This window comes from Sturnira hondurensis, unplaced genomic scaffold (genome assembly GCF_014824575.4).
Source record: "Sturnira hondurensis isolate 20B ecotype Veracruz unplaced genomic scaffold, ASM1482457v3 Scaffold0013537, whole genome shotgun sequence".
Taxonomy (NCBI): Eukaryota; Metazoa; Chordata; class Mammalia; order Chiroptera; family Phyllostomidae; genus Sturnira; species Sturnira hondurensis.
This window is the reverse complement of record NW_028086168.1, coordinates 1,518,073-1,633,802: the sequence shown is the minus strand read 5'-3', so window position 1 is coordinate 1,633,802 and position 115,730 is coordinate 1,518,073. Positions and strand designations below refer to the sequence as shown.

Sequence of the window (115,730 nt, the reverse complement as noted above, 5' to 3'; positions counted from 1 at the left end):
ATATTTCATCAGTTTAGTAAAAAAAAAAAAACCCTTAGAATAGGTCTGAAATGTTGTTCTTATTTACTTCGTGCAGCGCAGTAGGATTCCAAGAAGTCCACCCAAGACCACTCTGTGCAGATCCAGGTGTGATGCTAGGTATGAGTAAGAGCCCACTGTGCCCCACCCGCTCCCCAGTTTGCATTGGATGAATTTGGATGAGTCTTTTCTTGGAATTGTGGGCCACCTTGCCCTCAGTAGCAGGCCATGACTTTATTTAGGTTGTTCTTAGAAAATCTTCCAGGTGGATAAATTTTGAGATAACCAGGAGAAAGGGAAAAAATGAGTTTCTACTTTTAATTAGAGCTTTTTAATTGGATTGCTTGCTGAGAGACTAAACAAAATCTTTGCTGGTTAAATGAAAGACTCAACTATAACTATCTTTAGCTCTGAAAGAGAAAGAACTTCTCCAGCTCAAATGGGCAATAGGGTGGTGACAGTTGTTTCAATTCTTGAATATGGAGTGGCGGAAATGGGCACCCCAAGGCATACAGTGTGGAAATTCAGGCACTTTGGATAAGCTGTCAAAGCCCAGGGGAGAAGGGCAGGGACTCCTCGAATGGGTTCACTCTGAAAGTGACACTTTCCAAGGACCTATGCCTTGGAAACATCCTTGTTCTTGGTGGCATCTGGTAAGTCATTGTTGTCCCTTTCTCATATAGTCATAGGTGACTAAGGTTCTTTGTGGGGTTGCCTGAGGGAAAATTTCCTCTGGGGTGTGAAGTGGTTCCACAGGGACATCGATGACATTAGGCTCATCTGGAGACATGCCTGCAAAGGCTGCTTTTCCCTAGACATTTGTTCAGACTCTACACATCTCAAAATTAACATGGGGAATTATGCCTCCAAGGTGACAACCCCACATTTCCAATTAATACTAAGATGACCACGATGAAGATCCTCTGATACTTCTAAATTAATCTTTTGGACACATGATTAGAAAAAGAAAAAGAAAAAAATGGCAGCTATAAATTTTGTGAAATGAATGGAAAACATTTAATTGGCCTCTCACACCTTCAAAATTATTTATTTTCTTAAAAATGTACTTATTTATTTATTCTTAGGGGAAGGGAGGGAGAAAGAGAGGGACAGAAACCTCAGTGCAAGAGAGAGGCATCAATTGGTCTGACCGGGACTGAACCTTTCTCCCCCTCCCCACACACAACCCTGGCATGTGCCCTGACTGGGAATTGAACCAGGGAGCTTTACTTTGTGGGACAATGCCCAACTATTGGACCAGTGTGGACCAGTATGGACAATGCCATACAGGTCAGGACCCACAAGGAGGATTTAGGTAAATGGATCAACCTATGATATCATTTAGATGTCAACCCAATTTTTTTGGTATTAAATAGGGCTGTTCTTATTCTAAAAGGGGGAAGTTCATTTGGAACCTGACTCATCAAGGTGAAACTTTTAAAATTCCTGGTGTATTGGCCTTAAAGACTTTGACCGGAATGAATATATATATATTCGCTGTGTGTGTGTGTGTGTGTGTATGTGTGTGTATATATATATATATATAGTAAATGTATGATAATTTTTCATCTCTGCATGGTATTATTAAAATTAATTTCAAGACAAGCACTTGTAAGAATTAGGTATTCTAAAATTCTCAGAAATATGGAAACTAAATAAAATACTTTTTGAGTTCACATGACCTAAGGTTAATCCTTAGTAAATAAAAGTTAGTTTGTTTGTTAGTTTCAATAGAATAGACATGTCTTTGAGTTGCTGATATTACATATAATATTTACATTTTACCTGGGTTTCACAAAAATAAGTTCACGTTAATAATTTACTTCGATTCTATCAAATATGTTTCTAGAGGTTATAAAATGAAAATGTCTTGGAAACCATTATAAAATAAGTGATGAAAAAACTTGTAGGGTGTATTATATGGGTAAATAATGGTTGTAGATTTAACGAATAGCGGGGTCTGCGGGAAACCCAAGATGGTGCCTTGGTTCTTCCCATCTCCCTGCCACCATCACAGTACATGTAAGCTGAACTTAGATAAAGGAATTCATGAGCTGATGTTTTAAAAGGAGACATCGTACACAATTGACAAGGTTTGATAAAGCCACTTCAGAAAATGCCAAATAAGTAATAGCTTCCATTCACAGCGAGCTCCTGGGAGACAAGAACTTTAAAGATCATTGACTACTCCCTGGAGATTTTGGGAATTTTGATAGTACATCTTTCTAATATTGTTGGAAGGGATTTTACCAGGGACCTAATCAAGAATGGATATCTACCCCTGTCTCCAACATTTACCTACACCTACAATGGTCATCAAAGACTCTGCTGGGATGAGAAGCTGCTGACATCAGGTAGGTGGCTAAGACATCAACAAGGCCTGTATACCTATGGATTGCTATGGAACTCAAGAATCCATTTTGTTTGTCTTTACCTGTCTGCTAATGATATTAGTTATAATAATAATTACACTTGTCCTTTGGATTTTTCTATATAGTTCAAATGTTTATGATTAATTATATAAAAGAATTGTTAATACTCTCTTAATGGCTGAAGTATGCTATACTAAATGCCAAATACAGAAAAATAAGACTGATGGTAAAATTTGGATCATGATAATTCAAAGGATAGAAATGGTCCAGAGTGGGTTTTTTCCCCCAGTGAATGCCAAAATACTAGGCTGCCTTCTATTTACCTGTTCTTCCTTTTTTGGGGAAAATTCCTTTTTTACCTGTTCTTTCCCTTTTGGGGAAAATCAACAGATGATTACTGCCCTATCCTCAATCGCTCACCGTTTCAACAAGATGATGTTGCTACTGAGACTTTCTAGGAATGAGCCTTCCTAGGGCTATGAGATCCCACTAATCTGACCAAAAGTTTGATCATTAATGCATTCTTCAAATTGATTTATGACCAAAAGGGGGAATTGCAGACAAACCAAATTTAATTATGTATGTATGTATGTATGGGAACCCCACACACGAGTCAAAAACTTATTGAGAACTTCCTATTCAACTCTTCCTATAACTCATTTCTGATGCATTTCATGATTGCAATACCTGGCCTAAGTAAACCAGAATTACTGGTACTTATTAATACTGAGGATTTATTTTAAAGGTATGACCAATTTTTCCATTGCCACCCCCAACATTCTTCCCACAGTATCCAATCAAAGCCCAGATACCATAATAACCTAACACTCCCCTTGGTTTCTCAGCTGTGTGTTCTCCTTTGCTGCAATTAATAATAAAAGAAACTTTTTCAATTCCTGGTGTATTGACCTTAAAGACTTTGACAGGACCAAAAGAGCGATCAACTAATGGCAATAGAGTAATTTTATTTTGGTCCCGATTTAAATAAATGAACAAGAGAAAAACAAATACTAAAACAAGAAATTTGAACACTGAATATTTGAGCAATAACTTGAAAAGGTGAGATAATGGTATTGTGGTCAGGTTTTTGTTTTTAAAGAATAGTTATTTTTTAGAAGAACATGCTTAAACATCAATAGGTGTGATAATGTGATGTCTGATATTTGGGAGAAGTAATTAGAATTATGGACAATCAAGATAGTCAGAATGCAGCAATTGTTAAAGGTCATTATTGGGTAATGTAATTATAATGTGCTTGAATATGATTGAAAACTTCCAGAGACCTTCTCAAAAACATCTTTCATGAGGGAGAAAAATGGTAAGATCAAATGAATGTCCACAGCAAGGTATCTCAAAAGAGTCATGCATTCCGCTTAGGAGAACCAAGGCTTTCTCTTTTCTTTCGCACACCTGAATCAATTATTACTAAATAGTATTGATTAAGTAGGTGTTCCTAAGTGTCTCAGGAAGATAAACGTCTGAATTAATGTAACTGTATGTAGAACCCAGGCGTGCCCCGAGCTACAGTTAATTGGCTACTCTAATATCCCATAGGCTGCTCCTTTCCTTCCTTACTTCTTGCTACCCCAGACTCTCAGCACACACCCAAGATGGTGGGTCATGACACCGAAATGTCATTCTTCCTCCCTGAGCATGCGCAGGCTCTGAGGCTGCGCAGGCGCTTTCCAGCCTCCCTTCCCGACCTTGGCGGATTGCGCCTGCGCCGTGGGGAGCAGCTCAGCTCCTGCTCGGCCTAGGGTTGGCCGCAGTCTCAGTTTGAGTCTGGCCGAAGAGGTGAGGTTGGGTAAGATGAGGCTTTTGCTGCTGCTCCTGGTGGTGGCGTCGGCGTTGGTCCGGAGCGATGCTTCGGCCAACCTGGGCAGCGTGCCTAGCAAGAGATTAAAGATGCAGTACGCCACGGGGCCGCTGCTGAAGTTCCAGATTTGGTGAGTCAGTGCCTTGCACCCCGGTTGCCCTGCGGCGCCTCCGCTCCTTGCCTCTCCATACGCTAGGGCCCGGTTTGGCGGCCTAGCGGAACGGACCTACCCCGGCCCGGAAAAACGGCGCCAGCAGCCTTCCGCAGTCTGCCTTCTCCCTTGCCAGGACGGCCAGGCTTCCCTCTTTTCCTCCACTCACATCTGCTCGCTTCTTTTTTGCTTCCTAGAATGGTGAGAATGAGTAAAGGGAGGGCATGAGAAGGTTAAATACTGAAAGGCGAGGACGTGGGGACACTTGTTAGTGCGGAGGACTTATCGGCGGTGTCACGCCGTGGTTTCCCCTGATGCCCACGGAGCTGGGCGTGAGTTGGCGCAGCCTAGGTGGAGGAGCTCCCAGCATCTGCCACCCAGTTCACTTTTCCTCTCCCCTTTCCGAGGGTTATGCCAGGCAGTCGAGTCACTGCCCCGCTAGGTGAGGGTTAATTCGGGTCATTGAAGGGGACCCGCGAGTGATAGACAGACACCTTTTTCTCCAGGAGCTACCTGCCTGTTGACTGAGTGAGGGAGTAGGCTCCTGACAGCTCGAGGGCGTGGAAAGGGCTGGGGAGGCTGATTCTCAGTTTGCAGTTTTCAAAGTGTGTTTGAAAAAGGAGTGCATTGCTCTTCTGACAACCGTTCCCTCTGAGACAAGTGGATCGTCTCCACCTTTCTCTCTACACCCACTTCCCAGGGGTTGTCTGCCCTGGCGTCTCTTTCTACCTTTCAGATTTCCTCTTGCGCATTCAGAGAAATAGAAAAAGAAAATTCCATTAGTTTTCGATTTTGTACTCTAAGTGATTTTGTTGTTACCTAGTTAAGTATTAGAACAGTAATGCATTATAATAAGATAAATGGGCTTGGGGAAGGTTTGAAAGACTCATTTAAAATACACATAGTAAAATGGCAGAAATTAGAATTATGTATTGCAAAAGGTGATTTTTTTAAAAAAGAAAGGATGGCCAATTTAGTAAATCATCAGAGTTATGATACTTTGGAATATTGGTGTTGCCTACAATGCATTTAAAATGAGTTTTTTCAAACTTCATGTATTATCGTAAGGGTACTAAAAGTTTAGACTTTCTACTTATCAGACTAGCTTTTTGCTTAATTTTTAAAGGCTAAGCAAGTTTTTTTTTTTAAAAAAACAGATCTTTAAGAGTAAGAAAATAAGATGGTGAGACTTTAATTTTTGAGTGAAAACTAAAAACCTTGAGATTTTGGGGATTAAAAAAAGCTCTGTGTACTGTTTACTCTGATATATATCTGATATATATCATTTTCATATTATACTGCAAATGGGAGATAGGGGTTGACCATTTTAATTTATTTCTTAATAAGAAGCTGGCAGTCATATTAGGAACCTGTAATTACTATAGTATTCTTAAGGTTTAAATGTGATACTTTTGGATTCCAGTAGTTTAAAAAAGACTGCAATTTCCACATTTTGTAATTTTTCTATTTTCTACCTTTGTATCTCTTGGCTTCACATGTGGTTTTCACAAAATACTCTTCTTTTATAGTTACTTCTATTGGAGTACTTGTCAGAATAACATGTGTACCTTCCACTAAGGGTATTCATAACAAAGTATTTTAAATGTGTAAAACAAATGGAGGGAAGAGCATTTAGTCCTTAAAATTAAACTTTTAAAAAAATCCTAAGTACTGTATTGCAGTTGAACTTTTAATTCTTAGTCTTTGTTTCTTTTTCTTCCCCCTTCCCTCTCTCTCCCCCTTCCCTCTCTCTCCCCCTTCCCTCTCTCTCCCCCTTCCCTCTCTCTCCCCCTTCCCTCTCTCTCCCCCATTCCCTCTCTCTCCCCCATTCTCTCTTCTCTCCTCTCCTCTTTCCTCTCTCTCTCTCAACACACTTGTCCCAAAAGCCTAGTAAGAATTTTCTTTTTTAGTCACCCTGAGTGTGGTAGTGCATACAGAAGTGCTTTGGTTTTCCTTTTTTAAAAAATTTTATTTATATATTTTTAGAAAGAAGGGGAGGGAGGGAGAGAGGAAGAGAAACATCAATGTGTGGTTGCCTCTCATGCACCCCCTACTGGGGACCTGGCCTGCAGCCCAGGCATGTGCCTTATACTGGGAATAGAACCAGAAATCCTTTGGTTCACAGGCCACCACTCAATTCACTGAGCCACACCAGCCAGGGCTTTCTTTCTTTTGTAATGTGCAGATGAGAAATAACTTTATTAACAGCCCTACCAAATACAGGTAAATTTAGCTTGTTTGTTACTTTTTATAGAGATAAATTTGTATGCAGTAAGGTAAATACTGGGTTTCTGGTTTTGGTAGAAAAACTCTTGGACATTTATTTGCAACATTGGGAATGGAGAGGAAGCTGAGACATTTGAGGATAAATATGTGAAAATTATTTTAATTCTATTTGAAATCTGAGTGCTGTAAAATGTAGTTTTTCATTAATTATCACTGTTTACAAAGATGGTACTATTTTTACTTTCAATTGCTTTTGTCACTTATTTTTTATTTCTTATGACTACTATAGCTTAATAGATTATCTGATATTGTGCCATTTTGTAATTGCTAATAGAACAAACAAGTAACAACACAAATGGAATTGAAGGGAGAGGGGTCAGGTGTGCAAAATAGCTTAAAACAAACTTGATTATTCTACATTTGTGTAAAAATATTCATTCAGTACTTGCTTGTGCCAGGGACTAAAGATACTATGGTGAACAAGACAGATATAGCTCCTCATGAAGTCTACAAAAATGGCACAGTGCTACTTTACATACCCGAGTGTTTTTTTTTATTATGTCAGTTGATTGAGCAGTCCACTTGGGTAAGTTTGAGGATGCTGATTTCATATTTGAGGAAAAAGTTTATTCTGCTTATTTGGATGTTGAAACATTGAACATAGAAAAGGACGTTCTCTAATCAGAACTTAAAGTTCCATTCTCACATTTTCCTTTCTTGTTACTATTATGTGTAAATGTATTCTGACAGGTACTGTCTGGCATGGTTTGTATGCATACTTTAATTTCCCCACATATGTGATTTAACATGTAATCAGACCTATAGTATATAATTAGTTATTGCAGTTTAAACTCTACAATTAGTAGTTATTTGAACATGTGACAATTGATTTACTAAGAATGGTGGATAAAAATAAAGATTTAATAACATAAGCAGAATATAGCAGAGCTTTCCAGTATTTGTTAATTTAAGAATCCACTGCTGTATTTTTAGGACAACCAAATTACAAGTAGAGTTTTAAGACATAAATGAAGCTACTTCTACTAAAAGAAAGGAGTTCATTTCAATTTATACCAGCTCAGCTTTTGTTTTTGGGGTATGGAGGCAAGAAAATAAAGACCGATTTGGATGTTGATGTTGATCAAGATAGTAAAATGCTGAATTGAAAGGAAAGCTGAGCAGTTGTGAGTTGTAGAGATCCTGTTAGTTACTGTAGACTTAACATTGCATGTTCAACAAATATTTGAGCATCTGCTCTGTGCAGGCACTTTGGTGCTGGGAATTCAATTCAGTGTTGTCATAGATGTACAGGCAAAGTGGAAAGTAGTCATTAATCTGTGGGCAACACACTTAAATTACAGTTCTATTAAATAGTGTGAAGGGAAGTTATGTGGCATGAGAGAGGCCTAGTTAGGAGACCAGAGAAGGTTTCCATGAGAATATGAACTTTGAACTGATATTTGAAGGGTAAAATTTATTTAGATAGAGCTTTCAAGCAATGAGAATAACATGTTTAGTGGGCTCATAAGTGAGAGAGAACATGATTTCTTAAGGAGGCCAAGGTGGCGTGGACCCTGGAAGGTTTGGCAGGCCCTGTTAAGGAAAGATCAGCTAGGATCTCCGTGGAAAAAGCTTTCCGGGGGCCAAACAGTAGATGTGGGCAGAGCCTCTAGGGGAACTGTTGGAATTGCCCAGGCAAGAGATGATGGGTCTTGGAATATCATCCAAGGTGATATTCCAAGGAATAGAAAGGTGATACCAGAAGTAGAGAGTAAAGGGGATAGAGATCTTTAGGAGATAGACTTGGAAGTTCTTTTTTTAAAAAAAAAATTTTATTATTTTTAGAGAGAGGGGAAGGCAGGGAGAAAGAGAGGGAGAGAAACATCGATGCGTGGCCGCCTCTCATACACCCTGAACCGGGGACATGGCCTGCAACCCAGGCACGTGCCCTGACTAGGAGTTGAACCCACGACTCCCTGGTTCACAGACCAGTGCTCAATCCACGAAGCTACACCAGCCAGGGCTGGAAGTTCTTTTTTATTTGTTTTTATTTGTTTTATTTTTTTAGATGAGGGGAAGGGAAGGAGAAAGTGGGAGCGAAACATTAACATGTGGTTGCCTCTCATGTGTCCCCTACTAGGGACTTGGCCCGCAACCTAGGTATGTGCCCTGACCAGGAATCAAACCAGCGACCATCTGTTTCACAGGCCCACGCTCAATCCACTGAGCTACACCAGCCAGGGCTTTTTTTTTTAAAGATTTTATTTATGTATCTTTAGAGGGGAATGGAAGGAGAGAGGGAGAGAAATATCAATGTATGGTTGCCTTTCATGCATCTTTTGCTGGGAACTGGCCTGCAACCCAGGCATGTGCCCTGACTGGGAATCAAACCACGGTTGTTTGGTTCGCAGGCCCGTGCTCAGTCCACTGAGCTACACCAGCTAGAGCAACTTGGCAGTTCTTGATGATGGATTACGTATATGAGGAGGAGAGGCGTGTCAAAGATGACTCCTGAATTCTGAAGCAGTGCTGCACCATTCACTGGAATGATAAAGGAGACAGATTTTATGTTTTTTGTGTGTGTATGTGGTACAGGGTAGGGTAAGAGAGTAATCCTGAATTTTTAAGACTAAAAACATAGTAGCCAGGGGAAAATCCTACAAAATAATTTTCATTTCTCCCATATAGCTGCAGTAACTGAAACTAAAAACGTAAATAACAGTTACTGTTTCACCAAACTTAAGATATGTAAAATATACCATTATTTTGTATACTACCCAGAAGAAAAATATACTGCCATTTAAACTGCGACACACTAATGATTATAAGATAAATCCTTACTTTTTAAAAAGATGCTAAATAGAGGGAAAGTACTTGGAATCAATGAAACATTGAGTAATAAGTTGATCTGGATAGTAGAGTAATACAGTGTTAAGAGAGAACAAATAAAATGGTGGCTACCACAACTACCACTACATTAAATTTTTAAAGGTCTGTAATGTTTACATGGAATTTTAATGCCATTTTGTTTACTGCAGCATGTAACTGAATGCTATGTAATAGTTGTTTCTACTTAATGGTGAACGAAATACTTTAGTTCAAAGCTTTTAGATGTAGGTAATGTGTTTAAAGGTTTTAATCTCTTACAGAAAATTGAAATTTGTTTACTTACAATTTGCCATTACAGTAAGTGGTAGAATTCAAATTGAATATATCATTTAAAAATACCAGTATAACCCCATGAATTTTGAATTAGGATAGTTATTGGGAAATTGTGCATTTACTGGATAGCAGTTTGGAGTCCCAGGTTCTTACTTGATCTGCCTTTTATCTTTTGAATGACTTTCAGGAAAATAATTTCTTTAGCTTTCATCTTGTTCATCTGTAAAACAGAATGTTGGTTGCATTCCAATTACTTGTAGTGTACAGTTATTCTATTGTGTACTGGTAGGAAGCTTAAAGGAAAAAAGTCAAAGCATGCATATGTGTTTTTGTTTTTGTCACTTAAGACTTGTTAGAGCTCTCTGGTTCCTCTACCAGTCACCTTCCCTGCTTTCCAAAAGGGAAGTCTTGTTTTTCTGTGTATGAGGTCTGTCCAGAAGGTTTCAGCCATGTAATATGAGAAAGAGAGATTTATTGAGGAAGATACAAGAAATACTGTATATAGGACAATGACACCTCAGTCCCCTTCAAAGTAGGCACCTTGGAGCCTTACACAGTTCTCCCAAATCACCATCAGCTGCCCTATCGTACTTTCCTGAATCTCACTAAAGGTCTGAAATCTCTTCCCTTTCAAAGGTGATTTTAGTTTGGGGAAAAGCCAGAAGTTGCAGGGCACCAAATCTAGGCTGTATCAGGGCTGAGTCACCTACGGTGATTTAATGTTTGGCCAAAAAAGACTGCATGAGCCAGGTTGCATGAGCTGGTGCATTGTCGTGATGAAGCAGCCAAGCAGCAGTCGCCCATAGCTGTGTGGCCTTCTGAATCATCCTTGTTTCGGTGGAGGACTGTTCAAGCCTAACACAAAATCTGGTGCAGGTTCTCTGCTCTGCTTGCTGTCATTACGGATGTGAGAGCCACCACAGTACACGTGCTCTCTCAATGGCTTCTACTGCCCCCACTGACTAGTGCAGTGAATGCACGTGCATTCCAGTCTGCTCTCTTTGGCTGGCTGTTTTCCTGACAGACCTCGTATACCTTACATTGATTGGAGTGTAGCCTGGGGTTGGTGAGGAAGAAGTCTTCCACAGAGGTTTTATCAGGACCTGCTGATAATCAAGTCCTCATTTTTAGGCCCTTTTTTTTCGTGCCACTTTTTCTGCCTTTTTTGTCTACTTTCTAGGAAATTATGAATTTATTTTTTACAGTAATATTTAAAAACCAGTTGTTTGCTGGGAGAGACAGACATACAGTAAAATATTCTGTTCTGAGTGTTCTGAAACAGGGCATAATAGAGGACTTTAAAAATCCAGAAGATAGAAAGATCGCTTATTCAGGGGAGTTGGAAGGATTTGCATAGGAGGAAAGGAAATCTTGAAAGGTATGGGGAGCTGCAACCAGGAGATACAGGGAAGAGCTTTATAAGCCAAGGGGAGAACATATGCAAATGAAGCCTCACTCAACATGGAGGAGGGAAAAGGACAGAAAATGAGGAAAGCTGGAGTCAAATAATCAGTTAAAAACAGCTAGCAGAGTGTACATCCTGCCGTTTATCAAGTGCCTATTATTGTAATTTATTATTTATGTGGTCTTTAATGCTGTTACGAGAATTTAGGAAAATAAACTTTGGAAACTTTACTCTGATTTTCACCTTTAAAAATGCATATAGCTTTCTGGCCATGAAAAATAATACATGTTTGTTATATGTGAGCACTCCTGCTTGTAATTTTTTAAAAAAGCATTTATCAGGGTAGTTCATTATTAATTCCCTTAATATCTTGTCCCTTGCGTATTTTACAGAGTACCCTCTTCAGAATTCATTGCTTAGAACATTTAGAGCTGGTGATGTACCAGACAGATGTCTATTCCTACTTCATCTACTGAAGAGAGTGAAGAGAAATAAAGATTACTTTAAAAAATGCAGTTTCAGTGATTAGCTAGCTATTAGGCTAGTCATTGTTGTAGACAATTAGAAACTACAGTATTTACAAAGCATCTTCCTGATTTTTTCTAGTTGAAGTTATTGGAATGTAGGTAGCAGAAATCTGTTTGAACTGGTTTGACCAACACATTTTAAAATTACCGAAGAATAGTTTCAGAACCCAAAGGCAGGGGTGTAGCTGGGCCTCAAGACAGGGTGAAAATAGAAAACTGGAGGGTCTGAGAAGACTTCATCCACTATTTTTCTGGTTCACATTTGTACTTTTCTCAGTAACATGTACTTCATTTCTCTCCCTTCTCAGATCGACTTATTTCTCTTCTCATTCCTTTTGAAAGATTATCACTGCTCTGTACCCACAACAGCTTGGTGTTAAATGTTCACCTGTATGGGTGAGAAGACAGTTGGAGGGGTGTGGCATTATAAATAAAAGGAGGTGGTGATTTTAAGAGATGGGGAAAATAAGTTATAAGTATTTATTTTATAATGGCAAATGTCTGAGATTACTCTGTTTTTTAAAAAAATTGGGATTGTGGTTATTAAAGCTGGGGACAGTGAAACAAGAAAGGGCCTGGGATAGAAGAAGCAACAGGAGAGAGGCTAGGCGGGCTTCTTTGACTCTCTAGAAATGTTACAGGAAAGGAGTGAGCCGAGGCTGGGCTGCTGTAGGCTCACTGAAAACTCAGGGAAGGGGGTGTTGGAGACAGTTTCCTGGGGTTAGCCTGGGTAAAGCTCTTGCTGCCCATTGTTCTCTTGGGGACCCTTAGAGTTTAGGAGAAAGAAAATTCACCAGGGCTCTGGTCAGGTAGTTCATTGGTTAGAGCATCATCCTGATACATCAAAGTTGAGGGTTTGGTGGAGGAACATCAAATCAGTGTTTCCATCAAATAAGTGGAACATCGAATCGATATTGCTTTGTCTCTCCCTCCCCCCTCTAAAAATGAATAAGTAAATTTTCATTTAAAAAAATGAAAATTCACTTGAAAGGGAGATTCAAGTGGGATGCCCCAAGGAAAGCACACCCTGTTTAAATAAGAACTTGTGAGAGGTTGGGATTTGTGACAGGCCCAACTTTGATATAAATAAGCTATTTGACTGTAATTAGGTGCAGGCGTATTATAGAAAAAGGGAAGAGCAGGTTGTTTGGCACGATGAATTAGACTGAAAACATGATGGACTTTAAAAAGTACAGAACTGTTTCAAATAGTTAGTATTGACAGAGAATATTTCTGTATTTCCTAAATTTCCTTTCTGTTCATTACACATAGATCATCTAAGTTATATGCAAGTTCTTTTAGAAAAGCATTGTGTGAAAAATATTTTAAATTGGGTAGTTGCAAAAGTTGACTGCATAAGTAAGATATTTCTGCATTACTAGAAAGAGATTTGCAAAGTGATTTGGACTTAAATTTAAGATTGCTTTTCAAGATTTAAATTCAGTTCTTAAAGAACTTTTGATCCAGGGACAGAAAAAATGGGCAGCTGCTGCAACATATTTTTAGCCTGCTTTGGTACTTATTTGTTGGAGGTATACTAGAAGTTATGGTTTTATTCACTGACCCGGAAAGAATGGGATACCTTGGGAGAACTGGGTGTGGTGGTAGAAGTGGAATGATTACTGGCCCTTTACTGCCCGCCCACCTTGATGAAATACTACATGTTTTATTTTCTGTCAACAGTATTGATTGCCGTTTCAAAACAGGAAAATTGTTTTGAGAACAACAAGTATATAGGAATAAAGTTCCTTGGTTTTTCTTTACAAGTCTGGAGGCAAATACAGAGAAGAAAGTTTACTTATGTGTAAATAAACTTGTCTAAAAATATGCTTTTTGTGTGTCTCATAAACGGCTTTCTTTTTCAGAAATAAAAAGTACAGTTTTAAAGCCTTGGATTTCAGGGTTATGGGCTGATTCTATTTGGATTTGGGTGCAAAGATCTGAGACTACATTGAAGATACGGGACTAGAAGAACCAAGGATAGAATTCGGCTTCTGAGCACAGTAGCCAGAAAAGTCGGTGACTGGGAAGAATCTGGCCAGTAGTGTTTGTCTGCACATAGACACATCTTTAGCTAGAGCTCTTAGGGCTCTCCTGGGTGAAGGATTGGAACTCTCAGAACAAATATGACAGACTCCTTGGAACCCACAGGCTTAGATCTCCTTGATGGGGAATCTATGTCCTCATCATAGAAGAATCACAGAGATCTCTGTGTCCCGAAGGCCAACTGTATGGGCAACTGATTATGGTGTTGTAGACAGAAAGAACTTAATTCCTTAGCTCTTGCATCATCTAATTGTCCTATGGAGGTCTAATGGAAGGGGCCCAGGATCTCATGTCACAAAGTCTGTGTTCTAGTCTCTCCCCTGACTAAGGTCACTCACCACCGTATACCCACTGCCTAATATAGAGTTTGTTTGACACATAATAGGCAGTCACTAAATATCTGAGTCAATTATTAATTGATACATGAATATATAACCATGGAAAAGTCACTTGATCTCTGAGCTTCATGTTTTTTGTTCATCTATAAAAAAGGAAGTTTCATCTCAATTAACTAGGTCTCTAGTTCTGAAAATACTGCATTAAATGTTAGATACTATCATTTTAAATCATCAGTTCCATTGTAAACACCAGAGCAAACTTGGGCATTGAAATCACGTGGCATTTCTTGATTTCAGGGTAGCTGGGTACATACGTGATCTAGATTATTTTTATAATAACAGCATGATAAAGAATATCTTATAGAAAAAGTAACTTGCAAAATACAAATACTTGATGAATCTAACAATGGTAATAATAAAATATTGGATAAGTTAAATCTTTAGTAAAAATAAGGTATCTAGAGATTTATATGTTTTTTCAGTATTTAGCCATAGAGATATGTCTCCATTTGAAAAAAATTCATACATAAAAAAAGATCTTATTTATTTATTTTTGGAGAGAAGGGAAGGGAAGGAGAAGGAGGGAGAAAAACATCAGTGTGGGAGAGGAACATTGATGGATTGCCTCTCACACACCCCTCGCTGGGCACCTGGCCCACAACCAAGGCATGTGCACTGACTGGGAAATGAACCAGCAAGCTTTCGGTTTGTGGGATGATGCTCAACTCACTGAGCCACATCAGTCAGGGCAAAACAATTTCACACTTTTAATGATGAAATATTCTGTGAAATTTTTATTCTAAATGTAGAGAAAGTATGAACTATTAATTATAAAAAAAGACTGATGAATTTCTCACTTTTTTTTTGAAAAGTGAGTTTTCTTAAATTGAAATGCTGATAGTTGGACTGTCTCACCCTGTCAGACATAAACTTGCTGTTCTCTTCGGTTGATGGTGATGATCGGTATGTTTTTCCTTGATGACAGTGTAATTAAAAAAGCTGCTACCTCAGGTTTTACTCTGCTATAATGTAATTGCCAGTCCTGCTTTCTCTGTACCAAGAAGTACTTTCCTTGCTTTATATTGAGTATTTATGTGTTCCATAATTATGTATTTCATGTACTTAAGTACTGTAGAAATTGTATATATTTAAGGCAATGATTTAATATTTGTATACACTGTATATTACGAAATGATTACTATAAAAGGTTAGTCATATGTCACCTCACATAATTCCCCTTGTTGTGGTGACAACATTTACTCTCTATTCCCTTAGCTGCTTTCAAGTATGCAGTAGAGTGTTGTTAGTAATGTTCATCATGCTGTACCTTTGATCCCCAGGATTTATTTTAAAACCGGAAGTTTTCATCTTTTGACCAGTGTCTCCCCATTTTTCCTGTCCGTAGCACCTGGCCACCACCAGTCTACTCTGGGTCTGTGAGTTCAGCTTTTTTAGATTCCACATGAGAGTGAGATCTTACAATAGTTGTGTTTGTCTGATTTACTTCCGTTGGTATAATACAGTCAAGGTCCATCCATGTTATTCCAAATGGCAGGATTTCTCTTGTTTTGGCTGAGTAATATTTCAGTGTATTATACATACCATGTTTTCCTTATTCATGTGTCTCTTGTAGATGAGGCATGGTTGTTTCCATGTCTTGGCTGTCATAAGTAATGCTGTATTGAACGTGAGGGTGCAAATATTTCTTTTTTTAACTGAATTTATGGGGGTGACAGTGGTTAATAAAGTTATAGGTTTGGGGGATACAGTTCTGCACTACATTATCTGTACATTGTAATGTGTTTGTACCACACCAAGTCAAGTCTCCTCCCATTACCACTTATCTCCCCTTTACCGTCGTCTACCTCTCTCCACCTCTCCATCCCTCTGGCAGTCACCAAACTATTGTCTGTGTCCACGAGTCTTACTTTTTTTTCTTTGCTTAATCCCTTCACCCTTCTTACCCAGCCACCAACCCTCTCCTCTCTGACAGCTGTCAGTCTGTTCTGTGTATCCATGAGTCTGTCTGCTGCAGTCATCACACAGGTGCACATTTATTTGAGATAGTGATTTCATTTCTTTCAGATATATACCCACATGTGGGATGTGAGTGAATATACCTACATGTGTAGATCAAATGGTAGTTCAAATTGTTAATATCAAATTGTTAATATTTTAAGGAACCTATGTACTGTTTTCCACGGTGGCTGTACCAGTCTGCATTCCCACCAGCAGTACACAAGGGTTCCCTTTTCTCCACATCCTCACCAAACATCTTTTTTTTGATAATAGACATCCTAGCAGGTGTGAGGTGATATCTCATTGTAGTTTTGATTTGTGTTTCCCTCATAAATTAGTGATGTTGAGCACATTTTCATGTAAATATGGGCCATTTGTTTAGGTCCTTTGTCCAGTTTTTAAATATATTATTAATTTTTTGGTTATTGAGTTGTATGATCCTTTAACGTATTTTGGATATTAACTCCTTATCAGATAACTGGCAAATGCTGTTCTGTAGATTGCCTTTGCATTTTGTCGATTTCCTTTGCTGTGCAGGAGCTTTTTAGTTTATGGAGTCCATTTTTTAATTTTTGATTTTGATTCCTTTTCCCATAGTTTCTTTTAAGAAGTTTATGGTTTTAAGTCTTGCATTCAAGTCTTTAATCCATGTTAAGTTGATTTTTGTCTATGATGTAAGATAGTGGTCCAGTTTCATTCTTTGCATGTGGCAGTCTAGTTTTTCTGACATCATTTGTTGAAGAGATTATCCTTCCCTATTCTATATATTCTTAGCTCATTTGTGTTAAAAATTAATTGACCACATATACAGGGGTTTATTTCTGGGCCCTCTCTCCTGTTCCATTGCTCTGTGTGTCTGTTTTTATACAAATACCATACTCTTGATTACTATAGCTTTGTGATAGAGTTTTGTTACAGAACTACTTGAATTCTATTACTCTGGGTTCTTTTTGCTCTCTGTCAATAAGAACTGTGGCCCTCAATGCCAGAGTTTGGTAAAAAGGAAAGGAATTATTTATTCCAGAGTTATACAGCTTTAGAATAATGGCAGAATTCTGCTGTTAAATCTCACTTCCTTTAGAAACAAAGAAACACCTGCAAACCCACAGTCCTATGCCCCCTTGCCAAACCAGACCAGTTAGAGGTACTGTTTCTCAGGAAAAGAAATAGAAGTCTGTAGCTTAGCTGGGCAGGTTCCCAACTGTATTCTGGCCTCCTCTAGTGGTCTGTGTGCAACCAGGCTCCTGCTTTTAATCCAGAACCACATCCTCATGGTGGGCTGGAGAATCCTTCTACATCCTTCCAAACCACGTGGCCAAGACCCTGGACTGCTGCTACATGGTTGAGGCTTCTCCTTCCCCAGCTACATAGTTAAGAGCAAGCATGGCTGCAACATCCTGCTTTTCTGCTTCTGTCTAAGCAGCATGGTCAAGAGAGCCCCTTCTGCACTTTCAAACGTCATGGTTAAGCCTCAGTATGGCTGGGTTCAGATCCCTGCACAGACCTTCCTCTGTAACCTCATTTCCGACTCCTCCCACACTGGGTTATATCTGTCAGCACTCTGGTTTCTTCTACCTTTCTGGGCTGCTATTAGTCCGGGCAAGCTTGGCCCTGAGACCTAGGCTCCATGCTGCTCTCACCTGCACTGCAAGCTCCTCCGGCTACATAGCTTTGCAGGTTAGAGTTCAGGACCCATCTCTCTTGCTCCAGCAGGCACAGCTTTTAACATTACTAAAACATTGGCCAAGTTCTTTAAACATGCAAAGTAACTCTCAGTGACCCTGCTCCACTTCTCCCATCCTTCATCTGCCAATTGATAGCTGTGAGGATTTTCTCCATTTTGAGGAGCTTCTAGCTCAGCACCCCGTTACAGTTTGATATCAGGAGGTATTGAGTTGGTCAAAAAGTTTGGTTCTTTTCTGTGAGATGACTGTGGTAGCATTTAGTTGTCTTTAACTTCATTCAAAATAGTGGTTTTTTTTTAATTTCAAGATTTTAACTAAAGCTGTATATGAGATTACATTATTCCTGCATCTGCTCAATTGTTTCTTCCTTGTATTTGCCCTTTTCTTTTCCTACTTGGTGAGATTTGGCTTTATATTCAAGGATCTTTTTGAGATCTTTGTCCAGTTTTAGTCTAGTGATGCCCACCTTGTTGGGGTGAATGCCCACATGTATAGTTGTACCATTAGCTTTCTCCTGCTGCACTCGTTCAGTAGAGATGATGTATTTCTTCCTGTAAACCTGGACTACTTTGCCAATTTGCTGCCCTTTGTAATGTCTTCGCACAACCTGAACTTCATCATCCTCTTGGATTGGCATGGATCGAACATTGTACTTCTTCTGTCTCAGCTCTTTCGAAAGTGAAGACATAATCTTCCTGCAGATGTGGCAAGGTGCATTGAAATGCCTTTTACGGTTCTTACTCCAGTCAGAAGTCACAAAGGGGTTGAACTTCATTTTGACTGCTGGCACCTCAGCGATGGCCACAAAAGGCCACCAAAACAGAGCATTCTGTTTCGAAACAGTTTTGTTAGATTGTAGTGTGACAGCGGTCATACCAGCATGTATTTTTTAAAAACTTAATCAAAATTGGTGAATTTTTGTGCAGCTATTTTAATATTGAAGAGGGAAGAAGGTAAGCAACATTTTTAGCATATTATGCTTTATTACTTCAAGAGAGGTAAAAACACAACTGAAATGCAAAGAAAGATTTGTGCAGTATAAAGAGAAAGTGCTCTGACTGATCAAATGTGTCTAGTGGTTTGTGTAGTTTCCTGCTGGAGATTTCTTGCTGAATGATGCTCCATGGTTGGGTAGACCAGTTGGTGTTGAATGGGGTCAAATTGAGACATTAATTGAGAACAGTCAGCATTATATTACTCAGAAGATAGCCGACATACTCAAAATATCCAAGTCAATAAAGTTTTTGGTAAAAAAGGAAAATGTGTCTTTTGTTTTATGGAAAAAAAACCGTATGGACTTCCTGGTCAACCCAATACGATTCTTCCAGCTTTTTCTCTTTTTTTATGATTGTTTCGGCTCTTTGCAGATCTTTTCATGGTTTCATAAAAATTTTAGGATTGTTATATTTCTGTGAAAAATGCCACTGGAATTTTGGTGGGGATTGTGTGAAACTGTAGATTGCTTTGAGTAGTGTGGGCAATATTCTTGTGATTCATGAACATGAAGTATCTTTTTATTTGCATTTTCTTCAATTACTTTGATCAGTGTACTTTTTCCCCCTCATATGCACTCTGATGGCATTTCCTCCTCTACTTTTGAGGGCAGCATACATCATGGATGCATAATCTAGCTGTTCAGAGATTTTAATGAAAGTGACTGGGTGCTCTTGACTGAATTTCTGGAGTAATGGTGTGGATATACTGTCATATTGCTGAAAATTATCTTTCCAGTCTTTCTTTTCCTTTGCAAAGTAGCATCAAATTTTAGAGTTAGAAGAGAGAAGTTATTTAAATTCCTCTTATTGTGATTGAGCAAGTATGTTTGCCCAGTGAGGGCAGAGTGAGAATAAGAAGTAGAGTTTCATGTCTAATGCCTTGGTATTTTTTTAAGTTTCTACTGTCCCAGTGTTGGGATGTCCCCTGTTTCAGATGAGTAAGAGTTGTTTTCATTTCAGTGTTTATGTAGTCATTGATTTTTTAAAAAGAGAAATTGATTTGTAAATTCAAAGTACATTGACATTTATGAGTAGGTATTTGCTGTTGTCCAACAATAACCCAAACCAAGAAAGTCTAATATTCGAATGGAAGATTTACTTGAGGGTAAGGTAGCTTACATATGTGAAACTTGTGGAGGAAACCTCCCTACACCCATCATCCAGCTCAGTCATTGTTAATTTGTGGCTGTTCTTGAGAAACACATTTAATCTTGGTAATTTTTAGGCTTTGTCTAACTGTGGACGATTGGAAGAAATCTAGGCATATTCTCAATCACTTACAGGAAGCATTTTTGTTTTTCTGCAGTGTTTCCTGAGGGTATAGGCGGGTGTTTGAGGAGTACATGCGGGTTATTAGCCAGCGGTACCCAGACATCCGCATTGAAGGAGAGAATTACCTCCCTCAACCAATATATAGGTAAGTAAATTTTAGTACCTTAAAAGGAAAAGAATTTGACTTTACAACCTTTCGTGAATTTTGTTAATTAACTTTCCTTGGTTATGGTTATTTCTTTGCTGGTCATAATAACATACAAAGACCACTGTTTCATAAATAGAAAAAACAGAAGAAATTTTCTGTAAAAAGGAAAATAGATTAATTTTTTAGATGAAATTCCTTCAAAAGATGTGGGGTTTTTTTCTGTAATTGTTATTGTGGCAATTGACTATGAACTCCAAAAATTTTATAGTCAAATGGTATAAAATTCTGTACTGTTAATAATATTTTTAAAGGCCAATAACATGTAGTGTTATGTATAATCCTATAGGTTAAATTTTAATTGATTTAATATATATAAAATATTTTATTTTAAAACTGTATAATAAACTAGTTATTATCTTTTTCACTAGTTATAATTAATAACTTAGATTTGGTGTCTAGAAAATGTCTATATACATATACTTGAGTTATGACATTTTGAAATAAATGAGAAATTATGACTTCTGATGAATTTCTCTTTTCTTTTGATAGACACATAGCATCTTTCTTGTCAGTCTTCAAGCTAGTATTAATAGGTCTAATAATTGTTGGCAAGGACCCTTTTGCTTTCTTTGGCATGCAAGCTCCTAGCATCTGGCAGTGGGGCCAAGAAAATAAGGTAAGTAAGGTAGTAGCTTTGGCAGCTCTTAAGTTTTTGGGTTGTCAATGAGTACATTGTTATGATTATTTTTTAAGTACTTGTTGCTGGTTCACCTGATTACATCCTTTTTTTTTTTTTTAACTTAAACCACTTTTTATCTCTGGGCATGACACTTAACCTCCTTTGGCCTTAGTTTTCATATTTCTTTAAGAATGATTAGGTTTTACTTTTTATTATTTGAAGGATAAAGACATGTTACTTTAATAGAACCTGGACACAATGTAATTTAATGTGTGATTTTGATTATGTATTGTAATGAGGCCTGATCATATCTAGCAAAACATAATATATACATAATATATATAAGGTCTTTTATGCCAACTGATATGGATATTAATGGGCTTGTTCATATTAAAAACTGGATTTGAATTATTCTTAGCAAAACATACACACATATTCTGTTTATATTATTTGTCTTTTGACCCTGTTCATGGTAAATCTGTTGAACAAATTACCTGAAACAATCAATACATACCTAAAAGTCTTGTGCTATTTTTTTTTAGTAGGGTCTTGCTATAGTATACATTTTTTTTCTAGATCTCTTTTTCATCTTTTCTACTTAAAATCATTTTTTTGGAGGGTCTACCTTTCTGCTGTAAGAGGTGGGACTAATTTTCATTTCTCTCTTGATGAGATGATTTCCTTCTAAGAAGCATTATCTTTTGGAGTCCTATGTGGCCTTGTCTTCCTGGGCCGAGACTGCCTTTAGCTGACTCCTCCATAGCTGTGCTTTTTCTCAGGGAAACGCTTATTTCTCATATAACAGGCACGGCCTCTGAGATAGACATCCTCAGGTGGCCTACCTCTAATTGAGATGGAGCTCTACCCTGTCATTAACGAAACGTTGTGTAGGATTAAGAATTGGAAGTTAAGTACTTATTGATGTTTTTGTATTTATTGACTTCAAAATATCTGATGCATTTTACTTCTTAATGCATCCAAAATTGTTGATCTACTGTGGAAGATGAATGAACTTGAAAATGTAGCTTACGTGATGCTCGTTTGTATACTGTTACCCTGAAAGTAGACTTTTGTTCCAAAAGGCTAGGGTAACCTCTATGAAATCAAAGCCCACCTACCTCAAATGGAATGTTGGCAGGGAAAGCCCTTTCTTATCAGCTTTGGACATTTTGGTTTATTTTTCTTAAACATATTTGTGAGTTGACATCCTTACTACATTCTACTTTTAGTCAGATGATTTTGTTAAAATCTCACTGTCCATCAGGGAGTTTCTAGTATTTGAAGAGGATATAGATTTGCCTTCAAAGGTGAATGAATGTAATTTAATATTGCAGTGCTTTCTAACCTGCTTTTTTCCTTAGTTTGGTTTTTGGGTTTCTGGGCCCAATTTCTGTGTATGTGTGTTTAGGAGGGTTCCCACCACACCAACAATTACTGTATATCAATGGGGTGTCTGAGAATTCAACTCAATTCTTATGCTTATCTAACTGGAGATAGCATCAGATTCCACCTGTTAAGAATTCAGTCCTACAAGACACCCACCCACCACCACCACCACCACACACATACACAAACACACACACACACACACACAATTCAGATCCCAGTTGGAAGCCCAAGCTGTTACTCATGCTTCTGATAAACTAGCTACAGACTGGAGGTTCCCATAGCCACCTCCCTGGGTGTGTTTCATTTGCTAGAGTTGCTCACAGAAGAACTAGAAAGAAATATTTTACTTACTAGATTACTAGTTTATTATAAAAGAATATAACTCAGAAACAGCCAGATGGGAGAGATGCATAGGGCAAGGTATGTGGGAAGGGAGCTTCCATGCCCTCTCCAAGTGTGCCATTCTCCTTGTATCTTTATGTAAAGGTTCACCCACCTGGAAGCTCTTTGGTCCCAGTTCTTTTGGTTTTTTTGTGGAGATTTCATTACATAAGCATGATTGGTTAAATCACTGGCAACTAATTTGACCTCTAGCTCCTCTTCCCTTGCTTGAAACTGAAATTGACCACCACTCTAATCACATGGCTGGCTTTCCTGGCAACCAGCCTGCATCATTAGGTATGGTTAAAAAATCATGTCATTAACAAAAGGAAAGACACCTTATCCATTACCATCACTTAGGAAATTCCAAGGATTTTAGGTCCTCTGTGTCAGAAACTGGGAGGAAGACCAAATGCATATTTCACAGTTTGACTTAAAATGACTTGTTTGGAATGTGGATGGGTTGTATTGAATACATGGAGTTGCTGATTGTTGCATCAGTAGTCTCTTGTGAATTCATTCATTATTTTATAAAAATAGTAAAATGAACCCTTCTTATTCTGGCATTCTTTCATTAAACTTACTAAGGCTATTAAGAGATCTCTAGAAATTCTATTTCTACATCATGAATATCATAGTAAGTTCTTTAGCATTTATAGAGCTGTGAATTAATGTAGCATTTTTCTTTGTATACACGAAGAACATTACTGCTGAACATACGAACAGCAATAATAATTTGTATAGAAACTTTAAAAGTAGAATTAAAAAGCAATTACCAAATAAAATGAGGCTATTTAAAGGTTATTGTGTCTTAAGTTGTCATGTTGTTTTGATTTCAAGATTACTTTGCCTATATACTTAATTATATTTTCTTTTAGGTTTATGCATGTATGATGGTTTTCTTCTTAAGCAACATGATTGAGAACCAGTGTATGTCAACAGGTGCATTTGAGATAACTTTGAATGGTGGGTTCTGAATAGTTTGCATTCTGATAATACAGTAGTTTGTATTTGTGATAAATTTTAAGTGATTTATAATGAGCATCAGGCTTTTCTATTTTTCATAATACTCTAAATTATCTCTTCATATGGTCTTCATCTGTTCTCATGGCTTTAAAAAACACCTGTATGATGACCCCTGAGTGTATAGTTCCAGAGAGCTCTAGGTCTGTCTTCCAGATGCTATACCCAGAAATCTGCTGCTGCCTAACTTCTTCCCCCAGACTGTTGGTTACCTCTGCTTCCTGTCATTCTTGTGTACTCCAATTTGTGCTTTACCTGGCATTTCTTGTTTATTTAATGGCACTGTTATTATTCCACCCAGTTGTCCATGTTAGAAACCTAGGGTGACATCACTTTCTCCCTTACTTTTCATACCTAATGGATTACCAGGTCTTCTCAGTTCTACCGTTTACATTTTTCAAAAATCTACTCTTTATTTTTCATTGATGCCACCTTACTCTAAGCTATAATTATCTTGTTACCTTTTAATACATTCTTTAAATCAGAGGTTGGCGAATTTGGTCTATGAGATAACAATAGTTTTTATATGTTTTAATTGTTAAAAAATACCAATTTTTTGTGATACATAGAAATTATATATGAAATTCAAATTTTAGTGTTTATACTTAAAGCTTTGAGTTTCATCAGTGAAAAACTTTTGGAATTAAAAATTTATTTCTCTAGTTATATAAGTACCTATATCGATATTTTGTCTCTTCCCTGTAAAGCCTTAAATATTTACTCTCTGGCTTCTTACAAAAAAAATTTGCTGACACATGCTACAGACAGAGTGAGTTTTAAAAAAAATGCACATTTCAGCCCTGGCCAATACGGCACTCTGCTAGTTGGAGCATTGTCCTGTAATCCAGAGGGTCACGGGTTTCATTCCTGGCCAAAGCACATGCCTAGGTTGTAGGTTTGGTCCCCATTAGAGGCACTTACAGGAGGCAGTGGATCGAAGTTTTTTTTCTCGCATTGATGTTTCTCCCCCTGCCCTTCTGCTCTCTTTAAAATCAGTAAGTATGTCCTTAGGTGAGGATAGAGAAAGAAAAATATGTAAAAGGCACTGCCTTAAATTTATTGATTGTGTTTACTTTGTTCTCAAAGACCAGAACATTTAACGTGGCCAAAAGGCCCCCTGTATGATGTAGCCTAGGGATCATCAAACCCCGGCCTGAGGCTCATGTCCCATGCTGCCTGTGTTGTAAATAAAGTTTTATTGGAGCACAGCCATGCCCCTTCATTTATGTATTGCATGTTCCTACTTTCAGGCTACCATGAGAGTTGAGTAGCTGTCACAGATTGTATATTGATTCCAAATGGAATGTTTACTACTCTCTGTCCTTTTACAGTTTGCTGATCCCTGATCTAGTCCCTGCCTACTTCTCCAGCCTCCCTCATACCAGTGTTTTATATTTCAGCTTTCTCTGACTTTTAATTGTATGATGTCACCTTTATATTTAAATTTTTAAATATATTTTATTGATTTTTTTTAGATGGAGGGACAGGGTAGAAGGAGAGAGAGAAATGTCAATTTGTTGTTCTACTTATTTATGCATTCATTAATTGATTCTTGTATGTGCCCTAATCGGAGATCGAACCCACAACCTTGGCATATTGGGACAGTGCTCTAACCAACTGAGCCCTGGCCAGAGCTAATCTCTCACTTTTGATAATAGTAAGTGCAATGATAGTTTTCCAGCCTCTCATATCTCCCTCTCATACTATCTTCTATTTTAATTCTTAGTGCACAATTGTGATTTTGTAACTATTTGTAGAGTTCTTTTTGTATTCCCCTACTTGAATGTAAACTCTGTAAGGGCAAGAAGGTTAATTCTTTTGCTCACTTTCATATTCATAGCTGTGTACGTAGACAATAAATATTTGTGGAAAGAATGTTCATTACAGAATCATCTTTAATTGGGAGTGCTGGCACCGTTTATTTTTATAGATGTACCTGTGTGGTCTAAGCTGGAGTCTGGTCACCTTCCATCCATGCAACAGCTTGTTCAAATTCTTGACAATGAAATGAAGCTCAATGTGCATATGGATTCAATTCCACATCATCGCTCATAGCCCCACCCATCAGCACTGAAAACTCTTTTGTAAGTAGTTTAACCATATAAGAATTATGTATAGATATCAGTTAATTCTCATCACAAATCAGCAAGATACAGATATTGCATATATCACCACTTGAGTTTCCAGCTCGGGATTTAACAGATGGATGTTTTCTTCATTAAAGTTTAGAAGAGATCAAGAGAGTTTGGGTCTGCCAAAATAAAATTGTACTGTTATCTCCAAGGCTTAATAATTGGGCTTATAATATCATTTTTAACTACAAACTTCTAAAGGCCAGAATTGATATATTATAATAGTAGGATGTTTATATATATATATAAACACTGTTTTTATATATGTTCATATATATAAATACTGTTCATATATATGTTTATATATATATAAACATCCTACTATTATATATATTAACATCCTACATATATATACACACACACACACACACACACACCCATATTTTGGACTATAAGACACACCCCCCCATTTGGGAGGAATGATGGTTGTTAATGCAGCTGTTGAATTCTGTTTATATTTATATTGGTGAAATATTATGTTACTAAATGTTTTACCACATTTTTTGCTTCAAAAATTTTTTTCCTGGTTTCAAAATTTTTTTTCCTGGTTTCAAAAATTTTTTTCCTGGTTTCCTTTAAAAACCTAGGTGCATGTTATGGTCCAAAAATGTGTGTGTGTGCATTCTCTTCTTACCTTCAAATAACTAGTTTCTAAGGGTATGCAAATTCTTTTAACCTGTTCAAGATAGATAGTTTGTAAGCCAATAAAATGAACATAGATAAATGTTAACTTTTGCTAGGCAGGGATGTTCTCAGGTCCTCTCTGATCAAGAACTGATTTTACAGGAGTGAAGTTTGAAATAAAATATTCTTTTTTCTGTGTCTTTCAGACATTAAGGGATTTTTGCAAGAGCAGCGTGACTGACATTATGAAGGCCTGTACTGAAGACAGCAAACTGTTAGTACAGACCAGATACTTTCTTTCAGGCTCGTTGTACCTCTTGGAAAACCTCAATGCAAGACAGTTTTTCAGTGCTGGCACATTTTGGAATTCTGCACATTCGTGGAGTGCAATAATACTGTATAGTTATTTTCTCTCCCCAAATCCACTCAGTTAATAGTTTTTTTTAAAATATAAACATTATTTCTTGTACCTTTTTTCCTTAGTCATATTTGAAAATGTAGCAAAATGAGTTAGAATTTGTTTTTTTCCCCAAAGATGTCTGTTAAATCTGTTGTGATTTTATATGAATTTTCCTCTTTTATAGTTTAGAATTGATCTTTTTGGGAATATAGTTAAGTTCTCAAATACTTTATAAGAGTTTATCAGACATCTGTAATTTGTTCATGTCCAATTTATATAGGTTTCAAGATACTGCAGATTGTGAACAGTGCATTATATGAGATTGTGGGGGGCAGAAACCCTATATGCAGAGCACTCTACCAGTTTGTGTGTGTGTGTGTGTGTGCGTGTGTGTGCGGGTGTGTGTGATTACCAGAGAACTACTAAAAGACCAAGTACTTTTTAAATCCTGTTATAGTTCAAGTGTCTTGCCTTGACCAATCTAATGAGTTAATTGACTGGGCCTTTATACTTATTTAACTCAATAAAAAACTAAGTGGATATAAATTAAATAAAAACTTTGAATTTATTGCCCAGCGTACCTGTTAACATTACATTTAACAGTCATCTGCTTAAATTTTTGTTTTGACTTACAGATAATTACATAATGGACACATTTTAGATTCACACACAATAATAGGTAATTTACCATTGATGCTCATCTCACTAAAGAAAATGTAGTCGAACCTCTTTACAACAGTAATGTTAGATGAATGGAGATCACTTGTCTAATTTAACACAATAGTGTATCAGAATTTTATTGTATTTTGAGTAACAATTGGAAAAAAAGTTACTCAGTGAATTTAGTATCTTTTCAGAGTTCTAAAAAGACTGTGAGAGTAATTTAGCAGAAATAGGACCATAAAGTAGAAAAATAGTCATATAACAACAGTCATCACATACTGTGGCTTCCATATAGGAATAGAAGTGGTAGGTCCAAATTTGTTAGTGGAAGTCAAGGGATTTATGGAAGAGTTATGAGATAATTCAACATGGGGTCCACCAAACACTTAGCACAACCATATACTTTGCCATTGAGTATTTGTTAAATGCATGGGATATACTGTAATCTCTGGCTGACAAGAAGTTAGGCTGCAGAAAATTGATTAAAACGGCTTATCTTTTTAATTAAGGCTGAAGAGCTGTTAACCGAAGTTCGTATAGTGGCAAGAGTGAATACAAACAGTTTAAGCTGGGAAGTTACTTACAGGTTTCTATTATTCAGGTGTAATAACATTTTGTTATCTTTGACTAGGGCTAAAACCTTGTTAACTTGATTTGTGCCAGCTCAAACTTGTTAACTTCTGTAAGTTGAACATACTGCTGAGTGTATCTAGTCTTCTTCAGCTGATGGACATTCCACTAGTGACAGTTAACCCTTTACCACTAGACCTTTTGTCCTCATTGCCTTGTCTGTTCCTGTGTACCTGTCAGGTCAACCGTGAAGAACCTAAAATTTGACTTTAACTTTTTCCATGTTTGCCTTGGGTGAATAAATTGTCTTTTGGAGAATAGCTTTAGGTAGCTTAGACTGTGATAAAACCCAGCTATTTTGTTGATACCTATCTCAATATTGTTGTTTTATCTTTGGCCATATTTAAATCTAGGATTTAATGGAGTTGAGTAAAAAATTAGTGGGAAGCATGAATATAAAAAGAAAAATTTAAGGGGAAGCTTAAATAAAGCTATTTAGAATATAGTTTTATTTATAACATTTCAGAATTTATTAGTTGCTTACAAATTTGTATGTTTGTGTAGTTTATAAATGTGTATGTACTGTATTAATTAGAAGACCATAGACTATGACAGCAGGTTGGCTAATATTATTGAGATTTTTACCACAGTTGCTATTATGGAAGAATTATTTGTTAGATTAATAAAAAATGTTGGCAAACCATGGCTTTATACCTCAGTGTCAAGATGTGCAGGACAAACATGCTTTCAGAATATAAATGTATTCTTTACTTATGGTACTTATATTAACAACATCAGTTGATCAGCCTTTACCACTGTCAATATATAACAGGATCCCAATGGTGACTCTTATTTTGAATGTTTTTAGTTTGGAACTTTGATTGTTGGCATTTCATCATTGTCATACTTTTAAATAATTCAGATTTTTAAAATAGCCTACAGAGTTTTTAAGCATGATTTGATATTTAATAATAAAGCTTTTAAAATTTTTTTTGAGAGAAACGTGAGGAATTGTAAAGTTTGGGACTTACCTCTAGCATTGTGAAAATAAACTTTTATTAATCTCATGTGAAAGGAACCCCTCTGCTGTGGAATTAAATCTATGCTAGGGCACTTTATACTTTCACTGTATATGGAAAACGTTACATTGTAATAGTTTGTGTCCTCAGTGTTTACTTTATAATGGCTTTTTAAACCAACCAGTGCTATCCCAAAGTCTGTCTCTTAAGTCTTACCACTCTTGGACCTTCAACTACTTCTCCAGTCTACAGTCCACTTGTGTTCCAATGTTGCTGAGCTGTCATCAGCTCTGAAACGGCTTCTGTGCTGGGGGTAAGACAGAAAGGAACAGTTTACTATATTGTTCGTCTTGACCCCCAAGCTCCACAATTCCTGAGAAAGTCATACTATCATCTCTGAATCTGTAGAGAAATAAGAGAAGGGTATTTTCCTCTTGATTGGCATAGGCAATTAAGAAAAAGCAAAGTTCAGATATTTTTTTAAAAATGAGCCGAGGCTTTTTCTTCACAGTCCCTCGCTCCTTTTCCCTAGAAGCACATAGAACTAGACCCCTCTCTGAACAGGACAATGAAGATAAATACAAACCAGTCTCACATACTGTGGAATGAGTGTAAGTCACCCACTCTTAGGACTTAAGAATGTCTTCTGTTGCCTAAGCTAAACATGAACAAAATAAAAAGAAACAACGCAATAACTCTAAACATACTACAGCAGTAGTGGTTTTAAAACTTTAGTGTGCCTAAAACATTGGTACAGATCCCTGGATCCCATCCTTAGAGATGCTGCTCACTTGGTCTGAAATGGGTCCTGGTAATTTGCCTTTCAACCAATCTTCTTAGTGCTGAAGCCCTTAGTCTGTGGTTCACACTGAGGAGCACTGTGCCACAGAACAGAGTGCAAGACTTTGGCCTCAACCTGGAAGAAAGTGGAGCTCATGAAACACAGGAAAATTTTGCACAATTTGCTTCATGTTTATAGAATGACAGAATGACTCGATAAGAACAAGAATTCAGTAAAATAGGAACTCAAAAGAGAGAAGCAATGAGATGAGAGGAAGATTATGTAATTTTTAAAAAGATTTTATTTATTTATATTTATTTATTTTGGAGGGAAGGGAGGGAGAAAGAGAGGGAAAGAAACATCAGTGTGTGGTTGATTCTCACACGCCCTGTACTGGGCACCCTTTGGTTTACAGGCTGGAACTCAGTACACTGAGCCACACCAAGCAGGGCAGAAGATTATGTATTTTTTATTTATTTATTTTTTAAATTTTCTTTATTTATCTTTAGAGGGGAAGGGAAGGAGAGAGGGAGAGAAACAGCAGTGTATGGTTGCCTCTTGTGCGTCCCCTGCTGGGAACTGGCCTGCAACCCAGGCATGTGTCCTGACTGGGAATCGAACTGCGATCCTTTGGTTCGCAGGCCCATGCTCAATCCACTGAGCTACACCAGCCAGGGCAGATTATGTATTTTTTTAATGTTTTTTCTATTTTTCAATTACTGTTGACATTCAGTATTACTTAGTTTCAGGTAAGATTTTGTTTCTAAGGAAACAGGTTAAGACTTAATTTAGTAATGCAACATTTTAAAAAATCTTTGTTGGGTTAGTATTCTAAATCTTTTTAGATAGATGTTTTAAAAGGAAATGTTCAATCTTTGAGTGTAAAATAACTCGTTCGAATTGCTAGATTTTCTCAGAGCAAAGCAGGCAATAGTATGCTTACATTTTTTAGTGACAACTGACCTTTATATTCAATAAAACAAATCTTTCATTTTTATAGTTTTACATAGAGAAATTACATAGTTCTTATTTTATTCTACCGATCATAATAGTGCTCTTTAAATTACTAGGAAATTCCAGACTGAGCTTAATTAAGCCGTGCCCCCTCCAGTAAAGGATGTATTGATTCATGTCACAAAAAAAATTCAATGTAGCGTTGGCCTCTGGGATTCAAATATGGTTATCAAAACTTTGCATCTAAGTTGTCTCGTTTCCTTATGAGCCTCCGTCTTAATTGGGGAGAAGGTTGTGTGGGGCTAGGGAGGGTAGGGAAGAAATAAGAAATCAAGTCCCATTAATATATTCTGGTGCAGCTTGGGTCACATTTCTGTCTTTGGACTCTATTTCTCATTTGATGGCTATTCAAATAATTTTGTCATCTATTAACTCCTCTATTTACTCCCTCCCCTCAATCTCCTTAATCATAATTGCTTAATATAAGTTTTGTGGTTATAAGTTGCTTAGATCAAGTTCTTTGCTATTTGGGAATTATCTGGAATGGTTAGAGCTAGCAGTGGGTTGCTTGACTTCGTTAATATAGAACCTGGTTGGCAGGTTGCTGCCAACATTCCCTTGGGCCTTCGGCTGTACTCATTTAGTTTGTGTACTAGCAACTCCTATTAGAAAAAAACAGCAATTGTTGCTCCTTTGTTTATTGTTATTCTTGAGTTGCTAAGAGCAGGTCTGTTTGGAGGGAAATGTATTGATGGCGTATTTCTCCTAAATATTAAAAAATGCATGTATTATTAGAAAATGCTGCCAGATTTCATTTTTTAATAGCCTATGGGATCTGGAGATGAGATACTATTTTTACGGTATTAAAATACAGATTTTTTTTTTTTTTTTACATACTGCACAGCTGCAGCACTGTCCATTTCTCTGTCAGGAAGGACATTGGTGTTGAGGGAAATGTAACTACCATCCTTTCAAGTGCTTTGATGCAACCTCAGATGTTTGGCCTTTGGCAGGGGTCTGGGATTCATATTATTGGAGGGATCATTGTATCCCTGGGGGCTGCAGCTTTCTATGAGATTGCTGTGGCTGAACCAAGGAAGTCACACACAGGTTTGACAGAAATTGTGATTCTGTTACTGGACGGATTCCAAGCTAGGGGCCAGATGTGCCCTAGCAGAGTTTGGGAGCTTTTGGGTGTCAGGCTCTTGACTTGTGCAGGAAAGATTTCAAGAAAGAGTCAAAGTGAGAGAAAAACGCAAGTTTTATTCAAGTAGGGACAGAGGCCAGGATGCAGGCTGATTTAAAGTGAATTGTGCATGCTGTCAGTTTTAGGGATTTTATGTGTTCCCAGTTTTTGAATTATCTGGTGCCACATCTGACTCTGCCTTTGGTTGGTAGGGCACATTTTTCCTAATGTGGCTTCTTCCAAAAGTGTTGTGTCTTTCGTCCCCCCTCATCACCCCTTCTACTTGTGGTGGTGGTAGGATAGTATGAAGGTAGGAAAATTCCTTGTCAAATGGAATGAGGGAACTTGAGGCAAAATAGTTAAGGCTGAGCAATTAACAGCCTGCTAATAAATCATCAGATCTTATCATCCCTAACCAAGGACACTTTGCAGCAGATAGTTTATGCCTGCTCTCCACAATCAGAATGGGAGTAGCTTAAATCACCCTGGTCAGGGAGGTAGGTAACAGAGGCCCAGTTGCTGCCATTAGTGCCAGCCGTACTCCAGAACAGATGAAGTTAGGGGAATAAATAACAAACAAGCCCAAGTAGAGCCAGATAAATCCGAGATAAAGCAGTGAAGCTGACCAGCGAATGATCCCAAAATCCCCTATCTGTGTGCTTATTTTGATGCATCAGCATATTACAGGACATACCTGGAAAACTTGACCATTCTGTTGAGACCGTCCTCTGATACTCCCCTAAAACTCCCATCTTTTAAAACAGATAAAAACTCTCAAGGCAAAGGACCCAGTGTGCACTCTCTCAAGCATGCCTGAGCCACCCTTTTCCTTGGGTGTGTGTTTCTTTCTCTTAAATTCTAAGGGTTCCCACAAGACTTGCAACCTGGGGAGCATCGGGCAGTGGCAGCTTGTCCTGGGCATTAACCACCTGAACCTGTTTAGAAGGATTCTCCTTTTGCCTCTGTAACTTGTTTCCTGAATCCACGCAGCCCAGTGTGACTCACCCCTTTTGCTTCCATAACTTCCTCTCCTGAGTCCATGCAGTGCAGTGTGACTCGTTAGTGTCACTTCCTTTCCTGGGTCCATGCAGCTCAGCGTGGCTCTCTTCTGTTACTGTGTCTTTCTCTCCTGCATCTAGGCAGCCCTGGCTCAGCTCCTGTTGCTGGGATCTTGCCTCTTCTATCTCAAGCCCTTCCTTTGTTTCACTGTCCCCAGCTTTAGTAAACGTATTCTCAAAATCACCTAGGCCTGTGTTGTTAAATCTTCCCTAGATGAAGTCAGGAACCCACACATTTCAGACCCTGACTAGGCAGATCTTTCTTGGTCCTGTTCTCTGGTGACTGTCAGTTTTCGTTGTAATGATGGTATAATGTGCTTTGGTGTTGATCTCTGGTCAATTTTTCTTTCACCTTGGGGTGATCTGGTTTTAGCCAGTTTTTGACTGACTTCTGTGACTACTACAGAAGGTTCTCTTCTGTGACTACTACAGAAGGTTCTCTTTTCCTTTGTGTGTGGAGGTGGGGGCTCTGGTGACAGAGGACCCAGCGGCTTATGAGCCTGTGATGTCAGCTCTTACTTCCTATTCCACCTGTTGGGATGTTCTCTGACTACTCTCTCTTCTCCCTCAATTCCATGAGAGATTTTGAGGAGGTGAAGAAGGCTGGTATATCTTTCAGAGTGCTGAGTTATTTTTGGAATGTAAAGAATTTCTTTGGGTTAAATTCCATGGAAGTTAGTCATTGACCTGTGTTCCTGAACTATGGAACATCAATGTTTGGACTAAGGAATAGTTTCTCATGATCAAAAATTAACAAATACTGTGGACCGTAAAAAATATTTATACAAGATGTAGTTAAACAGTAAATTGCTTATATGTGATTCTGCCTGTAAAACTCTATAATGCGTTATACAGCTATTTGGTGATTTGATGTTGTGAAAGATTTTAAAATCTACTTACGTACTCTAAAGAAAAGACCAAGAGAGTGAGGTTATTTCATCCTAATTCCACAGCTTGCAGCAGTGTTAAAAAAGTTAAAAAGTAGGAACAATAAAAACCTGCCCTGTTGGTGGGGCTTGGGTGTCAGAAATTAGGTGTAAAGAGAAGAGACAGCAACAAAACAAACAAATACCAATTTCATTTTACATTGTTTATTTACTTTTGCTTTAGCTAAAATGGACTGTAACTTTTTAAATCAACTAAACGTAAAAACAAAAAGCCCTAGCCAGGTACCACAATTATTTGGAGTGTTGCCCAATGTGCCCAGGTTGCAGGTTCGGTCTCTGGTTGGGGCACAGGCAAGAAGTAACTGATGAATGCATGGATGAATGCACAGACAGCAGATCACTGCCTCTGTGAGGCTGTGATCTCTCACACAAATTTGTCTGTGTCTCTCACAAAAATCAATTGTTTTAAAAAGCTGAGGCATACAGGAGGCCATCGAATAGGAGAAGGCATGTTTACATGATAAATTTTTGTTCTAACATATCTAAGTTCAAGGAACAGAGTGGCTCAGGCTATTTCTCTTCCCCAAAATGGGTTTACACGTTGCAGTTTTTCTAACCATTTATCATCTCAACTATTCCCATGATGAAAATTGTACAAGCATAGAGAGAGATTACCAGCTACATGTCCTAGGCAGGAAGGTTATTATAAAGTTTAAAATACCCCGTCTGACTCGAAGCTGGAGTGTGAATCTTACGTTCTCTGGAAGTTTTTACCATTTTAATTCAATGAAGATGCTCCATTTCAGTAAACTAGGGCCTGTCAACACTTCTGCTGAATCACAGGTTGGCCTGGAACCATGGCTTGCTGTGACCCATTGCGAAACAGTTTTGTTAATGTTTCTCATTTTAAAATTCATGCAAAATTTTATTTCACTCCAAATTAATTGTGTTAACTTTAACATAAAAACTTTGTTTTAATAACTCTCTAAATCTTCAAGCCAAATTTACGTTCCAGGAAACGGTGTTCGTCTTGATGCTGTGTGTGGTCCTAGTTCCACTGCGTCTCACTTCTCCTGGGGTGAGGTGGGGGCAGCGCATACTGTATTAGGAAACAAAGTAATTTATACTATAGAGTCATTTTCTTTAACCATATATAAACTTCCTATATCATCTGCAGTAAAGCACAGTAACCGAAGAGGATGTGTTCCTGGAAATTTGTATCCAGAAGGTGCATGTGCACAGAAAATAGGAGAAGTATAACTGTAACTTTTAAAATGTTGTATAAAAAGTTACAATGCCAAAAAACGCTAATTAAATACTGTACAGAGTAATGACAAACATGCTGAAAACAGAAGCCTTTGAAAGTTTTGAGGAAATCTAAAATGGTGGTCCTATAAATGTTACTTATGAATGGATGGGTGGAAGAACAAGTGGGTTGTTAAGGCAGTGATTCTCAGCTGGGAGTTTTACTCTCCAGTGAATGTTGGTGATAAGAGATTTTCAACTGCCATGGCTGGGAGGAACCTACAGTGTCCAAGAGAACTTCCCACAGCAAAGAAGAATCTGCTGCAGTATTTCGGTAGGGCTGCTGTTGAGAGCCCTGGGTTAAAGCTGGGGGTTGCGGGGTGGGGGTGCTGGTAAAGGAAGAGAGAAAGACTAGACAGAAACCAAGTCAATGGAGACATGCTTATGCAGTGTCCTCAGGGTCCCAGAATGGAGCCTTCTACCACAGCCTTTATCTGGAACCTGGGGGGAAGAACCTTAATCCGATCTACTGCTTTGGGTGGGAGAGGACAGCCCACCCTTATATCTGGAAGGATATAAGGAGGCCCATTTTGGTTTCAAGTGGTTCCATTGCCTCCCTGAGGAGTTTTTCCATAGGATGCCTTTCAGTTTAATTATTGAAGTAAAAGACCAAATTGAGGGTGAGAAACATTTTAGTGGGAGAGACTGTCAAATGTAACAGTCCCAACAAAGAGAAATGGTTCTTGTTAAATCCTTTCTCTTTGATGAGGGAAAAAAGAAAAGAACTCGGAGGGCTTGAAGTTGCTAGTGGGTTACCCCAGAGAATGGAAAGGAGTATTGAAGAGGCATTACACTGTTTTCTAGGAAAGTGCCTGTTTCTTTAGAATTTGGGAAAATTTTCTAAAGAAAATTTCTTTAGAATGCTTTTTGGGAAAGCATCTGTGATCAGAAGCAGCTTTGAAGCCCTGGCTGGTGTGGCTTAGTGGATTGAGCATCAGCCTGTGAACCACTGAGTTGCTGGTTCAATTCCCAGTCAGGGCGCATGCCTGGGTTGTGGGCCAGGTGTCTGGTAGTGTGTACACAAGAGGCAACCACACATTGATGTGTCTCTCTCTTTCACCCTCTCTCCTTCTCTTCCCCTCTGTCTAAAAATAAAGTTTTTTTTTCAAAAAGCAGTGGTGCAATATGTCACTTAATAAATATTGGCTTTGGTTTAGGAGCCTTCCCACCCGCCTGCTGCCCTGCTGCCTTTGAGGCATTTGCATTAATGAGTTGGATGGTAAGTGATTAACATTTCAGTCTGGTCGAGTTCAGAAATGTCTTCCAATAAAAATAATGTGTTTTAGTCCTCTGGGCTTCTACCTTTCCTTAGGTTGAGCGGGGAAAGTAGCTTTGGAGCCTGTACTGAGGGGCAAACAAATCACAACTTGAAAGTCAAACCCATTGGAATTTTCCAACTTGAGAATAATGTTTCCATTTAGCATCTTAAAAGCGTATTTTAAGGGCTTTCTGTGCTAGATAATGGAGGATAGCTATTGTGAAGTAGTAATACAATTCCTCTGTACAAAGAGCTTATGGCAAAAGAAACAACAACACAAAATGTTAAACTCAGCAAAACATGGTAAGTCCTGGAAAAAGAAGAAGCCTAACAGGGCTCAAGAGCAGGTACGTGAGGCATTGGATCTAAACCCTTGAAGGCAAAATTTTCACTAAATTGCGTTGGGGTTGAGGGAGGCAGAAGGAACAGCATGTTAGAAATGAGAAATTACAGAGGCACAGGGTCTTTGTGATAAGATGTGTAGGAAGAGGGGGCTGGAGCATAGAAAATGGGAAGGGGAGGTAGGGGTGATGTGGTGAGAAAGGCTGGACAGGTAGACTGGGAAAGATGGATGAGGGCACGGGGAGCTAAGGAACTGGGTCGCAGTCCATGGATGTTTGTTCGCCAGAGAGGGCTTTTGTATAGATGAGCAGTAGAGTGAGATCTGGGTTTTAAGAGGTAATTCGGGCCATACGAGGATTTGGGGGCATAGAGGGGAGTGGCATGGAGCGGAAACAGGAGAGGGAAGAGGTGGCCTCCAAGAAAAACATTCTGGGATCCTCGTAGCATCTCATTCTTCAGACATTTTTGACCTCGGATGCATTTCCAGCAAGTTATTCGACTAAAATATGTCAGCTCTTGTGGTCACAATCTCTCTATTCTGGAGGATTTTTTTATTTCTAAACTCTAGGGTTCAGTATCATGCCAAAACTTACACTCTGTTAGAATTATCCTCCTTAAATCTAAACTCTCATGTTTATAATTTAGCTTTTAACTTTCGGGTATCATTTCAATTCCTCTTGGTATCTGTTTTCTGCTCATTGGCTGTGGAGTGCCTCTTCTTGCCCTGAGAGCATTAAGTTCACTGTAATTAAAGTGCCTTGTGGTTTCTTGTGATGATTCTTGTTTTTCTGAGACATCATTTTTGCCCTGTGTAGCACAGCCCAGGATATAATTTTGGCTTTAATTTCCCATGATAATACTCAGCATGTCCAGCATGTGAGTACTGATTGTAGAGAGGATGCTGAGCCTAGACATCCTCACTTAGAGGATACTTGGTGGGTTAGTTTGTCTTATTAATTCCAAGGAAAACTGTATGTAAAAATGAAAGTGGTTACCCCGTTGGACTGAAGAACTCCATGTCGATACGAGTATGAGTACAACATAGAAGTCTCACTTCGCTGAAATCTGAGATCTTGCTTAGGTCTGTGCTGGGCCGCCTGATATGTGTAGGAGCCTCACTCCCATCTCAGTAGAGATGGCATAATGTGCTTGCTTTTTTCCGGAGAAGAGTGGGCGCTGAGGATTTTTCAAGGCTACTGCATGATGGGGTTGTGACTCCATCTTTTCTCCTCAGAAATTTCTGAATATCATCTAGTTAGAAGATAAGTTGGGACTTACACTTCTGGCCGTGATGGGACAACTGGGACCCAATTAACCTTCCTGAATAGACTGCTCGAAGTAGATGAAATATGTGAAACAACTACTTTCAGAAATTGGACAACAGGTGGTGCAGGCTTTGATCCCCAAAACAAAAGGAAATAGCAAAGACCTACATACCTTGGAGGCTGTAGTAGTAAGCCCAGACTGTCATAACTAAATACCACAGACAGGTCCTGACTGGTGTGTCTTGGCTGGGTGTTATTCCTCAAAGCAAAAGGTTATGGTTCGATTCCCAGTCAGGACACATGCCTGGGTAGCAGATACAGTCCCTGGTTGGTATGCGTACTGGAGGCAACCGATCAATGCTTCTCGCGTTGGTGTTTCCTTCTCTTCCTCCCTCCCTTTCCCTCTCTAAAAAATAAGTATTTAAGAAAAATACTATAGACAGGTAGCTTAAACAACACAAACTTATGTTCTTAGTTCTGGAGACTTGGCCAAAATCAAGGTGCTGTCAAGATTGGCTTCTGGTGAGGCCTCTTTTCCTGGCTTATGGATGGTTTGTGCCCACACATGACCTTTCTTCTGTGCCAGAGAGAGGAGATAGATTATCTGGGATCACCTGTATAGACACTAGTCCTATGGGATTAATACAGTGTACATCCCACTTTCATGGCCTTATTTGACTTCAATTACCTCCCTTAAGGCCCTTTCTCCAATTACAGTCACAGTGAGGGTTAGGGCTTCAACATAACAAATTTGGAAGAACACAATTCTTTAGTTCATACCACAGTGAGCTGAATTCACTTTTCAGACCACAGTGCAGAGAGCGGAATTCCAAGCAGAGCACAGTCACCTTACTAAGTTGAGACTGCAAATCGGAGTTCAAGGAGGTGGCTAGCATTCGGTAGGGCAGAAAACCATAGAGCAGGGGTGTCAAACTCATTTTCACTGGAGGCCACATCGCTCTCGTGGTTGCCTTCAAAGGGCTGAATGTAATTTTTGGACTGTATAAATGTAACTACTCCTTAACAGTTAAATGAGAGCTTGTCGCTGCTACTGGGTAGAAACAAGGTGCTGGGCTGGATAAAACGAGGTGGAAGGCTGGATTTGGCCAACAGGCCTTGTGTTTGCCACCTGTGCCCTACAGGAAGGAGCTATGCAAAGACTGCCAGAAGAGTGTTCATGCATTTCCGTGCGTGTATTGCTGAAACCCCATGAGGCCAGGCAAAAAATGGGGAGTTGTAAGATGGACAGTTCCTGGAGCTTAAAAGTTCTGGGAAACATACATGTTCTGAACTGCCAGAATGGAGGGTTACATGTTTAGGGCATTTAGTCAAGGGACACACCTTGGCACTGGGGCTGAACTAGCCAAAGTAAAGGCTACTCACACCTGCATCTTAATAACAAGCCTTGAATGGCTCAACATGATCCCTGCGTAACTGACCTGCCTCACAGAACAGTCTTACACCCTTTGAAGGAAACAGCAAAATTGACCACTTCCCAATATAGAGTTTGCAATATCAATCCAATAAAAAAATTATTGCATGTGGAAAGAAATAGGAAAATGTGAACCCTATCCAGGAGAAAAACTGATAATTAGAAATCACCCAGAAATGACTAAAATGACTGAATTAGCAAACAAGGATTTTTAAAGTCTTCATACATATGCCCAAATATTTAAAGAAAAGCATGAATACAATGATGAGAAAATTGAAGATATAAAAAAGAACTAGCCCTGGCTGGTGTGGCTCAGTGGATTGAGTGCTGGCCTGCGAACCAAAGAATCAGGTTCAATTCCCAGGCAGGGCATGTGCCTGTGTGGCAGGCCCAGTCCCCAGCAGGGGGTATGTGAGAGGTAACTGCATATTAATGTTTCCTGCTCTTCCTTCCCCTCTAAAAATAAATAAAGTCTTTTTTTTAAGAACCAAATGGAACTTCTAGTAATAAAACAATACAGTATCTTACAAGAATAATTCAGTGGAGGGCTTAAAGGAAGATTAGACACTGATAAAAAGATCACTGAACTTGAAGATGTAGCAAAACAAACTAAATCAAAGAAAGAAAAAAAAATCGACCAAGCATTAGTGACCCGTGGGACAATATTCTGAGATATAATTTTTGAGTAACTAGAATATCAAAGGGTGAAGGGAGAAGAAAATATTTGAAAAATACTGGTAAAAATGTTCCAATTTTTAGAAAAAGTTTGAGATATAATTCATTTACCATCCAATTTACCTATTTAAATTGTACAATTTGAGATTTTCTTGTGATATTCAGAGACTTATAAAACCATCACTACAACCTAATTTTAGAATATGTTTGTCTTTCCTAAAACAAACCCATCCAATCATCTAAATTAAGTCAATTTTAGAATATTTTTCTCACCTCAAAAAAAGAAAAAAAGACAAAACCTATACCCTCTAGCTATCGCTTCCCCGTTCTGCCACTCACAGCCCTAAGCAACCACTAATCTAAGTTCTTTTTTTTTTTAATTTTTTTTAAAGATTTTATTTATTTATGTATCTTTAGAGGGGAAGGAGAGAAGGAGAGAAACATCAATGTATGGTTGCCTTTCGTGCGTCCCCTGCTGGGAGTTGGCCTGCAACCCAGGCGTGTGGCCTGACTGGGAATTGAACTGCCATCCACTGTTTCGCAGGCCTGTGCTCAATCCACTGAGCTACACCAGCCAGGGTAGTTCTGTCTCTATAGATTTTCCTCTTCTGGACAATTTATATAAATGAAATCATATCATACATGGTATTTTATCACTAGTTTTTTTTTTACTTACACTATTTTTAAGGTTTATTCATATTACAGCATGAGTCAGCACTTTTATTAGTTGATGAACATTTGGGTTGTTTCCTTTAGGTTATTGAGAATAATAGCACTGTAAACATTTATGTATAATTTCTTTGTATGAGAATGCGTTTCTAATTCTCAAGTGAATTTTAATTCTCTTGGGTGAGTTTCACCTAGGAGAGAAATTACTGGGTCATATGATAACTTTAATATTTTAAGGAACTGACACTTTTTTAAAGTGGCTATACCAGTTTATATTGCCACCAGCACTGTATACATGTTCCAATTTCTCTACATATTCAGCAGCACTTTTTGTTTTATCTGACTTGTTGATTATAGCCACCATGGTAGTTGTGAAGTTATATTTCACTGTGGTTTTTATTTGCATTTTTTGATAGCTAATGATGTTGAGCATCTTTTCTTGTGCTTATTGGCGATCTTTATGTCTATCTTAGAGAATGCCTATTTGGATCTTTTGCTCATTTTTAATTGTGTTATCTGTCTTGCATTTATTGCATTGTTCTGCACACTAGGCTTATCAGATATGCAGATATTTTCTCCTATTCTGTGGGTTGTCTTTTAACTTTTTTAATGGTGCCCTTTGAAGTACAAAACTTATTAGTATTGATGAAAACAAATTTATTAATATGCTTTTGGTGTTATATCAGAGAAAACATTGCCTAATTCAAGGTCATCAAGCTTTATTATGCCTATGTTTCTTCTAAGAGTTTTATAGTTTTAGTTCTTAGAGTTAAGTCTGTGATCCATTTTGGATTAATTCTTGAGATGGTATGAGGAGAGAGCCAAGTTCATTTTTTGCTTGTTTCTATCGTTTTCTGAACACCACTTGTTGAAAAGATTATTAATTTCTCACTGGTTTGTGTTTCCACCTTGTCAAAAATCAACTGATGATTAATGTAAGGGTTTGTATTTGGATACTTGGTTCTCCATTGATCTCTATGAGTATATGCATCAGTAATACAGATCTTTAGTTTCTCTTCTTGTGCCGTCTTTGTCTGGTTTGGTGTCGGGGTAATACCGGCCTCATGGAAAGGGTTGACTTGTGCTAACTTCTCTTGTATTTTTGAAGGAATTTGTGAAGAATTATGAAGAATTAGTATTAATTCTTCTCGTAAATGTTCAGTAAAATTCATTAGTATTGTCATCTAGGACTAGGCTTTTCTTTGTGGAAGTTTTAAAATTACTAATTTGATCTTATAGGCTGAATACATTTTTTCCTTTTTTTTATTGTTGTTCAAGTACAGTTTTCTGCCTTTTTCCCATTTTTTACTTCTTTTATCAGTTTCAGTGTCTTGTGTGTTCCTGAGAATTTGTCCATTTCACTTGTTATCTAATTTGTTAACATACAGTTGTTCACAGTATTTTCTTATAATCCTTTTTATTTCTGTAAGTTTGGTAATGATGTCCGCTCTTGTATTTCTGTTTTAAGTAATTTGAGTCTTCCCTCTTTTTTCCTTTTGCCATTTTAGTTAAAGGCTTGTCGGTTTTGTTGATCTTTGTAACGAATCAACTTTTGGTTTTGCTGATTTTTTTCTGTTGTTTTTCTATCTTGTGAAATCCAGAAATAAAGACCAAAACCTTTACAGCAGCCAGAGGCAAATAAGACACATTGCTTATAGAGGAATAAAAAGGTCTGCAGTACAGAAGCGAAAGGGATGATGCTGCACTTAAAATGAATGCATTGATTCTTTTAAAAAAGTTGATTTTTACAAAGCACCTTTGCCTGGGAGAGTGTGCTCTTCCAGAGAGAACCAACCCTCTCCCTGTCCACGGATCCCCAACCAGCAGGTTCCAGAGAGTTTCATGGTAGAGATGATGGTTTTCCGTTCAAGCACAAAGAAAAAAAATAAAACAGGCCCTGCTGACACCACACGCAGTGATGATCCTAGTGTAGGCAGGAAGCTATGCCAGTTATGATGCTTTTAGGGAAATATTTTTTCTTCCTTATTTTAGTCCTAATCCAGTCCTTATCAACCTTGTCTGCACCTTAGAATCAACTACATGGAGCTTTAAAAAGCTACTGAAACCCATGTACATCCCAAGTCAATTTAAATTTATAATCCTGTGGTGTAACTCAACCATCCAAGTACACGTGTGTATAAACACATGTGTGTATGTATGTATATGTATGTTGTGTGTGTTTTTTTTAAACTTTTGTGGAAATTTAAAAATATACAGCAAAGTGGAGAGAATAGTGATCTTCAAACAGAGGGTAGGTATGACAAGCTTCAGGGGTGAAGGCTTCTTCAGGGGATCAACGTCAGCTGAATATCCAGGGTACAGTTGACACCCCAAACATGCTTTCTCCAATTTCTCCATCCCACCCATGTGAGGCACAAAATGGAGGTGGTTCTCGGCCGAGAACACCCAGATTCTGTTGCACACACACAGCACTGTGGTGGCAGACTTTTCCCCTACCCACTTAGGTGCTAGCGGTGGGGGCCTGCAGACTGATTGACAGCTGCCAGTTTGAAGATGACTGTCAAGTGGTTTGCAGTTCTTTGCTTTGAACCAAATTTTAAAATGGCAAGTCATAAAACTTTATTGAAATTTTACTTTCAGTGTATCAAAACTTGTCATATTGTTTGATCAATTATGTGCTGCTAATAATTGTGATGTTAACATAAAACAAATTTTGGACACTTAGAGCCTTAAGGTTATAGGAAGTAGAGTTTAGAATTTTACAAATAAATACACGCTTTAGTGGTCAAGAAGCACAAGCACATAATCAGCACTAGATAGATCTTCAAGCGTGAAAATATATCACAGTCCAATAAACTTCTTTGGAGAAAGCAGAACGAGAGTATAAGTTCAAAAAGAAAAAAACAGAATGTCATTAAAGAAGAGCTGGTTCATATGTTTTTTCAGGGGATAAAGGTGGGTGTTCAGATTCCATTGGATTCATTTCATAAAATAGTGTTTTATATTCTAAAATGTCAAGATTTACAATACATTGGAAATTACATTCGTCACAACTGCTTTTACTTATGATGAATCATTCTTAGTGTTGATGGAAAAATAGACAAGGGAGAACATACATTACAATTTTTTCTTTTAAATTTTTAAGGGCATGAGAAAGCAAAAGTTTGAAGACTGCTTGTCTAGATAGATTGCTTTGTTTCCTGCTGGAGGGCCAAAGCCTATTTATTAGGATGTAATTTATTTTAAATCTTATCTTTGTAGTTTAGTGAAACAGAAATTGATCCATATGCATTACGTCACATGTTTTAGGACGGATAAACAATGAAGACAGAAGAAACTTACGTGTGTGGGTGTGTTTTATTTAGCACTCTTTAAAGTCTGTTCTCTGTTGTTCTCTGTTGGCAAAGGTGAAACAAAATGTTAGTATGGAACGAAGTCACATTTACTACTTTTAATACTTCCTAGTGTACTTTATTTTGTATTAATAATTAAACCATTTCATTTAGACACCAGCTTTCAGTTGCTGTTGATTAATCTAATTATCTAGTAACCTAACTTTAGAATTTATTTCTATCCTCAGAGGAAAGGTGCTTCCATTCCCTGGTTTGGTCAGGACTGTGTGAGCGAGAGGCTGGCTGTCTGCACGAGCTTCGTCAGGCTCTGCAGTGATCACAGGGGTTGCCTCTTGGGCACAGCTTACACAGGCTGGGCAGAGCACGTTTTCTCTCTAATAGTCACTACAACCACAGGAAGTTGATTTTATCTTTTTCAGAGAGAGCACTGAGCCTTATGGAGGGTAAGTAACTGTTCCAGGAGCACAAGCTAGTTGGTGGAGAGCTGGTCCTTGCCCCAGGACTGTCTGATGGCTTCTGCTTTAGCATGCTGCCCTGGTAAAGAGTGCCCCGATGAGGAATGAAGGAAGAACACTGGAGGTGGGGTTCGAAGACCTGGGCTCAATTTTTTGTTCCACTCTGGTTAGCTGTGGGACCTGGAACTCACCATCTTTCACATCTCGTGTTGCTGGGAATTGGTAGGATCATGCACGACTTAAACTGTAAGCAATACAGCACTATGGAGGAGGACTGACGAAAAGCTGTCAAAACATCTTTAGGTCCCAGCAGAGTTCAGAGAGAATCATTTGATTTTGTGGAATTGGGAACTCTGTTGTGTTTTTCCACCTGGGGAATGCTACAGTGAATGGTTTGGGTCAAAACTTGCAGGGTGTGGAAGTGTGTATTGTCCCTGCCTGATTTGGGCTCTGGGGAAAGAAGTTGGGCACTATGGGCGCAGGAAACGTAGCACATCTTTTTTGGTAGAGAAATATCACCTATGTGCAGTCCAGGTCACCCAGAATTGAAAGAACTTGGGTTAAAATGTCAAAGTTGTTCATGTTTAACTCTGAGTCTGGGCTTGATTTCTGGAGCATTGTGTAAGGGTGGAGTTAAAAAACAAGAATACAGTTTGTGTTAAAGGAATATGCTTTTTTAAAGTGTTTTATTGCTTATGCTATTACAGCTTTCCCAATTTTCCCCCTTTATTCCCCCTCTGCCTTGCACCTCCCGCAACCCTCCAGTATTCCTCCCCTGAGTTCATGTCCATGGGTTGTACATATAAGTTCTTTGAATTCTCTTTCCTATGCCATTTTTTACCTCTCCCTATCTATTTTGTGTTTACCAATTATGCTTCTTATTCCCTGTACCTTTTCACTCCCTATTTCTCCCCTCCCATCCCCACTGACAACTCTCCATGTGATGTCCATTTCTCAGATTCTGTTCCTGTTCTAGTTGTTTACTTAGTTTTTGTTTTCATTGTTTTTCTTTTTTTTTAGGTTCATTTGTTGATAGTTGTGAGTTTGTTGTCATTTTACTGTTCATAGTTTTTGATCTCCAATTTCTTATGTAAGTCCCTTTAACATTTCTTATAATAAGGGCTTGGTGATGATGAACTCCTTTAACTTGATGTTATCTGGGAAGCACTTTATCTGCCCTTCTATTCTAAATGATAGCTTTGCTGGATAGAGTAATCTTGGATGTAGGTCCTTGCCTTTCATGACTTCAAATACTTCTTTCCAGCCCCTTCTTGACTGTAAAGTTTCTTTTGAGAAATCAGCTGATAGCCTTATGGGCACTCCTTTGTAGGTAATTGTCTCCTTTTCTCTTGCTGCTTTTAAGATTCTCTTTATCTTTAATTTTAGGTAACTTAGTGATGATGTGCCTTGGTGTGTTCCTCTTTGGGTCCAACTTCTTTGGGACTCTCTGGGCTTCCTGGACTCCTAGAAGTCTATTTCCTTCATCAGATTGGGGAAGATCTCCTACATTATTTATTTAAATAAGTTTTCAATTTATTGCTCTTGTTTTTCTCCTTTTGGCACCCCTATGATTCAGATATTAGAACATCTCAAGTGTCCCAGAGGTTCAAAAGTCTCTCTTCATTTTTTTGAATTCTTGATTTTTCATTCTCCTCTGGCTGGATGTTTATTTTTTCCTTTTGTTCCAAATCATTGATTTGAATCCCAGTTTCCTTCTCTTCACTGTTGGTTCCCTGAATATTTTGCTTTCCTTCTCTTCACTGTTGGTTCCCTGAATATTTTGCTTTACTTCATTTTGAGTATCTTTCTTTCATTTTCCACCAAGCTCAGTCAGTTCTGTGAGCATTTTGATTACCAGGGCTTTAAACTCTCCATCAGATAGGTTGGCTATCTCTGCAACGCTTAGCTCTCTTTCTGGAGTTTTGCTCTGTTCTTTCATTTGGACCGTATTTCTTCGTTTCTGCACTGCTGATACGTTGTAAGGGGGTGGGGCCCCCAGGCAGGGCAACCCTTCTTGCTGCCCTGCAGTTGTGCTGTCTGTGGGGGTGGGGCCAGAGAGGGAACAGTGCAGCTCGCCTGCTGGACTCTAACCCCACTTTCCAACAAACTCTCCTGTGATACTGGGAGTTTCTCCCACCTAGACAACCCCAGCGTTTTCCACATTCAGCTCTGAGTCTCAGTTTCCCTTTCAGCCAGTGCCGCCCACTTGGTCTGCTGGCTTGCCGTGGGTTCTCTCTGTCCACCAGTCTGGCTGGTCTGGTTCACTGGTTCTTTAATTCCTTGGTTGTCAGAGTTCCATGCAGGGTGATTTTCTGGCACTTCTGGTTGTTTGTTGTTTTCGATTGGTTGTTATCCCCCTTTTCTCTGTGCGGGGAAGCAAAGGGTTTCTACCCACACTTACATCTTGGCCAGAACTCTAAAAAGCTATAATTTTGGTTGGCTCATACCAGACAGCTCTTGTTGTGTTGGCTGTCGTCATTTTTTAACTTGATAGTCTAAGGGAAAAGAGGTCAGTGCCCCTGACATTTCAGTTTGCCAGAACCTGCATTTTTCTGTCCAGTGTTCTCCTTTCCTTAGTCATCGCCTAAAGGAACATTTTGAATCAGGAGGAAATAAATTTGGGAGTGCCAACCTTCATGGCATGATTCCCTACTCTACCTGCAAGGATTCAATTAAAGTCCCTACTGACTCACAGTATTGTTGCTTCTCCCCAGTAAATGCTTCCAATGCCCTTTGGATGTTTGCTTGCCTGCTTCTGGCAAGATTTTTAAAAAATGAAAAAAAGAATAATTTCTGATATTAAAATATGCAAAGAATAACTAATGAGGGCTCATGAACTTACCACTTTGCTTAAGGAATAGCCAAGGCCCCCCGTGTACCTCTCTCCATTACCTACAACCCCAGTGGGAAGCACCAGCCCAGATTTGACATCTATCATTCTCATGCTTTCTTCATAGGTATGTCTAACTAAGGAATACATGGGGTTGTTTTGCATGTTTTAAAACTATATTAATAGAAAAAAACCATATGTGTTTCTCTACCCTCCTGGTTTTGTATTCAAAATGAAAATATTTTTGAGGGTTCCTCCTAATGATTCAGGTAGTTCAAATTCATTTCTTTTCATTGCTGTATGGAATTCCACTGTGTGTAATGCACCATGTCTTAGTTCAGGCCTTTATAACGAAGCACCACAGGCTGGGAAGCTTATGAACAGCAGAAATGTAATTCTCACTGTTTTGGAGGCTAGAAGTCCAAGGTCAGGGAGTCAGCATGGTTGGGTTCTGGTGAGAACCCTCTTCTTAGTTGCAGGCAGCTGGCTTCTCCTTGTAGCCTCACATGGAGAAAAGGGTGATCCTCTTCTTATAAGGGCACCAGTCCTATGGTTAAGGGCTCCAGCTTCATGACCCAATCATCTCCCAAAGGCCTCCCCTCCAAATACCATCACATGGGGATTAGATGTCTATGAATTTGGGAGGGACACCACAATTTACCTCGCCTTCTGTTAATGCTGCAGTGAGCAATGTTTTTGTCTCTTTGTGTAAATGTGGGTTTCTCTAGGATTTATCTATTGTAGGGATGGAACATTTCTATATGCTGGGGCATGCTCATACCCAGCTTAGTAGATAATATGAATTGCTCTCCAAAGTGATGGTACCAATTGATATGTTCTCCAAATGTTATTTGAGCATTCTCATTGCTTTCTATCCTTGACCCCAGCTTTCATTGAAAACCAGAGTAAAAGTACAGGATGATGAGTCATTAGATCAACTCGACAGGCTTTTGTAATTGGCGCTCCTTAAAGAAAGGGACAAGTGTCTGTGGAATAAAATCCAAACTCCTTGCCCTGGCACACACAGCCCTGGCTCAGCAGGCTTTCTCCTACCTGATCAGCCTCACCTGGCACCACATTCCCCCGCACTCACAGCGACCTTCTGTTACTGGAACGTGCCCACAAACTCATTCCCACTGTTTCCCTAGCTCGTTGTATGACATATTTCTTCTCAGCAGTTACATATCGGCTCCTTCGAGAGGCCACAAGCACATAATATAGTTTCCCTACTTACCCCATGGTGCTCACTTACATTACTTTCTTTGGTTTTATTATTGCATTTATCCCATTCTGAAATGACTTATTTCATTGTTCCCTCCTTGGAAGATAAACTCCACGAGGGCTATGTGCAGTGGCTTGCGTGTGTTAAGTTTTTATTGAATGAATAAATGTGCACCTGGATGCCTTCCCTACTTGGGAAGCTGTTTACTCTTTTCTATCACTTCCACATTTCACAGTCTCAGCCTTTTGCTGACCACTGGTATATAGATTAGGGTGAATGTAGAGAATCTTCATAGTATCCTAAATTGACACACTGTCCAGTACTATCTATTTCCTTCTGAGCTGTCCCAAGATCTCATGCACTGACTCTGTCCACAGTTGAACTTTCCTCTTTGGACTGAAGCCAAGTCATACCCCTCTACCCTCCATGCCTGGAAGGACACCTGTGACCCTCCGCTTTTCTTTCTTTATCTTTCTGGAGGTCTTTTGGTTTAAGTGCCTAGTCAAGGGTGAAATATGCCTGAGTCATCTCTGGCCTTGTCTTGCTCACCTGATGGTGTGGGAAACTTGGCAAGGGGCTGAGCATATGCTCATTTCCTCATCATCTAGGCATTTGTGACTTTGTAGGCATTATTTGAATCACTTGGCAGTCAGTCCATCCACTAAAACACGGATGACAAACACAAGGCCTGTGGGACAAATCCAGCCCTTCACCCTGTTTTATCTGGCCCAGTACCTTGTTTGTATCCAGTGGCAGTGCTGAGCTCTCCCTTAACTGTTAAGGAGTAGTTACATTTATACAGTCCTAAAATCACATTCAGCCCTTTAAAGGCAATGGTGAGGCTGATGTGGCCTGTGGTTAAAATGAGTTTGACACCCCTGCACTAAAGGATTACTTGTTTCTTCTGGGAGAAAATTCTGACTATATTGAGACTGGTCCGTTTATTCACTCCCTGCCTTTGTGACCTCCTCCCTCCCCCGCACCTGACCGCTGGTGCCAAGTTGGCGTAGGTGTTCTCTTTCTGTGCTCCCTGTTCTTCTATCACTGCACTTACCTTGTCCTTTTGTCATGATCTCTTTTTGCATGTCTTTTTCCTTGTAAAGAGGGAAGTATGATTTTTAGCTTTGTATCACTAGTGCTTGGCACAAAGCAGGCATTGAATAAATAGTTATCAAACACATGAACAAATGAATGGAGTGAAACCTAAAATAACATGGTTTATTAACACATTCCATTTATATGTAGACAGTGTCAGCCATGTTTATTTTTTAATAGAAATTTGTAATCTATGCCAGCTCAATCCAGAGGAACCAAGTTTTCCCCAGATGGATAGGTGAGGACTCAGCTTTGAGATGAATCACTTTGAGTGTATCCACAACCCACGCCATGAAGCACAAATACAGCAATGAAGAGACACCCAGAACTTTTTTGCACGGCCGTGTACATCCTGGATAGAGATTTCACTACATTCACTCATTCAGCATTTGTTGGGTGATATGTTTTCACATGAACAAGAGAGGGAGCAGTTGATTGTTTTTTTTTCAGTATGTTATCACTTAATAGTTTAACACAGAAAGTGCTTTTATGTTATTTGGGACATGACATGATCTCTGAAGTCTGGGCGATGTTACACTCTCATGTTCATTTCCCAGTGCCAGTCCTGTAGAGAAAAAAGTGGTTGCGAACAACAGAGCTGTTTTTCCCCAGACTCGTCTGTTAATTGGCTAGTGCTGGGTTTCCACAAGGTGTGATAGAGAACCTCAGCGTTTCTCCCTGGCTGTGGACACATGTAGTCATATGTCACCTATTTTTCACTTGCTGATTTGTTTCATATGGAGGTATTCTTTTCTTCCTTTTTATTGAATTTGTTGGGATGACACTGATTAACAAAATACTACAGGTTTCAGGGGCACAATGCCACAACATATCATCCATTCACTACCCCGAGTCAAGTCTCCTTCCATCACCATTTGTCTCTCCTTTACCATCTTCTACCTCCCCGCCCCCAGCCCTGTCCCCTGGTGATCACCACACTGTTGTCTATACCCATGAGGTTTTTCTTTTTCTTCTTTCTTTTTTGTCCATTCCTTTCACCACCCTCCCAGACACCCCACCAGCTGTTAGCCTGCTTCCTATCAATGAGCCTGTGCCTATTCTGCTTGGAAGTTCATTAAATTCCACAAGTGAGTGAAATCCTGTGGTATTTGTCTTTCTCTGACTGGATTATTTCACTTAGCATAGTGCTCTCCATGTCCATCCGTGCTGTTGCAAACAGTAAGATTTCTTTCTATTTTTTATGGCCAAGTGTATTCCATTGTGTAAAGGTACCACAATATTTTTATACACTCATCTACCGATGGACACTTGGGCCCTTTCCAAATCTTGGCTATTGTAAATAGCACTGCAATGAACATAGGGGTGCATACATTCTTTCAAATAAATGCTTCAGGTTTCTTTGGGTAAACTTGGATGGACTTGGAAAGCATTATGCTAAGTGAAATAAGCCAGTTAGACTAAGACAAACACCATATGACTTCACTTACATGTGGAATCTAAGGAACAAAATAAACAAACAAAATGGAAACAGACTCATTGATACAGAGAACAGACTGATGATTGGCAGAGGGGAGGAAGGGAGGCCGGGGTCTAGGTGAAAAAGTCAAAGGGATTAAGAACTACAAATTGATAGTCACAAAATAATTACAGGGATGTAAAGTACAGCATAGATAACATAGTCAATAATATTATAATAATTATGTGTGGTGCTGGGTGGGTACTTGAAATATCAGAGGAATTCTTTGTAAAGTATGTGATTGTCTAACCACTATGCTTCACACCTGAGACTACTACTGCAAAAAGAATCTGAAAATATATTATCCCCTTATCCTGCCTGTCTCCAGCTAATCAAGGCCTTCGCTGTATCTACTGTGGGTTTCGCACCCCTGAAATGGTTTTTCCTGATGCACGGAAACAGGTTCAGTCAAGGCTTTGTTGTGACTGGTACTTGTTTTACTGCCATGTGCTAATTTTCAGAGATATGCTTACACTATGATCCCAATTATTTATTAATTCTATCTCACTTGATAGAAACTAAAAGTTTGCTTATCAATGAAAAGGAAGAGGCAAAAATCACAAAGAGATATTTAGTGTTGATCAAAACGTGAGTCTGAGAACCTCTTTCTTTAGAAAGAGCAGTGGAGGTTAGCAAGAGTGGAAATGGAAAAAATATAGACTTGAATCTTCAGTGTTCACAGAGTTTCTATTAAGCAATCTAACTAAAGGCAACAACAATGTAAAAGGTGGTGAATGGGTAAATGCCAAGAGTTAGACCCTGTCTCCCAGGGGCTCAGCTACTTCCCCTTAGTTACTACTTCCTGCTGCTCAGCACTCAGCCTTCCCCTGAATATCCCATTCTAACACTCACTCCTTTCCCTTCCATTCCCTTCCATTCCCTTCTTGCCCTTTGTTGGCTGACTCTTCATAGGAAGACAATGTGATTTAGTTCTTCACCCTAAGCAATGAATGGTTGAGAGGCTTAATCCCTCTGGTGCGTTAGCACCAAATTTGGAATTCTCTATAGGAATGGCCCCTCAAACTACGGTGCATTTCTTCCTCTCCCAGAGAACAGAGAACAGGGCATTGGACAGAAAAGGAGTAGGGGATTAGGATGTACAAAGTTCCAGTTATAACATGTCATGGGGATGTTCTCTACAGCATAGGGAACAAAGTCAATGATAATCATAATAACTATGTACAGTGACAGATGGCTACTAGACTTATTGTGGAGATCACTTTATAAGGTATGTTAATGTCGAATCACTATGTTGTACATCTGAAACTAATATAACATTGTATGTCAACTATAACTACAAGGAAACTTAAAAAGTAAAAGGTGAATGATAGCTTTAGGCTATATGTGGTCATTCCATTCCGATAAAACTAATATTATATATTAAAAAAAAAGAACAGGAAACTAAGTCCAGAAGTTGAGGAGAGGCAGGGCCCAGGTGCTCCAAGGCCAGCTCCCGCTCTCAATTCTGCCGTCTGCTCCGAGGCAGCTTTATCACTGAGCAGAAGAAACAATCAGTGCTGGGCTGTCCCTGCAGATTCTGCACGGCCCTTCTCTGTCCCCTTGGAAGGGGAGATACATCATGTTCCAGAATCCTTTGCCCGTAGCCCCTGTTACGATTCCCAGCAAAAGGTGCCTGCCTGAGGTCTGCCAGGTGGGAGAGAAGCAGCAGCCGCCATTCATCCCCGGCAAGAGGGGTGGCCTTCCAGGCGGATGGCAGTTATTCCTGACTCTATGGCCCGGTGGCGGCTTCCGGAGGAGCCCCTGCGGCTCTCTCTTGTCAGTGCTATTGGCTTCCTGGGGTCCTCTCACTTCTGGGTTTCCTGAAAGCCAGCACTTCGCTTTCCCAGCCTTTAAGATGGTTTTGGAAGCATCTAATCTCTCCCTACTTTCTGTTTTCCTGATAATAGTCTAACTGATACAGACACGTTTGCTGATTTCATCATTCTCTGGTGTCCTGAAAGTGAGTCGCTTCTTCCCCCCGCAAGAATGTAAACCAGCGAGGACGCAGGATGTGTTCTAAATTTATAATAAAGCGTATTTCTTGTTCTTTTCTAGTCATTTGGTATGTGTTTCTTGAAAATCTCCCATACCCGGTCCTAAAAAAATCAGTGAAACAAATGAAAGCATCGTCCTTTTTAATTAAGTTTTGTCATTTATTATAGATGCTACTGCTGTTATTGTATCTTGCTTTATACCAGAATTGTGACAAAGGGCCATTAGTTTTACAGAAAGTGAAGAAAGGTAAGATGGTTGCTTAAATTTTTCCCAAACCTGGCCAGACGGGAAATTCACACATCCTTCAAGTTTATGAAACAGGCGTCGAATCTTTATTAAAGTGGCCAGCAGCAGCAGGTCATCCTTGTTGATGTAGCGGTGAACTGGAATCTCCTCAGGGTTCGATAGCTTTTCAGCAAAGAGAAAGAGAAGGGAAGCTGAGGATCTAATCACGGGAATGGTCCGTGCGGGCCGAGGCCAGTGGCTGCACTAATCTGGGGTTGGATTCCCTCCTGAGTTTGATTAGAAGCAGGGGCAACGGTGTTACTCTGACCTGAAATGCTGTGGAGACTTGGGAGACCAGAATAGGCCAGAGCAAATGATTCAGGTACTTCCAAATGCTTACAATTTATTCAAATAACTTAACCAGCATATACCAGGGGAGCACAGAGATGCTGAAAACGCAGTTTCTTCCCTGGGAAGTGCCACGTAGGGGCCCATGTGGTGAGCACCGGCTTGGAGGCTGATGGGGCGCTGAGGGGGCCACCTTCCTCAGAGGAGGGAGCACCTGAGCTGGGTTTTCAAGAAGGACTAGAAGGACTAAAACTCTTCCTTCTTCTAAAAGGTGCCCCCACCTCCAGGAGGCTGGTCCCCATTAGCCTCTCCATGACCCTTCCTCAGCCCCTGCTATCCTCACTTCCTTGTAGCCTTTGATTCAGGCTGATGTCTGTTTGCAGCTGCAGGAAGGTGAATGGACCTGCTAGCACAGCCTTGCCTGAGAAGTTTCCGGTTTGCAGCTTCAGGACCAGCCTAGAGGGGTGTTTAGTGGGGCAGACTAAATATAAGCTGAATTACTGCCTTCTGTAAGCTGAGTGACTGCTTACCTGCAAAAGACACAGAACTCACAATATCCTGCATTTTCATCCCTCCCCCTTGGACAGAAAGGACGGAGGGGAGGAAAAGAGGGAAGGAGGAAGGAGTATGAGATGGATGAGTAACAAGAATGGATCAGCATTTTTTAACTTCCCTTCAATTCCAAATCTCATAATGTGACAAAACTTTTTTGGAGAGGAATAATAGTTCTAGAAAATAGGAAAAATTTTCATCAGCAGAAATAATCTTCAGGAATTCTGAAAAATCAAAAAGCAGATGGGGGCCTTATCCAGAGTGATAAATGATTAAATGAAACCCCTCACCTAAAACACACACATTCTGAGCTCAAAGTCAACAGAAATGAGAAGCAGGAGAGGCCCTGAGGCAAATATTAGAATAACAGGTTGGGAGGAGGCCCTTGTCCTCCCCCTGCATTGAGCCTGGCACTGGGGCTCGCCTTTGACCCCTCCAAGGCACATACAACTTCACCACAGTCATGAGAAGCAAACTTCAGTTAGCAGAACATGCAGGAAAACAGGGATTCTCAACCACAGAAATGAACACATAACCAAGAACCACCAAACATTTGAGGAATTTTGGCTCCATGACAGAGAGGCACCAGATTTACCTATCAAAGATGCTATGTTTAAGGAAACAGAATTAGTAGCCAGAGGAAGACTATAGAACATATACAGTTAACATTTTCTGAAGGATTTGAGAGGATTATTGTTGTCAAGGAAAAGAAGTAACTGGAGGACTTGGGAGTTAATTCTATACATATAAAATATATAGCTAAAAATTTTAGAGTAACCATTAAAATAGAACATATTAAAAGACTGATTTTATTAGGTTGAGGAAAATCCATTTATATGTGTTTACAAGAGACACATCCAACTTGAAAGTAGATTAAAAGGTTGAAAATCTAAGGATGAAAACAATGCACCAAGCAAATGAAAGAAAGCAGGTAGAAATTTAACAGCAGATGGAATAGCATTTAAGCCAAAGGCCATTAAAAAGGGGAATTGGGAATAATTTTAAATTTATTATTAAATAATAAAGGCACACAGTGATAACATGAAAATTTTTTCAAACCCAGCACTAAATCCTCTCATCGATGCCCTGAGTCACATAATGGGCAGTGCTGAAGGGCAAATAAGTGAGGTGGAAGCTGGCACAGGGGTGAGGGGTAAAACTCACCGAGAAAATAGCCAACATCTTAAATTTCCTAGTCATAGGGTTTCAAGATGTATAAAGAAAAATCTGATAGAAATAGTAAAAAACCTAGACAAGTTCAAAACAATATCGGGAAACTTTCATATATTTCTTAGAAATAATCCAACACTATAAAAAGAAAAGGACTAGAGAGAAGTGTGGATAGGCTGATTAGACATGTGCAATTTTGTGCCAAAAATACTCCATGGGGAGGGGGCATCTAATATGCGTTGCATGAAAATTATGCAATGAACCACAAACAAAATGTTTATACATTTTAAACAGCAGGAAAAAATGCAAGCCATGTTCTTTGGCCATTTAGAAATTAACAAGAAAGGGATAGTCATTTTTTTATGTATGTGAAAAATCAGTAACTACGGAGTTGAAGTAATCAAAATTGAAGTCATAAACTAGTTAGAAGTGAAAGAAAATTGGAGCACTACATATTAAAACTTGTGGCATATGGCCCAAGAAGCATTCAGAGTGCCAGGCTGGAGGCAAGGAGGGGGCACTGCTAGTTTAGAATGGGTGGGTGGTCAGGACTCAGCAGAAATCTGAAAAAAGGGAGGCAGCAGCTACATGCTAAATGTAGGAGGCACATTTTAGGTTGAAGGAAGAGCAAGTGCAAAAGTCCTGTCGCAGGGACATGCCTGGTATTGTCTAGGAACAGCAAAAAGGAGCAGGATGAGTGAGAAGAGAGCATATTAAAATAAGGAAGTCCAGGTCACGTACAGAACTGCAGGTCTTTTATAGGACCTTGGCTTACTCTGAGTAAGATTAGAAGCCACTGGATAGTTTTGACCAGATTTATGTTTTCAAAGTATCACTCCAACTATTGTGTTGGAATAGACTTTTGGGAGACTGGAAGCAGGGACTCATTAGGAGGCTACCAGGATAATCTAAACAAGAGACAGATTAGGTGTGAGAGGCAGACAGGAGTGATAGTATTGGAGGACATGAGCAGTCTTGGAGGCTGGAGACAGGGTATATAGGACTTGCAGATAATAGATGTGTGGCTGTGAATTAGAAAAGAGGATAGCTACTTCAAACCTTTTGGCCTGAGCAGCTGAAAGATGACATTGTCATTTTTGGAGATGGAGAAGACAGAGGGCGGAGCAAGCTTTCAAATACAATTTTGCTATGTTAAGTTTTTAATGCCTTCCTAGGATCCCCGTGCAGGGCTGGAATCAGACATGTGCAAGTCTCGAGTTCAGGAGAGGTTCCCCTGGAGGTAAAACAAAAGGGTGCCCTGGCTGGTGGCTCAGTTGGTTGAAGCGTTGTCTCCATACACCAAAAAGTGTCTGGTTTATCACCAGCTGGGGAGCCTTTGGGAGACAACAGATCAAGGATTCCCTTTCACATCAATGTTTCTTTTTCTCTCTCTTTCCTTCTCTTTCTCTCTCCCCCACCTCCCTCTCTCTACCTCTTTCTCTAAAATCAATAAACATATCCTTGGATGGAACTCAGTGAAATCACCCAATGTGTTAATCTAGCGAGAGAGAAGAGGAGCGAGCCCCAGGACAGCCCTGGGAGCCCTCAACATTCAGGAAAAAAAAAAAAAGAGTGGAAGAAAATCAGCCAAGAAAAATGAGAAGGAAGCAAAAATCAAGGGAGACTAGTGACCTAGAAGCAATGAAAGAAATGCTTCCAGGAGAAAAAGTGAGCAGCTGTATTAAAATCTACTTCTAAGGAGGGAGAGGGGAAAGAGAGAGCACATATTTTATACGTTTTGGGTAAGAATGCACTTACCATGAATATAATGTACCAAAACAAGGCTATACTGTAAATTTGATGGCTGATTCCAAACAGCTGCTGCAGTTGCTAGATTGAATGAAAGTAGCTGCAGTAATTCATAGCACATCGTAGACTCTCACTCCATGTTGGCTGAATCTGAAGTTTCTCTTTAGTTTGTGTTTATGAGATCGTCCTGCTTGTGCAGAATGTTGAGGTCATACTTCCACTTAGAAATATAAACTTTTTAGAGGCTGTTAAGACACCTTTGAAGTTTTGGAGTTTAAGAGGCTTCTTCAAACTCATATCCCTTTCTACATCTATGCATGTATTTCAGCTTTACTGATGTATAATTGGTAAGCTCTACTTGTATGTTTAACTATCTGACTGAGTACTTAGCTGATGCCAAGCACCATGCATAGTACTTTGCATTCTCATTGAATCTTTGCAGCAATCGGTAAAGTAGGAATCGTTATCCTCGTCTTATAGATGAAGTGTGGAGGACAGACTGCCCCATGACATGACTGCTGCCAGGCCCGTGAGCTAGACCTGGGCCAGGGCAGAGCCTGCTTCCCGTAATACCCTCAGAGGCTGTCTATCATCCACACTGTCCTTCTGGTGTAAATAGTACCTCTCTTCTTTGCCCATGGTGTGCTGGTTCCTGGAACAGCCCTTGTCCTGACCTGGGCATTTCCTTCACCTTGATCTGTATAATTCTTTGAAGCCTATCAAGCAGTGTGGAGGATATCCACGTCATCTGCCCCAGGTGTACCTTGTATGTGAATTCCCCTTAATAAACTCCATTAATTGCCAGACTGGAGTGGCCTGCCTCTTTCTTCAGCCTTTCACTGCCCATCAGTTTAAAAGATAGATTTCTAGTCTTGGGGCTTTTTNGGAGGACAGACTGCCCCATGACATGACTGCTGCCAGGCCCGTGAGCTAGACCTGGGCCAGGGCAGAGCCTGCTTCCCGTAATACCCTCAGAGGCTGTCTGACTATCATCCACACTGTCCTTCTGGTGTAAATAGTACCTCTCTTCTATGCCCATGGTGTGCTGGTTCCTGGAACAGCCCTTGTCCTGACCTGGGCATTTTCCTTCACCTTGATCTGTATAATTCTTTGAAGCCTGTCAAGCAGTGTGGAGGATATCCACGTCATCTGCCCCAGGTGTACCTTGTATATGAATTCCCCTTAATAAACTCCATTAATTGCCAGACTGGAGTGGCCTGCCTCTTTCTTCAGCCTTTCACTGCCCATCAGTTTAAAAGATAGATTTCTAGTCTTGGGGCTTTTTTCTGTGTCTGCGTGTACTAACACGAGGACACTAAAGTTCAAGTTCACCCACTTAGCTAGAGGGCAGAGTTGAAATTTGAAACTACACCTTCTGTGACCTGAAGTCCATGTTCTTTTTTTTTTCTTGTTAGTGTATATACATGTATTTCTTTTTTTAAAATACATTTTATTGATTATTCTATTACAGTTGTCCCATTTTCCCCCCTTCACTCCCCTCCACACTGCACACCCCCTCTAATCCACATTCCCCCCCTTAAGTTCATGTCCATGGGTCATACATATAAGTTCTTTGGCTTCTACATTTCCCACACTCCTCTTGCCCTCCCTCTGTCTATTTTCTACCTACCAGCTATGCTACTTATTCTCTGTACTTTCCCCCCTTTCTCCTTCTCTCACTCCCCTGTTGATAACCCTCCATGTGATCTCTATTTCTGTGGTTCTGTTTCTGTTCTAGTTGTTTACTTAGTTTGTTTTTGTTTTTATTTTAGGTGAGGTTGTTAATAACTGTGAATTTGATTTAGGTGAGGTTGTTAATAACTGTGAATTTGATGTCCTTTCACTGTACATGTTTTTTTTTTTTCTTCTTTTTCTTAGGTAAATTCCTTTAACATTTCATATAATAAGGGCTTGGTGATGATGAACTCCTTTAACTTGATATTATCTGGGAAGCACTTTATAAGCCCTTCCATTCTAAATGATAGCTTTGCAGGATAGAGCAATCTTGGATGTAGGTCTTTGCCTTTCATGAGTTGGAATACTTCTTACCAACCCCTTCTTGCCTGTAAGGTCTCTTTTGAGAAATCCGCTGACAGTCTGATGGGAACTCCTTTGTAGGTGACTGTCCACTTATTTCTTGCTGCTTCTAGGATTCTCTCTTTCATTTTAATCTTGGGTAATGTAATTATGATGTGCCTTGGTGTGTTCCTCCTTGGGTCCACCTTCTTTGGGACTCTCTGAGCTTCCTGGACTTCCTGGAAGTCTATTTCCTTTGCCAGATTGGGGAAGTTCTCCTTTATTATTTGTTCAAATAAGTTTTCTATTTCTTGGTCTTTCTCTTCTCCTTCTGGTAGTCCTAATATTCAGATGTTGGAACATTTAAAGGTGTTCTGAAAGTTCTTAAGCCTCTCATTTTTTTTGAATTCTTGTTTCTGCATTGTGATTTGGTCAAATGTTTCTTTCTTCGCTCTGGTCCAGTCCATTGATTTGAGTCCCAGTTTCCTTCCCATCACTATTGGTTCCCTACACATTTTCCTTTATTTCACTTAGTGTAGCCTTCATTTTTTCATCTAATTTGCAACCATATTCAACCAATTCTGTGAGCATCCTGGTTATCAGTATTTTGAACTGTGCATCTGATAGGTGCCTACCTCTTTGTCACTTAATTGTATTTTTTTTCTGGAGCTTTGATCTGTTCTTTCTTTTGGGCTCCCTCTTTTTTTTGTCTTGATGTGCCTGCCACGTAGTGAGGGGAGGAGTGCTAGGTGTTCACCTGGGTGGGCAACCCATTTTGTTGCTCTGCATTGTGACACTGTATGTGGGGCTAGGGTCTGAGAGAGAAGAATGGAGCTTGCTCCGCTCTCTGACAGATTTCAGTCACTTTCCTTTCTTCCCACGGGCAAGTTCAGCCCTTCTGGTGCTGATTCCCATGTGGTTGGGCTTGTGTGCATTCTAGGACCCAGTGGGTCTCTCCAGCAAACTCTCCTCTGAGGCTGGGAGTCTCTCCAGGCTCCTCAACCCCCACAGGTGTTTACAATCAGTGATTTGAGGCTTTATTTCCCAGTGCTGGGACCCTGGGTTGCGTGGTCTGTCTCACTCCCCAGTTTTGCCTGGTTTATCTGCATGTGAATGTGGGACTGCCCCATCACAAGCCGCCTTGCACAATGCATCCCGCTCCACAATCCGCCTTGCTGGGTCCACCAGCTGCTGCTTTGTCGAGAGTCCTCTCCACCCCTCCTACAGGTCTGGATGCATGTGTCTTCTTTAACTCCTTGGTTGTCGGACTTCCATACAGTTCAGTTTTCTGTAAGTACTGATTGTTTTTTGTTTTTAAATTGTTGTCCATATTTTGGTTCTGTGAGGAAGCACAGTGTCTATCTTCACCTCCACCTTGGCCAGAAGTTGAAGTCCTTGTCCTTAACCAATGCACAGTATTGTCAGTTACTGAAAGTGTAATCTGGACCCTGCCCTGGGCAGGATAGAGGAATCAGTAAGACAGAGATCCTGTAATTCAGGAGCTCACCATCCAGTAGGAAAAGTGGCTGTGAGGGCAGTTATAGAAGCATGGTTCAGCAAGCACAGGGACAGAGGTGAGTTTTGTGGACACCCCAGAGAAGGACATGACAGACCCTCATTTGGCCAAGGGCTAGGCAGTCTGGAAGTGTCTCCAACAAAATAGGGCTTATGCTTGGCCTTGAACATGATTAGAACCCAGGCCTCCCGACTTAGCTCATGGCTTTCTATGATAATACAGAGAAAAGCACACACAAGACAAAAATCCTAAAACCAAACCCTCAAAGCAGCGTTATATAGTCACAGAGTAAACACTAGGTAAATGTTACTTAGATCCAAATCTGAATTAGAAGGAATTTCTGAGGATGAAGAAACAATGTATAAGACTCCTTCAACCCCATACGAAACTTTCACATATGTGTTTTTAAATTGAATTACAAAATTCTTAGTGGATGGTAGATGACACACAAGTATAATTTATCAATAATAACACTAACAAAAGTTATTTTATTATTATTCTAAATGCTTTAACTGTTTTTTAAAAATGTACCTACCTTCACTTTGGTTCCGACATTGATTCTTGCCTGTTGGCCCATTGCTAGGAAAGTGATTGAAATCTTGTCTTGTTCTAAGATGCGCATTCCGACATAATGGTTCAAAGCCAGGAAGACAGGTTTAAATGAAACAAAGGATGAGGAAGCAACAGAACTCGACCAATTCCAAGCCCTTATTCTGTTGCCAGCTTGATCTGAATATTGGCCTCCCAAGATATTGATGTATATCCTGGGAAGAAAAGATATTAACAATCACAAACAGAAACATTGTAATTCAACTCTGAAATTCACCCCGACATTTGCTAACCAAGGGGATGTAGTAGTCTGTGTTAGCCAGTAGCCTATAAATGATACAAAACCTCAGGTGATAAGACTGTGACAGAATTCTATGCTAATTTGAAGTACTGAGTTTAATTCAAGACCTTCTGATAAACAAAAATGGGTCTCATGGATGGACCCATGATGGTAAAGAGATGGTAAAGGGATCTGGAAAATGATATGCTGGGAAGAAGGACGAAGCAGGGTTTTAGTCTGGACAAGAAGAAATACAGGAGAGTAGGCTATACATGAAAGATGGGAGAAGACCAGTGCTTAGATTTTCACCAAGCCAAAATGAAGACCAGGGAGTATATACTCTGGGGAAAGCCAATCTGGCCTCAGTACAAGTGTTTTCTAACAGCACTGGCACCTGGGAACCAGGGAGCCTAGGAAGGCTCTCATCAGGGCCAGGTGTGGGCGAAGGAGGCTCAAGGGACATCTCTGAAATCACTATGGTGGATAAGGGCTCTGTAATGGAGCAGAAGGCGGAACTTAGATGAGCTGGGCTCCCCAGTCTCTTAGCATCACTAATGCCACACTTTCCTGCAAACATACACATTTAGCTCTGCACAGTCTGCGAGCTAGTGGCACTAATGACTCCCATTCTTCTTAGTTACATCCTTCTCATACTCTCTCACCTTCTTCCAACTTGGATCACCATCCCTTTCTTCAGGAGACAGAATACATAGAGTTCTGGGTACTCAGAAAGTCGACTTAATTTAATAATGAATTATTTTTTAAAAAATAGATTGGCCCTGGCTAGTGTGGCTTAGTGGAATGAGTGCTGGCCTGTGTACCAGAGGGTCACTGGTTCGATTCCCAATCAGGGCACATGCCTAGGTTGTGGGCCAGGTCCCCAGATGGAAGCATGCAAGAGGCAACCACACATTGATGTCTCTCTCCCTCTCTTTCTCCCTCCCTTTCTCTAAAAAAATAAATAAAATCTTTTAAAAAAGAATATCTCTTAATATACAACTGACTTCAAAATTAAAAAAAAAAAACTAGATGAGTTGGCAATGAGTGACCCCTAAGTAAAATAATTAACATGTTATTTCCCTACTGATAAGTGGTAGTAATCTAATAGCAAAAGTACAAATGGGAAATTGAGGTGAGTATTTTATTGTAGCTGGGAAGTAGCATACATAATTATCTGGATAAATTATTTATTTGATAAACATTCTTTGAGCCTATATCATGTACAGATATGTGCTATATAGCAGCAAAGACCTGGGGTTTGCATTCAAAGATCTTTGGTCCAGCAGGTCCGGTGGGCTTGTTTCACAAGAGGCAGCTAGAAGAAGTTACAACCATACCAAGGAATCATGTCAGAGGGCCCAAGAGTTGAGTTGGTGGTTCAGAGGGCTTTACTGGCATGGAAAAGTCCTAGAAACTCATGAATATCTGGTGATATTAATGTAGTGCCCCAACAACTGCAACACAGAGTTGCTATTGAGCCCCAAAGAGTAAGTGAAAATTGTCCAGTATACAGGAGATAATGGATTGATTACTGCACCAGGCTACAAACAGAAATAGCTTTCTGTGTCCTGACTCTCAAGTTCTGACCATGTCCAAATTTTCATGCATTTGGCAGAATTTCTCAAGATGAGACTGTTATACCTCTAAATAATGTAAAGAGAGAGAGTAACTCTTTCTGAAAAGCTCAGAAACTTTAAATTGTATTTGAAGTTAGAATCTAAATTTTATTTGCTCACAAATGAAATAATATGAAGTCAGAGTAGACAAGTTAGTAGATAAAAATGGGATCTAAATCTCAGTTTTTCTAGAGATTTTGTTTGTATGTTATTGTTGTTGGTTGTGGCTACAGGAACTCACTAGTTAGAAATATATCTCCAACAATGACAACCTAGTGTAGCACCTGTGAACTATGAATTATTTCCGCAGATGAGGCAGTGTAATATTGTTAGGACACAGATTCTAGAGAGACTATCTGACTCCATATCCAGATCCCTAGGGTGACCATATAATTTACATAAAGTTTTTATAATATTGAAATTATATACTGCATATTTTCATTCTGTTTATATAAGGAATATGATGAACTTTGTTTTATAAATTTGCCTAGGATTTTTCCACTGAGAAGCACATGGAAAGGTATAAATTAAATATTTCTCTGAGTTACAAATTACTATCTAAGGGCCACTAACTTAAAGAAATTTTCTTAAAGTCTTTTTATCATTTAAAAGGAGAAATAAAATGTCATTATAAGATGAATAAGTTCTGGGGATCTAATGTAGAGCACAGTAATTATACTAAATAATACTATGTTATAGTCATAGTTTCTAAAAGAGTATACATGAAATGTTCTCAATACAAAAAATGGTAATTAGGTGGCATGGTGCAGGTGTTAGCTATGGTGGTAATCATTCTACAGTTTTTAAGTGTATCAAATCAACATGGTTGTACACCTTTAAGTTAGACAACATTGTATGCTAATTATATCTCAGTAAAGTTGGAAAAAATGAAAGGAAAAATAAAATTTCACAAACTCAAACAGCACAATGGCAGCAGGAGGAAACTAGACGCCTACCAGACATTTCCATTGGGATGATAGCAGGAACTTCTGCCAAAAGAATTCAGCACCGCCAGGATGGCAGGGTTAGAGGGCATGTCATCCTGGACTATACACGTGAAGCCGTTCGTCTTGTTGGGCACTCGGATGATGGCTAGGTTTCCAGATGGGTAGCTGAGATCAGATAAGGTAGGTCATTGTTCTAAAGGTATTTGATTATTCCAGGAATAAGTTCAATTTATGAGAGTCCTTTGAAAATGTAAAGCATTCTGAAAAATGGGAAGTACTGTTTTTATCCTAAAAATGTTATGCTTTTCATGTGGATCAAAATATATTTATAAGACACAAACAACCCTCAACATAATACTAAAAAATGGAATCTAGCATCATATAAAAAGGATTATGTACCATAACAAAACGGAATTTATCCCAGGAATACAAGGTTAGTTTAATATCTGAAAATCAATTAATGAGATATACTGTATTGACAGAATAAAGAGCAAATAAGAAAACATAATAAAGCCCTAACCAGTGTGGCCCAGATGGTTGGTTGTTATCCCTTAAAATGAAAGGTCACTGTTTTGATTCCTGGTCAGGGCACATGCCTGGGTTGCAGGCCTGGTCCCAATTTGGGGTATGTGGGATAGGAAACAGATTGATGTTTCTTTCCCTCTCTGTCATAAATTCTCCTTTCTCTAAAAATAAATAAATAAAATCTCTAAAAAATAAAGAAAACATAATCAAGACTGAGTGTTTTCCCTTTAAGATCAGGGACTAAACAAAAATGTCCACTCTCCTCATTTCTATTCAATGTTGCACTGGAGGGTCTAGTCACAGCAATTTTATCAAAGAGAAAAAATGAAAGACATCCAGACTGAAAATGGAAGAAGTAAAAAGATACCTATTTTCAGAACACATGCTCTTATACACAGAAAGTCCTACGGAATCCACAAAACAATGTATTAGAACAAATGAGTTTAGTAATGTTGTTGGCTACAGGAGCAACATATAAAAATAAATGGTATTACTACACTTTACCAGTGAACATTCCAAAAGTGAAATTAAGAAAGCAATTTCATTTACATACCATCAAAAGGAATCTAATATACTGAGGATAATTTACTGCCTGCTAATACTTAGTCCTATCTAAGCTGACCAGAAGTCCAGAGATGAAGGAAACACAAGATTGATAATGAATCATTTTGAAAATGGGCCACAGAGTCTTCAATAGTTAAGATTTAAGGTCAAGGCATGAATTGATAACTATCAATAATAATAATAAGAGTTGCAGCAGTTATTTAAAATGTATTGGTCCAATTAAAGCAAAACCTACACTCTTTCTCGTACAGTCGAGGGAACTAAAACTTCATTACACTGCCTATGCCATGAAAGTCATTCTTTTGATTTATTGTTGAGGTTTGACTAAACATTTAGGAATCGATACTAAAAACAACTTTCTCTTACACAATGTGGCCCTTAATTCACCAAAAAGTCCTCCTTATTTTATATTTTTTCCTAAAAATATTAAATAGACTTTATGTCCAAATACGAAGTGACCTGGCCATCAGGAAGAAGTTCAAGTGATGGATAACTTAGTGTTCTGTAAAATGGATATTGAATTTTTGTATTAAAAAATAACATGCTGCTCATCGATGTGCAAACTGCTACACATTTTCTGGGAGCAAAAGCTACCAAAGCTTTAAAATGTCCATAGCTCTTTGCCAAGATTTTCTACCCTTAGGTATTTAATTCAAGGAAATAAGTGATAGGTGTGCAAGGAAATATGCACAAAGCTATTCGTTTAGCTGTTGTACATAATAGCAAAAAACCTTTCTTCAGTAACAAGGGACAGGTTAAATGAATTATAATACATTTCTATAATGAAATACCATGTGGCTAGAAAATGGTGTTATATCTCTGTATTTATTGCACATTACCTACCCATAACATTGTCTATTGTATAAAATATATAAAGGGGGCAAGTTATAAAATAGGAGTAGCTGAAAAACTGATTTTAAAAATATTGTATGTGCGTAGAAAAAAGTAAGAAAACATATATGAAAAGATGTTACATTTTTCTTTAGCTGGTAGAATTTTGGGATAATATCTATTTTAAATATAGTTTTCTATGTATTTTTTCTTTATCTGTCTTTTTGTGAAGAAATAAAGCTAATGAAAGTAACTTGCTGCTAGAAAGGATACAATATTTGTGTTGTTCCATCTGGAAATGAAGTCAGAAACTTGCTCCCGTGTTTGTAGTTCTTCTCCAGGAGCTCATTTCTCACAATCTATAAATTACACAAAATAAAAGGACACTTACTCATCTGTTAACATTTTAAGATAGAATGCATTAAGTATGATGACAAACATCCTTTGCTTGCTAGACAGTTATACATACCATTTCTTAATTTAAATGTTTTGCCCCACTTCAGCAACAGGGCAACCCTTAGGAATTATTAGAGATGGTCCCTAAACCCTACAGATAAATTAATAAAACCAATCTGACGTTACGTATCTGTTTGGAGGGGTTTTGTTTTACTTTACGCACATATCACTATGAAAAGAAAACAAAACAGAAGATAAAAGTCAGCCCTGCTATATTGAAAATATTCTATATCTTGATTGTAGTGGTGGTTACATAACTATCAAAATTCACACAGCTCTACATCCAAAGAAGGTGCATTTTTTCTCTAGGTAAATTATACTTCAGTAAACTGACTTTATACCCCAGTAGCAGCTGCAGCCTCTGGTGTCTCCTCCAGGTTGATCTTGAAGTTCATCTGAGTACAATGCTAGTGGAGTATAAAAAGATGAGGAAAGAAATACAGGGAGCTATTTTTTATTTTATCCCCAAGTTTAACTCTCTTATAGGTAATACTTCATAGGGAGATGAAATGTCCCCCAGCAATATTTAATAGTAAAATAAAGATTCAATTTGATTCTATTTATTTTTAACCCTGAATTGTTATACAATGGATACAAGAATTCTTAGGGCTAACCAGTGAAACAACCTAAATTTTAATGTAAATGTTGCCGTTTATGTTAGAAGATAATATATTTTCCACTTTTTTTTGAGACTTGGTTTTTAAAATTTAATTAATGTTTAAGTACAGTTTTCTGTCTTTTATTCCCACCCCAGCCCATCCCCCCAGTGCTCCCCACCTCCCTCCCATTTCCACCCCCCTAGTTGTTGTCCATGTGTCCTTTATACTAGTTCCTGTAAATCCTTCCCCCTTTCCCCCTGAAATTTCCTCCCCTCTCCCCTTTGGTCACTGTCAGCCTGTCCTCTATTTCAGAGTCTTTGTTTTTATTTTGCTTGCCTGTTTGTTTCGTTGTTTAGCTTCCTGTTAAAGGTGAGATCATATGGTATTTGTCTTTCAACACCTGGCTTATTTCACTCAGCATAATGCTTTCCAGTTCCATCCATGCTGTTGCAAAGGGTAGGAGCTCCTTCTTTCTTTCTGCTGTATAGAAATTCATTGTGTAAATGTACCATAATTTTTTGATCCATTCATTTACTGACAGGCACCTAGGTTGCTTCCAGCTCTTGGCTATTATAAATTGTGCTGCTATGAACATTGGGGTGCATAGGTTCTTTTGGATTGGTGTTTTAGGGTTCTTAGGATATAATCCCAGCAGTGGAATTGCTGGGTCAAAAGGTATTTTTAGTTTTCTGAGAAAATTCCATACTGTTGTCCATAGTGGATGTACCAGCCTGCAATCCCACCAACAGTGAAGTAGGGTCCCCTTTCCCCACAGCCTCTCCAACATTTGTTGCTTATTGCTTTGTTTATGGTGGCCATTCTGACCAGTGTAAAGTGGTATCTCATTGTGGTTTTAATTTGCATCTCTCTGATAGCTAGTGATACTGAGCATCTTCTCATGTGTCTCTGGATCTTCTGTATGCCCTCCTTGGAGAAATGTCTGTTCAAGTCCTTTGCCCACTTTTTAATTGGGTTGCTTGTCTTCTTTGAGTGCAGTCGAGTGAGTTCTTTGTATATTTTGGAGATTAAACCCTTGTCTGAGGTATCATTGGCAAATATGTTTTCCAATACAGTTGGTTTTCTTTTAAATATAAGCTGTGACAGCATTAAAGTCTTAGAGGAGAACATTGGCAAGAAAAATCTCAGATATTTCATGCACCAGCTTTTTTTACTGATATGCCCCCTAGAGCAAGGGACATAAAGGAAAGGATAAACAAATGGGATCTCATCAAAATTAAAAGCTTTTGCACAGCTAAAGAAAACAGTATTAAAAGAGAAACAGTGTAAAAGAGAACCAACTGTATGGGAAAACATTTTTCACTTTTAAAAATTATGAAATATGGCCCTGGCTGCTGTGGCTCAGTGGACTGAGTGCTGGCCTGTGAACCAAAGGGTCGCCAGTTTGATTCCCAGTCAGGGTACATGCCTGGGTTGCAGGCCAGGTTCTTGGTAGAGGGTGCCCGAGAGGCAACCACACATTGATATTTCTCTCTTGCTCTCTCCCTCCCTTTCCCTCTCTTCAAAAATAAATAATAAAAATAATCTTTAAAAAGAAAAATTTGAAAAGACATTTTAAAACAATCATGAAATACATTCAGATTAAGTGCTCAAACATGCAATTTTTAAAATCAGTAATTATAAACTCCTGCATTATCACCGCCCAAGTCAAGAAAGAGAACAACGCTGATACTGTAGAAGCCCCCAGTATGTCTATCCCAGTCAATATCCTTCATAGACATAACCACTAGTCTGATTTGAAAATAATTTGTTTTCATAACTTCTAAACAATATAGTTTAATTTTTCCCAGTTGAAATTTTACACAAATGAAATCATACATTACATATTTTTAATATTTTACTTTTCTGTCAACATTGTTTGTTTCATACATGTCCAAGTGTATAGCTGTAGTCCAATAGCTTTCATGTATATGTTAGAAACAATGATACTGTGAACATTCTTATGAATGCATGCTGACATGCAGTTCCCACGAATATTAAACACAGAGGAATTTCTGAATCCCAAGATGATGCCAAAATGATTTCCAAGTCATACCAATTTACATTCCAACTAGAGGCAAATAATAGTGATTGTTGCTCTATATCCTTTCCAACACAGTTCTATCACAGTTAACTTTTTCTTTCGCCAATAAGGTAGGTATGTATCGATCTCTAATTGTGATTTTAATTTTTCTTTCCCAGCTTACCAATGAGGTTGAGCTCTTTTACATATGTTTGTAGATCATTTGAATTTTCTCCTTTGAGAAGTATGAAAGGTTTTTGAGCCCATTTTCTATTAGGTGGAATTTTTTCCATGTCTCTTTACATTTAGGATATAAGCGACATCTTTGTATGTCACATGTGCTAAAATATTTACCCCTTCTTGATCGTCGTTCACAACTTTAATTCATCAAATCTTTTATGGACACTGCTCTTTTCGTCAGTTAGTAAATCTTTCCCTAACCTGAGGTAACAAAGCTATTCTCCCATATAAAAGTAATCTTTGTAGTTTTGCATTTCACATTTAGGTGTTTAACCCACTTGGAATTGATTTTTACATATGATGTGAATAGTGGTTCCAATTTCACTAATAAATAGGGATAATTGACTTTCCCAGTGCCGTGTATTGAGAAGATTCCTCTTCCTCCGTTACCACGCAGCATCACTGCTGTCCTAAATCGGACGTTTACGCATGCCTGAGTCTGCTTCTGGACTCTATTCTTTGTTAATTCTACCGTAACATGACACTGTCTTGATTACTGTACTTTGGAATAGATCTGAACATCTGGTAGAGCATGTCCCTCTCTCCTGGCCTTCCGCTCAGGACTGTTTATATTTTTATGTAAATTTTAGAATCAGATGAGGTCAGTATCCCCCTTTTGTCAACATACATGAATATCCAATCCTGTTACAGTTTGAAATTTGGAAGAATGTTATCTTTAAAATAGTTAATCTTTCAATATGTGAACAAATTTGTTAAGTGGACTGTTCAAATATTCTATTTTATTATTGCTCCTGTTTGATCTAATAGTCTTCTCAATTGTGACAGAGGTTGGTAAAAGTATCTCATTATGATCATGGATTTAAAATTTTTCTTTTATTTCTATAACACTTTTTTTCCATATTTTGAGGCTATGTTAATATGGAAATATATTTTGTAATGTTATGTCTTCCTGGTGGATTAAAACTTCCATCATTATGAAGTGATCCTCTTTATCTCTAGTGATGTTCTTTAGTATTTTCATGATATATTATTTTTATCTATTTATATCTAATCTTTTTGTATCATTATATTTTAGATGTATCTTTTATAAACAGTAAATGGTTGAAATTTTTTTTTAAAAAAATTGACAGTCTTTGTTAACTTGAGTATTTAGTCTACGGTATTTATATACAATTACTGACATTCCTTGATGTCTTCTATTTATCTCTTATTATCTATTTCTCTTATCCTTTCATATCTTTTGGGGGCATTTAAAATAAATTACCCTATTTTTTGCCCTACTTCTACTAACAGGGGGGTTATGCTCTCTGCTTCTGTTATTTTTCTGGCTACTCTAGAAATTTCAGCAAGCAAAGTTAATTTATCAAAGTCTGAATTAAGCTGTGTACTAGCCATGCTCCCACTGAAGGACTTTAGAAGACTGTAACTGGATTTAGCCTTCTTCCAAAATCAGGTACTATTTTGTCATTCATTTTTATTCTATCCTGTTTTATGAAATTCCATGATCCATTATTATTATTATTGTTTTATCAGTTAACTTTAAATTTTATCCATATATATCATATACTACTTTCTTTGCTCTTCATCTTTCTTGAATATCAGACCGTCCAATTACACAAAGAACATTGTTTAGAATTTCCTTTATGAGGGACTACTAGTGACAAACACTTTGTTTTTGCCAAACAATGTCTTTTGGGAGCGCATTTTATTGACTTGGTGCAGACTTCTAGATTGACTGCTACTTTCTTTCAGCACACTGAAGACATTTCATTGCCTTCTGGCTTCTGTTGTTGCTGTTAGGAGATGTTATAAAATTATAAGGTTATTTTATGATCTTACTGTTCTTCTTTAAACATAAATGGAACCTTTTTTTCTTTTGCTTTCAAGTTTTTCTTTCTTTGGTGTTCTGCAGTTTCACTGTGAAATGTCTAGGAGTTACAAAAATAACCACCCTGCTTGGCATTCATTGGACTTCTTAAATCTGTCGATGGGTCTCTTGTCAGTTCTGGAAAATTACCCATTATCTCTTCAAAGACTACCTCTACCTGATTATCTTTCTTCTCTCCTAGGATTTTGAATAAATACATTTCAGATCCCTCATTTTATTTTCAAATCAAACACTCTCTTCAGTTTTCCTTACCTTTTTTGCCCCCCCCCAGTGAATTTTAATAAATTTTTAACCCTTTTCCCAAGTCATTAGTTCTATCTTTAATTGGCTCTAAACTGTGTTTAACTCTTATCTTTTAAGTTTTTAATTTCAGTTGTTGTTGTTTTCATTTCTATAAGTTTATATTTTCTTTTCAAACCTGTATGTCACTTTATAGTTTTCTGTTCCCTCTAAATATCTTGAAGCCAATTATGTCTTTTTATAAAAATAGCTAACCCTGTGCCACCCAACTTTCCTGCACCCAAGCTGTTTCCAGTGGCTTTTTCATATGAATGACCTGACTTGTTTCATTCTCCATACTTTCCTAAAATCTCCCAGATAAGCTGCATCTGGTCTCAGCATGCCCTGTACCTCCCACCACGTGCCCCTGGGCCTGGCACTAGCAGCAACTGGCCTTGGTTCACAACTTGGCCTCACCTGGGCACATCCAACTCAGCACAAGTAGCAGCTATCTGAAGATCACTTTGTAGCTCATGCCAGGAGGCCCCTGGCACAGTAGAGGTGGTGGCTGACCTTGGCCTATCTCTCCTAGGAGGCCCCAGAGCCAGTACACTCAGTGGGCAGCTTTAGACCACGTCGAAGCATCACCACCCAACCACCTCTACAAGCAACACATTCAAGGGGCAGACTCAGTGGGTATCAGAACCCTGCTGAAGTAAAACCAGCTCTGTGAGGTGGGCCCCTGCCCAGCTGATCTTTTGCCATGGTCAGAGGCTGGTGGTCAGGGCTCTCGGCCAGTTTTGCATTTGATTGGCCTGGAGGTAGATCTCTTCCATTGGTGTGCCGACAGCAATGAAGGCTCAACTATAAGAGAAAGGTATGCATGGCCAACATGGTGGGTACACCTTAAATGCCCAGCTTGGGTGATCAGGGAGGCTGTGCTACTGGACCCTACAGAACACCTACTGTATTAGGCCATGCTACCAAGCCTGGGAGATGTAGCAGGCAGCTCTACCTAACATATAGAAACAAACATAGGAAGGGTACCAAAATGAGAAGACAAAGAAACATGGCCCTAATGAAAGAATGGAGCAAAACCCCAGAAAAAGAACTAAACAGAATGGAGACAAGCAACCTATTGGATGCAGAATTCAAAAAACTTTATAAAAATTAGAACTTCAACAGCATAAAATGGACCAGTCAGAAATAAAGGATATATTCACTAAAATGAATAATTTACATGAAATCAACAGTGGAGTAGATGAAGCCAAGAATCAAACCAGCATTTTGGAATATAAGTAAGCAAAAAAACAAAAACAAAAACAAAAAAACACTCAATCAGAGCAGCAAGAAGAAAAAAGAATCCAAAAAAAAATGAGGATAAGGTAAGGAACCTCTAGGACAACTTCAAGTGTACCAATATTTGCATCATAGGGTGTCAGATGGAAAAGAGAGAGCAAGAAATTGAAAACTTATTTGAAAAAATGACAGAAAACTTCCCTAATTTGGTGAAGAAAATGAACACACAGATCCAGGAAATGCAGAGAGTCCCAAACTAGGTGAACACAAAGAGGCCCACACCAAGACACATCATAATTAAAATGCCAAAGGTTAATGATGAAAAGTGAATTTTAAAAGCAGCAAGAGAAAAAGCAGTTTACTTACAAGGGAGCTCCCACAAGACTGCTGGCTGACTTCTCAACAGAAACTGTGCAGGCCAGAGGTATTGACAAGAAATATTCAAAGTAATGAAAAGCAAAGACCTACAACCAAGATTACTCTACCCAGCAAAGCTATTATTTAGAATCAAAGGAAAGGTAAAGAGCTTTCCAGGGAAGAAAAATCTAAAGGAGTTCATCACCATCAAACCAGCACTATATGAAGTAACAAAGGGTCTTCTTTAAGAAGAAGAATAAAAACAATAAAAAATATGAAGAATAAAATGGCAATAAATACATATCTATCAACAATGATCTAAATAACTAAATAAATGAACACACAGAATAGAAACAGGCTCATAGACTCAGAAAACATTTTGACAGATGCCAGTTGGGAGGGGAGGGGTGGGTGATGGATGAAAAAGGTGAGGGGATTAGGAAATACAAATTGGTTGTTACAGAATAGTCATGGGCATGAAAAATACAGCATAGGAAATATAGTCAATAATACTCAAATAACTATGTATGGTGTCAGATGAGTGTGAGATTTATTGGGATGATCACTTAGTAAGTTATGCAATATCTAATCACTTGGAGTATATACCTGAAACTAATATAATAAATAATGTATGTCAACGATAAATGAAAATAAATAAAAAATAAACAGATTACTTCAATTTCCAAAGTCTTTGGAGGTGTTTTCTTTTTGGATATTATTTCTCTGGATTTTTTTAATGTGGTGTTGAGTTTCCTTGTGTCCTTGATTCTTTACATGTGTGCTGGTAATTAAACTTGGAGGATAATTTAGAGCAGTAATTTGCAGGCTGGATGAGTAATCTTCTTCCAGACAGTGCTTGGATTTGATTTTGTCAGGCACCTCAGTATACTACCATCACTTAAATTCTTGTCACCCAAGAGAAACAAACCTGGTCTCAGTAATTTAATTTCTAGGAACCTATTCTGAGAGGATCTATCCTTATATAAAAATAAATCTATACACAAAGATATTCAAAGCAATGTTATTTAGTATAGCAAACAAAAATGTTAACAACATGTATATCCAATAATAAGGGAATGGTTAGATAAACTATATGAAAAAGCACATAGATATTAATGTTAATTAACCTAATATGACAGAAACATTTTTATAACTGTTTAAAAAGATAAAAATTACATATATAATAATAATTACAAATATATTAACAAAAACCTATGAATAAGAAAGTCCAGGGCCTTGGCTGGTGTAGCTCAGTGGATGGAGTGCAGGCCTGTAAACCAAAGGATTGTGGTTCAATTCCCAGGGCACATGCCTGGGTTGCAGGTCAGTCCCCAGCAGGGGACACATTAGAGACAACTGTACATTGATGTTTCTCTCCCTCTCGCCTTCCCGTGAGATAAATGAATAAAAAAAAATTTTAAAAACAAAGTCTAGGATGGTGTTGTCTAACAGAACTTTTGGTGACCACAAAAATGTTCTATATCTGCCTTGCAACACGGTGGCATTAGTTACACATAGCTATCAAACACTTGACAAGTGGTTAGTGTGAATAAAGATGACATTTTAAATTTTATTTAATTATAAATTTATCTTTATTAATTTTAAGTTTTAAATTATTTTAAATTTAGCCATATGTAATCAATTTAGCCAATTGATAGTATATTGGCTCATGCGGGTCTAGAAAATATTGAAATGTTAATAATGATTTTTGGTGATTTTTTTCCCTTTCTTATTAGTTTTCAAAGGATTCCAAGTGTTCCTTAATGTGTTATTATCACATTTTAAAGTAAAAAGATTTTAATCAAACTAGCCCCACATAAAACATATGTAAAATATTGTTGTAAAGTCTGGTAGAAGTTAAAATACCAAGTCCATACCAACTCTTCTTGACAAATAGTTCAATGTGCCATGTACACAGGCTGCCATAGTCCTCATGACAGCTTTGATAACTTTAGGTAAAATAATTTTTTAAGAGTAGCAAGTAAAACAAATTACAAGCTAATTACCTTTCCACATGCTTTCCTAGAATCACAACAAGCAATGGATATGTTTCTTTTGTCTAGTTCAAAATCAAATAGTCTGTCTTCAACTACCTCTTTTTTTGGAATATCCACAGAAAGTTGATAAGAAATTGTTTTGAGGTGTTTTGAATCTAATGGGAAAAGAATCACATGAAAGTACATATATGTTTTAAATTTTCTAAAACCTCTGTTCTAAAATGAAATTTTAAACTCTATTACAAATGCATTGATTTATCAGACTTTTTTTAATGGAATAAAAATGAGCACCTTTATTAAAGTGAAGACCCTCTTTTGTTAAACAATTAATGAGACCATTCCTTTGTTAAAAGAAGGAACAAAATGATAATTTTAATGAAGTGCAATTTTCTGGCATTAGATTTAGTAGGAAACAGTTGAATATCAAGGAACTTTATACTAGGGATTTAGTTTAAAAAAAAAACCCCAAATGTATCTTCTCTAAGTATCTTTTTTCCTTCTTTAGTTTTTCATTGTTTATTCTATTATAGTTGTCCCAAGTCATTCCCTTTGGTTGCCCCTCCTCTAAGTATCTTTTCAATAGCACTGAGTTGTAGAGGAGGAACTGATGCTCAAAAAGATTTAGTAATTTACCCAAAGCAGATAGACCGTAAGTAGAAAAGCAAGGCTATAAATCCAGAACTTCTGGAACTGGAGACTATGATGCTAAGTGAAATAAGCCATTCTGTGAAAGACAAATACCACATGATCTCACTTAAGAGCCTCATGAACAAAATAAACTAATGAACAAAACAGAACCGGAGACATGGAAACATGGAACAGGCTGACAGAAGCTAGAGGAAAGGGTGGTGGGGGCAGGGAATGGTGGAAAGAAGGGGAAAGGATTAGTCAAAGAATATGTATGAATGACCTATGGACATGGACAATGGTGTGAGGATTGACTGTGGGAGTCGGGGTGGAGGGGGCTGGACCAAGGCGGGCAAAGGGAGAAAAACTGGGACAACTGTAAAAGAATAAGCAAGAATAAGCAATATTTTTTCCTTTTTGGAAAAAGGAAGTAAAAATTTTTAAAAAGCAGTGCCCTGGGTGTGGGGTGGGAGATGGAGGGAGGAAGAACTTCTGAATCTAAAATCAGCGATCCTTCAATTGCACCAGTACTATAACTGCACTGCCCAGCACTTGTGCATGAAGAAAGTAATCTAACTAACTTAGACAGATTTTCCATGCCCCAACCTGAAAATAAAGTGGGATGTATGCTGAATAAAACAAGAAACAATGAATTCAAAAGCTCTTTGCAGTTGTCTGTCAAGTGCTCTATAGACGTTGCTGATTTATTTTAATCAGTAACAAGATGAAGACTGAAAATTTCAAAAGCTGATGGAACACCAGATTTTCTGAGCCATTTTGACTAATGCACTGACTGTAATGAGAACTTCTAATGGTGTTTTGTTTTTAATACGCCAGTTTTAGCTCTTGGCCAAAAACATATGAGCTTTCTGATGTACAACTGATCTATAACATAAGCATTGGTGAACTCACCTTCTTCGAAGAAACCAGTGTGTTCATTTGTTTTTACCATGAAATGTGTGGCCATTTTTTGCTCCTGTTTTCTACAAAATAAAAAAGATGCATAAATATGAAATGTGTTTCAAGCTTAAAATAATACACTACAAGTTTTAACTGTTTAAGTGTCATCCCTTGTGATTTTTAGTTGTTATTACCTGTGACTCCTGTTATTTAATCACAGCACATGGGTCTCTACTCTGTTTGGTGGACAAATTTCTCCCTTATAGGATTTCTGAAATGCATCCTCAGAATTGGGTTGGTAAATTTCTACTTTAAATCAGTGAGTTCACTGAGTTTTGGGGAGCTTCTGAATCACATTAACATTCACCAGGAATGGTAATAGGTTTGCTTTGGCCAATTTGATTTCTTCACTGAGACTATATCTTTGAAATTATGTGTTTTGAAAAACAAGGTTCATTTTACAAAAAGCTCTCTAAGTGGACCTATCGAAGTTTCAATCAAAGGCTCGATGTTACCTCCTCAGGGCTTTTTCTTTTGCTTTGATCCTATCAATTTCAGTGCCGTGGGCTGAGTGAGGTTTGATACAGATCAATTCATCTTTAGAGCTTTGGATTTTTAGTTTTTCCTCATAGATGTAGTCGATCAGATTTTGGAAATAACTACAACAGGGGGCCTGAAAAACAAAGAGGTCGTTTTCACCTCATTAGTCCTAGAGTGAAGATAATTAGAGGGGATAAAAACCAAAAATGGCTCATGGGGTTTGAATTACCGTCTATGATAACTTTTTTGATAACAAATTAACAAAATAATTCATATAACATACAATTCACACATTTAAAGTATGTAATTCAATGGATTTTAGTATATACAGAGTTGTGTAGCCATCCCCACAATCAATTTTAGAACATGAAAACTGTGCCCATTAACAGTCACTCCCTACCCTCCTGTCTGCTCAGCTCGTGGAAACCACTAATCTGTTTTCTGTGTCTATAGATTGTCTGTTCTGTACACTTTATATAAATGGAATCATACAATATAGGGTACTTTGTGATTGGCTTCTTTTACTTAGCATAATGTTTTCAAGTTTCATCTGGGTTGTAGCATGTATTAGTACTTCAGTTGTTCTCATGGCTGAATAATGTTTGATTTCATGAATATACCATATTCATCAGTTGAAGGGCATTGGATTGTTTTCACCCTTTATCTGTTCTAAATCGTGCTGCTGGGAATAATTGTATACAAGTGTTTGTATAGATGTATGTTGCCAATTTTCTTGGGAATAGAATTTTCTGGGAATGGAATTGCTGGGTTACATGGTAATTATATGTTTAACTTTTTAAGGAGCAACCAGACATTTTTTCCGACATGGCTGCACTATTTTATATTCCCCTTTAGTGGTGTATGAGGGTCCCAGTTTCTCCACATCCTTGTCAGAACTTGCTATTATCTGCCTTTTTTAATTATTATAGCCATCTTAGTGGGTGTGGGATGATATCTCATTGTGGCTATAATTTGTATTTCCCAGACAGCTAACACAAAACTTAAGAATATAGGGAAAAGATGCAGGAGAACATACTACATATATTTGAAAGCAATATTTAAAAATAACACTATTTCCTCAGGAAGCCTGCTTTAGAACTTACATATTCTATTGGTTCAGAGCTACTGTTGTCAGCATAAATATCCACAATGGAAAGAAATGTTCTTAGATCACTCCCACAAAATTCACACTTGGGTAATAGTTCCTCCTCTTCTTCCTTCGGAGACAGAGAAAAAAATGAAGACCTGCCTGTAAGAGCCTCTGAGAGCAGTCAGAGTCAGGGCTTTGGACAGGGCCAGAGAGCGTCCAGTAGGACAGCAGGAGTGGTGGGGATGTGCAAACCTCCTTGGGAACTGTCAGAAACCCTGAAGACTTCCAAGAATAGTGAGAAACTTTCAGGAGGCCGAGATCCTATACTGGAAGGCACCCAGCCAGCCAGATCTGTACATTCCAGAATGGAACATCACTTCAGTTTAAGAGTGCTGAGGACTGAGGACACTGGGGTGGGGTTTTGAGGGCCTCTGTCTGGTGGAGCTCACCAGAGCACAGCTGAGAGCTATGTGGGTCCTTCGGATGCCTTCTTAGTTCGAGAAGAAACAATTGCAGAAACGATTGTTGACATCAGAGTCCCTTGTTGGGGAGGGGGGTATACAGTGTGTTACTAAATGCAAGAGACAGAAGATAACACATACCAGATTTTAGGAAAATGTTCTAAGGAGTTTGAATACCATCTTTCAAAAAGTGTCAGGTTAGCCAACCTATCAGATGCACAGTTCAAAACACTGATAATCAGGATGCTCACAGAATTGGTTTAATATGATCACAAATTAGATGAAAAAATAAAGGCTATGCTAAATGAAATAAAGGAAAATGTACAGGGAACCAACAGTGACGAGAAGGAAACTGGGACTCAAATCAATGGTGTGGATCAGAAGGAAGAAAGAAACATTCAACCAAATCACAATGAAGAAACAAGAATTCAAAAAAATGGATTCTCCATTGGGAACCTCCAGGACATCTTTAAACATTCCAACATCTAAATGATAGGGGTACCAGAAGCAGGAGAGGGAGACCAAGAAATTGAAAACTTATTTGAACAAATAATGAAGGAGAACTTCTCCAATCTGGCAAAGAAAAAAAATTCCAGGAAGTCCAGGAAGCTCAGGGAGTCCCAAAGAAGTTGGACCCAAGGAGGAACACACCAAGGCACATCATAATTACATTAGCTAAGACTAAAGATAAGGAGAGAATCTTAAAAGTAGCAACAGAAAAGGAGACAGTTACCTACAAAGGAGTTCCCATCAGACTGTCAGCTGATTTCTCAAAAGAGACCTTGCAGGCAAGAAGAGGCTGGAAAAAAGTACATGAAGTCATCAAAGGCAAGGACCTACATCCAAGATTACTCTATCCAGCAAATCTATCATTTAGAATGGAAGGGCAGATAAAGGGATTCTTAGATAAGGTCAAATTAAAGGAGTTCATCATCACCAAGCACTTATTATATGAAATGTTAAAGGGACTTATATAAGAAAAAGAAAATAAAAATATGAACAGTAAAATGACAACAAACTCACAGTTGTTAATAACCACATCTAAAACAAAAACAAAAACAAACTAAGCAAACAACTAGAACAGAAACTGAATCACAGAAATGGAGATCACATGGAGGGTTATGAGTGGGGGAGTGGGAGGTGGAGAGAGGGGGAGAAGGTACAGAGAATAAGTAGCATAGATGGTAGGTAGAAAATAGACAGGGGAGGGTAAGAATAGTATAGGAAATGTAGAAGCCAAAGAACTTACATGTATGACCCATGGACACAAACTAAAGCAGGGGAATGTGGGTGGGAGGGGATGTACAGGGTGGTGGGGAATAAAGTGGGGGAAATGGGACAATTATAATAGTATAATCAGTAAAATATATTTTAAAAAAGGAAGTGTCAGGTTTAAAAAAAGTCTTTACATTACTATGTAGGCCACCATTTAAAATGATCAACTTTCTAAATTAGAGTTCTTTCTCAAGAGGAAGCCCAGGTTGAGACTCTAAATTCTCCTGTCTGGGCTATGAAGGTAATTGAGGAGGAGGACAGGCAGAGTAGGGGAAGCAAAAGGGAGACCTGGAGTTAGAAGTTTGGGTGACTCAGTGAGGGGTTGAGGGGCCATGGCCATGTTGGCAATCTGAGGGCATGATGGCGAGGAGGCAAGCCTCAGCAGAGGCCTGTAGGAAAAAACTGAGGTCCTAACTTACAGGTCATGAACACCACCAAAGCTTCTGCAGTTGCCATAGAAACCATTCTCTGGGACTGGCAAGGTGGCCATCGTGGGTCCAATGTGCAATTGAGATACCAGTGCCATCAGGGATTTACTACCCGAGAGTTCTGTCCAATCCCTTTAGCCTGCTGAAGCTACAAAATAATATAGCTGAAAGCAGAAGACTTAGGGGGTGGCAAGGTGAAGCCTTGTAATAGAAAGATGGTGTTGTAAAACCTAGGATGGCCACCAGACGATGCGGCAAGGCAAAGGACAGCCAACAAAGCCAGGCCATCTACAACTTGTTCCTTACAATGGCCTGGATAGTGGGCTCCTCAGTTCAAGGTCCCTTTACCCCTTTACCTGGGGTCAAGCAAAGTAGAGATGCTTCAAAAGACGATGAGTTGGGCTATAATCTGCACTTGAAGAGGCTATGGCTGCAGAGAAAGGCAGGCAAGCCAGCTGTTGCTGCCCCTCAACTAACTAGTGTTAAAGCCCCATCACAGAGGACCTGGAAGGTATGTTCAAAGAGCAGGAGGAGCCAGCCTTTCCAGGTGCTGGTGCAGGGATAGGTCCCTGGAAGAAAGGGCACATGGCCTTTCTTGTGTTCAGGCCCATCTCTGGGTGTCAGGGAAGAAACTTCCCTGGATACAAGCCTTGGTGGTTCAGAAGAAGGAAGGTGCTATGTCTGAATAAAAAATTTGAACTCAAAAGAGTCAGTGGGGTGACTAAACCATTGAGAGGCCTGGGCTAAATAAACAGTCCATGATGGCTGATATGAGATGGCATGGTGTATTCAATGTGTTGCCCCTCATTGAACTGTACAGTTCAATGTGCTGCACAAAATGGCAATGAGCACCACGCTAGGGCATCTGCACAGATTGCCTTGAACTCCTGCATATGCCCCCGAAATGTGCTCTCACATGACTGTGTCTTGTTTTCAGTGAAAAAGCCTGCACCTTTAATGCACATGGGAGAAGAAATCAAAGGGGGCTGGGGGCTGCACAGTTCTCTCCACATGGCCGTAATACCCAAGTTTGGAAGTAATCATTCCACTGGTCAGTACCTCACCACCCTGGTGAAGCAGAATCGTGTGCCCTCCTGTCAGAATTACTAAGGTGACCTTTTCCTTGCTCATCAAGCACAGGCATTATTTGGTCACTTAACCTGATCATATATGGCAAACCTACATTTTACCTATGTTTCCAGGTTTGATGACCATGGTTATAGGTTGAATTGTGTCCTACCAAGACACATTGAAGTCCTAACTGCTGATAACTGTGAATGTGGCCTGGTTTAGAAATGGGGTTTTGGCAGATGTAATCAAGTTTAGATGAGGTCATTAGGGTGTGCTTTAATCCAATATGACTGGTGTCCTTGGAGAAGACAGACCTTTGGACGCAGATACACACAGAGCACCAGGACAACCTTGACAGAGACTGGAGTGATGCAGCTACAAGCCAAGGGAGGACCGACAACCACCGCCAGAAGCTAGGATGGGGCAAGAAAGGATCCTTTCCTATAGGCTGGACTCGCTGACTCCTTCAGTTTGACCTTCAGAACTGTAAGACAATACGTTTTTACCATTTTAAGCCACCTAGTTTGTGGTACTTTCTTACAGCGACCCTAGGAAACTAATGCAGCCAACCTAAGAGCTATTTCAAGTAAATGGGTTTGCCTATTTTTTACATATGTTCACTGTCCTTTGCGCAAACCATCATGTGACTTTTCACATCATTTATTACAGTAAAGAAAAAAAAAAAGAAAATCACCTCAAAGTCAGTGCCAAAGTTGAAACTCTCTCGTTTGAATGCCAGAAAGGGTGGTGGCCCGATGCTGGGTAATGTTCTTAGAGAAGGCTCAAACAGTGTTACGAAGTCTTCCTTAAACTAAATTTTAGAGAGGGAGACAGAAAGAGAAAATTGAAGATTGACTGTGTAATCTTTACCACGAGCACAGTTTTCTAGTTGGACTGATAAACATTTCTTACCTCCCGCTCACATAAAATATTTAGTTCTGGCTCTTCTGGATTAATTACCCATTTTTCTGAAGAGAAAAGGATAGATTTAGAAGGAAAGTTTAAGGTCTTTGTGCAGTGTATCCCATTTTCTCTAATTTGGAGATCCCAGCCCATTACACACACAGAAACACACTTGCACATGCATACACACTGTTTAAATGCCCTGAACGCCTAGCTTTTCACCACCTTCTTGCATATATTCTTAGAAGAAGGCTTTTCTTTCTTTTTTAAAAAAGATTTTATTTACTTTTAGAGAGAGGGAAAGGGAGGGAGAAAGAGAGGGAGAGAAACATTGATATGAGAAAGAAACATTAATTGCCTCTCACATGTACCCTGACTGGGGATGGAAATTGAAACCCAGGCCTGTGCCCCAACCAGGAATCGAGCCAGCAACCTTTGACTTCTCAGGTCATGACCCACTGAGCCACAATGGTGAGGGCAAGGGAGGAATTTTCTAAAGGATGTGGGCACCATCCAAGTGAAGGTGAGTCCCGAGTAGCAGTTTGCCTTTGCCAGCAGAAGGGATAACTCCAAACATCCACTCACTTCTTATTAACTTAGGTTTCTTTTTAAGTGTAGTTTCCTTCATTGTAGAGGGTGTTTTCATCTCTGTAAAAAGAGTGTACATTTACCATTAGTCATGACAAAGTAGGAAAGAAGTATAATATAAAAGAAAATATGTCTCTTAGAAAAATAAGTACCCTTATGGTGTTTATATTCAATTTTTTCCTTTTTCTAAATATAATTTTATCAGCAATGAGAAACAAGAGAGAAAAGCCACCACTCCAGTGTCTCACATTTAAAAATGTCCCTGTTCTTTTCTAGTTCTGGAATACTACACAGATGCATCTTTACTTGATTATAATCATGTTTTGCAGACCCCGTTATTTTCTGCTTCTTTTAAGTACTATTCTATCTACTTCGTGTCTACTATTCTATAAAAGATTTTTCAGGTAGGCAGGTGCTGGGTGGAGAGTGGGGTTCAAGTTCAACGCAGTCAACTAAAGCACCAGGATTATTTCCTCCACAGATTCCAGGGCAGTGCTGGAAATGGAGAAGGCAGCTATCAATGCACCAGCAACTTTGAGTAAACCTAGAAGTTTAAGCATATAGGATTGGAATGATGAAAAACCAATCAGAATAGTCTGCAGTCACTCAGAGGTATAGGGAGGAGGCCGACCCATTTCGCAGCAGAACATGGGACAGCAAGGACTGCTGTAGGAGAAAGAGATCGGTTTAGACATACTTTCTATGTGGAGCATCTGGAAAACTTTTAAATATGTTTTGGGCATTTTGTCCAACAGAAATGCAAGTACTGGTACAGTAAGATCTCAAATGTCCTCAACAGGTTCTGCAACTGTAAGTGAAATGACCTCTAACAAAATTAATTTTACCATTGGCTAGTTGGTATATAGAAGTAGCTGCTTACGATATCTCTTCAACATTATAATAAAATGACATTATTCAAGGACCTCCTGTATAAAAAAATTAATGCACAAAGATTTTCACTAAGGCATTATTTGCTATTGGGAAGAGCTCAAAGAACCAAACCAAACCAAAGCAAACAAATACTAAAATATCTCACAATCAGGTTTATTACATAAGTCACAATAACTGTATATATGATAATACTTGTCAGTTTTTCCTGGCTGCTAAGTAAAATATTAAATAAGAAATAAAACTGCTGTTATTCACAGGAAATATAATTATCTAATGGACTTTCAACTGACAAATTGTTAGAGTTAATAAGAGGGTCAGAAATGCAAGATTAATACATAGAAATCAAGTTTTCCCATATAGTGACATTACCAATTAGAAAATATAATAAAAAAAGATTCCAATTGTTACATCAATAAAAAAACACTAAAAAGTACCTAGGAAGAAACTAATAAGAGCTGCATGTGCCTCTATGAATAAAAGACTACAAAAGAATATTCATTTTTTAAAAATGGAGAGGAACACTAGATTGCTGCTGTTAAAACAATCAAACAAGGAGGTCATCAGAGGCAGCTCCAGTGCCTTGGTGTAAGCAAACAAACCCAAGCCAGAGTCAGCTCCTATAAATGCTTCAGGGTTACAGCCAATCACAAACAGTCAACTAGGCTTCTCCAAATAATGTAACCACTGAAGCTGTAGCCAATCAAATAATTTCCTTGCTTTGTTCCGTTGTCTTCTCTATAAAAACCTCTCCCAAAGCTCATGTGGGTGGTATGCTCCGAAACACTTGTGGTCTGATGTTGCGCAATTCGAATGAATGTTTGCTCAAAGAAACCCTTAAACATTTGAAATGCCTCAGTTTATCTTTTAACACTGCCAAAAAAGATCAAAGAATCAACTTGTCAAAATCTGATGAAAAATCCAATCAGAGTTACATGGACTTTAGAAATCAATTTGGTGGTAATTAACATCTCTCTTTTACACATTTGGTCCATTTTTACACGAGATTGTGTCACTCCTCTGTGCAACCCTCCAGTGACTTCCCACTCATTCCCACCGGAAAAGATGTGGTCCTCGCTGTTTCTTTGACCTTGTCCCCTAAGATTCTTCTCCTTACTCCACTGCTGTCATGCAGGACATTTCCTTGTTCTAGAGGGAGGTACTTGCTGTTTCCTATGCTTGCAGCACTTTTCCCCCCAGAGACCGTCGTGGCTCACTCTCTCCCCTGCTTGAGGGGATATTGCTCAGATATTGTACCTTCTCAGTAAGATTTCCCTGAGTGCCCTGTATAAGCTTGCATCCCTCGCACACAACATTTTTCATCCCTTTTACTTGCTTGATTTTCCTCTTTCGCACTTACATCACCTGATGGAGTATATATTTATTTATTTTGTGTGTTATTTATCTCACCATTACTTCCAATTTCCACATTTCAATAGAAGATCACTGAGTCAGGGGTTTTGCTTGTTTTGTTCACTGTCGTGTTGCTGGGACAGGGTTTGGCCTATGAGAAGTGTTTTGACATATGGTAGGTGTTCAATGAGCACCTGATTAATAAGCGATATAACACAAAACAAAAAAATCTTGAAAGATTATTTCTAGGAGTATATTGGGATAAGTTAAAATTTAAATTTTTACACTATATATTTCTTAATGGTTTGACATTTAAAAAACGGCATGCATACATTACTTCTAAAATAAAAAGTAAAGATATATACCAAGATATAATGGCAGATTATTTCTTGGTGTGAACATAAATGCTACCATTGATTAAAGAATAAGTGCCAGTCCTGGGACAGCAGTATGATTATTGCCAACACATGAAGAAACTGAGACTGAATGAGGTTAAGTATCTTGCTCAATCATCACAGTGTTAGTGTTAGGACTGGGATTCAAACCTCCATCTACCGATTGCCTGCCTACACTCTGTTCTTTCCAAAGTGCCACCTCATTACCCAGCAAAAAGCTAAGACATCAAACTACTCACTAGACTTCTTTTTGTAGGACAAGTTTCGAAGCCAACTTTCTTCTGTTTGAACTGATATTGGGGTTCTTGGATATGAACTGCGAGAGACTGTCCTGAAATTTAGACAAAAATTTTTGTTGACCATACCTCTATAGTTGTTAGCAGTTCTTCTACATATAGTACATTTAACAATCAAATAACAAATGTACATAGAAGATCTTGAATTCTATTTGAAATATTTTCTTCCATTTTTACCTCGTCAGTAAAGTCAGGCACACTGTGTTTGCCTCACATCTGTTCTTTAGAAAGTACTGCTTTCCAGATCCTGGGGGCTGTCAATACCTTATTATTTCCCTCAAGGAGTAAATTACTACCACTCCCTCTGTGTGCATGCTCTAGTGGTGTGTATGTTTAAACATTTCCTTGAGTTTAAGTTTAAATGAATTTAAATGAGAACATATTGTTCATTTTAAATAGCTTAAAAATAATCCAAACTCTTTTTAAAGGCTGCAGTTAAATGCCCTGTAATTAAATAATCTGCTTTTGACAAGTAGTTTAATCAGTTACTTGAGTTATCATTGACAGAATAAGTAGTCAGGAATTTATTGACTTTTACTGTTAGAATGACTGTTACTGGTAACAAGTAAACAATAATTATTGTTTGTCAAGTTCCTTCGCCTCTCTGAATTTCCTTTTTTGTAATAATTTGGGGCATCTTCCAAAATTATCAAACAAAAAATTTCCAAAAAGTTTAGTCAATGTTAGGATTGTCCCTCTTTCATATTTCTCTGTTCTCTTAGGTCTCCACCTTCCTTTTTTGATGGTTGTCCCTTGGCACAGCCCATCAGTGGGGGGGTTTGTTTTAATTCTGAAATGACTGTGTCCTGTCATGGGTGAGGGACTCCTTTGCCAAAGCCGGCTGTGCAAGTGTCGGTGGAAGCTCCATTTATCCAACCTCCTGTGAAAACAAGTTATAGGGACCAAGAGGACAGGCACACTGAAGAACAAGCCCTTGACAACATTTAATCTTGGGCTTTTCCCCCAATGCCACAGTTAACAAAATCAATACATTCGTCATCTGGGTCTCTTTGCCTTCCTTAGACCAACACCAAAGATTGTTTCGGAAATCCTGTGTCAAGATGGAGGACCACCATAGGTAACAACAAAATAAACATTTTCTGAGTACTTACAGTGACTACATACATAGTAGTTAATTTCTCACATGATTCCATCTATCTCTGCAAAAACCAATCAAAGCAGGTATTAATATCCCTTTTTACAGGCCAGGAAACTGAGGCTCTAGGGAGCCTTTCAGAAATGATGTGCAGCAGGGGCTGATGGGGGTCCAGACCTGTCTGGCTCCCAAACTTGTGGTACTCCACATTTATCTGCTCCTGAAGCTTTTCCTGTTTTCAACCTGAATAGTAACAGGACCATTAAAGATAGAAGTTGAGCCAATATTGGTGACGTTTTTATGGCTTTTTAGCAAAGATTGCCTTAAAAATACAATCTCACCAAATTCACCAGAGAATACTTTGAAATATTAAAGAAGCATTTTTCTTAGGAAGATTTACAAGAGGGAATTAAGATTTGATCTGGGAAAGAGAACTTCCCATGGAGGAAGTCCGAGTCAAGACAGCACCTACGTGCACAATTTTGCCCCTCCTTTCCGAGATGACAAATACTTAAAAGCAAACAAACAAACAAAAAGAAAACAAGAAAGATGTCATCATTAGACAAGTCATATTGAAGAAGCCCTGGTAAGAAAGCAAATAGGTAGCCTCAGGTTGACGGAAAAGCAGAGCAGAGAACACCACAGCTCAAGACAAAAGAGGTAAGTTCTGAAGGAATTCCCAAGAAGCTCCTAGCTCAGACTCAGCCAAATGCAGAGAGAGGGAATAGGACCTGTCATTAAAGTTCAAGGAGTGACCTTAGAAGAGCTGACCAGGCAGACTCCTTCTCTTCCTTTATACAGATCATTTGGCAGAAGTTACTTAAATTTCCAGATGAAGCCCAAAGAACTGCTTTCTAAAAATTAGTGAGCAGTCTGCCTGAGGAGGTTTTAGGCCTGAAAGAGAAGCAGAGCACAGCATGAGGTTACTTAGGACCTGCTCAACAGTCTTGGGTGAAGGGACAGGCACATTCTAACCATGAAGAACATTAACCACCCAGTAAATTGTCCTTATTATAACTCCAGTAATAGTGGAGTTGCCCACCTTGCTGCTTCCTGCTGACACTCCACAGGAGGCTGGCTGTAACAAAAGTCACCCACCTACATAGACTCACAGTCAAATTTCCTTCCACATGCCCTGTTAAAACATAACTACTCATTGGCAGAACTCCATTTTAGCTACCTAACAGTTATTAACTGATAAATATAAATGAATAACCAAGGATTACCAGTCACTTAAGGACAATCAGAGGAGTGGAAGTGGAAGGACCTAGGTAAACAAACAGAACAACTGATCCTGACAGAAAAAAATACAAAAAAAAACCCCAAAGAATTTAGGTATACTATAAGAGTACCCTTAAAGACATTTTTAAAAACCCACACAACTATTTGAATACCAACAGAGAATGAGAACTTGTTCTTGGAAATTACAAATATGTATCCTTAAATAAATTCTGTACAAGGGCTGCATAGTAGTAGCATGTAAACACCTAAAATCTTGAAGATATTCAAGAAGCCCAAAAGCCATTCTTTAGGAGTTGTGAAAGAAAGAACAGAGGCAATGAAGGGAAGGAAATAAGCAAGTAGGGTTGGAAGGGGTTTGAAAATCCCTGATCAGCGATACTGGATACGAGAATGCAATGAAGCAATCAGTGTTTTTAGAGTGCTGAGGGAAATTGGTTTTAAACTGTTGGGTTTTGCCAGGTTATCTGATTAATAAAGAATGAGGCACAATGAAGAAATTTCAGAACAGGCAAGAACTCAGAAATTTGACTTCCCATGAAATCTGCATGAAAAATTACCTGAGGAATTTCTCCAGCCCCTCCCAAAAAATCAAAAACGAAAACAAAGAAAGCAATATCAGAGTCATGAGTGTGGCCATTGAGCCCAACTAAGAAAACTGAAAATAGCTAAGAGTTGAAAAGTTAACTAAAAATAAAAATAGCTAAGAGTTGAAAAGTTAATCTTTTCGGAGCCAGATTTTATGAACATAGGATTTCATTTTCTGGTACATAAATCCAGTCACATTATTGGATCTTAGCATGAAATTATGAGTATTATTCATTGATTTTCAATTTTTTAAATCAATCTGTACCCAAAGCACTGAGTTAGTTATAATTACAAAATATAATGCAAACATAATAAAGTTGGTAAAGCAATATGACTTTATATAAATATACAAGTTTTAATATAGTTTGCTATATAACTTGTTAACTGGGGGAGGAAAAGGTAAGAGAAGAGATGGAAGAAAGTAGATGTCCATTAATGTGTTAATTTTTCATAAGTTAATAGTCACTGAAATTGACAAATCAAGAAGTAGAGGTTTAAATACTTTAAAGTCTTAAAGATTAGAAAAACTAAAAATAATATAACTACCAAAAGATAGAGAGGAGGGAAGTACTATGAGTTACATTTGTCATCTTTCATGGTGGGAAGTCAGTAATTATGAGATAAGCCAAGAAATAAAGATATGCTACTTAAAATTATACTGGAAATAAAACAAACTGTTAACAATTTGTTGGTGCTGATGAGGAAGAGTGAGGGAGCTGAGAATAGGTATGAAGATTTTAGGTTTTTACCATTGTATACTTTTATATCTTAACCTTGTACATATATTATCTTTTCTTAAATGAGGAAGTCAGATGATAAATAGAAACATTTTAAAAAATATAGTTTATTGATTATGCTATTATAGTTATCCCATTTCCCCCCTTCACTCCCCTCCACCCTGCACACCTTCTCCCACCCACATTCTCCTGCTTTAGTTTATGTCCACATGTCATACTTATAAGTTCTTCAGCTTCTACATTTCCTATACTATTCTTACCCTCCCCCTGTCTATTTTCTACCTACGATCTATGCTACTTATTCTCTGTTCCTTTTCCCTCTCTCTCCCACTCCAACTCCCCTGTTGATAACCCTCCATGTGATCTCTATTTCTGTGGTTCTGTTCCTGTTCTAATTGTTTGCTTTGTTTGTTTCTGTTTTTTGTTTTAGGTGTGGTTGTTAGTAATTGTGAGTTTGCTGTCATTTTACTATACATGTTTTTTATCTTCTTTTTCTTAGATAAGTCCCTTTAACATTTCATAGAATAAGGGCTTGGTGATGATGAACTCCTTGAACTTGACCTTATCTGAGAAGTGCTTTATCTGCCCTTCCATTCTAAATGAAAGCTTTGCTGGATAGAGCAATCTTGGGTGTAGGTCCTTGCCTTTCATGACTTGGAAAACTTCTTTCCAGTCCCTTCTTGCCTGCAAGGTCTCTTTTGAGAAATCAGCTGACAGTCTGATGGGAACTCCTTTGTAGGTGACTGTCCCCTTATTTCTTGCTGCTTGTAGAATTCTCTCTTTCATTTTAATCTTGGCTAATGTAATTATGACGTATCTTAGTGTGTTCCTCTTTGGGTCCACCTTCTTTGGGACTCTCTGAGCTTCCTGGACTTCCTGGAAGTCTATTTCCTTTGCCAGATTGGGGAAGTTCTCCTTTATTATTTGTTCAAATAAGCTTTTGATGTCTTGGTCTTCGTCTTCTCCTTCTGGTAGTCCTAACATTTGGATGTTGGAACATTAAAGATGTCCTGAAGGTTCCTAAGCCTCTCATTTTTTTTGAATTCTTGTTTCTTCATTGTAATTTGGTCTAATGTTTCTTTCTTTGTTCTGGTCCAGTCCATTGATTTGAGTCCCAGTTTCCTTCCCACCACTATTGGTTCCCTATACATTTTCCTTTATTTCACTTAGTGTAGCCTTCATTTTTTCATCTAATTTGCGACCAAATTCAACCAATTCTGTGAGCATCCTGACTATCAGTATTTTGAACTGTGCATCTGATAGGTGCCTACCTCTTTGTCACTTATCTATAGTTGTATTTTACAACTATCCATCTCTAGTTGTATTTTTTTTCTGGAGCTTTGATCTGTTATTTCATTTGGGCCCCCCTTTGTTTTTTGTATTGATGCACCTGTTACGTATGAGGGGCAGATTGTTAGGTATTCACCCAGGTGGGGCAACCCATGTTGCTGCTTTGTGACGCTGTCTGTGGGGCAGGGGTCTGAGAGGGAAGAATGGCCCTTGCTCTGCTCTCTGCTGGATTTCAGTCATTTCTGCAGCTTCCTCTAATCAGGGCCCTTCTGGTGCTGATTCCCATGTGGTTGGGCTTGTGTGCATTCTAGAACCCAGTGGGTCTCTCCAGCAAACTCTCCTCTGAGGCTGGGAGTCTCTCCAGGCTCCTCAACTCCCACAGGTATTTTCCATCAGTGTTTTTGAGGCTTTATTCCCCAGTGCTGGGACCCTGGGTTGCGTGGTCTATCTCACTTCCCAGTTTTATCTGGTTTATCTGCACATGAATGTGGGACCTCTGGTTCCACAAGCTACCTTGCCAAGCCCCTCCACAATCTGCAGCCTTGCTGGGTCCCCCCGCTGCCACCTTGCACACCTGGGGTCTGCCGGCTGCTGCTTTGTGTGCGGGGGGTCCACCAGCCACCACTTTTTTTGCCATGACCCCTGTCTACCCAGCTCTGCCCCTCCTACTGATCTGGATGAATGTGTCTACTTTTACTCCTTGGTTGTCGGACTTCCATACAGTTCAATTTTCTGTCAGTACTCGTTGTTATTTTGTTTCTAAATCTTTTTAAATATTTTATTTGTTTATTTTTAGAGAGAGGGGAATGGCAGGAGAAAGAGTGGGAGAGAAACATCAATGTGTGGTTGCCTCTCATGTGTCCCCCACTGGGGACCTGGCCTGCAATCCAGGCATGTGCCCTGACTGGGAATCAAACCGGCGACCTTTGCTTCAGGGGCTCATACTCAATCCACTGAGCTACACCAGCCAGGGCTAGTTCTAAATTTTTGTTGTCCTTATTTTGGTTCTGTGAGGAGGCACAGCGTGTCTACCTATACCTCCATCTTGGCTGAAGTCCGATAAGTAGAAACATTTAAGTGGAACAGAACAATTCTCCTTGTGCTTAAAAATTTTAAAGTTGATTGTAAAAGCAAAATTTAGGTGAACAGTAATTCAATATTGTAGACTCAGATTGGGTGTGAGATTTTGCAGGAAGATTTATAAGGATATTCTAAAAGGTGTTTCTCTGGTTTCTTATTATAAGGTACTTGAAGGCTAATAGCAACAACAAGGAAAAAAAAAAGATCATAATTTTTACTCCCCCCCCCACAGGTGTCCCTGATCACTGTTGAATTTAGCCAATAGAGGCTTATGTCTTGAATGTTCATGGTATTTACACATGGCATACACTTATTATTTCAAGATCATTATTATTTAAGAAGTACATATGCCATCTCTCCAGGTAGGTGATAAGTTGGAGATGGGCAGGGACCTTGTCTCTATCTTCTCTAAGGTGTAATGGTGTAGATTTAAAAACAATGTTTTTGAATAAATTAGTTGTAAATGCCTTGGATGATTTTTACTCCACTTTCTGACACGTTTACTCAAAAATTAAATATAATCAACTTCAAAAATAACGTGAAAACTGAAAACATTCTCTTACCTATCTAAACTTGTTTCAGACATGTCTCTCCTAAACGTCTGGAATATCTTAGGAAAACCTGTTGAATGAAACATTAAAAATTTTAGCCATTCCCTCTATATCAGTAGTTCTCAGAAAGACAATATTGCCCTCCAGGAAGTACTTGGTAACATCTGGAGACATTTTTGATTGTCACACAGTGGGGTAAGGGCTAATGGCCTAGCCAGGACTAGAGGCCAGGGACGATACTAAGCATCCTACAATGCAGAGGACAGTCCTGTCCCCTCATCCTGCCGCAATGAAGAATCATCCAGACCAAAATGTTTTAAAGGAAGTGACTGGAGTGGTTTCAGTACATGAAGTGAAACACAAAGGTAAGTTGTGTTTTGCAGGACTGTTTTTTAGTAATACAGCACCTTGAAGGCACTACTCCTTCTCCAAGAGTGACATGTGCTCGTGTGTGTGTGTGTGTGTGTGTGTGTGTGTGTGTGAGAGAGAGAGAGAGAGAGAGAGAGAGAGAGAGAGAGAGAGAGGGAGAAATCCAGAGTGAGAGATGATGCCATCACTGTGTATGCGTGTAGAAGTAGCACTACCTACGGCTCTGCCTAAATTGCCCATCGTACAAGGCGTTCACCTATACCTATATTGTGTAAGTTCCGCTCAGCCAAGATTTCAGTGCCTTTGACAGAAGGGACTGAGGTAGACTGGAATGTGTGTGTGCAGTGGGCCTGTATTTCCTAAGGACACCCAGGTGGAGGAAGGCCCTGGAATCTTTGGGTCTGCCGCCCCCTAGGGCCAGGGAAGCCTTCTAGGAAAGGGCGCGCAGGGACAGTACTTTTCTGGGAGGAGATGCTGGAGGACCAGCTCCTGCTGTGCGTGCTGGACGTCTGGCTGAGCGTTGTCTCAGGCTCCCCGGACGTTGTCTCAGGCTCGCTGGACGTAGGTGTCGGGGTCAGGCTGGGGCTTGAGATGCTGGTGAAGCGAGGACGAAAGGCCTTCGGGTCGTCGTCATTGCTGTCACCAATGTTCATAATTTTCCAGAAGTACTCGTTGCCAAACGTCCCATGGTCCTCTACCCCTTTCTCCTCCTCCTTTGCCGCCTTCTCCTCCTCTGTGTCTGCCTTCTCCACTTCCTTCTCCACTCCTATCTCCACCTCTTCTTCTTCCTCCTCCTCCTGGTCCTCCTCCTTCTCTGGCTTCCTGAGTCTACGATGCGAGTGCCAGCTGGCCATTGCCAACGGGAAGCGGGATCGCAGCTAGCCTTGCACAGGGGCAGTGGCCTCAGGGAGGGATCCAGGCCTGGGGCGCGTGCCCTGTTGTGTATCTGTCTTGTCTCCCGGGGCAACTGCCTGCGGCCGGGCGGAACTTCGGGGATTTAAAGCCACAGAACATCCTTAGCCAGTTGGCACGGCAATGCTTAGAGAGCGGCGGTCAGGTCAGGAGCTGCTAAGGTGAGCTGGGGCCACTGCAGAAGTCTTTTGCACCTGCTCTCCGTAGTCTCAGAGCGCCCCTCACCCCGCCACCCCCGAAGCAGGCTTCTTCCAGATGATCTTCCTTTTCTCTATTAGCTCCTTTGGAAGAAGTCTTTTTCCTTTTATTTATTGAGGGGGTAGTTGTGGTGGCTACCAATGATGGACCCCATAAGGGCACTTGTTATTGCCTATGCTGGAGTGTGAGTGTGAGTGTGTGTGTGTGTAGACAGGTGCTTGCTGGAACTTAGACAAAACTTTGTAAGAACAACCACCAGCCCTTAGGTACTACTTTGCTGATTTGAATTTTTATTTTTATTTTTAAAATATTTTATTTTTTTAGAGAGGTGGGAAGGGAGAGCGAAAGGGAGAAAAACATCAATGCATGGTTGCCTGTCACCAGGGCCCCCACTGGGGACCTGGCCCACAACCCAGGCATGTGCCCTGACTGGGAATCAAACTGGCAACCTTTTGGTTTGTAGCCTGTGCTCAATCCACTGAGCTACACCAGCCAGGACCGATTTGAAGTTTTAAAACGTTGCCTTAAATATTATCTTGCTCAGTGAGACTGGGGTCTTCTTTATTGCTGGTTCCATCCATTCATCCAGGAGGTGGAAAAAGCTTGAGGCGTGTGGCCACCTAAGCACCACCTGTGTCTTTCTGGTGGGGCTTTGTTTTCAGTTCATAATACTTGTTAAAATTTTTGTAAGATATTTGTGTATACACAAATAGGTATGCAGATAAAATGTACACCTGTTTATCTACTGCCCAGGTTGGAGCATACACCTTCATTGTAGAGTTCAGCTTTCTTTTAAAAGCTTTTCGAGACGGAAATGTGTCCGGTGGGAGGGATTTTGTTTCTGAGGTTGGATGTCATTGCGAAGATAAAGGGAGCAAACAAAAGATTCTACATGGTAAAGGACATCTGGGTGTTGTGAAAACAGCCTGACTGACCCTTATATTAACTGAGTAGCATTAGGTCTACAAGTACCTTTGTATGATCGCTATTGAATCACCTGGCCTCTTTCAGCCTCAGTTTCCCTGGGTATTGATAATGGGGAAAAAAACTGAAATAAACATTGGTAAGAGAATACTTAAGAGTCAAATGGCTATTAGGGAAGTGGGACCTCTGCAGATCTTGTGCCTCAGTTCTGCTCTGCTATTAAGTTACTACCCCATTGCTAAACTTAAACCTGGAAAAGCCAGTGTTCGAGGTGCCTGTCAACACCAGACCCAATACATAGAGACAGCTTTGAATCTTTAGGAGCACTTTATTTAGATGGCCAGCGATCTGAGAAGATGGCAGGTTATGGATTCTAAGAGACCATCTTACATTTCCTTTCAAGTCAGCCTTTTTTATAAGGAGGAAAAAAGGTGTAGGTAAAGGATTTGGAATTCAGGAAGAGGTTAATCAAATAAAAGCTGAAGTCCAGCAATTTCCTTAACCTCCTTTCATCTGCTGGCTGACCTGTGATTCTTTACCTGGGTCCTGGGTCCTATGTTTTGGGTGATTTTCTTTATATGTGTCCTGGGCAGAGAGATGTCTCTCTCTGGGACGCAATGGCTCAGATACTACCTTGATTGCTTATGGTCTCTGCTGGAGCACAAAGGTCGAATTGCTTGTGGTCTCCTGGAGTCAGGGTGGGCCATACCTTCAGTTTTTAAAACAATAGCTTTCTACATGCTTTAACTACTAGACTTGTTAACTATTACCTTAAACTAGAAGTTTGCAATTCTTGAGTTCCCCCATCAAACTTGCTATAAACATCCTGAAACAACCAATTGCTGTATGGACACCTGTGGACTTGACCTCCTCCTTGTAGTTTCTACTCCTCCTTGTTTGCGTGTTGGAATTAACCAATCCCTATTAACCTAACCAGCAATTCTTCATTTGCATGAAAGAATTACGCTTTGTGGTTTTTATCTTTATAAACCGTGCCTTTCTTTGTTTTCTCCAGTGCACAGTTTGGGTTGCTACCTGAATCTGCATCTGTCGGATTGCAATCCTTTGCTCAAATGCTTTTTTTCCTTTACTACAGCCATAATCTCTTTTTTGGTTGACAGTAAAGATGGAAATAATAGTACATATCCCTAAGATTTTTGTGGATATCAATGAATGTTAAATGACTGCCTAGCACTGACAGTGTGAAATGCAATAAAGCAAAGCACAAAAAAACAAGGTATGCCTGGATATTTATGTCTTGTATGTACAATTTTGTATCATGCTTCTAAAAATTTAGAAACATTCTCATTTTTATATCACATCAAGTAGCTATACCTCAGTTTATTCAATTATTTTTGTATTTAATTAGAGAATTATCAAAAGGATATTCAATATTGCTTTCAGTCAAGATGGCAGAGTAAGTAAATGCTGTACTCACCTCCTCCCATGATCACATCAGAATCACATAGAACAACCATCTTTGAGAACCACCTGAAGTCTAGCTGAACAGATCTCCCATAACTAAGGATATAAAGAAGCCAGGTGAGACTTGGTAGAAGAGATGGAGATGCAAATCTCCAGAGGTGCGGCTGATCCCAGACCCACCTGTGACAGTTAAGAATTGGGAGGGATATCTCAGCTGCAGAGGTCTCCACTGAGGAAGGAATGATGGGCCCCAGCCCCACCAGGCTCCCCAGCCCAAAGCACTAGTGCTAGTAAGAGGAGTCCTCACAACAGCTGGCTGTGAAAATAATCAGAAACTCAGTTTGGGTGAGACGGAGTGCTGCTGGAGATTCAGGCATTCTCTCAAAGGGCCTGAGCACAGATGTACTCACTAACAATAGCCTTATAAACTCCATTGAAGGGATAGCACACCCATACCTTTCTCTTCACCCTCTTCTCCTGCACCCCAGGCGGTTACCTTTGCTTTTCTCTTTCCTAAGCTCCAAGGGCCCTTCTGCTTCTGCAACTTGTTCCCTGAAGCTTATATAGCCCAGCTGGCTCACTTCTACTACTTCTGTAACTTTCTCAATAAACTTTCTCTTATAATTTGGGTGGGGAGAATGCCAGGAACATACAAGCAGGAACTGAGTTGTCTGGCTTCAGGATGAGGACTGGAAGGCAGTTCTCTCCCAGACAGAACTGCTAGCAGATGCTATTGTTCCTTTGCTGAGCCCTTCCTTCCATACCAAAAGTACCATGTCTGAGTCTCCATCAACTTGCTTCATACCTCTCACCTCTGGTGATTCCCTGAGACCTCATCTCACCCAATATGAGCACCAGCTTGATTCTTTTTCAGCAGCTGTTCCTCACAAGCTGCCAGCCTAAGCCCATGATTTGGACTTTCTTAATATCTCTCAAAACTCTACAAACCTCAAAAAAACAGCTACTGGCCTTGATGTACCCTGTATCACTTGCTAAAACAGCCCCCAGCCCAATACTAGTGGCAATCAACCTTGGTTCACAGCATAGCCTCTCCTAGCTGCCTCCAACTCCAACATAGGCTGCTACCAACCACACATCACTTTGTAGCTTCTAACAGGTGGCCCTAGGCTGGACACACACAATGGCAGACTTGTATCTGCCCTGAAGCCCTTCCCAAGAGACCCCAGAACAAATACCCTGGCTGGCTTCAAACCACACCAAAGTACCATCCAGGTAGCTCCACAAACAACATACCCAAAGGATAGACTGGGCAGGTGGAAGAGCCCCACTAAAGGGAATCCTGCTCCATGGGGTCAGCACCTCCACTGCAGTCATGGCCCATCCTCACAGTGAATCAGCATGAGGGTCAAGCCTACCCATGAATGTACCAATAGCAATCCAGGCTCGACTACAACAGAAGGACGCACACAGTCCACACAAGGGATACCCTTGGAGCACCCAACTCAGATGACTAAGGAGTTTGTACCACTGGGCCCCACAGACCACCTACTATTGGGCTGGCCAGAAAGTTTGTTTAGTTTTTTTTTCTGTAAAATGGCTCTAGTAGTACTTAGTGGTGTTTCACTTCATTCAAAACAATTTTGTTAGATTATATTGTGATAGCTGTCATATCAGTGTACATTTAAAAAATTTTACCAAAATTGGTGAATTTTTGTACAGCCATTTTAATATTGCAGATGAAGAAGATATGCTTCATTTTTGGCATATTATGCTTTATTATTTTAACAAATGTAAAGACACAACTGAAACACAAAAACAGATTTGTGCAGTATATGGAGAAGGTGCTGTGACCAATCAAATGTGTCAAAAGTGGTTTGTGAAGTTTCTTGATACTATTGACATTTTGGCCAAATAATTCTTTGCTGTGGGGCTATCTTACGCGTTGAAAGATGTTTAGCAGCACCCCTGGCCTCTACCCACTAGAAGCCAATAATAGCAAGAGATAGATTACATACTCGAAATATCCAAATCAATAACATTATTGGTGAAAATGAAAAATGTATATTTTATTTACTGGAAAAAACTAAACAGAATTTTTGGTCAACCCCATACATAAGGCCACTCTGCCAAGACTGAGAGACATAGTAGATTTATCTAATTCTTAGAAACAAACACAAGGGAGGCAGAAAATATTTAAAAAAACACACAAAGAAATATGTCCCAAATAAAATTACAGGACAAAACTCCTGAAAAAAAAAAAACCTAAGCAAAATGGAGGCAAGCAATCTACTAGATACAGAGTTCAAAACATTTTTTATAAGGATGCTCAATGAACTTAAGGGAAGGATAGATGAAGTCAGGGAGAACTTATACAAAGATATAGAAACCGTAAAAAGAACCAGTCCAGCCCTGGCTGGTGTAGCTCAGTGGATTGAGCGCAAGCCTATGAACTAGAGGATCGAGGTTTGATTCCCAGTCAGGGCACATGCCTGGGTTGCAGGCCAGTTCCCAGCAGGGGACCCACGAGAGGCAACCATACATTGATATTTCTCTCCCTCTCTCCTTCCCTTGCCCTCTAAAGATGAATAAATAAAATCTTTAAAAAAAGAACCAGTCCAAAATGAAGAATACAATAGCTGAAATGAAGACAATACTAGATGGAATCAACAGCAGTTAAGATGAAACAGAGCATTGAATCAGTGTTTTGGTAGATAAGGTAGCAAAAAAACACCCAATCAAAACAGCTAAAAAGAAAAAGGAAAAAAATAAGAGTAGTTTAGGGGACCTCTGCAACAACAGCAAGCAGGATGACATTCTTATCATAGGGGTATCAGAAGGGGCAGAGAGAGAGAACAAGCTATTGAAAACCTATTTGAAGAAATAATGACTTAAAACTATGGCAAAGGAAATAGACATGCAAATCTAGAAAGTATATAGACTCTGAAATAAAATGAATCCAAAGAAGCCCACACCAAGACACATGATAATTAAAATGCCAAAGGTTAAAGACAAAGAGAAAATCTTCAAAGTAACAAGAGAAAAATCGGTTAGTTATATAAAAGGGAGCTCCCATTAGATTGGCAGCTACTTTGCAACAGAAACTTTGCAGGACAGAAGGGATTGGCAAGAAATATTCAAAGTGATGAAAATCAAAGACCTGAAACCAAGGTTGCTCTACCCAGCAAGGCTATCATTTAGAATCAAAGAACAGATGAAGAGCTTCCCAGACAAGAAAAAGCTAAAGAAGTTCATCATCACCAGTATTACAAGAAATGTTAAAGGGATATCTTTAAGAAGAAGAAGAAGAAAAAATTAAATGAAATATATGACAAAATGGCAATAACTGTCTACCTATCAATAATGACTTTAAATGTAAATAAATTAAATGTTCAATGAAAAGACATAGGGTGGCTGAAAGAAGAAGAAAACAAGACCCATACATATGCTGCACACAAGATACTCGCTTCAGATCAAAAGATGCACAGACTGAAAATAATGAGATGGATAGATATTTCATGCAAAAGAAAATAAAAAGGAAAAAGCTGGGATAGCAATACTTATATCAGGCAAAATAGACTTTAAAAGGCTATAGAGACAAAAGACATTTCATATACAATAGGCAAGATATGGAAGCATTCTAAGTGTCCACTGATAGACAATTGGATAAAAAAGAAGTGGTGTAGAATATATATATAATATATATAATATATATATAATAAAATATTACACAGCCATAAAAAGAATAAAATCTTTTTCTACAACATGGATGGACCTTGAAGGTATTATGCAAAGTGAAATAAGTCAGACAGAAAAAGATAAATGACATATGATTTTACTTATATGTGAAATCTAAAAAACAAAGTAAAAAAACAAAGCAGAAACAAATTCATAGATATAGAGAAAAAACTCATGGTTGCAAGATGGGAGGGTAGTTAGGGGCTTGGTGAAAAAAGAATTAAGAAGTACAAATTGGCAGTCACAAAATAGTCATGGGGATGTAAAGTACAGCATAGGGAGTGTATTCAATAATATTGTTAACAACTATGTACAATACCAGGTGAATATTAGACTTATCAGGGGAATCACCTTGTACTTTATGTCTAACCACTGTGCTATATACCTGAAACTAATATATTGTGAACTGTAATGGAAAATTTAAAAAATAAAATGAAAAAGAAAAAGAAATGTGATCTTCTGAAAGATTTCAGTTGTAGAATTACTTGTACTGAATGGGTTCTACTTTATGGGAAATCCTTAAATAATGTAATTTATCTAACCAAAGTTAAATGCAATCTTACTCCTAGATGATTTTTTGGAAGTTCCATACATTAAAAAAATTGTTACTGATGTGAAATTTTTGTTTTTAGATTTTATTTATTTATTTTTTTAGAGAGAGGGGAAGGGAAGGAGAAAGAGTGGGAGAGAAACATCAGTGTGTGGTTGCCTCTCAAGTGGCTCCCACTAGGGACCTGGCCTACAACCCAGGCATGTGCCCTGACTGGGAATCGAACTGGCAACCTTTTGGTTTGTAGCCTGTGCTCAATCCACTGAGCTACACTGGCCAGGCTGATGTGAAAAAAGTTTCGATCTCATGGCTTTGTATTCTGAGGATACAGCTGAGAATAAGGAAATAAGACAAGTTCCATTCCTTCATATTCTAGAAGTAATTAAATTAGGGCATTAAAGAAGGAAATAAATTATTCTATCTGCAAGATAATAAATTTGTGGTGTTTTAAGGAACTAACTTTGTGGTAACTTTTATTACAGTAGTGACAGAAAACCAACACACTAAGCCCATTTCTACCTCAGGGCTCTTGCTCTGGCTGTTTCTTAGCTCTTTGCATGACTGGTTCCCTCATTCAGTTCTTAAATCACATGTTACCTCCTCATAGGGAACAGTCCCTCCCCCAGCCTCTTATGACACTACATCACTCTTTTATTCTTTTCAAATTCTCCCACAGAGCATCCAGAAGCAACCAACCCTGCCAACATGTTTGACTTTAGCCCCACAGATTCATTTCAGGCTTCTGACCACGGAAGACAGGAGAACTGACAAAGGACAGGTGAAGGACCCGGCTAACCCACTGTATAAGTCAGCTATGGCTGCTTTAACAAAAATACCACAGACCAGGTGGCTTAAATAACAGAAGTTTATTTCCTCACTGTAGTGGAGCCTGGAAGTCCATGATTAAGATGCCAGTGTATTTAGTTTCTGGTGAGCCCCTCTTCCTGGCTTGCAGATGGCTACCTTCTAATTGTGTCTTCAGCTGGTGTTTGTTTTTTTTTTCCAATGTGAGCATAGTAGGAGGGTGGGGAGGAGGGAGAAGGAGGGGCAAGGGAGAAGGGAGGAGAGGGAGAGAGGTAGGGAGGAAGAGAAAATGGGAATACTTACTCTCTAGGGTCTCTTTTATAAATACACTAATCCTTTCTGATTAGGATTATAACCCTTATAACCTCATTTCCCCTTAATTACTTTCTTAGAGGCCCCATCTCTGAAAACAACCACCCTTGGGATTAGGGATTCTACATTTGGATTTTGGGGGCATACCATCCATAACACCCACTTTGAGGAAAGCAAAGGAGCCACGGTTTCAAGTGAGCCATTGAAATAGGAACGGTGGCCAAGGCCCAAGGAAAGACTATTGAACCTTGGTGATTGAGTTGCTGATGTTTGTAAGAGTGTTTTGAACAACCAGGCAGAAGAAGTCTGGTCCATCCTTTAAGATCTTTGCTAGCTTGGGTTTTCTGAAAAGTAAATGCCAAGATGGGGGAGACACCTGTAGCTGTGCTCTTGAAATTGCATTGCAGATCTGAGGTCGGTGGAGGGGAGGGAGAAGGAAGGAAGGAAGGAAGGAAGGGGAGGAAGGGGAGGGAGAGGAGAGGAGAGGAGGGGAGGGGAGGGGAGGGGAGGGGAGGAGAGGAGAAGGAAAGAAGGAATAAGGGAAGGAAGCCTAGTGGGAAGAGTGTAAGCAAGCACTACAGTTCCATGTAAGTTTGGGGACGTGGCCAAGGGAGACCCTGAGCCAAAGTTGCCTGTCAGGGGAGTGCGTCTTTCAGGAATGCATCTGTCCTCATCTCCCTGCTGCGCTAAGTCATTGGCTGGGAGTTACATTGGGAAACGTGGCCACATGGTTGGAGCATGTGGTGGAGGATTCAGAGAGCTGCAGCTCAAGGTATTAGTCAGTTTTGCTTTCCCCACTCCCTACTCCCACCCCCAGCAGCAGGAGATGAGCAGGGAATTTTCGTGGTGGACACAACCTGTTCTGCTCAAGTCTGCCTTCCCCCTTGTGATCTCCCCTGACTCCTCTCCTCAAATTTAGTTATGGTCTCCCCAGAGTACTCTTTGTTGCTTAATGAGAAAACTTAGCAGGTGGTATTGTTGACAAGGACAAGAGTAAAATTGTTAAGGGTATGGATTCGAGGAGGAGCAAGACTACTGGGGTTAAACCTTGGCTTCGAAATTGAACAGCTGTGTGACCTAGCTAAGATACCCAGCTTCTCTGTGCCTCATTCTCTACATTCGTACTATGGGAAAATACTCCTTCTGACAAGCCTGTGGCCTAACAGTCACTTCTTTGAAGTGGTACAAAGAACTAATCTCTGTACCTGCTTTATAGGCTGGCCATGGGGGTTCAATGAGTTAATATATAAAATGGCTTAGAACACCTCCTGGAACATTATAAATATTACATTATCTATTTATACTTTTAACTGTCCATTATTATCTTATAATTAGAACATAATAAAGTTTGTGAATGGAGATAGCCATGTAGATCTTTCAAATCTTGTCAGTGATCAAAAAAAACAAGTTGAGAAGATTAAGAAAAGAGAGATTCAATAGACATAGATATATATACCCGAGTGTTAGCCCTGGCTGGTGTAGCTCAGTGGATTGAGCACGGGCCTGGGAACCACACTATCGTGGTTTGATTCCCAGTCAGGGCTCATGCCTGGGTTGCAGGCCAGTTCCCAGCAGGGGACTCACGAGAGGCAACCGTACATTGATATTTCTCTCCTTCTCTCCTACTCCCCTTCCTCTCTAAAGATAAATAAATAAAATCTTTAAAAAATAATAAAAAAATAAAAGTAAGTTAGATGTGAAAAAAGAAGAAATAAAAAAAACTTTATAAATACCCGAGTGTTTTTATGTTTTAAATTTTTTATTGCTTATTTTTATCCTCATCTGAGGACATTTTCATTTGCTCCTTTGGTGAGAGAGAGAAATGAGGAGAGGGAAAGAGAGAGAAACAGTGATGTGAGAAAGGAGCATTGATCAGTTGCCTCCATATACATTCAGACTGGGCATCGGAGCTGGAACCAGGGATTGTACATGTCTGGACTGGGGATGAACCTGCAGTTTAGGTATGTGCCCTAACCAGAAATCGAACCTGCAACCTTTCAGTTACCGAATGATGCTCCAGCCATGGAGCCACACTGGCCAGGGCCCAAGTGTTTTTATAGGCTGCAAAGGAAGTGGCAGCTTGATTGTGAACTATTATCTGAATTAGACTCTCCTGTGCTTGTTAACTCTCTATTGTCCCTGCAGTTTTTAGCAAATAGGCAACGTAAAAAATGATAGCTGACCCCATATGAGTTCTATGTGTGGGAAAAGTGTACAGCACAACATCTATGAGGCGGGGAGTTGGCACTAGCTTCCTCTTTACTCTATTTTCTGGATTTTATTTTATCCTTGGACTCAAGTAAGTATTGATAATACACCAGGCCTAGGACATGCAAAAACAGCTTGCCATGGGGTCAAAAACTCTTGCTTTAAGAAGGGGCTGGAAAGAAGTAATCAAAGTCATGAAAGGTAAGGACCTACATCCAAGATTGCTCTATCTAGTAAAGCTTTCATTTAGAATGGAAGGGCAGATAAAGTGCTTCCCAGATAAGGTCAAGTTAAAGGAGTTCATCATCACCCAGCCCTTATTATACGAAATGTTAAAGGGACTTATCTAAGAAAAAGATAAAAAATATGAAGAGTAAAATGACAACAAACTCATAGCTATTAACAACCAAATCTTAAAAAAGGACAAAAACAAACTAAGCAAACAACTAGAACAGGAACAGAATCACAGCAATGGAGATCACATGGAGGGTTATTGGTAGGGGGAGTGGTAAGGGGAGAGGCAGGGAAAGCTACATAGAATAAGTAGCATAGATGGTATGCAGAAAATAGCCAGGGGGAGGTTAAGAATAGTATAGGAAATGGAGAAGCCAAAGAACTTATATGTACGACCCATGGACATGAACTAAAGGAGGGGAATGTGGGTGGGAGGGGTTGCGCAGGGCGGAGAAGAATAAAGTGGGGAAAAAGGGGCAACTATAGTAGCATAATCAATAAAAATATTTTAAAAAATCAAAGTAAAAATATCTTGGTTTATTTCCCAGCATGGGTTTAATGAGGAGAGTAGGTATATGGCCCGTCAGTATAGGACAGGCCCTTTAAGTGTGTTTCAGGAGCCTAATGGTGACTCCATCTTTACCTGCCCCATTGATGATTCCTATTGGTGAACCGGTCAGGCAGGGTTCAGGTGTAGGCTGATTTAATGAGCTGCTGGCCTATACTTCTCCAGGTATGACTGGTGATACTCTTACCCACTCCTGTGTTCAGGTCCTACTGAAAGTCTTTGCATTCCTTCAATCTGCCATGCCTGCACTCCAGTCAGGACTTGTGGCATGCTGTCCCTACTCCCTATGTGCTCTTCCCCGTGCCTCCCCTGGCTGACACCCATTCATCCTTCTTGATTTCCAGGAGGTGCCCCCAGCACTCCTGTGGCCCTTACGCTCCTCTTTTCAGAGACAGCACAGGTCACAGACAGCTTCTGCTTGTTATTTGTGTGAACTTACTAGGTTGTGAAGTCCCATCAGGGCAGAAAAGGTACCTATCTGTCCTCTAATGTGCCCGAGGGCCTCGTAGTGACTTAATAAAAGTAGATGGACCATGTAAAAGTAAATAGGTGTTACACAAAATTTACTATGACCTTTCACTTCACCATCGAAGCACTGGCTCAGAGATGCTTGTTGGTTTATCTCGGCCCAGAACGGGTTAGTGGCAGTGTGGGGACTCGAACTGCAAAGTCACCTAGTTCCCAGGGCAAAGCTCTTTTCACAGCACCACGAAAACTCTGTGTTCTTGGCACTGTTGTTATCAACTTGGGGCAATGTTAGAAAATGCAATCTCTTCATTGTAGATACACGTAGGAAAGTATACAAACTATACGTATACAGCTAGCAAATTTCGTTAAGTAAACACAGAACAAGTTTTAATGATTAAATGTTAACTAAAATACGTATACTTAATACACAGTTCATAAACTTGATGTGAAAACAGTCACAGTCATTTTCTTTTCCCAGTTAGTCACTTCAGTCCTTGACTTCCCTGCAGAGGCTGTCGCCCTGGGCTTTCCAGAGAGAGTAGTGCGCCCCCTGGTTGCTGAGCCCCTCACTTGGGTTCATAAACGTGCAGCTCTTAGCCTCTTCTGTTCCTGTCAGAGATGCCTCAGACCAGGACCCAGTACCATGACTCAGAAGGCTTGTTCAACTATTTGTCGCTGGGCCTCACCCTGCAGAGTTTCAATTCTGTGGGTCTGAGGAGGTTCTGAAATTCTCTTTTCTAACAATTTCCTGCATGGTTTATTTATGCCACTGTTCAGGGATCCCACTTTGAGCACACTCTGTCTGTGCCCACTGACTTGAATTGGCTTTGTTTCTAGGGGTTGATAAAGAGGGGTAAAGAGAGGTGTGAATATTAATAATAATAATAATAGAGCCCAGTGGTGAAGTTCTGGAATCCTTCACCATTGTGCTGCTGAGGAGATAATTAGGCTAGACAAACTCCTTAACACAGGTGAGCATAACTACTTTACTTTTGATTTCCTAATCCCCAGCTCCCCTCTCGCTGCTAATTCCAGCAGAGTGTTCTGGAAGGCTGTTGAGAGCTCTTCAGTGGAAGGGTCTCCGATAAGCAGATTTCACTGTGTTTACGTTACAAAGATATGGGCAGCATATTATTTTTATAGATTTTTAATTTATATTTTAATGAGAATTTTATGAATATAGGTCTTGGTTCTTTAGGACAAAAGGAGCATGATATATTTAGTTGCTTCCTCTCCATTTAAAAAAAAGTTAGGAAACATACTGAATTCACTAAGTGAGGTTACTGCATTTTCATATGCTAATTTATAGAATAGAATTGAAAATAAAGACAGATTGATTTGAAACTAATTGTTTCAAATTATCAATTTGGATGAAATCTATTTATAGGCCTCCGTAGTCATTATTGATATCTACAACTTAGCTGACCCTGGGTTGTTTTACTTCCAATTCCAAGGGGCATTTAGTGGGCAGGTGGAGAAAAGAGAGGGTGATCTTTAACTGTGCAGTGCCACAGATGACCTAAGCCAGTCATTAGGGGCCATAACTAGGAAAACAGGCAGGAGTGTGAGTACGAAGAGAACAAGAAGTGTGGGACAGGCAGGGACAGAGCAAGGCCCAGGGAGGAGGCCACCTGGGACTTGGAGGAGGTCCCAGGCAGGGTGCAGGTCACCCAGTGCCGACTGCAGGGCATCCACGGCGGAAGGAGCTGAAGGTACAGTTTCAAAGCAAATCGTAAATGCCTTGATATTAGGTTCAAAACTAGATCATGCAACCATTCTATCAGAAATCCAGGCAAAGATTCTGACTAGAGAGAGAAATAAGGTCAGGAGACCCAGGAAAGAGAAGGTCAGTTTGGACAATGATGGCGGCCACCCAACATTGAAGCATCTAGGGATTTAGGCATCAGACCAGAAGTACCTGTTCATTGAAACTCCACTAGTTTTCTGGGCAAGGGTGTTGTGGAGAGGGGCAGCACCGCCACTCCGCATTAGATACTGTTTCCCATCTAATGGGAAATACAACCAGGACTAAGTAGGAGATACCACCTGGACTCACAGAGCAACCCCTCCCTGGGCTGAGGGTATCTGGACACCCGGGATGAGGTGGAAGATGATTTTTTTTAAAGCTATGCATCCAGAAGATCTCGAGTAAATAGAAGACCTCACATCCTATAAGGATTTGATGAAAATAACAGTCTTTCATCTGAGAGATGGTGCCTCTTAAATACCTTTGATAGAGTCTGGGGTTATTACCTGTGTAGGAAAAATGCAAATACCTGTTGCTGCTTTGCATTTCAGAATGTATGTATATACTTTGCTGACCTGATAAAGGAACTTTGAGAGATGACTGTGGGAAGTATGAAGCAGTATTTTTCCCAATATGGTTCTTTACTGAATTTAAAAAAAAATCTAAGTATGGTTAACTTTGAACAAAGTGGGAGTTAGGGGTTGCTGACCCCTCCTTCCCCACAGATAAAAATCAGCATATAACTTTTGACTTCCCAAAACTTAACTACTGATAGCCTTACTGATAACATAAACCATCGTTTTAACATATATTCTATATTTATTATATACTGTATTCTTACAATAGAGTAAATGAGAGAAAACAAAATAGTATTAAGAAAATCATAAGGAAGAGAAAATACGGTTATAATGTTTATTGAAAAAAATTCTCATGTAAGTGGATGCACATGGTTGAAACCCATGTTGTTCACGGGTCAGCTGCACACACAAGCAGCCTCCTGGAAAACTGCCCCTTTGTCCAACCCTCCCTCCCTTCCACCCATTACCCTCCTTCAAGGGGAAAGAATTTCTGTCCTCATCACTAATGGTATTGATTAGTTTTGTCTTTCATCAAAATGAAATCATACAGCGTGTGCTCTTTGGTGTCTGGCTGCTTTGGGCTTACTGGCCTGTGTAGTCGTGGATTGCGTATTCTTGTTTCTGCATTTTCCAGTTTATTTATTGATTTTTTTCTCTTGATGGGTATTTGAGTAGCTTCCAATTTGGGGCTATTGTGCTACTGTGAACTTTTTAGCTTATGACTTTTGGTGAGCATATGTTTACATTCTATTGGTACTTCAGTTTTGATAGTAGCCAGTAGTTTTGATAGTTTGGGAGTAGTTGGTGATAGTTTACCATCACCAACACTCCCTTTGAGTCAGGAATCGTCTGGGAGTTGCTGTGAAGAATTGAAAGGGAGCAATTTCTAAGGGCAGGGCTCAGGTGGGGGTGAAGGTGGTCAGTGTGGGTTAGGAATCCTGCATTGTTAAAATGACGCTATCTAAGCCTCAGCCTCTTCCATACATCATCTTCCTTATCCCTCCTCACAGGAGTTTCATTTTTCTCCATTTATAGGGGAAGAAACTGGGGCATAGAGAGGCCAGTTACCCCACCCAAAGCCAGGCGGGTAGCAGGTGGAGGAGCAAGAATTGAACTCAAGTGGTCTGACCCCGGAAGCCAAGCTTTCTGTCACTCAGATTTGTAGCTCCTTGTGTCTTCATCCTCTTGTCTCTGCCAGTACGGGAGGTCCTTCTCACCTACCTTTAAACTCACCTCATCTTGCCATCTTACACTTAACCACACCTTGGCCACACATCTTGCAGCTACTCCCATCCAATTCCTAGCCCTTTACCCCCACAGTTCCTGAAGGAGTTGCCTGCTCACATCGTCTCAGTTTCCTCACTTCCTCTCGCTCCAGCCGGACCTCAGCCCCTACCCCTCAACCACACGTGGGGGAAGAAGAAACTTTTCTCTTCCTCTCTAGGTTCTTCTGGCTGGTCTAGTCATCAAATCGACCTGATGCCAATTAGCGAGGAAAAATGACCCAATTTAATTGCATGTACATGTATGGGAACCCCACGTACAGGAAAGAGTCAGAGAGCCAAAGGCATGAGAGGATCTGAGACAAAAAGTTAAAATGAGGTACACGTGGCTTTCTGAGCTAAGGATGAGAGGTAAGGTGCCTCAGAAGGATGTTGAGACGAGCAGATGTTCAGTAATGTCCCTGCCCTACAGAAAAGTCAGAAAAAGTTATCTCTGGTAATAACTCTTATCATGGGTAAGATCCCAAACTTAAATTCTTTGAGGAACAGGTAAATGTTTCTTGTGAGCCTGCAGGCTTTCAAGTGCCTTTNTCTAAGCCTCAGCCTCTTCCATACATTATCTTCCTTATCCCTCCTCACAGGAGTTTCATTTTTCTCCATTTACAGGGGAAGAAACAGGGGCATAGAGAGGCCAGTTACCCCACCCAAAGCCAGGCAGGTAGCAGGTGGAGGAGCAAGAATTGAACTCAAGTGGTCTGACCCCAGAAGCCAAGCTTTCTGTCACTCAGATTTGTAGCTCCTTGTGTCTTCATCCTCTTGTCTCTGCCAGTACGGGGGGGGGGGGGGGGGGCTTCTCACCTACCTTTAAACTCACCTCATCTTGCCATCTTACACTTAACCACACCTTGGCCACACATCTTGCAGCTACTCCCATCCGCTTCCTAGCCCTTTACCCCCACAGTTCCTGAAGGAGTTGCCTGCTCACATTGTCTCAGTTTCCTCACTTCCCCTTGCTCCAGCCGGACCTCAGCCCCTACCCCTCAACCACACGTGGGGGAAGAAGAAACTTTTCTCTTCCTCTCTGGGTTCTTCTGGCTGGTCTAGTCATCAAATTGACCTGACACCAATTAGCGAGGAAAAATGACCCGATTTAATTGCATGTACATGTATGGGAACCCCACGTACAGGAAAGAGTCAGAGAGCCAAAGGCATGAGAGGATCTGAGACAAAAAGTTAAAATGAGGTACACGTGGCTTTCTGAGCTAAGGATGAGAGGTAAGGTGCCTCAGAAGGATGTTGAGAAGAGCAGATGTTCAGTAATGTCCCTGCCCTACAGAAAAGTCAGAAAAAGTTATCTCTGGTAATAACTCTTATCATGGGTAAGATCCCAAACTTAAATTCTTTGAGGAACAGGTAAATGTTTCTTGTGAGCCTGCAGGCTTTCAAGTGCCTTCGGCTCAAAATAACTCACTTGCCGGAGTTGCATCTTTGGGAGGCCTATTCCCTAAGGTCAGCAATGTCACCCCTCTGTTGTTAAAGCCAGTGGTCACCATGTTGTACGTCTCTTGGCAGTTTCCAATCATGCTGATCACTCTCTCCTCTAAACTCTTTTGTCTCTTGACTTGAATACAGTCCCAGTTCTCATCTTACACCTTTACTCTCTCCTCAGCTTCTTTGTCTGGCCAGTTCTCTTCTCTGTGACCTTCCAGTGTTGCCGTGACTCATGCCTCGCCCCTGGGCTTTCTTCTCGTCCAGTTCCATACCTTCCCCACAAATAAGGTCATGTCCACACAGTGTCATATTTGCCGTCTACACTCTGGGCATCCCACATGTGTGCCTCCAGCTTGCAGTGTTCCTCTGAGTTCCCAACTTGTATACCAAACTGCCCCTCCATGCTCCACCTGGTGTTTACTTTCTCAGGAATGAAGTCACGATGTCCCCTGTCCCCAACTTGTTCCTTCCCTGGGGTTCCCATTAGTAGGTTTATGACACTATTATCTATTTGCAGAGTCACCCTTGACATCTTCCATTACCTAGCCCCCAAATGGAATCATTCGCCAAGTTTCTTCAAAATTTCTCCCAACCCTAGAATTAGGTTACCTTTACCTCTGGCCTGCAGTAGTTAAAACTGCTTCCTGAAAGGTCTGCTTACATTCCCCTGAGCTTCAAATTACATTCTGCACACTGCATTCTTCAAACTGCAGCCAGAGTGATCATTTAAAAGTGCCAATACAAACCTATCACCCAGCTTTTAAAATTTAAACCCCTTTCAACAATGGCTTCTTAGTGTTCTTGGAGAAAGGTCAAAACCCTCAACACCCACTGTAATACCTGGCTTGTGTCTCCAGCCTCCTTTCCTTGGTGCCTCCATTGCAGCCATACCCACCAACTCTCAGGCCCTCACACCTGTTCAGCACCTCATCCCATATAACCCCCACCACTTTGTGCTCCCGCCCCCTGTTCTGTTAGTGAACCATCCTTCTAAGGCCTTCCATGGGCCCTCACATCAAGTCACGACCCTCTGTTACAGGTCTCAGCGTCTCCACTACTTCTCTTTCACAGTTTTTCATGACAGTAATTATTTCATTGTATAAGTAGTTGCTTAACCAGTGTCCTCTCACAGAATATTAAGCTCCGTGAGGGCAGAAACTGCCCTTGTGTGTCTGTCCACTTTTCTCCCAGAACCAAAAACAATCTTTTGCATCCAACAGGGGCTCAAATAAATGAACGAGTAATGACTTGCCATCTTCAGCACTTTCAACTCCATCTCTTCTGGTGGTTTATCATGTTTTATCTGATACGTTTAGGCTCCAGGGCTGCATGCGGCTCAACACAAAATCATGAATTTACTGAAAACATTGTGAGATTTTTTGTGTGTGACTATGTGTCACAATGTATTTAATGTGTGGCCCAAGACAACTCTTCCAGTGTGGCCTAGAGATGGTTAATAAAAGTAAGACTAGATTATTTTACTTCGGGCTGTGCAGCTCCTATGTTACCAGTGTCAAAAGTAAGTGCTGTATACCTTCAACATCCTTACTCACCAGATACATACAAAACAAAACCACAGGAGATACTATGTCACACTCCCTAAGACAGGCGTTGGGAAGAATGTGGAGAAACTGGAACACTCATATCCTGCCATTGGGAACGTAAAATGGTGCAGCCACTTTGGAAAACAGCCTGTCAGGTTCTTGATGTTAATCATGGAGTCACCACGTGACCCAGCAATTCCACCCCTAGGAATAAATACACCCAAGAGAAGTGAAAATATATGTCCACACAAAAACTTATACATAGATGTCCATATGAGCACTATTCATAAGTCAAAAAGTGAAAATACCCAAATGTTTATGATACATGTTTATGATAAATGTTTATGATACCCAAATGTTTATACATTAAAATGTGGTATATTCATACAGTGAACTATTATTTGGCAATAAAAAGAAATGAAGCATGCTACGATGTGGAGGAACCTTGAAAATGCACCAAGTTAGAGAAGCCAGTCGTGAAGGACCGTGTACTGTGTGATTCCATTTTTATGAACTGTGGAACAGGCAGAGGAGGCAAATCTATGGAGACAGTGGGTTAGTGGTCGTCTGGGACCACTGGAGTTTGGGGAGACGAGGAGGGACTGCTAACAGCCATACAGTTTCCTTTAGGGATGACGAAAGTGATCTCAAATTGGTTGTGACGTTGTTACACATCTCTGTGAACCTACTAACAACCATTGAACCCTTCCAGTGGGTGAATTGTATGATATGTAAGTTATATCTCAATAAAGAAGTTAAAAAAAAGGTGGCTTAATTTTGTGGGTAACCTAAAAGCACGTCACCCAGACACAACAACAACTAATGTGGCAACATGACGGGGCACTGACCTTGAGTGTGGTCCTTCATTTCACTGCTCCTCTGTCTGCAGGGCACAGTCTCCTTTGCTTTGTTTTGATGCGACGTTGTATATCTATCCCCTCTTTTGAATTGTGAGGCACTGCGCAAGGTCAGACCAACAAACAGTTCTCCCCTCTTAGGATTGTTGTGAGGGTTAAATGTGTTAATATATGCAATGCACTTAGCATTGTGCCTTGCACATGGTAATTGTAGACTAAATATTACCTATTATTATGCTGAACACAAGTTAGCAAATCTTATATTGTTGTAGAAAAATAGAGCCATAGCTTATGTTTTGTAACTTACGTGACTATTTGTGTAGTTTTGAAAGTTCTGTCACATATTCAATGCATTTATTTTTCCCCTTCTGTGAAATAGAGGGGCTCCGACAGACCCGCCTCCTCCACACCTGCCTCCTCCACTCCATCCTTACCATTACAACAGGGTGCGATAATACAGATGAGCACTAGAGGGCAACATGCAATTGTGATTACCGTAAAATAGACACACCTGAAAATTTGAGAAGATATAAAATAGTATCAAGGAAAGTCTTGATACTATATCTTCCTTTAAAATAGTGTTTTTTTAGTATTCTTCTATAGGAGAGAAATATTATTATTATATCACCGGGTGCTTTTGGAAAGATGGCTACATTATTCAGGTTCTACCTACACAGGAAAGCTTGCTACAGAGAGGGCCGATCTATGACCACTCCCTCCGGTGCGATACATGCTATACCAGTTCTGTAACAACTGAGCTCAGCTTTTCCTGTGAGTTGGTGCCTGTAATGGGCGGTGCTTGGGAGCCTGCCTTAGTGTAGCGTTGCCTTTCTAAGCACTTTAACATAGTATCTGGTTCTTGGAGACTCAGCTGTGCATCACGTGCTAGGCTTCCCTGAGATTGCTGATGAGTTTCCATTAAGGTCTGTGTGTACCACTTGACGGGATTTCCTAAAGGCCAGGGACTGTACCCCACTGCACAACTGTGTCCTCAGAAGTTTGCAGCATGTGGCATGTCCTGGTAAAGCTGGAAAAATTAACCTGCTCCTTGAGCTGAAGCTGGAAAAGGGGGTAAATTATGATCAGCTTGGACACCAGCAAATGGGAATCCTCTCAGTGGGACTGGTCTTTCATTATTTTTGCTATATTACAAAAGCAGTTCCTACTCATAATGAAGAAAGCAAGCAAAAGAACATCTAAAATACCCACAATCCCATTTATATGTATATACAATAAAATATATATATTATATGTGGTGTTTATATTAGTGGCAGTGTGGAATATAGTATTCCACTGTATGGTGGTATTATCTTTAATCCTCCTCTTTTGGGAACTTATACCGTTTTTAAATTTTTGCTCTTCAGAGAGCAGTGGTTAATATCCTCATACCTAACTCTTACCCCACATTCTTTATTCACTCCTTAGGATACATCCCCAGAAGCTGACTTTCAGGGGGTTGGGTAATTTATACACTGTCACCGACAGTGACAGTGCCCTTGGTCAGATGAACAGTTTTAATTGAACACCGCACCAGAACGCCATAACCTTGTCTCAGTAGTGTCATCACTACTCAAAACATTTGGTGAACTCTGTGATTGGTGTTCCGGGCTGTGACTCATACAAGAGGGTACATTTTAATCTCTCATCTTGCATTTAATCTTGTACTGTTCAGGAAAATCTATGTTAGCTCAAAAAGACAAAGAAAACGACCCTGGAGGATATTTGCATCTATGTGCCCCCAGAGCCAGCAGGTGAGGTAATGACGTGCCACAGGGTCGGAGCAGGGGACACCACAGAGCAGGTGTCTGTGCTGCCCAAGCAGCTACCACTGCCAGTGACCAAGGAGTCATGACCTTGTGCCCCACGTCCTCCCCTGGGGCCTCCCTTGAAGGTGCTTTTTGTTTGGTATGTTTGTTTCTTTCTTTCATCCATCATGTTGCTAAGCATTTTTGGAAATTGTAATGGAATTGACTGCTCCCCATTATCTGAAGACCCCTTATGGGTTGCAAGAAGTTAAGTCTCTCTTGATTGGTTTCTTTCTCAAACTTTCCCGAGTTCCTTTTTCTTTAGATCTTAAAGTTATACACAAGGAAGAACTAAACATTTCAAAATGTAAATACATTGTCATATATTTATAGGGAGTTCTTCATGGGAGAAAGGAGACAGCCACCCAGAGGGGGCTTCGTATTTCTACCTAGAGGGGCTGAGGTGTGGCTGTTGATCAACGGCAGTGAGAGCACAGGACTCGCACTGGCTTCTACCAAGATTATGTGTTTGTTTGGGGAAGTCTTGGGGAAGGGCTGGTTGTTTATGGAGGGAGGGGACTAGAGCAAATTCAAGCCACCCCCTGATGCTGACATTTACAGTACTGCGCTGCACAGAAATGTGCAGTGGCTCTTGGTGGCCTACGAAAAAGCCGTGATGCTTGGGCTTGCATTCCAGGCACCCTGTGATACAACCTCCTCCCTGCTTTAACCTATCCTTCATGCACTTGTGGCTGTCACCTGTTGCTCCAGCTGCGTGGAGAATGGCTCACTTTCTGCCTGACATCCCCTGACCCTGTGGTGTGGGACAGAGGGCACACTTGTCTCCTGGTTGCCTTTTGGACGTGCAAGGGACTTAGCAGGCTGTGGGTAACAGTTGGTGAATGGGGAAGGGTGGGAACTAGAGGGTGAAGACCCTCCCCTGTTTTGTCGGAGAGGGAGGCAGTTCTGAGGTCCTCAGAGTCCTCAGCAGCCTTGAGCTGCAGATGTCCACAGCTGTGACCAGCTGAAGACACAGCCTTGTGATAGCTTTCCCTTCTTGCCTCTTCCCCTCTCCCCAGCACACCCCCCACCCCTTCCTTGGTGTCACTTTCCCATATATACTCCATCTAAGCCTCTTCTCAGGCTCTGCTTGCCGGGGGGAACAACAGTCACTGTCCTATTCTGATTACGTCCTGTGCTCTTCAGCTACGCATTCTTTTTAATACTCACTAAGGGACCATCTAGTATGTTCCTGTTCTAGGGTAGGGCCCTAGCATATAGGAGGGAATCAGACCCA

At 39.6% G+C, this 115,730-nt stretch overlaps 3 protein-coding genes across 3 annotated transcripts; 1 reads left to right on the top strand and 2 right to left on the bottom strand.

Annotated features, from left to right (window-relative positions):
• Positions 1-4,101: 4,101 nt before the first annotated feature.
• Positions 4,102-29,635, top strand: SELENOT (selenoprotein T). The gene is made up of 6 exons (XM_037061817.1): positions 4,102-4,336; positions 20,067-20,177; positions 20,730-20,856; positions 23,508-23,595; positions 25,583-25,736; positions 26,615-29,635. Exons 1-5 carry the CDS (start codon positions 4,200-4,202, stop codon positions 25,705-25,707), a joined length of 588 nt encoding a protein of 195 aa, XP_036917712.1. The 5' UTR covers positions 4,102-4,199; the 3' UTR covers positions 25,708-25,736; positions 26,615-29,635.
• LOC118997919 (60S ribosomal protein L26-like) lies at positions 18,103-18,639 on the bottom strand. The gene has a single exon (XM_037061818.1). It carries the CDS (start codon positions 18,637-18,639, stop codon positions 18,103-18,105), a length of 537 nt encoding a protein of 178 aa, XP_036917713.1.
• Positions 29,636-53,404: 23,769 nt separating the features above from the next.
• ERICH6 (glutamate rich 6) lies at positions 53,405-93,803 on the bottom strand. Its single transcript, XM_037061861.1, has 14 exons — positions 93,407-93,803; positions 92,593-92,650; positions 85,943-86,034; positions 83,065-83,127; positions 82,489-82,544; positions 82,271-82,387; positions 78,355-78,468; positions 77,227-77,384; positions 76,724-76,794; positions 75,194-75,339; positions 66,422-66,507; positions 64,238-64,393; positions 61,372-61,600; positions 53,405-53,668 (listed from the first exon to the last, which is right to left on the bottom strand). Exons 1-14 carry the CDS (start codon positions 93,801-93,803, stop codon positions 53,405-53,407), a joined length of 2,007 nt encoding a protein of 668 aa, XP_036917756.1.
• Positions 93,804-115,730: the final 21,927 nt, after the last annotated feature.

Bases quoted from the DNA above. Each gene is read 5' to 3' on its own strand.
- LOC118997919 (XM_037061818.1), bottom strand. From the start codon at position 18,639: ATGACCGCTGTCACACTACAATCTAACAAAACTGTTTCGAAACAGAAT.
- ERICH6 (XM_037061861.1), bottom strand. From the start codon at position 93,803: ATGGCCAGCTGGCACTCGCATCGTAGACTCAGGAAGCCAGAGAAGGAG. The intron at 77,385-78,354 runs GTAAGTTCTAAA...TTTGTTTTTCAG, and splicing joins GCTCTGAACCAATAGAATAT to GCCCCCTGTTGTAGTTATTT. The intron at 53,669-61,371 runs GTAGGTACATTT...TTTGCTGAAAAG, and splicing joins ATGTCGGAACCAAAGTGAAG to CTATCGAACCCTGAGGAGAT.